The sequence below is a fragment of the Pseudopipra pipra genome, chromosome 14 (genome assembly GCF_036250125.1).
Source record: "Pseudopipra pipra isolate bDixPip1 chromosome 14, bDixPip1.hap1, whole genome shotgun sequence".
NCBI classification, from domain to species: Eukaryota; Metazoa; Chordata; class Aves; order Passeriformes; family Pipridae; genus Pseudopipra; species Pseudopipra pipra.
The window spans coordinates 16,443,782-16,586,989 of record NC_087562.1 but is presented as its reverse complement, the minus strand read 5'-3'; the positions used below and the strand labels follow the sequence as shown (position 1 = coordinate 16,586,989).

At 44.7% G+C, this 143,208-nt stretch overlaps 2 protein-coding genes and 1 long non-coding RNA gene across 4 annotated transcripts; all 3 read left to right on the top strand.

The window, feature by feature from the left end:
* The first annotated feature begins 55,869 nt into the window (after positions 1-55,869).
* LOC135422208 (uncharacterized) lies at positions 55,870-57,979 on the top strand. The gene is made up of 3 exons (XR_010434370.1): positions 55,870-55,983; positions 56,170-56,252; positions 57,219-57,979. It is a non-coding gene; the product is annotated as an uncharacterized LOC135422208 (long non-coding RNA).
* A 1,486-nt stretch (positions 57,980-59,465) lies between these two features.
* Positions 59,466-119,298, top strand: LOC135422205 (hydrocephalus-inducing protein-like). 2 transcript variants are annotated; one of them, XM_064671255.1, is made up of 68 exons: positions 59,466-59,691; positions 62,496-62,598; positions 62,988-63,110; positions 64,153-64,275; positions 65,323-65,442; positions 66,411-66,545; positions 67,154-67,368; positions 69,879-70,006; positions 70,506-70,707; positions 71,774-71,939; positions 72,973-73,072; positions 75,013-75,131; positions 75,615-75,838; positions 77,024-77,091; positions 78,970-79,211; positions 80,019-80,119; positions 81,377-81,512; positions 82,012-82,176; positions 83,056-83,208; positions 83,364-83,596; positions 84,310-84,559; positions 85,144-85,287; positions 86,759-86,902; positions 87,406-87,719; positions 88,375-88,840; positions 89,314-89,412; positions 89,988-90,197; positions 91,057-91,194; positions 92,229-92,406; positions 92,892-93,022; positions 93,693-93,826; positions 94,087-94,223; positions 94,862-94,983; positions 95,071-95,262; positions 95,674-95,823; positions 96,860-97,099; positions 97,373-97,547; positions 98,009-98,170; positions 98,471-98,644; positions 99,740-99,864; positions 100,339-100,485; positions 100,765-100,969; positions 101,423-101,564; positions 102,808-103,456; positions 103,942-104,106; positions 104,540-104,727; positions 104,908-105,090; positions 105,324-105,443; positions 106,702-106,861; positions 106,957-107,129; positions 107,287-107,485; positions 108,112-108,211; positions 108,758-108,857; positions 109,050-109,218; positions 109,502-109,722; positions 110,050-110,104; positions 110,731-110,935; positions 111,303-111,535; positions 112,115-112,266; positions 113,035-113,230; positions 113,704-113,812; positions 114,407-114,652; positions 114,963-115,105; positions 115,442-115,663; positions 116,797-116,957; positions 117,158-117,270; positions 117,844-118,174; positions 118,995-119,298. In XM_064671255.1, exons 3-68 carry the CDS (start codon positions 63,036-63,038, stop codon positions 119,155-119,157), a joined length of 11,640 nt encoding a protein of 3,879 aa, XP_064527325.1. In that variant the 5' UTR covers positions 59,466-59,691; positions 62,496-62,598; positions 62,988-63,035; the 3' UTR covers positions 119,158-119,298. The 2 variants fall into 2 exon arrangements, with proteins under 2 accessions (XP_064527325.1, XP_064527327.1); XM_064671257.1 differs by having other exon boundaries at positions 62,496-62,602; positions 62,993-63,110.
* A 1,132-nt stretch (positions 119,299-120,430) lies between these two features.
* NUDT7 (nudix hydrolase 7) lies at positions 120,431-124,565 on the top strand. Its single transcript, XM_064671262.1, has 3 exons — positions 120,431-120,701; positions 121,772-121,930; positions 123,710-124,565. Exons 1-3 carry the CDS (start codon positions 120,468-120,470, stop codon positions 124,091-124,093), a joined length of 777 nt encoding a protein of 258 aa, XP_064527332.1. The 5' UTR covers positions 120,431-120,467; the 3' UTR covers positions 124,094-124,565.
* Positions 124,566-143,208: the final 18,643 nt, after the last annotated feature.

Genomic DNA, 143,208 nt, shown 5'->3' with positions numbered 1-143,208 from the left:
GTTAGAACAACACAATGTGCTCACAGTGTCTTATAATTAACAGCAAGGAGAGAGATTTCAATACAGCTGCAGAGAGGTACCAGCAGCTCATGCTCACATCAGAACACTCGTTATCCGAGGGCAGAGAGAGAAAAGTGAGGCCCAAAATACTTGAGTTTAAACAGCTGAGAGGACTCAGAAAAGGTGTTGAGCTGTGTTTCAGATAAAATATAAGCACAGAACTGTAATAGAGGAAGCATAAAGTGGATTCTGCTCAGAGAATTATTTGTTGATGTTGTGGAAGAAGCCTCAGTGGTTAAAAGTGTTGTCTCCTTATTGTATTGCAGGTCATCACAAGCAATCTGGAGGAGCTACATTTCTTAGTCCCTCAGGAGCATTATGATAGCATTATCTATAAGACATATAAACTGCACTGGACTGCTTAGCTGAAGCCCTTCATCTACAGTTTGTTGCCCTGAATGCAAGGATAATCGAGTAACAGCTTTTGGACAAATACCAACCTTACGTTAAGTAAATATTTTTTCCACAGAACAACTGACTAAAGACAAAAGACTTTACTGTTTTAAAGTAAGCCAGGTAAACTGAATAAGAGGATTTGGATTATATTTCATGTCTCACCAAGGTACAGATAATGAAATTCTGTTCCTTCAGTTCCAAATATATGTCTCTCAAGATTAAAAGCAAGGATTACCATTTACCACAGCTGACTGGATCATGCTAACAAGGGATACAAAAAATTTGTTCATCAACTTCCAAAGTAAAGAGAATGGGATATGTACACATTGAAAAAAAACTTTGAAAAAATCTAAATAACTTCTTGTGATGCCTTCTTCTGGCCACTTTCTGTGGTTGTGATTGTATAAATATGACTTAAGTCTTAAAGATTATCGAATGATAAAGGGATCTGATTTTCAAATTATCTCAATTAATTAAAGCTTTTAACCATTTTTTTTTTCTCCCAGATTCATCAGGGAACAAATCTGATAAACAAATTCTCTACCTGTTTTCCTACTGTGTTTAAAAAAATCTCCATGGAGATAAATAGCTTAGTTGGATGTGTTCAAAATATGCCATGTCTCATAAATGCCTAAGAATAGAGGCAGACAGATACACCAACTCCATTTGGCACACCTCAGAGGAAGGGAAAGGGCCAAAAGTACTGTAAGACACCATTGTTTTTCCCCAGAACAGGTGGGGTCCCCAAGGGGTTCCCAGAACTGTCTGGAAGGAACTGTAAGATGCTCTAAATTGTGGCTGTTAGACCCCAGGGCCACACCTGCCTGCAGCACAGCCCTCCCTTCCCTCCTTCCTCATGGAATGGCATAAGGAATTTGTTGGCAAGGAAATGTGGTTTGAATGCTGCTGGAGAAATCATGGAGAGCAGCCAGGTCCTTGGCCAGGAGCCTCCTCTGGCACACCCGGCACACCTGACAAGCTGTTCCATCCAGGCTGGGAAAGGCCTGGTGCTGGTGGGGAACATAGCTGGTGACACTGGGGGAAGTCTAATCCTTCTGCATATGTGGTTTTCTACTCTTGTGCAACACAGATCCACGCTCCTGCATGGGACACACAGCCCAGTTGGAGCTGTAAGGTCTGCAGGAACAGGGAAAGCACTTACTGACACGATTTCCTTCTTTACCTTCTGATCGTCTGGCAATCTCCCCGCAATCAACTGCCAGCTCGTGTCACATGGCAAAAACCATAACCTTGAAGCAAAGCATTTCTGGAAAACACTTTACACCATTCATTACATGCAGAAGCAGGCTTGGCATACTCAAAAGCTGAGAGGAACCATAGCAGCTACCATGTTAAAACAGCTTAACAGATGTCTGTGCTGAAATGCTAAATTACACCTAAAACACATGACAATAAAACACCACAGTCTTTGGTGCTGCTGAGTTTCCCATCTGTTCAAATACTACCCAATCCAACAAGGTATATAAATGCTTCTGGTTTCCAAGGTTATGTTCCTCTTTCCAGCACAAGAAGTGTGTTTAATTGAGTGGAATTGAGTGGCCCTTACTGACTGCTCAGGTGTTCTACCTGCAGGCCAGGGCCAGGGCCTGATACCATAAGATTCTTAGGAAACTTGGATGACAACTTTATGGAACAGGTCCTCAGGGAGCCAACTCGGAAGGATGCTCTCCTTGATCTGCTGCTTGTCAACAGAGAGGGTCTCATGAGTGAAGTGGAGACTGGGCTCGTCTTGGCCACAGCAATCACGAAATGACCACGTTTAAAATCTCTGTTGACGGGAGGAAAAGTGCAGCAAAACCTCCACTCTGGCCATGAGGAGAGCAGACTTCAGGCTGCTCAGGGAACTAGTGAGGAAGGTCCCTTTGTTTTTGTGGGTGCTGGAGTTCATCACTGCTGGTCACTTTTCACCTCCTCAGGGCACAGGAGTAGCAATTCCCAAATGCTGGAAGTCAAGCAGGCGAGGCAGAAGGCCAGCTTGGCTGAGCAGGGATCTTCTCTTGGAAATAAGGCAAAAAAAGAAGGTGTGTACCCAGTGGAAGCAAGGTCAGGTGACATGGGAAGAATTCAGAGATGCTGCTTTTCCCTGCAGGGAGAAAATTAGTGCAGCCAAAGCTCAATTGCAGATGAAACTGGCCAGAAATGTGGGGGACATTAAAAAGGTTTTTTTAAAATATAATAACGGTAAAAGGCAGTGTAGAAATAACATTTTCCCATTCCAGGATGAGGATGGCCACCTCAAAAACAGGGGCAGAGACAAGGCAGAGGTGTGTAATGATTTCTTTACCTCTGTCTTCAACATAGACAGTGGACCAAGGGGGTCTCAGTGCCCTGAGCTGAAGGACCATGACTGATATTCAGATGTTAGGTCAGACTGGTGGGTGCTGATTACCTGGTGATACAGCACAGACCCAGCTCACACTAAAGCATCCTGTATTTTGTCCTGCAGAGACACTTAAACAAGTGGCACAGATCATTGCCACATTATCCTGCATCCAAAAATGGCTCATCAGGGAGATTTTATAACCCAGCTCAGAGTGGGACTGCCAACAGGGGCAGCAGACAGGGGCATGCAGTGCTCCCAGGTGCCTACGTGCACTCTCACACCTATGAAGGATGTGCACAGACCTTTCAGTGATGCCCAATTTGAACTGTAGTTCCTTTTAAACTGTAATTTTATGATCATTCTTCTTTCTTATGATTTAGAAATTATTAATAGATGAGAAATAACGATCACAACAAGAGGGTAACTGTTTGCTCTAGCACTAAAATAAAATTGAACAAGGAAAAATTCTTCATTAGTAAATTAATGTGGTGAAAAATACCAACTCTATTGTTTTAAATGAGGTCCATTTAATAAGTTCAACCTCCACCCTAGACGTATACCTTACATCTGGTTAATTTAATGAGAAAAGACAGACAGTGTTAATTACTTTATGATGGCTGTTCTGCACTGTGGCTTTGGCAAGTGAGAAAAGACAAATTCCCATGGTTTTAAGCTAAAGGAAATGACTTCTAAGGGATAAAAAGCACTTAAGCTGGATGGCAGAGAATTATTTAAAGTTGAAAATCTTTGGGGTTTTTATTTGCAATATGCATGTTAAGATGCTAAAATGTGTCCATTTCTTCCTTGTATATTCACATGAACTCTGATTAGTGGAGGGGGAGTAGAGCAAACAGTTTGTGCAGCTCTGAAAGGCCTGTGCTAGGAACTCAGCTGTCATTAGCTTGCCACCAGTTAAAATAATTCTACAGAAAGTCATGTTTGCCCTGAGTTAATATTGCAGGGAGATTTGTATGGACTGTATCTTGAGTTGGCAATAACGGAGCACTGATGCCCGTCCTGCTCTGAGGTGTCAAGCTTCTTAGGGAACAGAAACAGCTCCTCAATGCCACAGGTGCCAAGCCAAAGCGATTTGAGCTGCTAACTGCTCACAAAGACTCATCTGTCAAGTGATTTCGAAGGAATTGATCCATAATCGTTCCTGTGTCTCACGGGTACTTCTGGTCTCTTGAAAGAAAGGTAGAGATCAAGTGCCCTGCCTCTCACAGAGGGGGAAACTGAGGAACGAACACCTCCTACAGATCACACATTAAGTAAAATAACCAAGTGCTTTGCAAGTTGGTCCCAGCAATTTGTAAGCAAGACAGACGAAAAATAGATTCCTATTACCTGGTGCCAAGAGCCTGCAATATTTCCACAGGATGGATTTTGCACTGCCAAGTTAAGATGGCATCTGCTTCCACCTGTAGGATGCGGTGCTTGTCCCCTTAACTACTATAACCATTGTAACTACTCTAAAATAACTGCTGTTTTTCACTTTAAAGCCCATCCTTTTAGGCATGCTATCCTAGAGGAGGTCACATTCTTAGATACAAAGCGTGTGAGTGCTGTGGTGACACTGCAGTATCTGTCCTGTGAACACCATGGGTAGGGGGCTGATTTTATTGTCTGATTCCACTGGCATGATTTTATTGCCTTACAAGTTGAGAGGACTGTTCCAATGAAATAGGGAAAATGATACATGGGAAATTCTGTAAGGAACAATGAAGCCTATTGTCATGGATTGTTTCCTCAGTGGTTTCTTTGCCAGCTTTGTGATCAATTGGATAAATTCCTTCTGAAATATTACAGGCATGATTTATATATTGCAAAACTCTCACCTGAATGTAGCATTTCCCCCTCATTTCCTATTGAACCTGATACATTCATTGTGACTTAATGGAGCGTTTAATTATATGTTTATTTCTGATCAGAAATTACACTTTTTCTTATTTTTTATTCTTTCTCTCCAGTTTGACGTTAAGTCTCATTAATGTCAGAAATCTCAGGATTAAAAAAATAAATCTTATTGCAGTGTAAAACCAAAGGAAACGGAGAGCAAAGTCTTACAGAATAATGTGTGATGTGTATAAACATCTGCAGCCAGCAGCTGGAATAGGTGCGAATATTTCTCTTTAACAAACGCTATGCAGTATTTTCCCACACAGCTTTTCTCATCCTATTCTTCAGAATATTTGAAAACACTCCCAGTTAACTGTAACTTACAAGTTTTGCATGTGCATTCATCTTAGTCATTAATGGAAAGTCAAATAAAAAAAACAGGTTTCTGTGAAACTTTAAAACTACTCAAAATACAGATTTTGACCTCCAGTTGCACAGACTGACAATGATTAACATGTATGTTGTCACAAATACTCAAAAGCTACAGGAATATTTTTCCCCCTTTCTTTTATTAAATACTACATTCACAATGAAATCATAGTGCTTTGAATTCTGAATGATCTTAATTTTCTGTCATTTCCAATACCATTTTCTGCAACTGTCTTAGGAGGGCTGCATATGTAAAATATATAACTGTAGTATATAACTCTCTTTCCTGAGACCAGGCTCAAATTTTTTGCTCATGTGCAAAACACAATTCCATGTTTAAATATTTTTCAGACCAAAAGTGATGAAAGTTCTTCCCAAATAACACGTGACTATCAGCATCTAAACACTGAAAACAACAGCTGCAATGGTTGTATTTTCTAGATAATTGCTAAGTGGTCTTTTCCAACAGATTTTTTTTTCTGCTCTGTTACTTTTACACATATTTCAGCATAAGCCCTTCCCAGGACACCCACATATCAGAGATGACTTCTCAACGCCTTCTGTGGGGCACTAACATCTCCATATGTCACTAAGCCTCCCCAGAGGGTTCTGCATCTTCACAGAGGCTTTCAGCATTCCTTTAATAGAAACTGAGCCAATTTCTGAACTCAACAGTTGGATTTTGGGGGGAAACAAAGAACTGGAGCAGACCTCCTACCTCCTCGAGTCAATTCCTCTGCTATTGTACACAACACATTCTATAATTTTGGTCAGAAACTTGTCAGCTTGCAATAAGCACAACAATAGTACAGCCCTCAACTGGCCCTGGGTCTGGGATGAACATCTTAAACAAACTCTGAGTCACTGGGATGGATTGTCTTTAACTGCTCTCAACACGTATTTAAGAAACAACTGGACATGGGACTCAGTGCTCTGCTCTGATTGACAAGGTGCTGATCAGTCACAGGTTGGACTCAGTGATCTCAGAGGTCTTTTCCAACCTGAATGATTCTGTGATCCTGTGCTCTGTTTGAATACCCTTCTCCCCACAGAACTGAACTGCCTTACAACTCCAGTGGTGGTGGGAAATCTGCAGCTTGTTTTTGTCTGAAAAGAACCAAACTGAGGCAATACAAAGATGTGGGATTGGGAAGCACAGAACGTGGTAATAGGAATATCATACAGTGGTTTTACTGACAACTCAGGGAATGGGAAGCAATCAGGAGTCTGGTTGTGCATTCAGAATTGTTATGGGAATGATCCACCTGAAGATCACAGGTAATTTCCAGCAAATGAATCAGCCTTTTGAACATCTTGCATTTAGAAAGCTTTGGGGAAATGTGGTGAAGGCCCACAGTGGTGCCCATTTCAGATGGATTCCATTTCCAGCCTGTGCTGTCACTGACAATACAGGGAGGAACTTACACTGGACTTGTACAGCTTCTTTAAATAGTAGGGAATGTTATGCACAAAACTGTTCCCCCTCTAATACATCAAAGGGTGTGCACGATGGAGAGCAACAAATTACTTTTAACCTGAAGAAAGCAGGGAATCAAGAAGTGAGAGTCAGCATGATTTACTGCTCAGTCCAAGGGTGTTACAATTTTGCAAACAGCTATTTCAGGATGATTGATAAAACACAATTGATCCAACTGTGTGGGATGGGGAAAGTAAAACAACATCAAACACATCAAAGACCAGTGCACCAGCTCTTCTCCCTGTGGCCACAGACCACAAGATGGCCATGAGACCTTCTTTCTTTGCATCCCACAGATGTGCAAACTCAGCCTGATAAAAAGAAAGGTCACATACCCTCTCCCCCCTCTCATTTCCAGAAAAGGACACAACACACTTGGTCTACATTTGTGGAATTAAATAAAAATAGTGTGACAGTAAGAGTTGGTGAGCATGTCAGACATCACCTAAATTAAGAACACTATCACATTTTTTTTTTCTATATTCTCACAAGTTTTAGGATCTTTTCCATTTAAACATCTGGAGAAGCACATTTTCCCCTGATTTATACAAAACCTCATTACAGAGAAAGTGATATTACAAAGACACACAAAAAAATCCAATCTTACACCAAAAGATGAACATGGAATTATTCCTACTTGAAGAAGCAGAAGTCAACCCCAATAATTCTTAGTGCAAAACTGAAGAGTATTTAGTTACTTTTGAGACAAATAGAAAGAGAAAACTATTTAGTAGTGTTATTAGTTTGTGCTTATATTGGCATATTTTACCATCTCAGTCAACCAAACAGAACCAACCCATTTTCAACAGCCATTGGCTTTTCACAACCTGTGCTGAGTCAGAGCTATTCAGGAGCTAAAACCAGATTGTAAAATACAAGATATTTATAGATTTCTTCTGTCTGACAAGATCTATTAGAAATACCAAATGAATGCACAAAAACGTAAATGTCTCTATTAAAATATTTTTTTAAAATGCTTAGTAGAAGTATTTTAATGAAATAAGGCATTGTTCTATACACTTGGGAATTTATGGTAGAAAAACACGAGTCTGATAAGATCTGATTCTTAAAAAGAGGATCAGGAATGTGGCTTTCTACACTTTTTAAATTTGCAAAATAAGCCACATTTCAGGAAATCTCATTTTTAAAAAAAAATTACGGCATTCCAGTAAATGCCAAGATAAAATTGGCTCATGTTCAGCCCTAAGATAAAAATACACTTTAAAGCATATAAACCAAAAGCAAAATATCATCAGCTTAAATGAAAGCAAACCTACACTCTAAGTGAAGAAGTACCTACTCACATTTGGTAATGTCTACAAATAATTTGTGACTAGTAAAAGCACATACAGAATCTTGTGAAACTGTTTAGTGGACAGAGTACATTGGGTGGTTTCCACCCTTTCTGCTCTTGCTCCTGCTGAACTGGTCCCTACACTCCCTATTTTCCTATTTTCTTGTCTGCTAGATACAGCAGTGGAAGAACTGTGTATTTTTGGAACTTGCCATGTTGTGTGGCATAAATGAGTGCAGAAGGAGGTAACTGAACTGTTGGAATAGGAAATCCCAGTGGTGACAGGTGCTGAGTGAAAAGGGGACACCTCCAGCCCCAGGTGAGTTGGCTGGTTGATGTAAAATACACTCCATAACTAAGAACATGATCAATAAATATTCTATGTTTCTGCTACTCCCAGTATCTCCTGGTGTTGTGATCTAACCACCCATCAGTCAAGCAAAATGTGAGCCAATTCACAGCTGTGCCCTGAAATGGGATGAGACTCACAAACAGCTTTTTCTCAAAGAAACTTAAAAATTAGTCAGTGTTATTTACTACTGATTTTGAAATTTTTGCATTCTCTTGAATCGGTTTCCAAAAAAAAACCTCTTAAAAATACTTAGTAGCTGTTAAAATTTTCTGTTTACACAGACTAGTTCAGTTACTACTAAATGCAATAAACTATACATTCAATGCTTTCTAGGTCAACACAAAATATCTGTTATTGTTTATGAGAGCAAAATGTGTGGCAATACTTACAGTGTAATTTTTATGTATAGACAGTGAAGACTGTTTCTCATTTCTATTTATTCTTTTACTTAAATTTTGTCAATATTTAACAAGTCAAATTGGCTAATGTGTGGTTTCTATGACCAAAGTAGATCTAAATAAAATAGTTCCCTGATCAGTTAAAACTGATCAAGTCTGGACCTCTTTTGGTGACATCAAGTTTGTAACTCACACACTTCCCTTTCCTGCAGCAGGAGCAGTTTTTTTCCCATTCTGGCTGACTCTTTACACAAAGCCTGTAAAACAAGGTGGTCTCTGCTTTTCTTCCTGCATTTAGCTGGAACTGCACAAAGCTCAGTCACTGAGTGGGAAGTGATATACAGCCAATCTATTTGCAAACCTGGATTAAACCACATGCAAGGTTATTAAACACAGAACGGAATGATTCTTATTCAGTAGTAAGTGTTAGCATGAACAACTGTTGTTCTTACCATTAATTTCCCTAAAGCCATCACATCTTGCCTCTTTTTATTGTGACATAAATATTTAATCAACTCCAAAATTGCAGTGGATAATATAAGCTACATGTAAGAAGGTCAGCAAGGAGATGTTCTGTCTTTAAGGTTCATTCAATACTATTTCTTTCCCAAATCTTCCTTCCTTCTCTTGTCTTCATTCTCTGTAATTTATCTGCACTTTTCTTCCAATTAGTCACTAGTTAAGGACTTTGCAAGTACTCTGCTCCAGAAATCTAGAATATCTAGCATTTAGAGGATTAGGGAATTCCATTAACTTTGACTTGATTTTAATTTAAGGCATTAATCTAGTATTGCATTATTCTACTCTGTATGACTTTGTGGCATCCAAAATATGTGCTAATTTTGGGGAAAGATACCTTCTTTAAAATTAATTTAACCTTTTAAAATAACAGTTTTTAAAAGAATGCATATATATGAGGCACATTTGAAAATGATTATAAGGTCAAATAAAATCAAACCAGTAGTGAATGGAAGCTGATATGGATTTGAAGTGCCCCATGGCAATCAATGACTTAACAGACCTTCACAACTGGTAGCCAAATGATTTGTATGAATTGAGCATAAAGCATAACCCACAGAAAAAGAACTGTATTTTGGCTTTAAGATATTCAAATCATGAGGAAAAAAGTTTGTGTTGACTACGGTTCAGCAAATTTCTTACCATCAACAAGCAGCCTTATCTACTTCATATGCACTTTCTAGAGGCTTGGGAGCATCTACACAAAAAAAACCCAAAAAGCCAAACCAAACCAAACAAAGAAACAAAACCAAAACCAAACCAAACCAAACAAAAAAAACCAAAACAAAACAAAACAAAACAAACAAAACAAAACAAAACAAAAACCAGCAGATTCTTGTTTTGGTCACTTATTTGACTTGAAAATTAAAAGAGAGTGGGGTGGAATATGACTCAGCAGTACATTTATGTGGTCAGATCTGGCTCTGCAGTGCAACTGCTGAGCACCTCTCCGGCCTATTTCTGAAGGCCAGTGAAGTCAAAGGTGCTCTGTCAGCTTCAGTAGGATTTTGGTCAATTATTTCCTATGGGTTCAGTTATTTGGGGTATTTCCTATTGCCCTTGAAAACTGTTCCACCCAGACCCCAGCACAGTCCTTTGACACTCAGCTGATTTGCAAGAATGTGCTGTAACAAGGGCGATGCCAGAGAACCCCACAGGGGTGGCTCCCTGGGGTTTTCCAGGCACACACATGCTGGCTCTGCCCACGCTGAAATCCAGCTGGATGACAGCCAGCTGCAGCCAGAAGTTTGCAGAGAACTCGGTGGAGGTGCCTCCTGTGGAAGTGTGAGCTCATACAGAGCACAGAAACCCCCCCAGTTGCCTGCAGAGCCCATTCCATTGTAATAAACCACTGGGCTAATTTTCTAAGTGCAAACAACTGTAAAGAAAAGAGTGGGTGGTGGAAAGCATCATCTATCAGCTGACAGAACAGCAGGAGACACTAGGGGAAAAATGGAGAAAAGGAATTGCTCATGGGATTGATGCCTATAAAAACATGATGGATGAATTTCTTCACTGAGGCTGAGCAACTACAGTCCAAGATGAGCTAAGGTAACAATATCAAAATATTATCAAGAGAGTTAAGGTGAAACTGTGCAGAGAATTCCTAACTAGATGAATTCTGTTTAGAAGAGAGCATGATCATTTTAAGGAAAAATTTATATGTTGTGATACTCAAATTTTGAAGGACTGTTCTATGCCTAGATGATCCAGTGCTGTGGTTCTGGGTGCTGAAGAAAAAATCAAGGTTAAGATTTTAGGCTTAGAATCTCTACATTAGATTAGTTTATTTTTCTTCTATCAATATCCAAAGTGACCCTTTCAAAACTGACCTAATAAAGGCATTTGCTGAGAAAGACACAAATCTTCCTTATTTTCCCCCATGAGTTTAAAAGAGCCCGGCTTTCCTGTACTCAGATAAGTTAGTATGCCTTAAAAATTGTTTGATTAATTAGCTGGGAATGTTACACGAGCTCTCCATTGCAACACCACAGAGCTGGACTTCAGAAATTGAGCTTTGATGCAGCCAGTTGGTGACTGCATTTGCACTCTGTTACTGACATCAGTGTAGGACAGGTTTAGGTATATGAGTGTGTGTGCTCGATAATTCAAAAGGAAAGGCAAGCTTTTATTGGAGTTTTTGATTTTTGCTTTGCCTCTGAAAAGTTAGTAAAAGTGACTCCCAGCAGCAACTATTTTTATAGGTAGCGAGTCCTGTAACTTTGAACCCTGACGTGGTTGTGTATAACCTGACAGTGTTCAGGAAAATTACCCTGAAAATCCATTTTCCGAGATGTGGAGAAAAAATTCACTGAGCTTGAATAAAAAATACCAATAAGCATCTAAAATATTCTAAAACATGCCTTAAGCAATACTGCCTTTCCTTTCTGTGATTAGTGATAACAGTACCTTTCCACATACTCCTCTAGGTTGTCCTACCCACTTCATGACTGAGAAGTCTGACAATCAGATATACTCCATCTGAGAGTTGTGGGTTTAGAGGAGTTTCTTCTGGATGCAGGTGTTTCCTGAGGTTCTAAAAGCAAGCAAAGAACTCACAGCCTTTGCTTGCAGGGTGTCCAAGAAGACAAGCCATTTAAAGGAAAAGCTGTTTCTTTCCTCGTTGACTTCTTTTGCTGATTTCCAGAGAAATACACCAGCCAGGACAACAGAACGTTGCCAGAACATGTCATTTTAGGTCCCTCCTCTGCCATAACGTGTTTTTGTGTGAACTCCAGCTAATCAGCTTCTTGTGCTTCAGTTACCTATAGAAATAACAGCATTACATTGTCTTAAAGGCCTATTTTTAAGAAAAAACCCCCCACCAAGAATATAAAAGTGACAGCTGTCTCTGGCAATGGAAGCTAAATGTGTTTTAAAATAGATAAATTTAGTGTGCCATGTTTGGTTTATTCAGTCTGCATATTAATCAGGGCAAGGAGAATGTCTTGCTCCTTTTGGTAAAGTGCAATGCAAACACAGTTTACATACGTGTTTGCTATTAATAATGAGAGATAGTTTTAGATTCAGGAGTGAAATCTGATTTTCCTGTCAGAGAAGTGCAATTTTAAGGATATTCCATTCTTCTACTGCATTTCCAGAGTTAGCACACTAGGAAAGGAGATATCCCTTTGGGGAGGGGCAAGTCACAATGGGTTTGGCTCTTGGGCCGTTTAAATGGCAACGTTAGCAAAATGCTGCAAATAAATGAGCTTGCTAAAAGCAGAAGATGGCTTGGACAGCCAGGTTTCTGCAGGCCTGTTGGTTCCTCAGTCGAGGAAGGTAATTACACAGCCCATTCCACAGTGTGAAATGGATAATGATATGCCCCAGTGGCCCTGACTTCTACATTCAGCACTTTAGGGCATTCCTCATCCCCAAAATAGATCCTGCTGACCAGTCCTGGGCTGGAATAAAGCCAAAATCACTTCATTGATTCCAAAAGACTTACTTCAACTTCGGTAAACTGAGTTTGGGTTTTATGCTGCCTCAGAAACTTCACTGCATGTTCACTAGTCCCACTTTTTACATAGCCAAGCACTGCTTGTGCTTGCATTTTTATTTGTATATATTCTGGAGGTTTAGATTTCTTTTTTACACTGATCATGTTACATGTATTAGGTCTAACACATTATTTTGTTTAAGCTCAATATAAGCTATGTAAGACTGACTGACTCCAATAAACTTCCCCTCTCTTTTTTTTTTCCTTTTGTAAAGGACACACACTCTTCTTCAAAGAAAAGACTGAAAAAAACACATTATATTATAAATTGAATGGGATCTAACATTCCCCACAGTACACAGCCTTGATATTGGGGGAAATATAGAGCCATCCTGGAAAACACTGAGTTTGTAATTTTTTGGAAAACGTAAGCTAATGGAATAAATAAATATTCTGTATCACCTTCCCATATGGCCCTACCATTCTACTGAGGGGTACCACAAAAAAATCAGGTATCTAGAAATTGGCTTCTAAAGCCTGTTGGCTGCACCACAAATTAGCCAGTTTCTGAGCCTTCTGTTTGAACATGGCTTGTACACATGTGAAGAATAACAGAATGAAACAAAGGCAAATTAAAACCACAACCAGAGAAGCATCACGTCATCTTCTGCTGCCACTGTGTACAGTGGCAAAGCAAGAAAGTTGCTTTTATGATTATGCATCTCTTTATCAAAGAGAAAGTGCAGATATGTTTAATTGCACCATCCTGTGAATCATGCTTTCCTTCCCAGCAGCCTCAGTCGTGTCTGTCTTCAGTGCAATCTGAGTGACAGACCAGACAATTTCATGATTTTTTTCTCACCAGCAGAAAGTTGGCCTAATGATTAATCATAAAACCAGAACTTAATTAATCTTTCTTTCCTTCCTTCTCATACCTGCTTCCTACAAATCAAATATGTCAGGCCACATTGGGAAGACCTTTAACATATCCTAATTCTGAACACTGAATATTGGTTCACAGTGGCAACTTGCTCACAATCAATCCATTAAAATGAAAGAAAAATCTCAACAAGATCTTCTTTCAGAAAAATCAAAAAGATTGCAAACTGTTTGCAGTTTCTATCAACAGAGAGGCTGGCTTTGGCTGGAATATTATCACTAGAAAATATTTCCTCAAGTCTCATAATATGAATTCAGAGAGTTTTCTCTACTACTATAGAGGTTGACCTATAAAATAGAGCAGCACCAAAGCCAGGTCACATAAAATACAGTAACTGCTGGGAATTTGTGAGCAAATGGAGAAGGGGAGACTGGTTGTTGACACCACCAAACAGGGATCTGCCCCATCTTTCCCAGGAGCCTAAAGAGGGATCTGGAATGAACAACAGTGTCCTGCATCCTGTAATTGCTTGTAAGAAAGCACCTCCCAGCTCTTGGCTGACTAAAGCATGAAGCCCCAAGCATTCACCTGTACTGGTCTAGAATTTAACCACTGCCTGGTAACTCAGTGCACAAACACACTTCAAAACTTTCTTTCTTTACACATTCCTGACTGAAGGAAAAAAAAAAAAAAAGGAAAAGAAAAAGGACACTGCAATTAGTAGGTGATATTAAAAAAAAATTAATGTAAAAATTAACTTCTCTCCCTTGGAATCTTGAACATTGCTAAAACAAGAATGAGAGGTTTTGGCACAGTCTCCAACTCTCAGCCGTGTAATTCCACCAAAATCTTTACATATCACTCACAAGGAATATTAGTTTCTAAGGTGTACTGTGGGGAATATGACCTTTCACATTTCTTATTATTAGTAGAATTGTTCTGAATGATAGTATTAAAACTGGCAGTGATTCTAAGATGAGTAGAGATCACCAAAACCTGTATTTGCCACCTTCACTCAAAATGTATATTTAAAGTACATAGGGTACAAAATAACAGCATGGGATCCATCATTCAATTACAGGGCTCCCATTAATTCAGGCAGATAATCTGAGATTTTCAGTTACTGTGGGAATTTTCAAAGTAATTAATGGGTTTTGGACAACATGACATCATTGCAATGACTGACATTTGGTTGAACTTAATATGTCACTTAGCATTCACTGCTAAGCAACCAAGCTTTCGGTATGCTGGATGTCTGAGACATGAGGTCAATGTCTAAAGTGTATATGCAACACAATTACTAGTAACTACCAGTCTCTAGTGAAAGTGCACTCACTTTAGTTATTATTTCAGTAATTCTGTTTCAGAAAACCTAAACCTTTAAAAGGGTCTTGTGTGTCCTCCATAGTTTATAGTTCTGGACTTGTTCTAAACGAAGGCATTTCCCATTTATTATCTGTATTGGTGTTTGCTGCTTAAGTACAGCAGTTGTGGCCTGCAAATAATAAAACAAGATAAATTGCTTTAACTTGGCTTCCAGTTATTTCATATTTACTTTAACTAAGGTTTAAGCTATTGATCAAGATGGATTCCCAGGAGCAAAAGGCAGATCCAGAGCTGAGTCTGATGTCCAAGTTCTACAACAAGGGACTGAGGACAGGGATTTAGTCTCATTTGATGAAGAATAATTTAACAGTCTCCATAATGGAATCTTAATTCTGATCACAACACCAGAAAATCATTGTACTGAGAAGCAATTCAGATGTACTTCAACTTATGTTCCACAGAAGAGCTCACTTTGATGAATTCTCATTAAGACATTTGTTCACTTTCAGTCTCTCTGTTCTCAGGCTTTCCTATATAGTGCTGCCTTATAAAAGATGCATGAAATGTTACAGCTTTTCACCAAATAATTTTTTCCACTCACAGAATGTTGCCTCAGGAACTGGTCCCACCTTTTCCAGGAGTAATTTGGAAAGGCTCCCCACCCTGACCAAATCTGACCTCTGACTGATTGCCTCAAAACCTACACACCCCAAATGAGAATAACTGCCCAGGACAAGACATGTAATAATGATCTCACCTGACAGAAAGGGAATGAAACAACTGAAGCAGTGGCCAGAGTAGTGGAAACACAAAATGGATCACTCTCCTACTTGCAGGGCTCGTTCTCTTTGCCAAACACACTCAAACAGGAAGGATAATGTAACAGTTGATGGCCTCAACTCCAGGAGCTACAGACCAAAGTATGTGATTCATATATACTGCAACTAGTTAAGAAGAGACATATTAAGTAATTCTGGAAGGAAAGCAGCACTTGTCAGTATCATTTTAGTGCTAATACAAGAAACCCATAGCTCTGCTTAAAAACAACTGAGCCATAATTTGTGTGATATACCTTCCAGGCAGTTAGATGCACTTTTTCAGCAACATGACCATAAACTGCTAAATTTTTTTAGCATTTGGTTACAATTAAATTATGTTTCAAGTATCCCAACATATCAGTAAATGTCAACTCAATTCATATTTAGCCAACTGGCTTGGCTGTAGCTGATATAGCATTTATATATTAATCTTGTCAATGAATATTGAAGACCAAATATTATTGACCACTATCAGAGCCCATTAACTCCAGTTTGATCACAGTGCTCTTACCCAAAATTGGGATAAATGCTAACATTCTTACCCAGTTGCAAATGTATGAGCTTTGCACATAAAAATGTAAATATTAGTATCTGTGCATTCCTGTGTTCTTTATCTTTACATGTGATCAAATCTGAGCTACAGCTGAACTACTTTAAGACATTAAGAAAACTTAAAAGCATGTAAAGCAGTGTCATTTTAGAAGACAAGTTTATGGTCCAGTGAACCCCAAGAACTTCAATGAACCTCCAGGTTTTTAAGGATCTTTCATCATAACAAATGTTTATGTTAAGCATATTACCTACTTAGAGCATAATTTTTCATTTTTTGAAAAATTCTGCCCTTGACCTCTGAATTGCAGACAAAATTCTTAAGCCCAACATGGCTCTTCAAACCAATTCAACTGAAATCTATTTCATTGAAATCAAACCCACGAATTTCAAATTTGTGGAAGAAAAGCACGACAAAAGGAAGAAATTCAGGACAGTTGTCTTCCGATTCTGAAGTCAGCATATCTAGACTTAATTTTAAATATTTTAAAGGAAGTTTTCAAAAATTTCAGAATGGTATTTTCCATATTGTCACTATATGAGGATTCCCCATTCCACGCTCTGAACAACTCCCATTAAATTTAGTGTAAGACTAATACTAATTTAAGTAAGAGTTGCACCATCCAAAGGATCAAATCTAATCCTTGAGTACCTATTTCTCTTTTTTGTTTTTCACAGATAAATGCTTGTTTTGAAACCACTTTAGGCAGCATATTAGCCCAGATAAAACTTGGAATAGCCATAACACTTAGACAAAGCTAAAAGCAACATCATAGAACAGAATTGGTCTCTTTGTACCTTATTTCCAGACTTCTAAGTTTAGGTTTTCTCATTGTAAAGATCTCCTGAAGCATCTCCTTAAACTGCTGGGACACAACCAAAATTCTTGCTCTAATATAAAACACTGTATTAGCCACTCGGGATGTTTTCAAAAGAATTCTGTATCCTCAAGCAAAAGAGATCCAGATAAAGTAACTTTTTTTCTCTTACTGCTTGTTGCACTTAGAATGCAAGACACTGGAAGGATATGTGGCGAGTAACTATGGATACACAAACAGAACCCATCAATGTTTTGTGGATATTAAGTTTTCAATTTATCAACCTCAGCTCAATCCAAATTTCAGGCTCTTTTCTCCTCCTGCCCCTCCTTGTGAGCTATTTTCACTGAGCTCAGTGGAATTTCCACAGATAGGATACAACCCAAATGAGCATTCAGCTGTGCTCCAAAAAATGGGTAAAGGAAGCCAAAAGTTATCATCCTCTTGCTGAGAACATCTTAGCTCTGAGCTGAAAGAAAAGGAGTCCCATGGCTTCCAAATAGCCTTAGAACCATGGAACAAGGAGGAATTTGAGTCAAGAATGACTGATTAATCTTTGTGCATGTATTTTTTTTTTTAACACTTCCACTTCTCACTGTAAAACTGCTCTTTTAATGGATTGAGAATTTGCTAATATCATCTGCTCCATTTCTGGAGACTTTTTTTTTTTTTTTTTTTAGAACACTAGGGAAACCAGCAGCATTTCACTTTCATAGCTCTGAAAAATTTCATTAATTTTGCTAGTAAACATTTGACACCTCGATTGAAAGCCTGCTCTGCACAGACATGGAAAACTGAGGTTATAAACCAGCTTTAATCATCATGATATGAGCTATTTCCATCACTGCACACTGTGATTAGGGGAGGTGATTAGTCTCTGCTGTGCAGCCAGAGTGTGAAGTGAGCTTGTAAGGCAATACAGGTGTCCTGTATCATCCTCCTGAGGATTGCAGGGTTATAATCCAGGTCTACATGGTTTGCTCCTCAAAAAAAGTCAAATTAGAAAACTGTTGTCAAATTGTAGTTCCAAAGAAGAGATCTGTCATCTCTTCAACGGTTTTTAGAATGTAAATTCTTTTCACCTCCACTCAGAAAATCCAAAGATCTGATCTCAAAGTTCTGACGAACTCTGGATCCTTTTCGGCTGAAAAAATGAAAACTTAAAACTTGTCCTATTTTGCTGGTTTAGTTTTTAACCTACAGTATATGCTAGTATATACATTTTCAAGGTTTTTTTAGTCTTCCAGTTCAGCTCTGTGTGAGACTGGGAGGTTCACCGTTCACTCTCCATGGCTCCATTTCCAAGGTACTTCCCGCCGCCAGATGTTCCCACCTCTTACAGCTGCGTAAGACACCCCGTGCCAGTGACGGGCACGACTGTTCGGGCACAAACGCAGCGCTCTGACCGTCCTTCTCCCAGCGGGAGCTGCTCCGACCCCGCTGTTAAACCGGGTTTAAACTCCATGAGATCGGGTTTAACCCCGCCCGCTCCGTTTATCCCGGACAATGGGTCCCCCCGGCGGGCACGGCGGGAACAGCGGCTCGGGCACGGGGACACGGAGCCGGGACAGGGGAAGGGAAGGTCTGTGCGTTCCCAGCAGGAAAGGACAGGATGCCTCGCTGCAAGAGGCAGATGTGAAGGAGGCGGTCACAGGTCCGTAAACCCCTCCCGGTCCCTCCCACACACGCTCTTGTTGCCCCGTCCGCGCTGGCACGTCCAGCTCTGGTCACCCCCGGAGCCGCACGGACACCGCGGCTCGCCCTGCTAAGGGACCGAGATAACACATTGCACACTCCAGTCTCACACCTTCTGCTGCAAACAGACAATCCCCGAGCAGAATTATAAGCGAAAATTCCCCTTGGCTCACTGAGATGCAATTTGGAAACTCAAAGCAATGCCTCTCAGTTTGTCCTGGCTGGCAAAGCTCGCCTGGGAGCTCAGGAGACTCCTAAAATTATGCTAACCAGAAAGTCAGCCACAGATTTAAAATACCACTGCGAAAATGTATTTGGGTTTGGGATCATCATCCAGTAGCTGTTGAGCATAGTTGTGGATGTGCCTGGCTTTCCATACCAAGCAGAATGAAAAGGAATAAGCACAGGAGGACTGAAAATGTGTTATTTTTGCTGCAATTTATCCGGACCTTTCTCTTTGATCTAATGGCCATTTCAAGAGCTTAGACTGAAGACTACAGGAAAGAATACGACTCTTATCTTTGAATGCAAATGTACCCCGACTTTATCTCTCTCCATTTAAATTACAAACCCATTCTGGTCTTGATTACTTCTAGAATTGCTAGGCAAGTCACTCATTCAAATTAATAATGAAAATAACTGAAAAGGTATCTGAGCTAGCCCACAAATTCACATAACAAACTATGTCCCTGTTGGCATGAGGAGTTGGCCAATGCTGTATCCAGTGAGAAAAATTTAAAACTATCAAGTCTAAGTCTCACAATGTCCAAAGTAAACTCATTAGAAGACAAAGCTTGATCAAAAATGTAACAGTAACAGCAACCAGAGATTCATCATAGACTGTAAAAGGGATAAGACACAAGGGTCAGAAGCAGCTTACATGTTGCACCCATCTTTGAGAAGCTCAACAGCTTTATTCTCAAAGAGCAGTTACAAATACCCTTCATCTTTTCAAGGGGTCTCACTATAGATTTTACTCTTGTTACCAGTAGCAAGAGCAGCCAAAAAAGAACCAAGGCAATATGCACACTTTGTTTGCCTTTTGGATAAGATGGCATGTAACTTTTTACTTGCTGTATTATATCATAATTTTCCTCTTGACTTCAGCTGTCAGCATGTCATGTTCTGATCCCCTTTCAAGCTTTCATGACAAAAGCCCCCAAGAGATTAATTCTTTTCATTCATCGGGTTCTACTTTAAAGTCTTCCGTGCCTTGAGGGAAGGAGAGCAAACACCAGAGGGTCAGTAGGGGGTTAAACATTCTTTAGCCATATGAAACAAATGTGCAAGCCTACTAGTTGTCATAGGCTGGTAGTGGGGAAAATTGATTAGCAAATGAAAGAGACAAAATAGCTCACTAATTCTGCACATTTCTCTGTGGAAGTTAACACTTGGAGCTACAGGCTTTCTCATAAAACACTTGTACGAGCTTTTCTGGCTTTAACTGCTTTCATACGCCTTCCACCAGTGCTTTCATTTTCAGCTAAGTGATTTCCACTTAAGTGAAAAATCTATCCATATGTAGAAGCAGCAGGTGTTTGTTACTATTTTCCATGCCTTGACCTGCTGGATAGTTTTCTTTTGGTTTCCCACTATAAATGTCTTAGAAGTCTAATGCTTCCCGCAGTGATTAGTACATGGAGGTAAGAAAGGAAGCAGGATTCAGGAGTTCTTATGGTTGAAATGTTAACTTTTACTGAAACAGATTACAATATTCCAACAACCTAAGTCCTACCTTAAACTTCTTCAAAGGTTTGACAGTGTGTGTGAAAGATTTCACACAGCTTCTTCGGGGAATGTAAACAAGCTACAGTAGCTCAGAGCAAGAAAAGTCAAGGGAATATCCTTTACTGGCATTGCATTAAGAGCATTTTCCTTTCCAGATGACTGCAAATGATAACGGTCTGTATTTGGTCTGAACTCTTGTACCAACTGAAAGGTGTTTTTTCAACTTAGCAAGATTTAATGCATCTCTAGGAACTGGTACCATTAGAGAGTTCAGCTTCATGTTGGTTTCTGCGTGATTTCCACCGGACTTGGGTTTAGATAAGATCATTGCTGTGATCTAAAGAATACTCGACCCTGCAAACTCTGTCTTGAAACACATGATCTTAGAGATATGTTCAGTGAACATCCATTTGAAAATGAAATTTACTGAAAATGTAGAAAGACTGTACATAAATTAAGTTCAAAGTAAAACAAAAGAGTGAAAGTGAAAAAAACAAGCAAACAAACAAAAGACAGCAAACTGAAAATACAGACAATCCAAGCTGCATGCATCAAACTTTTTCCCCACAGTACCTGCCCAAACATTAACTGACTATAAAAAGTTACATGGTTTTTTGGCTTCTTAATATATTCTGCTATGAACATGCAAAACTGGTTTTGACCCTTTTTATGGTCATCTGGAATTATCTAAGTGATGTTGGAGTGTAAGTTCTTGTGAAAGCCACTATCAGTTTTGCTCCCAGTTCACCTAAAGAGAGATGTTTAAGGAATTTAGGTACCTGAAATTGTAGTTTTGTAGGTAGCAAGATTCTCAAAAGTGCCCAGGTTCCTAAGTTTTGCTATGAATTAGGTATCTGCTCTGCTCCAAGATGCTGTTGGCTGAATTTGTCCCCAGCTAATTTTATAAAAGCATTCATCTGTTACCACCATTTCCCTTTTGATGTATGTTTTAAGTGAGCCATTTCTGTGGTTTGTACGAACTTGCAAAACAAGAAATTCTTGAAGCAAACTGTGTAAATGTTTCACAGGTGCATACCTGGAAAGGCAATGATTACAATAAATGCTGCCTTTGCTATTTGCATGAAAATGGGGACTTTTTTTTTAACAAAAAGAGCTTGTGATAATGCCAATCTCCCAGACACACGAGCCCACTCTGTGCATGGTAACCCACCGTGAATGCCAGGAGAAGGTATTCTAAAAGAACAAAACAAAGTGCCTGGTTTTCATGTGCCAAATCCATAGATCCATACAATTCCTTTTTTTCCTTAAGCATGCAACTGAACTCAGAAATATTAGAATAAGAATTCAAGCATGGATACAAGCATACCTTAGAGGCTAAACTGCAGTGTTCCAGCCCCTCAGAACAATTTGTCTGACCTTAGGCTTCTTGCTGCTGCCTTTCCTGGGAGCACATTTGACATAAGAAGGATGTGGCTTCCAGCCCTCTGACAGTGTCTTACATCTCCTTCCCTCTTTTGTAACCCAGCTGCAGGCAACCTCTATTTTGTAGAGGACAACATTAATTCAAGCCACAGGCATAAGTACAGGCATGAGATCAGACACAATCTGGGATGCACCGGTGCTGTGGAGTCAACCACAGGTCCTGGGTCATCACCCTGGTGTTTCTATGTTGTCTGTGTTGGTACAGTGTGCACTATGTTTTCAAATAAGAAATAGAATTCTGATGACTGACATCAGTAAAATTTGTGTTTTGCTCCTGGAGTCTGCAGCTGAGTCTGGTGCAGGGCAGTGAAGTGCTCCTGGCTTGCCTACTCTAAATACACAGCATGAAAACAGACCATCATTCTATGAAAGCAAAGCTCTTTTGCAAACATATTCTCACAGTTAATATCATGCATCCTTGTTCTGCTTTATATTCCAGTATCTTACTTTCACCTTTTCCTGATCCCAGCTGATCAATAACAAGTACTACCCATGAAGAAGGAAATTTTACCTTGGGATGCTGCTGTAAGTGCCTCACAGTTCATACCAAGAGAGGTGGTGAAATACAGCCTCTCACACCAGGCTGTGGGGCTTAAAGAAAATAAATACCTTTAACCTTACAGTGGTTGTGACATTCCTGCTAATTATCTGAAGATGCCACAAAAATTCTGTTTATTTGTTTCAAGAGTATTCCACTTGAAAATATGGTACTGCACCACCAAGCACAGGGAATTAGAGTTAACCAAGGCTACACACAGCTCAGCCATTGCGTGAATTTATATGTTCTGAACTCATTGCAAACTCCCCACTATATTTCAATGCATAGTTAATTGCAAGCAAATGAGTAGTTTCATGGATACCAAAGCCTAAATGTGTGCTGCACTTTCATTTGTCAGGTGAATGCTGGATTTACTGACAGAGAAGAAGCCAGTATTAAGTACAGTTACTTTGCACAACAGAAGAAATAATCACAACATTTTAACCTGAGTGCACAACAGCAGTGGGATGATTTTCTACTTACTGCCTTACAGAAACTCATCTACCACTAACAGCTAAATATAAACAAGCAAAACACACATGTGGACATGCAACAGGCAAGCAAAGGAAGCTCAGTGGACACCTTTGGCACACTGACTATGAAACTTTGCTTTTTTTGTACTGTGTTGTGGATGGTAATTAAAACTGCAGCCCCACTCCTTGAGATGGCATAGTTTAATGAGGGGGGTTTGGTATCCTGAACTCTCTGGATCTCAAAATACCTTCTTGCAAGCCCTGTGATAGCAAATAAAGCGTATTAAGGTTTTTAGGACAGAAGTATGAAGTTCTTTGTCAATTAGAAGCTCACCAAAAATGGGCCAGAGTAACTTTTACTGTCCTTAGCAAAATTCCACCAAAGTTCAACTTGGCTAAATCTTTATCTGTGAGGAAGTCTGTTCTGCCTGTGTATATCCATGTAAGTCAGAACCTTCTGTGCTTTCATGCACTTCAAACCTGTCTGTCACTTAATTTTGTTATTTATAAGGATTCCTGCACAGGAAAAAAGATGGAGGTTCATTCCTTGGTTTGGAATAAATGATGAGCTAACCATTGTCAAAACCCTCCTGGTTCCTTCTGGGCAAAAAGGTTTGCAAGTGGATGCTTCAGTGTATTTTTAGATTCTGTTTGAACAGCTGACAAAGACAAAATAATTGACCACAGATGCAAAGTTAGAGAGAGGTAGAACTGAAAGAATCAGTGTACGTCTGGAAAATGTCTATGGGGATTGGAGGAGGATGGGCAAAATAGGCTGAGTTTGATTCCTGGGACTGAATTTCACATGTATTTGATTGTTATATGACTCAACCTCCAACTAGCTTTATTTCCACTTAACATCATGTGGAGTGCCGGAACTCTGATATTTGTTTCTGGTTGAATAATCTTGGTTTGTTAAAAGGTTCAAATTCAAAACCTTGAATCAAGGCTTTAAGAAAACCAGAGTCTTTACATATGTGGACACAAGACATGTGAAGACATTTTTTGGAATTTAAGAGTGAGTCAGACTAAGTGACACAATATATATCAAGTGATCTCTCTTGTTGTACAGGGCACATGTAGAAGACACGTTCAAGACAGACGGACTTCATTTACACGAGATGTTCAAATGAAATTACTGTGGTTACTTTTAGTCTTGGGAAATTCCTCTGATGCTGTAATATATTCCTCTTATTCATAGAGGAATATTCATACAGTGATCTTCAGTTTTAATATACTTTCTGGCAGATCATAAATGAAATACATACTGCCTAAACATGTATAGGTTTCTAATAGCAGAAGAGCCTATACAGATTGCCTACAGCTGTCCTAACCACATGAAACAATTGAACAAGCTCCAGTAACCTTATTTTGCTGTAAATTCATTCATCAAATGTTAGATGTTAGGCCACAGATAAATAATGAACAGTTTGACTGCATAACATTGTCTGTTGGTACAATTTTTACCCTCTACAGCAATAAAATCCTTCCCATAGGATGTATACAAGGAAATATCAGACTTGTCTTCTTGTGCTGCTATTGAATTTCACAAACAAAGATCATGTTAGGAACAGATTGTTGAAGAAAATGCCTTTATGTGGATTGATTTTCCAATCTCTGTTTAACCAAATGACAAGATCTGTCAATGCCCATCAGAGCAGATATTAGCAAGTATATTGTCTATGTGTGGAAATTGATATTACCATCCTTAGCTGAGAAGCTTGTTTTGTTTGGGATTGAGTCTATGTAAGTTTAAAAAGAAGAATTTGCAAGAATTTTAACCGTCTTTATATAGAACTCTCTCAATTGTGTCAATTAGAGAAGCGATTACTGCGTCTGAGACTTGAAAACATTTCCAGAAATTCAACATTTTCAGAGTCTTGAGTCAAAACCAAGAACAAATTGAAAGCCAAATTTATTCTGATGTAATTCAAATGGAGGATAAATCTGGTCTCAAGATTCCAGATCACGGTTTGTGCAAGTTTGGAAATGTCCCAACTTCTTCTTACTTATATTTGCTTATAATGTGGAGCAGGATAATAGGTGGCTATGGCTGTCACCTCTTTCACAAAGTCTTGGGAGCCATTCTTAATATCTGCCAAACATGTCACAGTCTTTCAGTGAAAGGTGGAATGAAATTCCATATTATTCTTGATTACTTTTCATACCAACTTTCCCACAGAATACATAAGGCCCAAAATGCACTGGTTTACCCAGAGTCTGATTTACCACTTTTTCACCAGATAAATTCCATGGTTGTCAGGTTTCACACTAATTTAATATTCACACCAGTTAGAAATGGTTATAACAGAATGGGTCTCATCTGTCTTAAATTGTTATAATGGACTGCTGAAGTCACAGAAACACTGATATGGTAATTATGCACAACTTATAACAGCACTTACCTATGAAAACCTTTGTATTTTTATGATTGTTTTACAAGTTTCAAATTAAAGCTCAAGGGGCAATCTTTCCTTATGTGATTTTGAGCCTGCTGTTATGTACATACCTATCTGCTGAATGGTTAAAAACACAAATATCTTTCTGCAAGGCAAAACAAACACCTTATAATGAAGGGATTGGAAGACAGTTTCTTTTACTGATTTTCAGAGTTCATTTAAACAGCTTTTCACTTACACATCTGAGTAATTCAGACAATTGCAGATAGTCTTGAACATTTTTGATTAGACTGATGCAAGTTCTGCTGTTATCAACATAAGTTCTAGGGATTTTTGATCAAAGTGAGGTGGCAAAGAAAAGAGAAACTCTTCAGATATGAATGAGTTAAATTATTAATTAAAGATATATCATGCCAATTAAATATTACTGTGTCCCCAATAGCAAGTCACCTAGGCTGTGCACATCAGTGTCCCACATGAGAACCACAGTGGCTGGGCAGTACCAACCAAATACTGATTTTGAGAAGTAAATAACAAAATCTGACAGGTGCTTTGAAGTCTGGGAATTAAAAACAGAGAAGGAAAGCAAATGTATAGGGGCTTTGTAATGCCTTGGCCCTCAAAGACTTTGAAAATCTGGAATACATCTTAGCATCACATGTCATATCTAGAAAAGGTGTAGGATAGCCAGGGTTTGCATTTGCCTTAGGCAGGAAAATTATTGAAGTGATTATATTCCAAATATTTCATAACAAGCTATCTGGAAATTAAAATTCTTTGTTAGTCAATCAATATTTATGAATGTGAAAACTGGGTAAGATCCTATTCTCAATTTTCATGCATAGCAAACTGAGAAAAGCTCGACCCCTGTGACAGCATATCCTAACCACCAAAGGTCATAATTCAGGGGTTTGGTCTATTTTTTTGTACTTTGAAGATTAGAACTGGGAAAGGTTGGTGGGGGTTTTCTGGTCTTTTTTTTTCTATTTTCTTATCATTTGGTTCCAACTGCAGTGGTGAAAAAAATGCTGTGTTTTAGATATGTCTGTCCCAGCATGTATCTGAGCCTGAAAGACCATTTTCGTGGTGTGCATTGATGATGGCAGGTTCTTGGGATACAACTCTGATCATCAACTGAGCTTCACAAACAGACTATGTCTACTCCTGGCCACCCCCATGGTAAAATACAACTTGATAGATTAAATCAGCCTACAAACTCATTAAATTTTGGTAACTTGATTGATCGTGAACATCCACACACAATTTACGCCTCATTTTCAAATATGTCCTGCAGACAATCTTCATCACTTAGGTCAGGCACTTGGGGGGGCAAGTCCAAGTTTGGTTTTCAAATGCAGGTAAGCAGATTGCATGTGTAACTAAAACTGAGCATAAGCACACTCAAAAAAATCTGTCTCAACGTTACCATGTCTGTAGCTGCCCCTGTATGGACACAGGCTCCTAATCTAAATGAAAACTGTTAGTTCCATCCCGCTGGACAAATACATGGTGAATGTGTCAGGGTAGAGTAAAAGCAGAACTGAGGATCAGCCACACACCAGTGGCATTTTTCAGTGAGAAGCAGTTTCAATGCTGTGCACATAGTAAATGCACTACAGTTGCAGGCACTGTATAGACAATCATAGAGTAGCTTGAGTAGCAACAGAGAATTGAGTTAAAATCCATCTTAGATAAGCTCCTACTTCTTTCATTTGGCAAAGGAAAAATTAATGTACTCTGCCCAGAACTCTCTGCTCAGGTCTGCAAGATGTAAACAGTCCTACTGATTCTCCATTAGCAAACTAAGTTATTTCTTTACCCACTTCCCTGTTTTGGCATTGCCAAACAGGCCCACAGCTCTTGCACCTTTGTCTATATAGGTGAGATTTCTCTGCTCAAAGAGGTCTTACATTCCCCTTCTATTTCAGTTTTTTTTGCCCACCTATGCTGTGCTGACCAATGCCTTTGGTCCAGCACCTTCATTTTCAGTCATACCTTATGCATTAACCTACCCGAAGGCCATAAGAAGGATCTCAAGGAAATCAGAGGTATAAAGGTAATTGTTTCATTCTCCAAAGCTAGAATGAGACTTTCACAAAGGAATAGCAGTGGACTGTATGAGTAGATTCATAGTGGTCAGTTGCTGTAAAGAACCATTGCTTAACAAGAAAATAATCTGGTTCCTCTCCTTTCCTTTTCCTAGTAGAGCCTGAAAGCATGTCCCAGCTGTTTGCACAGACCCACAGAAGGACTGGGGTTGGAAGGGACCTCTGGAGATCATCCAGTTACATCACATAACTAGTGCTCACTGCTCCTTCTCATCACGTCACACAGAGGCAATGCACACCCACAATATAGCAATTTGTTTCAGTAGTTTGTCTTTTTCAAAGCCTATATAGCTTGTTATAGTAAAAAAGTAAATGAAAGATATGTGATTTAGTGGTGGGAGAGTATTTTAGCATTTTAAGGTGTCAGGGGAAAAAAGTGCGTAACTCACAAAATATCACTGATTTTATTTTAAACTTATTCATTCAGAAAATTTCCCCCTTCAAGACTGCTTTGCAGTCAACTGTAGTGAACACAGAAATCGAAGTAGACAGGGAATTATAAAGTCCTGACCCACTGTCCTTTGAGGAAAAGGGGAACTAAGCCCTAAAAGACTAAAGAAATAAAGTCCAAAATGTGTATTACTGGATTCCAGCAAAGAGAAACTCACAATTCCTAAAGCACACTTTGCCTCTCTATTGTACTTCCTAAGAGCAAAGCAAAAAGTCCAGTGCCTCACACACTGCTCCATCGTGTGCTTCCCTCCTGCCCTGCAGAGCACATGGGAAGAGGATGCCAGAGTGCACCACAGGCTCCTCGTGCTTCATCCTTCTTCTGCACAACAGGCTCCCAGAGTATTCCACAGGGAGAGAGCCAGAATGGCAGACACAGACAGAGCAACTGCAGAAGACAATTAAGGAAGAATAATGGAATTGAGTGGTAGATTAGTGTTATTAATTTTTTTAAAAAATCTTATAAAAAATATCCTATTAGTTCTGAATGAGGTCAAACCTGGTTTGGGATGGAATACATATGAGTGGCTTTCCTTTGTTTTCTGAGCGCAATAATTGTTAAAAGAGCTGAAATATTTTTTCATAAAATGACTATGAGTTTTAAGAGGTGACATTTGAAGAAGGATATAAATTATAGAGCAAACATCTAAACGTTTTCATAATGTTGAAATGGTTATTATAAAAAATGTATTTGATATAATAGGAAGCATATGTTTCATTAGGCTGAATCCACAGAAAATGTTCTCTACAGAGCAACTGCATAATCTTTCACATTGAATATACACTATTCACCTCCCAAAACATGTGCACTGGAGTCTTTTTCACAAAACAAACCTCTGCTGTTGTAAGGAAAAGGAACTTGGAGTCAGAATTTTCTTAAAAGTTTTTGACTAAGGGAATCTGCTGCCTACATTTGCAAAGATGCTTCCACAAGCTGTAGTGAAACAAAACTGTCTGCCAATATAGGTTACAACATATACATTTTGCATGCTTGAAGCTCTTTTAAGCCACTGAATTCCTCTCTTGTATTTGGAATTCAGAAATGCCCAACGGCCCCAACTGAAAGCCTCACCATTAAATTCACTGGAGTTTGTGTGAGCAGCAGCTCAAGTCAAGTAATACAGGATTGAACTCACAGCAAAATAAACGTAGGAGGAGTTTTTTTTCCACAGCTCTTGCACCAATCTGTCCCCTTAGCTGGGATGATTTAGAGCCAAGTGTTGCTCAGCCACGTAACACTCTCACTGACGTCACTGGATCAGATAACAGGGCCTGACCTTTAAAGATAATTTAATGAGTACAATGATGAAAGAGATTTTAATGACTTCATGGTATATACTCTTCGAGTTACAAACAAAGTATTTTAATAGCCTTTTGAAATATGCTGCCTTTAAAAATCATCATCCACAGAGACAGACATACACTGCAGCCATCATGGCTTACTGTGCTTTATTAGCAGATAGATTGGATGTGTACCAAAACCTTCCAACAAAACCTATTAATCTTTATTTTTAAAGTGATACATCCCTGCAAACATGAACATTAACACAGGAAATGTATTTTCCCCTTGTGTAAGGGAAAAATAAGCATCTAATATGCCCAATATAACAAAATCACAAAACCTACAGAACTACATACTTGTTTGAACTGTCTAAGTGATCAGTGTAATGCAGCTATGGATGTACCACAGCTGATAAACTGACATCAGGGACAGACACTGTGGTACCTTTCAGGCTTTAGAGAATGAAGAGAAATCAGCACAGAGATGGTAAATGTGTCATCAACATCAATTCATGCCAAAACATGCTGAGAGATGATTCCTCCTTAAAAAACAGTACAGGACAATTTAGCACCCCCTGCCAGGTAAGTGTCAGGAACATACCACAAAGACATACTTTTATGCAAGCAGGTGTGGCTGCTGGCAAGAATGGTGACTAAAAATTCTCGGGAACACAGTAAAAGACACACAGGCAAAAGCTTGGAATTGCCTCACATTTCTGTGTCTAAAAATTAAATACTAAAGTTGGAACCTGCACCCTTTTAAAACCATGGTACTGCAACAGTCCACCCTTTCTCTTGCTGGTGCCTATTTTTAGAGTAATAGAAACATTAAGGCTGGAAAAGACCTCCAAGACCACCTTGGACTCAACACCCACTAAGTCAATACCACCATGCCCACTAAACCATACCGTAAAGAACAGCAGTACAGAAGTTACTGTGTCTAGTTAAGACAGATGATTGCCTTGCAGAAGATTACACAAAGGCATTTGAAGTCAATTCTTCCCCAGTAAACTTTTGGGCATTTCCAGCTGTTGAAATATATTCCATTTAAGGCATTGCATTTCCAAAACCATCGAATTACCTTAAGATCACTATGAAAAAAAAAAGGAAGATAGGTGTTTTACACAAGAGGAAAATTATGCTCTGGCTTTTTTCTACATCTTTAAGTCCTAAACAACCATAAAGAACCAGGATAAAAAGACCTGGCTGAAGTCATATAGACAGTCAGATGTTGAGCTGAAACAAGTGCATAAATCTTGGTATCCCAGCTCAGTGTCCATCTAAGGCCTTCCAACTCATCCCTCATAAAAAAAAAAAAAAAGACCTGAAAAAGGATTACTGAATGTTGTATTGTGTTCTGTTTGTGCTGTCCTTCATAAAATGTATCCCCACTCTACTTCAGGTTGTTCTGTATTCCACAGAATTAAAAAAAAGCCCAAAATAGTTCATTATTATGCATTTGTGTTCATTACTGAGAAAACAGCACTGAAGACCTCCAGAGAAGTAAAACTGTTTGTCAACCTGATTTGTTGCCTCGTGCCTGGGAAAACATTTCTTATGAAATTTGGACTTTTAAAAGTCCAGATAAAGATTTGGGCTCAAAATGAACGCTGATTGTCAAAACTGACAGCAAAAAACAATGGCTGCTTTCCTTCTTTGACAGGTGTTCAAATCTCAGGTTTGCCTTAAAGCACAGTCACTGGAAAACACTGCTTCTGCTCCAGTTCTTTGGGCAATGCATTGCTGAGCCAATATGAGTTGCACAAAAATTACTGACTTTGGAGTCCCTGCAGAGGCTGATGCTGCCAATCAGAAGGGCTGGAGGTCTGCAGCATTGCTGTTTAGAACATCACGCTGCATTATGTGAAACCATAATTTTTATGAAGTGATAGAACCACATTTATCATAAATTATTAAAAAATGAGGAGGTCTCAAACATAAAAATGCCATAAGGTGGAATGCAGAAGATAATGTTTTAAATTAAAAATACATGTATCCCAAGTAAGACAGTTTCAATGAAACAGTCTGAAAAGCAGAAGAGAGTCCAGTTAATCATCCAACCCGTACACATACAACAACACAGCCCAGGATGAAATGGCTCAATGCCAGTCAGCCTGCACAAAAAACTATTTAAATCATCATAGCTCTGCAGTGCTTATAGACTAAGTATGCACAGATAATTCTGCTTCCACTGAAGCCAAGGGAAAGATTTTGCAGGTATGTAGTGCAGGTAGCAAATCTGCAGTGTTCTGCAGTGAATGAGTTAAGTTATTTATAGAAATAAAAGAGGGATAAGACATGAAAGACCTCAAGTTCTGAAGTTCCAACAAAATAAATAAATACCAGATAAACCTAAGTATGTCCTTTGATTTCTTATTCCCTCCTCTCCCACTTTACCCAAATGGTCTAGTCCATTCACAGCTCAAGTCCACATTCATCTTCCCTTCCTTCTCTTGCCAGAGATATTTTCTTGTCCTAATTCCAAACCCAGCTCTTCTCTGCCCCCTTGACACTCTAATCACCCCTCCAAGGAGTGAGTTCAGAATGCACAATGTCCTGGTCACCCATCCTTCCCAGCTCTCTGATCCTGAGCAAAACACAGAATGTGATATTTCACTGTGGTATTTCACTGTGATATAATCTTTCTGACCTTTAGAGAGGCAAATTAAAGACAGCTTTTGTGTCTGCTGGTATGGAGAGAGGAAGCAAAATGCTTATGAATGTCTGAGGCCATGCCCCATATCTTCTAATGACATGAGAAGAGTTCTGCAAATCACCAAGTATCCATATTTTAGCTCCTTTGTTATACTGCAAATACTCTCCTCCAACTGTATTGTTTTCTTGGCACCAGAATAAATAAAAACATACCATTTTTCTTGCATTTACATCATTCAGCGATGTCCATAATATACTAGTTCCCATATGGACAATAATTTAACCTAATTTTTGTCCATCTACCACTTAATAAGGCACATCTACCTGAAGAAGAAGCAAAAAATTGGAGTGTTTCCCACCAAATGACTTTGAACAGAATTTACTTTTTCAGAAAGCTTTCACAAGATGGTTCCTCTAAAGTTGTCCTAATTTTCAAAGCTCTTGTTATTATGTGATGAGTAAGAACTTCAGGATGTAACAGTCATTAGAAATCCACCTTCATTAGACATAATCGTTCAATATATTCAAGTAATTACTGTTGCAGCTCTGTGCAAATTGAATAATACCTGATTTATCAGCTCATAATAAACAAAAATCTGTTCTGCCACCTGGATGGTAATCTTCAAAACACGCTTCTCATTATCATCATAACTAATCTCGGTCAGTTCAAAGTAAAACTATTGGCAGTAACAAAAGATTCCCTGTCAATGCCTTTGTGAAATGAGAGAGTCACACATTCTTGGTGCTCCAAAAAGGTGGCACTTCCAGCAGTGGAAACAGTCAAGTGAAAAACAGAGGGCCTCTGAAGACCTTACCAAGTGCCCAGGCCTGGTGCTGCCTTCCGAAGGTTACGTTCACCCTGAAGACGCTGCCAGCAGGATGAAGGGAGGCTCTAATTTAAAGACTTGGTCCTACGTATTTCTGAGCAGTCTGAACTGCACAAACATGCAGGCAGGGAACTGAAGAGATTCCAGAAACTAATCTGAAGCACTCAGTACCTTTCAGGACTGACCTAGCCCTCTTTGAAGTGGAAACAGTCGAGAGAGTTGGACAGGACTTCTTAGGGACTGCGCGACAAGCTCTGTAACTGCATCTCCTACATCAGCATTTTGGTGGGTTCTAGGAGAATATATTGATCGTGCAGCAGAGATAAGCTCCTTTAAACCCTTTTAGCTCACATTCCTATGCACAAGTCAGCCATGACTGGCATTCTATCATTTACATGTGGTCCTAAAGAACTGTCACTGAGCACTGTGAGTGAGGGTATCCAAAGCCTCCGCCCTGTCTGCCACAAGGAAGCATTAGCCAAAGGTGTCTGCAGTTGAACCTATGAGCTGACCACTTTTAACTAAAAGTTAACTACGAGTTAACGAGAAGTTAAGTGTATAAAATAGTTAAAGTTAACTAAAAGTTTAACTACAAGTTATGGTCACAAATGAGAGCCAAGCAATCACATCAAGTCCTCCAAAAGTCAGCACATACAGAATCTGAAATGGACATTTTCCAACAGGGTGAACAGGCTCTGCTCTAAGTAAAAACAGAGCAACCCTTCAAGGGCAGAAATAAAATGTGATAGGCATGCACAATTTGGTATTACTCTAGCATTACTCTGACATACCATTTTACTGCTCGATATTTTATTGCGAGCCACCTCTTAGCCAAACCGAAACCCACAGTGACTATTTTACATTAGAGAGTCTGCTTCATTAAAAAGCATCAATGTTGGTAATCTGTCATTTTGTTAGGGATATTTTTGTACTGAAAATGAACACTCCTGCAGTGGGAAACACTTTGTGGCAGGAGTTAGGTGAGGGTGCTAAGTGCTACTGAAATACAGTCAGAGTTGAGGAAAACTGCCACATCATATACTGAAACTAGGTCATTCTTTGTATTTGGAATACGATCCACCCCACAGCCAGACACCAGGAACATTTTTTCCCATTAATAACTGTCTGCTGCAAAAATAAGGGGAAAAGATGATCTGATACTCAGAATCAAAAGCAATTAAAACTGGGGGGAAGCAAGATAGGTGGGACATATGTGCTGAGTTTCTGGAAGATAGAAGGCAGAACTTCCAGGATAAATGCTACATGCTGAGATTAGTTTTAATCAGCTAAGATCCAGGTCAATAGCTGTTTCAAGACATGGCTGTAGGCTGCAAAATCTGCCAAGAAAGAAGGCTACATCCCTGGGCAGGTAGCCAGCATTAAGCATATTGCTGCTGCAGCCAAAGCACTACTGGCAGTGAGGTCTGTATCAATTATGCAGTCCAGCATGAACTCCTTCAAGTATGGGCTGCACCCACTCTGATAAACTATTCCCACTTCTAACTCCGTTCAGAAAAACTATCTGAACAAGGTCTTCCTAAGAGAGGCCTCCAGAAACTTCTCAATCTGCCCTGACCAAGTACCTTCTCAAGGCTTTAAGATTCCTGTGCATAAAGCCACCTTCCAAATTTATGTAATGAGGATAAAATAGAGGTCCCATCGTAAAGAACCCAGAGCAGGAAGGAGTTTTGTGCAATGTGATGCATTTCCATACTTACCTGTAAGATCTGAGAGACACCAAGACTATTGTAGCCTGAAGTACTCTCAGAACTCAGCCCTACATGTTCTTTCTGTCAAGTAAGCAATAGGCAGAGTTTCTACAGATGTCATCTGTCCTTAGGGTGAAAAACTCTGGGGTCTTTTCAAGAAAGGCTTTCTGTCACTTTATGTCCTGTATATTTGCCATGTGAGAACACTTCAAAGTCAGACAGGACAGATTAGATCACCAGGCAAGGCACAGTCCTGGCAGCAGGTCTCTACAGTAGAGGACTCACCCAATTATTCCCTCCTGGAATAAAGAGCAGAGTCTTCACAAAGCCAATCTAATAGGAATTTCTGTAGGCAAATAGTGTGGACAGATGAAAAAAACACGGGCAGGAAGGTGTAACAGAGGTATAAGAGAGCAGTTAATTTCCACATGTTGTAGAAACACAACAGCAGCACAATCATCAGTCTAACAGACTGTCTCATGGAATTTCTTGCCACAGGATGTTGTGGATGCTGGAAGATCACAAAAGCTTGCAAGGGATTAAACAAATGCACTGAAGAAATCTAATTAAAGCTTTTAAACACAAAGATGATCCTCTGGCTCAGAAAGTCCCTGAATATAAAATAATCTGGGGAGTTGATTATTCTGGGAATGTATCACTGTGCTTGTTCTGTTCTTCAGTATCTACCAGAAGCGACTATCTTTTGGTTGTTGATGGTTTTCTTTCAGACAATGCATAAAAAACATTTAGAAGTGAAAAATGTGGTTATATCTGTGTTCCTTTCACTATGAGCTGAAGAGGCTTTGTGAGAAGGAAAAAAATCTCAGTTCATTGGGAGACTAAGGAGGCTAAAGGAACAGGACAGCCACTGAGGGCTTGGTCCAGAGCACAGATGACAGGTTTGCTCAACTCAAGGATATTTCTGGGCCTCTAGTTCCTGAGGATGCTGACATCATTTTAAGTACACTGAGGTGGTGTGAAGGCCTGGCAGAGATAGGCTTGGACTTCTGTCTATAAAGGAGTAGAAGAAAGAAATTTAGAGCTACAGAAGCCAAGAGCAAACAAACCCTAATGGACTTGTGGTCTGACCTGATCTGAGACCACCACATCACCACACGGACAAGGAGCTTGCTTATCTTCTTTTTTCTTTATTTTATTTAAAACTGATATTTGGAATTACAGGAATATAGGGATAGTCTTAATTTATGCCATTCCTCCTTAATTTATGCCTTCCCCCGGTGCTCAGCAACATTCCTCCAAAAAACCATGAAAAATACATGAAATTAAAATAAAAATTGCAGGGGAAAGCAATACCATGTCTCTGTTAAATAGTACAAGTTTGTGTACTGTTATTATATGGCAGTCAGTACTTAATGATATAAATTAACGGTTGGGAAATATATTTCCAGGACCCAACAAAGGACAATAGTTTGGGTTTGGATTGAGCATTTGGCATGGCAAAGATTGCACCAGTTTCCATTGCTCTGAGGTTTAGTTTGATGTAGGGTTTTTTACTAGAAAATAACTTACACAAATTTACTTTGAATTACACCATCCTTTATATCACATCTCTTTCAAAGACAGCTGATAGTCACTGATACATATAATGCTTATACAGCTGATGTGTCACAGATCTTTTTCTCAATTTAAATACTATTTCAGATCTGCAGTTACTGTTTTCAGACCACTTGGCCCCTCTCATCTACCCCTACAGAATCTTCTAAGAGGTCTCAGAAAGTGCAAAGCAACAACACTTAAAACAGATTGTGGCATGTTACTGGTTTTCCTTATTTGGACAATTTGCAGGAGAAAAATTTTTATTATTTTCCTCATACTTTCAAATTAATACATTCTGTAGTCCATTCTTTACACATCAGGAATAATGTTTTCTCCTATCACTGTGTAAAAGGGCAGCTGTTTTGAAGGGATCCTGAGCAAACTTCTACCCTGTGCCTCTGTCCTATTCAAGCCATACCATTTAATATTTCTGTTCAGTTCATTGAAAAAGTAACATCTGGAAATGTAAGGCAATTAAACCTCATTCAGACTTGAATCTAATTAAAGTGTTGACTTAAATCAAACTCTTTGCATAAATAGATAAGTAAAATGTGCTAGTTACAAGGGAAAAAATCAGTAATAGACAATAGTTACCACACAATGATACACCTAATAGTACATGTTGTCTTATGGTTTCCTGAGACAACCACCAGTTATTAGGAGGTTGACGTGGTTTGGAGATCACAGCCTCAACTCCCTAAATTTTGCTATCATGATGGGAGATTTTAATGTGGCTTCAATCCTGGCCCTGAATACTGTGCTAACAATTGCTTTCATCCAGAGGACTTATTAATAGACTCGAAAAAGCAATGAATTTGAAGAATAACACTGCAGCCTTCTTTTGGAGACTTGCAACTTTTATGAATGAGTTGTGCTCAGCATCTCATCTCCTTTATGTTAGGGGCACTTCATCTAGTTTCACATGATGATGAAGTTAAGCCATAAAATATATTCCTCTACAGACAGGTTTTTTACCTCTCAGCAACAGGCAAAAATTTAGAAACTAAAGGAGAAATGAAGTCTCAAGAAAACATGCATTTGAGTCCAGGCCTGGGTTTATTTATGTCAATTCCCAACTGCAAAAAAAAAATAAATCAGGGGATCATGAACACCTTTGAAGGTTCCCCTTAAATTTCACAGATGTTCTTATCTGACTAAACAGAGAGGGCTGTTGAAAGGATTCAGTTTGCTTCTGAACTTTCCTTTCAAAATTCCTCATTATGGAATCAGCAAAGGCTGAAAGGTTAGAATGGTAATGAGAAATTAGATTCCATTTGAGACACATCTAGTTTACAGCAACATTTCCAAGAGCAGAAATAGCTCACTGCCTCTGATAAATGAAAGGTAACCTCCTCCTCCATAAGTGAAGAGGACACTAAAGGGAGGCAAACGTTGATTTACTGCAAAGGAAATGTCTGTGAAAACACAACTTTCCCTTCTTATTTTCTTGAGTAGTTAAACCTTTCTTTTTGATTTCTCTAATCTAGCTTCTAATACAGTAGATGGAAAATATTCCACATTATTTAAGTCATAAACCACTAGCTCAGGTGGGTTTGATTATCAATTGCAGGAGGTGGCACATTTCCAACATGCTACCAAGTGAACTTATATGCTTGCTATTCATGAATTCTTCATCTTGTGGTATCTTATCATTTGATTTATGGACTGTTTGGGTTTATAGCTTTTAGACTTATGTTCAGTTTTGTTTAGCTTTTGCCTTTTGTACTTTGGCTTCTATTTATAAAATGAGAGCTCTGAGTAGGATTTGGGCTGCATACCTGCACTCTAACAAGGCTGGGGGAAGGTTCTTGACAGGGCACACACTTTTCACTTGCAACTTGGAAATCTATGCTTTTTTTCAGCAAACATCACCAGGAACAGGCAATGGAAAGCCAGATGCTCTGTGAAGATTTTCTCACTAAAACCACAGCTTTGGAACAAAGCAAACCTCAAAGAGTCAAAACACCACCGACAACAAACAGTCTAAAAAATGTTACCCCGAATCCTGCGGTTTCTTGGCAAAATCATCTCTTAAAAAGCCTCACAAAGTGCATGTCAGACATTCAGATACACCAAATAATTAGTGATGGGATAAACTTTAAAAGAACCGCTGTATGATTTAGATCACTCAAACCCTGGAAAGTCTGTGGGCCTGGAGTAAACCAGAGTAGACTTCGCTGAATTCGTTGCATCTTCTCAGATTTACTCCAGCTGAGGTCTAGCTCACTTGTTTAGTTAGACATCTTGATGTTTTCCATGTCCCTCATCTCTGTCTCTCCTCTTTCACGCCAAACCAGAATGGTCTCTGCTCTCCTGACCCTGTCATTCCAGGCCTGTGACTCCCAGCTGGTTCGGAGTGAAACCATTTCAGATTTCATCCAACAAGCATAATGCCTTTTCCCACCACCTCAGAAAGTAAGGCAAGATGTGATTTTGCTGGTTAATGCACAAAAAAAGCTTTTGCACAGGTATTCAGGGTTCAGAATGATTTGTCTCATAGAACTGCTATGACCCACTTATAAACTGAGTTTTAGGCACAAGGACAACCATATGGTGAATGGTGATCTACTGTCATTCACAATTACACCCAAATTTGATGGTGTCAGTGCTAATACAGTAAATATAGAGACCTACTATTGATACTGCTTAAAGCACAAGTGCCTGCTATTGTGATTTGACATTTAAATGGACTGGTGAAGCCTCAATTCCACTGAAATCAAGTCATCTTGCCACTGATTTCAGCAGAACCAGATTTTTATGCATAAAAAATGGCAGTTCCTATTATCCCATCATAGATACTTTATCTGCTGCAGGAAATAAAACCATTTAGTTAAAATGCAATGAACAGGTATTGTTACACTGCAAATGAAAGACCCCTCTCTGTAAAAACCAGTGTTTTTCATTCCTGAAGCCAACGTTGACATTAGAGATTCTCATCCCATTCTAGTGGCTTGGCTGCTCACCATCTGCTACAGAACTATGGTTAAGCACTCAAGAGCTTCTACACTCCAGGGAAGCAAACGCTTCCAATAAAGACATTTTTATCCCATTACTCTTCCTTCAAATGTGACTCAAACATTTTATGCAGACAATACACCGACCTTTGGGGCACAGAGACCAGGAGAAATGCTGCACTACAAGCCCTCTTTGTAGCTAATTTTATTAGAAGAATGATAAAATTGTATTGTTTTACATGAATTACAGCAATGAGTTACTCAGTGGTGGAATCTACAGACTAGACATCTTGTACTGGGGTTTGTCACATAGCCAGCAAAAGCATTATCATCTATTAAACCAGACTCCATTTACATTATTTTTAGGATCACATTTCCCCTGTGCTAATTAACTGCATTCACAGTTATATCATTATAAAATATAGTTTAATATATATTGCTTAGTTTTCTTCTTCTCCATGCATTGCAAACAACACAAAATTAGTATATGCACAAAAGAGCTTCCATATTTTTTCCCGATACTTTGGAAATTAATTTCGTCCTTTGACTTGTACCCAATGCAGTCCTTTCATCATTAGTTTTCATAACATTAGTAAGGCATAACATCACCTTACATTGAGATTATCTGTTCACTAGCCAGACAGTCCCCATCTTAAGAAGTTTACTATCATTCAAGGGGAGAAAAAAAAGGCTTCCTATAAAAAAAAAAGACAAATTTTTCAGAGCAAAAATTCAAAAACTAATCAAAAATACTTCCCTTTGCTTTTGGAATAAGCAAAGAACCTGATCTGCCTTTGGCACCTTTCTAACACAGTGACATTTGTAAGAACAGACACTGAGTCCATACACACATATTGTTACACAGGCACAGTAACTCTTTATTCAATGAGTAGACATGTTAATAAAACTATTGAGTCAGTTACAGCAAGACATGAAAATGTGGCCCAAAGTTATCCCCAGGTCAATCCTTCTATTTCAGTACAGGTTTATCAGACAGGTTTGTCTTCTTCTTGATAGCAGTAAGGAAGTTTATCTAGAGATGTTCAATAAAACACACAAATTACTATTTATGCACCAAACCTGAGAATCAGACATATTACTCAAAAGGGGAAAAAACCCAACATTCTATTACCTTCAAATAAGACTGAAGAAAATCATGGAGAGGGAACAAAAAAATCAATGTCATACAATGTGTGACAAGTTACATGTGGAACCAACAGAAAAACTGATTACCATAGAAATTATTTGTTGGATATTAATTTTAATTCCTGTCCCTTAGATACCAGTTTTGAAATTCTGTTTTGCAGCTATTATTTCACATTTCTCAGAACGTGCTCTGCAGTTTCTTTCACAGGACTGCTTCAGTTTTGAAGTTTGCACTGTTCTGGTAGGTCCTGGGAGCCACAGGAAGCAGATACACAGTGTGGACACTGCAAGAGGTAATAGCTACACCACGTAGCATAACAGGGTCACTGCTCAGCTGTACCAAGCCTGGACTGAGACAGAAATCCTGGGGAATCTCTGCATTGAGATCTCACATCCCACAATACCTACGTGATATCTGCTTTCCATTACCTGACCCATCCCAATTTCCCAATATCCTGAATAATGCACCTGACTGCACACACATGATGGATACCTCCATCACACAAATAAAAAAGGGAAAGTAAGAAATTCCCCTTAAATTCTTCTCAAAGGTTACTGTACAGATGCAGGATGCAAAAGTCCACGTAAAAGATCTGTCAGCATCCGAGTTAGCAGGGAACAATGCATGTAAATGAAAGATTAAGTGGGTCTTTTAAATTTCTTTCTGAAAAATAATAAAAGAAAAAAAATCAGGATAGAAATATAAACGACCCCTCTGAGAATGCTTGGGAGGTATGTAGTTCTAGATACTTGAGAGATATACCTGTTTTCTGTTAACTTTATGATGATGGGCTGCCTGAACATGCCTGGGGTAAGAATAATTGCTCTAGTGCTCTTCCAGCATATTTGGGGACAAGGATCCAAACCAGCTGCCCTGTGCTACATCATGCCATTTATCTACTCACTTCCTCTGAAGATGCATAACTATGGATGCATTGCATGGGAGCAAATTAGATGCTTTTTAACTAACTCACAGCCTCAGTGCTAAACCTGAATGGTTAATGTTATGTGTGAGCTTTTGGAAATTACTATTTCCTCTATGGTTTGAACAGATCTTGTGTGATCTCATAACTCTCTTGCTAGAGTAAATAAAACTTTTTTTTTTTTTGGTTTCCACACTTCGTCTTTTAAACATGCATAGATATTATGTTAAAAACTATGAAAGCTGGGTATTTTTTTGTGTCTTACTTGTGTTTTTCTCTTCTGATTAACTCTAAATATGACTTTTTAGGGCTTCCTTAAAGAGAAAATGCTGCAGTTTGGGTCCCCTGGCCATGGCCAGTCTTACCTGGGGCCAAGGGCCCAGCAGCTCCTTTTGATCTCAGCTCTGGGCTTTCAGTCCTTGTCAGAGCCACGTCCCACGTGCATCTGCCTCCAGCTCAGCTGGATCCATTTTGTTGCTGTGCACTGGCTTGGTGAGCACTGGACCTGATCTGTGGATTGACCTCCCAGCTTGAGCTCGGACCTGCTGCATCACCACAACCCTTCCTGGTGATCTGGACTCCTGGTTGATCCCAGTCCCCTCCCCAGTCCCGTCTTGCTCCCCTTAGCAGGGTACTGAGGGGCTCAGCGCTGCCTGGTGTGTTACCATGCTCAGCTCCTTATCCTTTCGGCACCAGTTGTCCCCTATTGATCCCTGGCAGCCCATTCCTCAACCTTTTCTAGCTTCCAGACAGAAAACACAGCTTGAGATGATGGATTTTTTTTTTTTAATACACTTAAACATAACAACATAGTGTGTGTTTTAACTCACAGAGCCTTTGCTTTTAGCCCATTGACACAGCTGTGGCAGGACTGTTATACCCTCTAGCTGTCCAAAACTTATTTTTCTTTTAAGAGCTCGTCTTGTTTTTCCTGGGTAGACTCACTGTATGCACCACATTATCCATACTTTGCTGTCACAGCCTCTAACTGACAGCTTGGTTTTGGAATTTTTGTTTTGCTCTCAGTGTCTGAGTTTCTGCCTATGACACCAAGATGGGTCTCCCTTCTGTTGCCGTCACACACATCCCCTTAGGAGATGAGGGGCTGCAGAGCTGAAGCTGCAGTAAACTGGTTTTCAGTTCCAGTTTACACTATGCCTGAAATCATTTGATCTTCTTTAGTACCATGAGTGAAGTTAGACTGAAGCCTTAGCACATGCCTGAAGTTAGGAATGGTTTCAGTGATTGCCTTCAGGAAAGATAGTCCTTAATGCAGAGTTCTATGATCTCCTAAATTGGATCCCTACTGATTAAAATGCATTTTTGAAAAGCCAGTCATGGTGGATGATGTTTTAAATGGAAGCTGTTTAAAAAGATAATTGAAAGAATAATTGCTATAATGAAAACTTAACATGTCTAGAAATGACCAAAATTATCACAGCTGTCTTCCATGAGTTTAACTTTCTTCTTTTCTGTTAGCAAAAGCCAAGACATTAAAGATTTTCCAGCTTTACCACACAGTGCTGCATTTTTAGATTTGTGGACAGACTGAGTGATCTTCAGCCAGCATCTGAACCCACAGCCTCACGTTCTGGTTTCCTCTCATTACCACCACATCACATCTTCTACAAAGTCAGATTTTCCCAGTCAGTGCTGTATGGCCCTGTCTGAAATGCAGGTTAACAGCAGCAGTGCACAAAGAAAAGTAAGTTGCCATGTCACACGAGGGCATCGCACAGCGTTACATAAGATGGCTCCCTCTTGGTTATTAGTTTTATGTCAGTTTTGGCAAACACTCAAATCCAATGTGGCAAAGACTAGCTAAGGAGTGAAGAATGAATTGCCTTCATTAATATTCAACCACGGGTTTTAGCTTCATTGTGACACACTCTTGTGAACGGCTGAGCAGAGCAAAAACCAGTCGCTGTGTCCACTGTGCCATAAAAACTTGCGTGGCTCTTATTAACAGGCTTGGAAGATCCTTTTGATGACATACAAGCTCCCTGCTCTGAGCCAAGGTGCCTCAAGGAGAGCTGGAAACAAACCTAACTTGTTCTCATTGAATAACAAACTGGCTGTCATTAGGAGAGTGAATAGGGAATTAATTTCGCTGGGTTTGGGGCACACAAGAGCAGTGCCAGTACGGCAGCATTTCAAACTGGAAAACTGGATAAACACTTTTAGATGAAACAAGGCTGTTTATGAATTAAAAAATTGGATTTTATCAATCACTTCCAAACAAAACAATTTGACATAAAGAAGCACGAGCCTTAACTATTACATTTTAAATATTAATATTACTTGAGGGTTAAAATTTAGATAACATTAATTCCAGTTTTTAAACAGACTGGCACAGGTTAAACTATCAGTGAATACAGATCTTAAAGTAGTGTAGATTAACTAAGTAGAACTGCATTAATTTTCAACAATTCAGATTCTGGTTTTATTAATTCTCTCACAGATCAAAGCCATTATAATGGCATAATGGAACAATGAAACAATGTGTTTATTAAAAATCTTTTATACATCCCACCTATTTCTGTGTAGTCACAAAACTATGTACTCATTTTTCATGTTGTGGTCAGAGCAAAGGTGCCATACAAGTAATTCAAACACTTAGGTCTGAAAACTTGGGGCATAATGACTGGTGAAGAGGAGCTGGATGCCAGTGGAAGGCTGGTGTCTTCAGAAATGCTGAGAGATGTGCTCTAATTTGCTTAAATCTCTTAAAAATCTATCTCATTTCAATGACATGGCTTCTAGCAAATATTCCCTATTTAGACCTCTGTAAAATGTATGGTTCTGCATAGGATAAATCAGTATTTCCCATATGACTGTGTATGACATGAGATTTAAAGTGTAACTTTTTATATATTTTACATAAACAAGACTTGGCCTTACACTAGGTTAAAATTATGACTTTGAAAGGAAAGCAGAGCTGAAGACATTTGTTACAATGAAGGTTGTTTTCTTGCACACTTTTTAAACACTAGCAAAATATTTTTTAAAGGACAAATAAATCAGTTTCAGAAACATCAGTCCTGAGAACTTATCCTTTTTCAGAATTACTGCTTTTTAAAAAAAATTTCCCTAAAGAGGCTTCATGAGAAATCTAAATTATTTTATTAACACTGAAGGATTTATTTGAGAATAATCCAAAACCAAAGAAGATTCCAGCACCTTTCCAGCTTCCTATCCTGTTTCAGCAACAGCTGTCAATTGCCATGAACCAGCCATGTTTAGTTTTTAAGCTAGCAAAATACATGTATTAAATATACATAAAATCTACCAGTCTGGGATACAGGTCATGCAAGACTGAAGAAAAGCAGTTGCCTGAATTTATTTATATGTGCAGGAAGAAAATGTTGTGAACTGCTCTAAATATCTGAAGACTTTTGCTACAGAGGACTCTCACAGAAATGTGCACCGAGGGCATAATCCCTTCATTTCAATAAAGGAAGGACTTTTTATTATCTCTAGTGGGGATAAAAGAGAATTGTGTTGAAAGTAGATCTTGTTTCTTTTTGTGTTACAGCTATAAAAGAAAATGTGAGACAAAATAAAGTATGTTAGAAGAGATTGGCAATTGTCAAGGGGAAGGAGATAATGAAATAAAAAGCAAAACAAGGGCAAGTGTTGAAGAAGGAAGACATTAACCAGGTGAAAAGTTGCCATGAGTACAGAGTTAAGAAATAAGAGCCCTAATATCTCCTATGAAGATAACTCAGTGAATGGAGAGAAATGAGAGGTGATGTGAGCCAGGAGGATAGAAAGCAGGGAGCTGATGGAAAAGTTGTAATACTGCTTGGGAGGTGTAAGAACCAGGTGGAAATGAGTTCAGTGCATATGGTGACAGGGGGAAACCTGCAAGGAGGCAAAGGGATGACATCAGGGTGCTGGAAGTAAAAAATACAGTGTTTTATGCAGTGTGAAAGAACCATATTATACTGGAGAGGGTCCAAAGGAGGGCCACACACATGATCAAAGGGCTGAAGAACTTGTCCTATGAGAACAGACTAAAAGAGTTAAGGTCTTTTCTCCCTGCAGAAGATCAGGCTCAAGGAGGCCCTCATCACAGTATTCCAATACTTAAAGAGTGGCTTCAAAAGAGGAGGGAGGGTCCCTCTTCACAAGGAGCCACATGGAGAAAACAAGGAGCAACAAACAATACAAAATGCATCAGAAGAGATTTCATCTTGATGCAAGAAAGATGTTTTTTACATTGAGAACAATCATTCACCAGAAAAACCTCTCCAGAGATGTGGTCCCATCCCCAGCACTGGAGGTTTTCAAGATGCAACTGCACAGGGTGCCAGACAATCTCCTCGTGGCTCCCTTTCTCATGACAGGTGGGACCAGATGATCTTTCAAGATCCCTTCCAACCTGGGCTTTTCTAGGATTCTATGAACATCTTTACCAGGATTTACTGGCCTGACAACAGTGCAGGGCCCTATGGAATTCAGATGCTTAACTATGTAAACAGATTCCAAAGAGACATCCATGCCATCAGATTCAAGAGGCAATAACTGGAATACTTTCATGGAGATCTGACAAACGAATTGAAAACAAGAATCAGTGACAGAACCTTTCTCTTTTTTCCCCTCCACTGTCTTAGGGAACTGTACTGACCAGCACTGAATTTCCTTCTCACATGGTGGGCAAGCCTGCCAGCTGCCAGCCACTGGAATAACCTGCAACGAAACGTAAGTAGCTGCAGTAAAATCTTGCTAAGCCAGCTCCTTCAAAAGTGTCATCTTCAATACTGAACATCTCAACAAAAGGCATTGGCAACACTGAAACAGGCAGTTCTATAAAACTGAGATTTAAAGAGGAGCTATCTTCATTTGAATGCAGTAATTGCATAGTATTTTAAAAGAGCTTTTTGTTTTTATTTTACCAAAATGCACGATCCACATTTTTCTTACATGCTGTTATATGGGAAGATGGCACTTAGTTTTTCTAGGAGTCAAACAGGACTTTGCAGAGCAGAACATTTTTAACAATTAAAAATAGTGATTAGAGGGAAGAATTTTAGAATATTTTAAAACATGGACTCTCTGTGGTATGTATTTTTGTACTGTTTTAAAGTCTCAAGTAATAGAAAAATCATACAAAGGTAATACAAGCAATCTGAAATCCACTGCAAGCAGTTCTATTTTAACTCAGCAATTCACACCAAATTCTTTCACCGCACTAAGAATGAATTCAGGAAAATAAATATCCAAGGAGAAATATGGATTTAATTGTTATTGCTGTTACGTTGCTAAAATAAAACAGCTGTGATCACACACTCAGATAAAGCCATTGTTTAACAAATATTTTTATTAAACATCTCTGTAGTGGAGATGAGTCCAGCTCCCCAAGAGCAGAGCAGGCTGCTTCCCAGACCACCCATTGCTCCCGAGGTTAAACAACCCATCCAGCTGTTGGGGGGTGGGGGACCTGGATCAGACACACTGCACACCATGGCAGGCATGGAGTTTGCTCATGGACACATGAAACATGGACACATTAAACTGTAACAACTGGATTTTCACATTCAAGTCAATAGATCAAGATCTTTTTTCAAATCATTCATTTGACCCCTAGTTAGTGACAGCAATGGGGTTTCTTAGAGGGCACCTTCCCAAAACTAACAACGACCCGTGCAGCCCAGAGCGCAGGAGTCTTGGAATACTAAGGTCAGCTGATTATAAGAGGCAATGGGGAAAAGCAGGGCACAGGGAGGTCAGAGGTACAACAGGAGCAGTCAGGAAAGTAAATTGACCACCGTCATACAGCAAATAAACTGTGTGTCTGAGCTGTGAATAAAATCCAGAAGTCCTGATTCCTTGTCTCTCTGCTCTGTTGCTCCAGTCCTAATCAGATCCTCTCTCAAAACAACTTTCTAATATAGACAGTCCAGGAGACTGAAACATTTCTCCTATCTACAAACCAAGGATAGTAAAAAGTTTCCTCCACACAGTCACTCTAATATTTCTGTTATGACCTCAAAGACTCTTGTTAATATATATTGCACTTTTCTTCCAGGTCAGCAATCAGAATTTCTGAGCCTGAGAATTCATCATTCTGCTCTGAAGGTATTTTCAAGAACTATTCAAACTAAAAATCTGAGCAATTTTTTACAGGGTGTTTCCTTCAAGTTCTGGCATCAATCAGTCTGTGTTTGCTAGGGTTATTGATGGTTTGTTGGGGTTATCACAGGAGTTTTAAAAGCAGAAGACATTTTCATGCACAACATTTATAAATATCCAATATTGGCCAAGACTTATATCACTTTTCTGTTTTAGTAAAATAATAAACATCTCATATTCAGATCAGACAGAAAATAGACAAAGTATGAGGATTCATACTCATAAACTTTTCTATGTAAAACAAGCTACATAATTCACAGCAGTACATAAGGAGACTTAAATTTGTGCAATTGTTTCTAATCTTTAATTGTAAACGTGCATGGGATGTTCACCATGGGATGTGCAGTGCTGTTTTTCCAAACAGATTTTTAGGAAACCAATTAAGCAGCTGGTCTTATCTAAGACTTAAAAGTGCCAAGTAAAAAAAAAAAAAAAAAAAAAAAGAAAAAAACCACACCAGATTTAGGATGGGCTGGGGATTACTGAAGTCGAGCCATTGCAAAGTCTATTATCAGTTTTCCTAATAACACATCAGTCACTGAATACAAGTGTTCAGTTTTAATTTAAGGTTTTATCAGCCACTTGGAACCTGGAACCCATGGGTCAGGTCTTCAATAGTGCAAATCAGAGCAGTTTTCCTGTAATATACAATTACACAAGTTTGGAACTGATCTAAATATTTCACAGAATCACTGAATATTCTGAGCTGGAAGGGATCACAGAGTAACTGAATGATTTGTGTTGGAAGGGACCTTAAAGCTCATCCAATCCCACCCCCTGCCATGGGCAGGGACACCTTCCACCAGCCCAGGTTGCTCCAAGTCCTGTCCAACCTGGCCTTGGACACTTCCAGGGATGGGGCAGCCACAGCTTCTCTGGGCAACCTGTGCCAGGGCCTCCCCACCCTCTCAGGGGAGAATTTCTTCCTAATATCCAATCTAACCCTACTCTCTTTCAGTTTGAATCCATTTCCCCTTGTGCTGTCACCACATGCTGTTATAAAACATCCCTTCCCATCCTTCTCTGTCGGATCATCCGAGCCCAACTTCCGACCCTGCACAGACACCCCAACAATCCCACCCTGGCCCTCAGAGCGTTGTCCAAACGCTCCTGGAGCTCTGGCAGCCTTGGGGCCGTGCCCACTGCCCTGGGGAGCCTGGGCAGTGCCAACCAGCCTGTGGAGGAAGAACCTTTTGCCAGCACCAGCCCAGCCCTGCCCTGCACAGCTCCGGCGCTCCCTTGGCCGGCGCTGCCCTCTCGTGGGCACTGCCCGACTTTGGTTTGCAAGGTTTGGTAACCGAAGGAACAGTCGTACAGCACATCCTACAGCAGGTATTTGCTTTCTGGTTGAAAACAGTGAAAAGGAGATGCCTGTCAGCACTTTATTAGTGTCTATGCAACCTTTCTGGAGGACCTTTAAAATGTGTTCAGCAGTCTCAAGACCAGTCACTCCAAAGTGTAACAGAATGTAAACCTGTTTAACAAACTCAGGTATGCAAACAGTAAAATCATGTCCTGAAAAATTTAATTACTGATTCAGCAGTTCAGGGAATGGATACAAGGACAAGAGCACTGCTGTTCTGTATTGACTGGCTGCTGTTTCACCAAGTCATCAGTGCTGATCTAATAAATTTCCAGTCTGTTTGTGTGGGCTACACTTACTGGCTCTTTCCTAACTTTCTGCTGTTATCTAGAACAGGGCAATAGATCATAACTCAACTGCTTGGTGCACTGTTTTCCTCAAAACATTTAATTTTACAAAGATGCACTTGCAGCTCCTATATGGAACAAATGCATATATGCTTAAACTCTTTTGTTCTTTCCTGTGGGAGTATGCTCACATAATTTACAACAGAAAAGCCATCCAAGGATGCCAGCTAGCTACATTCTATTTTCATTTCTCAGCAATGACAAAGGTCTGTCTTAGCATGAATGCTTCACCTGCGAATTCTATTTTCTTCAGAATGTGACAATGAAAACATTCACTCTAGCAGTAACATTCATAATGCAAACCACAGTCCACTAACTGAGACCACCAACACATTTATCGGAGTTTCAAGTACTTGCCAGGTGATAGGGGTATGTGGGAACCATATCGTGGTTCTATGGAATTGACTGAGAATCCTGAATTTATTCTAACAAATATGATCTGGGAAGTAGTTTTCAAATAGAGCAGGCAGAGATTTCTTGAACCAGTGTAAAGTTTAATGAAATAGTAAACATGGGCTCTAATCAATAAAGTCATTGCTCATTTGTCACTCAGCTAATACTCCCCATGCAGCCAAAATGCCAAGTCAGTGAGAGGGATTTTCTGCAATCCTTTCCTGAAACAGAATTAAACAGAACTTCAGGCCCAGGCCCAGTTCAGATCAGATCTAACTGCACAGTGCCTAAAAGAGACACAAAGGTTTGCAAGGTCCAGCGTACAATTTATAAAAATGTGAGTAGTGTGGAATCAAAATCACCTCAAGTAGACTTAAGGGGTCTATAAAATTTATATAACAGAGGTGGTCTTCCAATATCCAGAACCAAAGCAAATATATTACACATGAGAACATTTTCAAGTGGCCTGTTCAGAGAGCAGGCTGCCGAGCATGGGGGATCTGCCACCAAGGTTTCCCTGTACAAAGATTAAACATGCAAAAAATTATATAACAAAGAGAAGAGAATAGCAGAGCATTTAAAAACAGGGCACAGCTAAGATGGGAGATACAGATCATATCAGATATGCAAACAACACTTATTTCTTCACTGTAATTTCAGTGACTGTGCTCAGTTAGACTGCTGGAAATGGTAAACAGAGAATAGTGCCGATAATTAGTGCCTTAATTAGAAAGAAGCTTCAAACAAGTAGTCTCAGCCACATTGTTGATTTTAGCAAAATTAGTCTAAATTCTGTTTAAATGTGGAAAACTACACAAGAATCAACCAACAATTGTGAAATCAATATGTCAGCTAGAAGGGGCTGCCTGACACTAAGAATTAGAAAAGCAAGGCTTTTCTCAGAGTATGGAGCTCACATATATAAGGTAGGAAAAATGACAAGGAATTCATAGAAGGAAGGTACTGCCAGCTACATCAAATAGGGGTCAGGTACCCTCAAGGCATTAATAGTTCCCAAATAGTATTACTATTTAACATATCACTGGAAGTTGTGGATATGCCCATTAATCCACTGGAATGACATTATCTCAAGTATTACCAGCCACAATCTGAAGAGCAACTGTAAGACTACAAAGAAATGGGAAAAGTATAATTTCATTAATTACCGTGCCCTCTCCCCAAGACAACGCTAAAATCATTGAATTAATAAAATGTACCCAATCTGCTAAGAACATTCTATAATACGTTATATGCAAGCTGGCTTTAGCTCATTTTGTTAGTAGGATTAATTAATTTTTAGAAATTTAAGACTTCGCGTTAATCCCAGATAATAGAGCAGTTTGGTAAACTAATCAGATTACAGTGAATGTCAGTGCCATTTGATTTTAAATGATGTGAAGCATATTACTGGAACTATCACCCTCTCATTTTATGAAAGGATGATCTGGAAGAATGTCAGGCAGGGTTCACAGAGTCTCAACAGCTGCAGAGCTCTGCTTCAAGTCCTTTTTAAAATTATGGCTTTGTTTATTCTGCTTTATCTCTGACTGACATTTTCTGACAGCAAGTTAGGACAATAATTTTAAAAAGACGTGGACTTTGTCACAACAATGGATGTTCAAATATTGTGTAAGAAACTGGTATACAAACTTACCTTCTACATATACACCACTAAATTACCACCTCCTACAGCCAGATATCTGATGTGCATTTTCAATTAAAAATTGACTGCTCTAACTAGTCCTTCCCACTCATCTGATTCATGAGCTTCATTTTGCATCTCCCTCGTTCCCCATACCTTTACTCCAATTGGTTCCAGCAGGGCTCAAGCCTATTTTATTTCTGGTTAATCAGATTAGGTAAGAAGCTGGGATTGTGATGTCAGTGCGTTAATAGAAGGAAGTAATGCTTCCTGCAGGAAAGATGGCAAATTTGACCTTTTAGAAGCAGGTCTTGATCTGCCTGCAAGATGAAAACAGAGCAAGCCAAACCGCAGTAAGAACGCCAACTCATTCCACGAGAGCAGCGTTCAAAGTGAGGTTATGGCTCATGGACTGCAGGTAAGAAAGAGTAATACCCTCATGTTTGCTGTTTTGCTTGAAGGGAGCTTTGGGTGGGGGGGAGGAGGTCAGCTTCAGCAAAAATAGCAGAACATTAGAAATAGTAACTCGTGAAAGGCCTCAGTTCTTACAGGAGAAAAACTGGATTTCAGAACAGAAGTATCTTAATAGACTCACTTTTTTACAAACTTGTGACATTATTTGTTTGACTTTAATATACCTGTATTCATACTCTTTCATTCTGTGCTGATGAAACAATACTTACTTATAAAATCTCTTTACTGTACAAAATTGCTGTAGTTCATTTTGTTGGGTTTTTCCCCCTTAAACTCAGAAACCCACAGTAATTGAACAACAGATGACACTGAAACTAAATTAAACAACTAATTTCTCAAGTTATAAACTCATGATTTAAAAATTTAATTACTTTGTATGATAGTTTAGCCGACTGCTTTATTATTATGGGCTGCCGCTGTATTATTTAGCATGTGCCACCATACAAATGGTTTTATGAGCCTATTGGGTGTATGCAGCAGGTTGCTATGGTGATGTGGTGCTCAAACTGATGCAATCCTTAAGGTTCTGTTCTTGAACCTTCCATCAGACCTTTAAAAAGCCTTCACACACAGCAGCAAAGTATTAATGTAACAGATATTGTTTGCACAAAATACCCTCAAGAAGCACAGCTGTTAACCAAATAAAAGGTACGAAGGTGCACTGCTGGAGGAGCTCTAAACAGTGATGACTGTGCACACCTGTAAGCCTTAAGATTAGCTTTATTCCATAGGTACATTAACATGGACAAAGCCCCTCCCTCACTTGAGCTGAGCCAGTTGTGATGCCTCTCATCAAGTGCAGCAGGAAGCTGAACTTACTGTCAAGGAGGCTGATCTTTAACTTGCTGTGCAGATGAAAGCCCAATTTATAAATGCAAAAGCAAATGGTAAAGCTGAAGTCCATTAAACACTGCAGTCAGTATCATGATTGGGCAAAAGAAACTGTTCCAATCACAGGTAGCATTGTCATTGCATTTTAGCTGCAGTTATGCAGAATGCAAGAGAGATGGGGATATTGGGAAAAAATTAGAACAAACCAAAATCCAGCAATAAAACAAACAGAACTTTTTAAACTGTTCATCATGTCAGTGACTACCCTTAAAGGTGCTTTTTTGGAACTCCAAATGAAAATCATGCTTCGGTGTTCCTGTCATCTCAAATAAACACTGTTATTGTACCAATGCTTCTAATGAATTCCTGTTGTCATTGACTCTTGTTGACAGAACCCCATACCCTGCCTGTGTATTCACCACTGGCAACCTCACACAGGCAGAAATTACCCCTTTTCAAGCTGTCCAGCTGGGCTAATCCAACACTCAAACAATGAGCAGCTCTGCACTGCACTGAAGCTGCTGTGCATGCCATTGTCTAGGCTGACCCACATTCATACCAGTGTCACTGCCAGAGCCTCTCCCAAGATCAATAAGGCACGAATAAACCTAATTTAAAAACAGTCCTTCACCTAAGCTTTTACTTTGCTGACTTTAGCCACGAAGAAAATAGTGGCTAAACCAGGCAAAATAGTACTGCTGCCACTCAACCAGGGCTCAGCTGTGAGGTTATTCTGTGTGTGTATCTTGGACCACTAGGGCCTATCAATCCTGAGTATTTGCAGAATACAGTTAGTCCAGCCAGGGTGAGATTCTTTATGCATTGCCTTGTAATACAATAATCTGTTCTCTGAAATCTTTAACACCTGTCTCAAGCTTTATCTTTAAACGCAGTAAGCTATTCATGGCCAACTTAAAATAAATGGCAGTAATTGCTTATCTCATTTTTGGCTGCTGTGAGTTTTGCAAGTAATAACCTCCTACTGTTCCCTACAGTCCATTTTTCTTTTCTTCCTAAGTACTCATCTCTGCTATGCCAAAAAAAGGAGAATTAAAAACAATTCATCTTTCTAAAGAGTTTGCAGGTGTTAACTTGTTATCAATACTTTATGCTATCACTGCCTAGTCCACAGCTCTGTGCTATTAGCAAAGCACTGTACTGAGTTCTGTGGAATGTGATTGGTGTGTACATAACCTATTTTGCACTAGTGAAACTTTGAGCCAGCTTTGAATGTTTCTTTCAGTCAGTTCTGTATTTTTAACAATAGCAGGGCAATATTAGATGTGACAAAATCTCACTAATTTGATTTTTTCTGGACTTATTTCTCAAACATATTAGCCCTCATTTTCACAATTCCTTCTACCTCATTATATATTTTTTTCTTGCCTGCTTTTGTACCACCACGTTATAAATGAACAAAGCATCCACTAAGGTCTTGAATCCACAGACAGATCTGTTTGGGGCCAGAAAAGAAGCCCAAAACGGAGAATGTGTAGCCTCTAGAAGGACACCTCTGGGTGTGACAGCCTGGTGGAATGAGTATATTGAATAAAGAACTGTAATTCTAAATCTTGGTGTCAAAAGGGTTAAAGCTCTAACGGGTGGGAAGCAGCCATGGCCTGTCCCCAGCCATGCTGGGGATCTCTGCTCACAGGGCAAACAGCACAAACAGGTCCCTGCTTCCCACCTATGGGCTCCCTCTGCAGCTTCTCCTCTTCCCACTGCCATCTCAAACCTTCTCCTTTGGGGTGAGTCATCTCCCCTGTCCTCTGGTGGTTGGTATGTCAAACGTTCAGCTGTGAATTCACTCTTAGGAGGCAGAATTTTCTCTTTTACACAATGGAAAATGATAGTCGAGGTAGTGCATCACCCCAAAGTAACCTGCTGGCCTATAATCCCAATCTACTTGCCTTAAATTTTAATTTTTGCTTGTCTACCACACGATCAAGCTACTGTGCTCTGCAGAAGGGGAAATGGAATACAAGGGGGGGTTGTTATTGTTTTGGCTGGGTTTTTTTAATGGGTTGATGATGGCCGAGAATTTCTCTTACAATAACTGGGGCAAAGTAGTTGTCTATCCAGTCACAACTCAGACAAGCACACTAGCTCCTAAGTTATCAGACTGTGAATTGTTCTATCAGAAAGATCAAAAACTCTCAGAAATATTTCTATTTTGACACATTATTGGGTGGGGGGAATTCTTTCTTTACATTATCAGACTGGAAAGCTTTTTCCTATATTACTCTGTTGCTACTCAGAGCTATTTACCTTTCACTTGCAGATAAGAGACGAACAAAGTGGCTACAACAAAAATCTATTTTGCATTCCTAAGCATTATGAAGAAGATTTAGAAAGAGTCTTCATTCCTCATGGACTCATCCTGGACAGGTATGAGAGGAAAGAGCAAAGTGAAGTCAATGATAATTTCCCTGTGCAGCCCATGAGAAACATGGAAACTCTGCAGCTCTAACACTCCTGTTCTAGAGTTTAATACAGGAGAGGGTTATGGAAAAGATTCCTCTACAGCACCAGTTAAATTTCCATAGTACCTCAAATATCTCCAAACCCATCTATCCTTTAATGTTTAGATTTATGGATGAAACCAACAATATGTCAAGTGGATTAGGCATCATCTTGTGCACTGCAAGTACATAAGTTTCCTATTTCTTCCTGTGGTCACAACTTGCTAGTTATAAAAACCTAACAGCAAGATCAGAATTTTAACTTGGACACTGCTTAATATATGGACAAACAAGTGTGATATACAGAACACTTTACAGAGTGTGTTTTCTTTTTTTTTTTTTATCTCCCAGGACAGAACGCTTGGCTAGAGATATCATGCAAGACATGGGAAGTCATGACATTGTTGCACTCTGTGTCCTTAAAGGAGGCTATAAATTCTTTGCTGATTTGCTGGACCATATAAAAGCACTAAATCAAAATGGTGACAAATCTGTGCCTATTACTGTGGATTTTGTTAGAATAAAAAGCTACTGTGTAAGCAATTTTCTTTTCTTTGGAAAATTGACTCTCTGCATAGATTGACATTCTAAATGCTGGTAGTTTACATGAAAACTCCACAAAAATTGAGTTTATGCATATATTCTGTTCAAAGCAATTCAACTGATTACACACTGAAAAGGAACTGATTTACTGAACTGCCCCAATGAACAGATGGATGTTATACATTCACTTCAACAAACATACAGCAGAATGAATCAACATGACAAAGCCACAGCAGGGATCCAACATCCTCCTCTTGCAAAAAGCAAGAGCAGCACACCATTCATACATACATACAGGATAACACTGTTTAGCATGTTTTATGTGACTTCCCTCTCTTCTTTCTCTTTCTAGAATGATTCACCCACAGGAAAAATCAGTTTTGTTGGTGAGGAACTGTCTACACTAAATGGGAAGGTATGAACTAGCATCTTTACCTTTTAAAGGGAAAGAACTGTTCTTGTTTATCTTTCAGGAAGTTCATCTTTATTAAGATTTTGGTACTGCATACTTACAGCCACTTGACACTGATTTAAAATGCTGGACTTTGAAATAGTGAGTAATTCCCACTGACCTCAGTGGATCCACAATTTATCCCACAGCCCCTAGAAATGAACAATACCAAACTGACTCATCAGGATGGCTCTAGAATACTAGTGCTATACATAGAATAATAGATACAACTTGACTCATCGTGTTTTAAGTTTCCATAAATACTTACAGAAAGACTCTTCAGAAAGTACTAAAGTAATGTCAGTAGTTAAGCAACAAGCTCCTTTGAAAATCAATTGCAACTTCCTAATAACTAAAGTAAGCTCCTTTGAAAATCAATTGCAACTTCCTAATAACTAAAGTTTGTAGTGTGCTTTTCCTGGACATATAATTTACTGAATGTTGCCATGTAAATATTTTCTTTTCTCTCTTTTCTCTCCCTACCTGATCTCTACCAGAATGTGTTAGTAGTAGAGGTAAGTAAAGGTTGGAGGGGGTGGGGAATGACATGGATATTTTTCTCCCCTTTCTGCAACTTAGTACATATTGCATATAAAACAATATCACTGGGCTGCCAGGGTTTTATGCTCTAAATTAATCCACTGACAGTCTGGTTTTCCTTTCAGATTCAAAGGACAGTTTATTTCTTTAATCTCTTTCAGGACATTATTGAGACGGGTAGAACAATGAAAGCACTACTTTCAAAAATAAAAGACAAGAAACCAAGGATGGTTAAAGTTGTAAGGTATAATAACATGGCCACTGTATGTATTGTTATTGTATTGATATAGCAAAATCATCTGGGTGAATAGGCAATGCATGCTGGTGGGTGTTGGTTTGGTTTGAAGTTTGGGGGGAGAAGAAGTAAATGCAGGATGCAATCCTTATCCAGCTACTGAAAAACTAGGTGTTTATTAAACTGGGAAACTTACCCATGCACTACCACCTTCATTGTTAAAATTTTTAAAAAGGTTTTCTGGCTCTTTCTCTGTAGTCCATAAAATCTGATGGATTCTCTCTTGCCTACTTCCTCCTGTTTGAATTATTCTGTTCCATCCGTTTTCTATAACCACATCAGTTGCCTCAATACATGAATGACAACATTTTAAAATTGTCAGTAATACAAGTTTCCAGAATCTTGCAAGATTACTTTAAGTAGCATTATACATCATATTTTAGTAGATCTCTGAAATGAATTTTTGGGGAATGTTCCTGTGTCTATCAAGTGATCACTATACTTCTTGTTTTATGTGCTGGTTATTCTCCTTCTAGTGACTGTCCTGGAGGTTCTCAGTTTCTTCCAAAGGGCACAGGAAAACCAAGAATCGATATGACTTTGTGGAAGAAACTGGAGTGACATTGCACAGCTTGTCCCCTTCTCCCTCCCTCCCCACTAAAATCTTTACCTTCCACTTGAATGTGCTTCCCTCTCTGTGCTATTATAGTTTGCTGAGGCACTGATACATGGAAGGATAACGATCTGGGATGTGGAACTGAAAGGACCTGAATTTAAAACCACAGAGCCATTTGGACCTCCAGAACAAACCTAGATCAGAACCTTTCCTTCTCCCTCCATTATAAAGCTGAAAAGTACCTTTTTCTATTACAGTAATCTCCCTGTTTTAATTTAACTCCATGATTGTAGAAGCCTAAGGGGAGGGGTGGGAGAAGTGAAGTTTACAGCTTCTACCTTCTCTGCTCTGCCTTACAGCCTGCTTGTTAAAAGGACATGTCAAAGCCCAGGTTACAGGCCAGACTGTAAGTATTGTGTTTTTCTGGTTACCCAAAATACAGTCTCATAATTTCACTTCATGTGGTCTGTCTGACAACTGGCATATAAATTTCAGGAAGGCCAAGAGAAACAGGTGGAAAATACATGAAACCCAGTGAACTGATGAACAGTTACTTCACCCTGAGACCTCATGACCACTTCATTGTATCCCCCTGGCTGGCCTGAGCACAGGATAAGCTATTTGATAAAAAAATTAATTTTAAAAATCAATAAATAAAATAATTAAATATAAATTTAACTATTTAGATACCAGAAACAGAATCCAACCTTAGCTGTGTATGGTTTGACTTTGACCCCAGAGGGCAATTGTTTTGACTCTGTATTTAACTTGCCTTTTTTTCAAACTGAAAAGTCCTATTGAGTCGCAGTGCAACTACTTTCACACAAGTAAAATCTCACTCCTTGTCTCCTCTTTCAGGACTACTTCATAACTAGGTTTTAAACAATTATTTTGTTCATAAAATGCATTCTGTTAGCACTTTAACTGTATTACTAACTGATGGGAATGGTTTATATTCTAACCTCTGTTATCAATTTACAGCTGATTCTTAAGGAATTGTGCTCAGTACCCCGAAAGCTTGACATTTGTCAGCAATTGTGCTTAGTTCAAGCATGAGTTGAATACAAACTGTGTACTTAAAAACTATTTACACCACCCGAGTATAAAAAGAATTGTACTTTCTTACAGATATAGGCTTTGAAATTCCAGATAAATTTGTGGTTGGATATGCCCTTGACTATAACGAATACTTCAGAGATCTAAATGTAAGTATATGCATGTGCCTCCGCTGCTAGGTATGAAAGCTACCACAGGTAACCAGCAAGAATATCCACTTAGAGCTTCTCAACAACTACAAAACCCTCAAATCTGACTAGAAACTTCTGTTAAAAGCACAAATAATTTTTAAGGTGCCAAGCTGGTAATTCAATGTAAATGCATAAGAACTTCTTCATGCCTTATCTTTTAATGACTCTACTCCACAAGTCCTGTGGCCCATCTGTGGTGTACCACATTTTAAATCCCCCAGGATGGTGAGCAGCACACAGTCTACTGACCACATCTGAAAAGGAAATAACTTGTAATTTGACATTCATTTGATTGTCTCTCTTAGTGCAATCCTATGTTACTCTTTTCTAGCCAAGTCTTTAAGACGACTGTGTGTGGACTGTAAGTGAAGGTTTTCCCTACACTGTGTAATGTGTTCATCAAGATATTTCTTCCTTTGTTCCATTACAACCTCCTTGGGCTGCTCTGAGTGAGCATTAGCTGATAAAAAGAACTGATCTTTTTTTCCTGCTTTTGTTTTCAAAAGTACTTTCTTAAATCTAGTTAAGTGGAAAAGTTTTTCACTTGAAAGTCTGATTAATGAGACAAAGAAGTTCTGTTAAAGACATAAACAATTTGTGCTATTGCACGGCAGCCTGAAGGAGGATAAAAGAATTGAACAAACCTGACTTCTACAAAATATATAAATTTATATGCTACAGGTGAGCTTGGAAAGAATATTAACATCACAACTTTACCGCAAGTAGGAAACTTGCGACAAAAATGGCTCTGGGGTGTTTTCCTCACAATTCTAGTAATGTGACTGAAAATCTTTCTTGAATTTCCTTTGAAAGTAAAGATTGACTAAAGCTGTACTTTTTTTTTCCTTTAGCATATCTGTATTCTGAAAGAGAATGCCAAAGAGAAATATAGGATGTGATAACATCAGTCTTCTGGAACAACAGTTCAGAGACGTGTACAACTGTGTGGGCAAGCAAGAAGTGACCTACTAATTGTACTTTTTTTTCACTGAAGAACTACAACATTTTCTAAACATACTAGTCAATGTATTATTTCCTAGAGTGATTATGTAAAACAGATAAAGGTGAATGACGTTTGTTCAAATTTCAGTGAAACCTGAACAGAACACTGGCCGTAAACCAGATATTCAGGTATTCTGCTGGAACCAGGCGGGAACCTGGAACCTGTTTAGCCATGGCATGTACAAGTGCATATCAAGAGGTTTGGGTTTTAATTTAGTATAGTAAATAGCACATTATTTCTGTTGCATATAAACTGCACGACCTCCACACAGCCCCTCACGGCTCCCTTCCAGCTTCCATCCGTTGCCTGGCAACTGCAACACTGTGACAGCGACTGTTGCGTTGGTGCTGGCGCCGCGACACCCTCAGTTCCCTGTTCCCTCTCATCCTACCCTGTTCCCTGCGGCCTGAGCTCTGTCAGGCAGCGACATTCAACGCTTCGCCAAGCGAATTTTTGGAGAGATTGACTCTCCAAAAAGTCAGTCTTTTAGTCTGCCGAAAGGCAAAGACTGACCGGGCTCTTCACCAACTGAGCCCTTGCGGGGAATTGTCTTTGAAGATCACTCGTGTCCTTTATTGGAAGGTAAAGATGATGATGTTAAGGTTGACACCCTGCTGTGATAGACCCGGGTTTCCTGAGACACGTCACGAATTGTTCCCCAGCCCTGGCCATATTTATTCATTGCTTCCCTAGGTGGCCTCAGCTGCTGTGTCCTGGCACAGCTGGTTCCTCTGCCCAAGCTCAGGCCATTTGTGCTCTGAACACAAAGCTGAGCTTTCTGTGACCAAAAAAAGACCAGTTCTAAGTTCAGGCTGTGAGAAAAATCTCATTTTATTAAATTTAGAAAAACGGCAAAAGCTTGCAAAACAAAAGGAATAAAACAAAAAGGAAAAATTACAACACGTATTGGGTGTCCTAGGCATACAGGATTCCCAAGAACACCCCTTCCAATTCAAAAGTCCCGCTTATTAAACAGTCTTAAGGTTCAACCCTGTTTACATCATAGAAGAGGCGTTTTCCTCTGTGTCGTAATAGGAGGTGGAGTGTCCAGCAGTATGGGGTCTCTCAGGATCAGCCATGTGGCATAAGGGGTTTCTTTACTAATACTCATTTTACAGTTCCTTATTCCCGTCCGCATGTTTCCTTGACACCGGTTCCAGGCTGAATCCGGCGTCTTACAACTCCGCGATACGCCTTATATTTGCTTGTAATAAAACCGATTCTTTATTTCTCACAAGGCTGCAAAGGAAAAGGAAAAAAAAATCAAGGAAGGGGGTTTTTGCTGCTTTGACTACTGTTGAAGTCGGCAGCTTTGTGTCCGCCCCACTCCGTTTGTCTCTGGGGTCCCTGTTCCCGGGTTTCTCTCGTGCTGTTGCCGCTGGGCTTCCGCTCGCTCCCTCCTTCGCCGCTGGTCCCGCTCGGGCTCTTTCCTCCCTCGGACCTTTCCCGGAGCCCCCCCGGGGATTCTGTGGGATCCTCTCCGCCGCCCACGCTCCATAGCCCTGGTTTTTGCATACCTCCTGCTCTGCTTGTGTTTGTTTTTCCCGGTGCCTCCTTCGTTTCCGAGTTCCGGGTCCTTCCTGCCTTCTGAGCGGTCCCCGCTCGGGTCCCGCTGCTGCTTCCTCCGGCGCGGGTCTCTCGATCTCGTAGTTTGCTGGGGCGCCGGAGGTGGTGTCCCCCCCTCAGGGGGGGTGTTGAACCCGTGCTCCGGCGTGTTGAACCCGTGCCCCTGGCCGCTGCTTGGCTGCTGCTGCTGAGCGCGGTAGCGGGCGGCGATACAGGAACTCGCCGAGGCAGCGCGGCAGTTCGCTGGCGCTGGCTCCCCCCCGACCCTGCCCGGGGTGGCTGCAGCGGCGGTGGCCATGGTTCTGTCTCACACGGCTCTGTCCGGGCAGCGTGTGTCGGGCTGCAGTGTGCTTGTGCGCTCCGCTCAGCGGCTGGGGCCCGTCCCGGGCAGCAGCTGCTGGGGCTTTTTCGGGCGGCTGCCGAGTCCCCCACGCACATATCAAGAAGGTCGGTAATGTTCAGTTCTGACATGTGACGCTGGGCCCACAGCAACAGGTTCTGCAAGGGCTGTTCGTCAGTTTTCGCGCTATGCTGCTTAAGCTCGCGTTTTAAAATTAAATAAATGTGGGGTTTTTTCAGAAGATATTTGAGTCCCCATTGTACCCTACTTATCGTTACAAAGTCTTTAAAATAATTACCCAATCTGGAGTTCGTAGTCAGCTCACTCAGCAGTTCCCGCCTGCTGAGGACAAGTTTCCGTGCACATCTTCCGCCTTCTTTCAGTTCTGACTACGCACACACCACCGAAACACAAGGAGTGCTGCTTCCCTTGGTCCAGCCAGCCGATGGCTGACGAATCTTCTAAATGTTAGAAGGTTCTCAGCCCCACAGTTGTGGCGACGTTAGTGGCAGTCTGAAAAATAAAAGCTAGACACGATCCCAGTATGGGGGAACTGGAATAGTTTATTGAACACGAGAACATTGTTTTAAAGGCATCTGCGTTTGGACATGTTAATGAAGGGGACAACCTATGTTAATTAGGGAATTACACAAGTTTTTACTGCAGTTTCCAAATAGTTAATTTTTCTTCTAGTAGGATTACATGGGGGATAGAGGGATTACAGGGGTTTAGACATAGTTTTAACAATCATCCCAAAAAGTCCTTTCTTAATTCTTCTTGGAGCCAGGTTTATATCTCCGGTTTGCACATCAACAGGTCTCTGGACAAGGGTCCAAACTTCTTGAATCACGAGATGTTTGTCAGCCTTGTTTTCCTTTGCTGAAAGCTGGGTTTGGGCTCCCACAACCCAGTTATTCTCAAGACCAAGTAATAAATCACTGAAATCCAGATTAATGTTCCATTCCCCATTAGATGGTAATTTCCAGCTTTAAATCCTAGCTCTTGCTGCAGCATCTCCTGGTGTCCATAAGACAGTGTCGTGTTCTTGTGTTTCTAGTGCTTGAGACCCACTTTCTGGAGTTGTCTTCTCTTCTTGCCCTTTCTTGCACACCGACTTTGTACGACACAAACAGAGAGAGGTGGTTGTCAGGCTGGTGATTGTTTACCCTTAGCTTCTTGTAGGATAAGGATGCTGGAGAAGAACTGCCACTCGGATAAAGTCTGACGTGGTCCTGCTCCCCCATATGTTGTGTTTCTAAGGGCTCACGTTCCTTTAATGGTGTCTCCTCAGTGACCTAGCAAAGTTTGATGGCAAGGTTCACTCTGAACTGGTTGCTTACTACATAGACCATGATCAATTCACACACATGCAGGCACAGAGATGGGAACATCTATATTTATGTGTACAAAGGTAGCTATCAAAAGTTGCCCTTGAGTTCAGTGAAATAATCACATCAAATCCATTTGCGTTTCTCAACAGGCAAAAGTACTGTATCTGGTTCGGAGACCTTCACTGCAGTAAAGATTCTCCCTCCCTGGACTTGGTCCAGGGAGGGGGAACACAGTTGATGCAGAGTCTAGAGGTAAGTCCTGTGAGGAGTGGCTGAGGAAGTTGGGCTTGGTTGGCCTGCAGAAGAGGAGGTTGTTACAGTTCCTATACCACCAGCTATGGGCTGTCCACTCTAGCTAAGAATTTTCAAGTAATATTTAAGCTACAGCTTTGTCTCTTGTAACTATTATTAATGTTCAGAATGTTAGCTCCAGATTTCACTCTGATCCATCTTTGAATTACACAACGTAGCCATATAGTTCAAATAAAGTCTAACTTCCAGCCTAACAATTCTGGCTTACTTATATCAAACAAGCACTTAGCTACTTTCAAATAATATAAAATTCGCAGCACCACTGTATCTTTTGGGTCTGCCAGGAATGGGATTCTGGATTTTCAGCATTCCATTGTTGCTCCTTCCAGGTGAGCTGAGACACTGCCACAACTTATCCACCCACAACATCCTTCAGAATGGATCCCAGATTCCTGAAGAGAGAGGCGCTGGCTCGTCCTCTAAGGCCGAAAGAGCCTGAGAAGCCCAAGAATGTAAGTACCTGCTGTGGCCAGGAGCTGTGTTAAGGCTGGAAACTCCTCCCGTGTCCCTCTTCTCCCAGCCCCTCCTGCTGTCCAGCAGCACCGTGAAGCTACAGACCCCCTCCCCAGGTCTTAGGGCCGTGCTTCTGTTGGCAGGGGCTGTCATGGTGTGTCAGGGACAGTCCAGAGTCTTGCCTGGCTGTGCCGCTGGAGCCAAGTTAAACAAATGTAAAGCACAGGAATTCCTTCTGTCAGGTTGGCACAGTCACTGTGCTTCTCTGACCACACCTGCCCTCCAGGCACCTGGGCACGTGGTGGGCAGCTCAAACGCTGCCTGAAGCCTTGAGAGAGGTGGCTGGTCCCCCCTGGAACAGGTTCCTAACCAGTTGTTCTGTCTCATCTCCTGTGTGGAGCACAGATCCAGCCCTGCAGGCAGCAGTGGAATTGGGGCAAGTCCTCCTTCCCACCCACAAACGTCCCCTTTGCTGCCTGGAGCTCACTTGGCTGGAGGTGACCCAGTGCTGAGGCTCTGTCAAGGACATCTCTCTGTATTCTTCTGTGGATAGGACTGTGAGGACAGAGACAAAACCTGTGCTAATTACAAAGAGAGAACTATGGACCTCTTGCTCTGCACCTCTTGTCTTGGCACAACGCTGCTTTTCTGCTTCTCTCACACTCAGCCAGCAGTGACATCTTCACACGCTGGGGGTTGTGAGCCTTGGGCAGGGATGGAGTTAGGGCAGTTTGCCACTCTCTGCAAAGGTCACTGGCTCAATCCAGTGAAAGTAAAGAGGACGCAAATGCCCCAAGAGCAGAAATCCCCACACGTGTCACATCAAATCATGGAGAAGCTAACGAGGCAGAGCCGCCTGGTTAGAGCAAGTGTGTTCTGCTCGATACCATTAGTTTTCTGATGTTAAATATTTCAGCAGGTAACTTCCAGGACTGTCCTGGTGGCTGTGATCACAAATGATTCATCAGAGCCACTTGAACAAGAAAAGCCTTTCTGAACAAGGGCATTTCTGAGGCTCTTGCTGGTTTTTTTGCCTTTCAGTTTACCATTTTTGACATCAGGAACATGGGTCTCAGGCTCAGGAAGAAGCCAGAGAGCCCTCAGGAGACAAAGTTGCCCAAGATTGTCCAGCACCCAGGCACAAGTGAGAACTCCAAACGCAAGGTAGCCTTTTCCTGCCCTTTTCCTTGCTGTTTGATGTGACATTTGAAGAGGCTGTGTGCCTTGCCTCCAGCTTATTGAAACACCTCGGTGTCCGGGTCCTGTTGTTATTCCAAACTGCTGGTGGTGGTTGAGTTCCTTCTGCTGGGGTAAAGGCAAAACGTTTTCTCCTAGTGAGATGCTGGAGTCCTGATCTGTGCTAAGCCAACACAAATAATTTCTACTGAATCTGGTGGGGTTTGCTGGAGTTTAGCTACCATGGTGAAGGCACGATACCGGGGGAAGGCTGGGGCAGGACAAAAGGGCACCAGCTTGCCATTTTCTATTGTTCCTCTGAAAGAGCCACCTCTTGCTTTGGTGTTGTCACTGACAAATGCTGGGGGTCATAGGATTCCCTGCACAGTGGCAGCGCTGGCCTTTGAAGGCTGAGGGCCTGAGGTAATTACTCCCAATTTAACACAACTCCAGTCTTACTCAAGTTGTCCAGCACTGCTGAGAAGAGAGCTGAACCTTATCCCCATCCAGCATTCACCTTATTTGTCCTATTCCTATCTACTGTGGTACTTTCTTTTTGCCTTAACCTTCTCTGGTGCTGTTCTCTTCTTACTGGTGTCTAAGCTCTAGAGTCTGGAGTTGTGTGGGCCTCAGTCTCCCTGCCTCAGAGTAAAGGTCATCCAAAAATTGTTTCCTATGGAGTCTGATGTAAATTCTTGGGTTTCACTTACTGCTTGAGTGCTCAGTGAGTGCCCAGAGCTCTGGGACTCCATTAGCACAGGGCTGTGCTGGAGGCAAGTGCTGCCTGGCATTTTGGAGAAGGAAAGCTGGAGAAACTCCTGCCAAAAGAGCTGCTCAGCTTGAGCCTTCTCAGTGTGGTCCAGCAGCTTTTGATCAGCTCAGAGCAGAGGTGGGTGAGGTACTGTTCCCCCAGTGGCAGCTGGGCAGACCAAGTCACCAAGAGCCTGTCCTTCACCGGGAATCAACAGAGGAGTGTCATTCACAAACCTTCCTCTCAGCAGCTGAACCTCTTCCTGCTCTCTCTTGTCTCTCCAGTTCTCATTACCTGACCAGAAAAAGACCTTGCTTGAGCCTTTCCCATCTGAGCTTGTGTTTCAAAACTATCCCCTTGGCAAGATCTGTGAAATGCGCCTGCTTCTGAGGAATAGAGGCAAGGTAAGTGCTGGGATGTGGAGCTGTGCTAGAAGAGGAGAGTGTGCTAGAAAATGCCTGTTTGCTGTCCCTGTGCCTGTCTTCCCCTGAGGGCAGAAAATGGCAGCAGGGTGTCTGCAGGAATGCACAGCACTCTGGCTTGCCTGCACTGGCAGCTGCCTGGCCATAATCACCAGGCAGCAAGAGCCCCTGGAGAGCTGAGATTGGCTTTTAATAATGAAACCACACTGTCAGTGCTGGTCATGTTTCTCCAGGCAGAAAATACCTTGGAAGCCTAGAGTTGATAGACACAGCCTGCAGGGCCGTCTGGCTTTCCATCACTCTGGCAAGCTGACTGCTTTCATCTTCTGCACCAGCCTTTCCTGGCAGTGTCTTGTGCTTCTCCCTTGCTTCTTTACAGCCTATTTAAATTCTCTTTGCCATCTCATTGTGTTGGGGCTTGTCTCTTTGTCGTGCTGTGTTCCTCCTTTTCTCTTCAGTTTCCCAGTAAGGCCAAGTGTCTGGTCTCCTCTTGCTGGTGTGCCCATATGACTATCTCCCCACAGCTGGACTTCCCCACTCTAACTCAGTCTGTTCGAAGGGAATTTCTTCCTTTCCCCAGGATAATGTGCTGGTTGGCCTTCAAGTAGCACATTCTCCCTCTGGAACAGGGCTGCGTGGCTGTGTGCAGGCAGAAGCAAGCAGATTCTCTGGGCTTGTTGAAAATGAGGATGACTTGATTCAGGTGTTCTATCTCCATACTGCTGGTGCCTGACCTTCCTTCCCAGCAGGCACTGCCCTACTGCCTCTGGCCGAGCTGCTTTGCCCAGGCAGAAGGGATTCAAGGGATTTCCCTTGTGTATCCTCTGCTTGTACCTCCAGAGCTAAAAGTCCTTTGGGAAAATGGTCAAGGAAGGCTGTCACCAGGGCACACCCAGGTCTCCTCAGGTTTCCACAAGTGGCAAAATCACCATTTTGTGTCTTTCCTGCAGGTTAATCGGCTGGTGAAGGTCAGCATGGACAGCTCACCTTATTTCAAGTTGGTCGGCCCCAATGGTGTGTGCCATCAGATACCAGCAGGCTCATTTTGCACTATAAACATCCTTTTCATCCCTAAGGGGAGCAAGGTGAGTTTGGAGGAACATTCTCTCTAAAGCTACAGTGTTTGTTGCACACTGGTTATAGCCCAGCCCGTGCTGTGAGGTCAGCTCTGGGCTGGGGGCAGGCAGCCTGGAGCTGGTCACACCTTGGCACAGCATGGTGCTGCCCAGTCCTTGCAGTGGTTAAACACCTTGGCACAGCATGGTGCTGCCAGTCCCTGCAGTGGTTAAACACCTTGGCACAGCATGGTGCTGCCAGTCCCTGCAGCCGGGCCTAGAGGGCTTTGCTTTCCCTCCATGCCTATTCTTGAACGTTCACAAGGGAAGAGGCAGATGGAACAGCAGGGAAATGACAGGGAGGGCTGTTGATGTTTAGCCATCTCTAGGCTCACTGGAAGGGGTTTAATTATGGAAAATACCAGAGGAACAAAAAGATCCAGAGAGCTTTATTCTTTCCCATTGGAATGGAGCAAAAATGATGCTTTTTCACGTGCTCTGTTCTCCAGCCTTTATTAGTATGAATTAGTGGTCATTTTTGGGGTGGAAGAGGTAAATTCATGCCCACAAAGGCTCATAGAAAACAGCACTTTTTCTTCTGCCATGAGGATGGCACTCAATGCCTTGTGCTTTGCCAGTCTCTTTTCCTGCAAGACCATTTCCACGAGCTTGTCTGCATCTGCGAAAGGGAAAAGTTCACTGTGCCAATCCGGGCTGTTGGTGCCCGCCCAATCTTGGACTTCCCTGACGAGCTGGACTTCTCATCGTGTCCCGTCAACCACAGCACCCAGAAGACTCTGCTGGTTCGCAACACCGGGAACCTGGAAGCCTATTACAACCTCAGCACTGAGAGGTAAAGCAGCTCATCTGTCTTAGTGCAAAACACCTTTGGGTGATGGCAGAGTTGGGAAAGAGTATCCCAAAGGAACCAGAGCATCCGAGCTGCTGCACTGCAGCCACAGCTGGAAGCAGGCAGGACATGTGGGGCCTGCTGTTGCTTCTAGTGTTTTAAGCAGGATGCAAGCCCTGAGCTTTGTCTCTCCCAGATTTCCTGGGGACTGCTGGAACACGTTAGTAGTTGGTCTGCACTCTCCTGAGCACCAACACCTTCTGAAATGGCTGCCTCCCAGTGTCAGCCAAATAAACCCATTCTCCAGGAGGCCTCGAGCGTGTGGCACATCAGGGGGCCCCTCATCAGATGCCCAACGTGAGCTGTGTTGTGAACAGCCTGTGCCGTTCCTGTTAGTCAAAGCCGATCTGATTTCCCTTGTCAGCTGAGGGCATCAGTTATCTCTCCTGTTTCACGAAGAACCTTTGAAAGCCAGTATAAATTTTCAAGCAGATCATTTAATATTTGAATGGAAGCATTTTATTCTAATTAAGTGTCCCCCACCTTTCATTCAGATTTCTTTTAAAATACTCTGAAGTTCCCGTGTTTCTGCTTTTTTTTCAATTTATTTTGTTCTTGGTTAAATTTTTGTCAAACTGTCATTCATTCTTCCTTGGGAACTTTCTTCAAGGTCCTCTCATACCTGTTGATCTACCATCTGCCCATAGGCATATGCACAGGTGTATAAGAAACAGGAGCAATTTGGGGAATATGTGAAAATGTCGGAGATGCAGGGACTGATTTGCACTTGAGTTCTTAGTCCTGAACTTGGCTGGATCCTCTTCTGAGAATTTGAAAATAGGAAAACACCTTCTTTCTCAGGCATCCCCTGAAGTCAGCGCCAGGAGTCTCATTCCCCATCCAGCCATCTGAGGGCAGGAGTATATGGACATGGGGCAGGAGTAGGAAGGGAATGGGAGGGAAGGTAGTGCTGAAGAGTTGCCAGGGATTCCCCTTAAGTAGTAGCTTCTCTGTTCTGGAAAAATTTCTGGCAAAAGAACAGGAAAAAAATTCCATGCCTTTCCCAGGCCAGGCAACAAACCCCTGAGCCCCAGCAGAGCCCTGCAGCAGTCCTGGCACCCCCATCGGGGCAGATGCAGGGGCACGGAGAGTAATCCAGCTCTGGGGCTGGTGGGACCTTGTCTTTCCTCCTCTCTCTCCAAAGTCTCAGGCCCAGCACAAAAACACTGCTGGCCCAAGGCTTCTCCATTAGCCAGTAGTGATGTTCTCACTGGTGGTAATGGGCCCGGGTCAGGCCCCTAATTGCAGCAATAGCTCCTTAAGGAGCAGAAAGAGCAGCAATTCCATCAGCTGTCACCACTGAGAGGAACAAAGTTCAGCTTGCACACGGCTCCAGTTGTTCTTCTTATTTATTTTTTTTTGTGTTGCATTCTCTAATAATCATCAGATTCCCCAGGAAATGTTTTTAAGGTGACAAATTAACCATCAGCAAAGCACTAAACTTTTGTTTTCTCAGTGGGGCTGTACAAAGAGCACAAAGCCCAGCAGCCACTGGGCAGAAGCACCTTTCACCTGAGCTATCCCGAAGCATTAAAGCACTGATTTTTGTGTCAGGCAAGAGCTGTTTACCTGGTGACAAAGCCAAATTGCTCCTGTTAAATCCAAACTGCACACACATTTGCCTAATTATTTCCCTTGTTTCTCTGGTGGGCCGAGCAAAGAGTTACCAGGCTGATGACACTCCAGAATCCCAGACTGCATGGCTGGTGAATACACAGAAACCTCCTGTTCAGCTCCCTTGCTGTGCTGCTCTTAATGGCACTTCATTTAGCTGGGATTGAATCCTTCAGGCTGTAAACGGGACCCTCCTTTTGGGTATTGTTTCCATGTCACTGTATTGCTCTAATTTGCAGTTGCACTCATTCAGTTTTCATTGCTCCTTTTCTTCGAGCAGCTTTCATTGAAATGCTGATAAAACGTGCCCTTTCTTGGGCTAAACCAGGATGTTTACAAGGGGAAAAACAACCCCACACAACCACACTGCAAATTAAACTCATTATTCTCTGGTCTTCAAGGAAGACTTTAATCTCCCTGTTGATTCCTAGGCTGTAATCTCACAGGACAGGTAGTGCCCTGCCGTTTGCATTTCTTGAATAGGGGATTGAAAAAGAGAAATTTCTGAGGCAGTCAATGTCAAGTTGTGTATGCAAATAGCTCTTAACCCTCTCTGTGCTCTTCCCAAACCACTCTCTGATGGGATTGTTGGCAGTCAGACCCTTGAGCCTCCATGCAGAGTACGGGGGAGATGAGTTCATTTTATCCAACAGGATTTTCTGCGGGCTGCATCTCCTCAGAAGAGAGTCAGTAGCTGTTTCTGATGCTGTGTGTTCTGTCTGTCTTCTGCTGACTGTGGTTGCTTTGCTCCTTGCTTGCACAAGTCAGCTGAAGTGAACTAGACTGCAAATATCCCCAAACCTCCCCCAAGAGTCCTGATCTCTCTCTTGGTCTTGCAGCCCTTTCACTGTCAGTCCAGCCACGGGAATCCTCGACATTGGTGAAGCCATGCAAGTGACAGTGGAATATCACCCAAGGGAGATTGGGCATCATTCCACATCCCTGGCAGTGCACTACGACGTAGTTGGTGAGTGCTGGGCACTGCAGGTGCACTCACCCTGCATCCTTCAAAATAGCAGAGCCCTTTCTAAGCAGAATAACGTTAGACTTGCTCTGCAAACTACTTGTAGAACTGTTCATTTCAAGCCTCCGTGTGTTTCAGTGCTCAGAAGTGAGCAAAGAAGGGGCCAAGGCTGAGTCTGTCCCTGTTCTGGATGTGGTGTGTTGCTGTGTGCTGGTCCATCCCTGGGGGGACCCTGGTGTCAGCATGGTGTTCTCCATCCTGCACCCCCACCCCAGTCCTCTACCAACTCCCCACTGTCCCAGCCACCTGAATTCCCCCTCCAGCAGCACTGCCCCATCCCAGCTTTACCACAAAGAAAAGTGAAAACTAGTTAGTGTTTAGGGGGTTGATAAAGTGGATGCCCTCAAACAGGGATGAGATTTACCTGTGGTTTGCTCTGGTCCTTGTAATTAATTCCATCAGCGAGTGAGCTGAGCACAGACTCCTCTTTGCTTTGTTCCAGATGAAGATACCCACACCAGGCTTTTTGGAAAAGCTAAGGACTTCAACATCGGGCTGGAGAAATACTCTTTGGAATTTGACAAGACTTATCTCACACTGTCAAGCCAAAGAACCATGGTCATCCACAACAGAACTAACGTCACAGCCCGGTTCCAGTGGAAGGCTTTTGCTACCGAGGCAGAGGAGCATCCACAGAAGATCAGGTTGGTCTGAAAGATGCGGTGACATGCACTGCCCAAGGGTAAAACTAACATATGGGCTCAGGGGCTGCTTGTGCTCTTGAGTGCTTTAGGGTATTAGGAACAAGTAGGTGTTCCTGCAAAGTTTGCAGGGCAGTCACAGCTCGCAGTAAAGAGCCAACAAAGTTGCTGGTTGTTCAGTTGTCAGTTCGGGAGAGGTGCAGTTTGCCCAGAGACAGGGGGACCAACCAGCAGCTTTGGAGGATCATGTGGCCCTGTCCTCCCTTTTGAAGTGCTGTGGCCTCACCTTGAACAATGTCAGTGACCTCCAGAGCCACCTAATCAGCACATAATGGGGGACACACAGTAGGCCTGCTGGGAAGCCTGTAACTCCAGAGTATCACAGCCAATGGAGAAACAGGGAGGGACGTGTGCTCCAGGAAAAGGGGATAAAAGAAGCTGCAGCCTCCACTGAGTTGAGAGACCTCACTGAGGTTTGTTGAGTGAACTCTCCCTTTTATTAGAATAAAGGTTTATTTTTTTAGTTAGCTCCTCTGTCTCCTGGCCATTTATGTGAGTTACTTCTATACAGTCCTTCATTAGCATGAGAGGCGAGAGTGGGAGTAGTTTTGCCATTCCACATGCTCAGGTCTTAGTTCAGTGGTTGTCAGGGGTCCACTCTGGGGGTCCTCCAAGGCGAGTGGCCCCTAAATCAATCGTCCTATTTGTGACTCCGCTTCTTGCACTCGGGCAGGTATTCACTTGTTATATAAACACAAGGCAGTGGAAGGTGGGGGTGCAGAGTATCAGGGCCTTCTGGCACATCATGGTGAAATCACTGTCTGTTGATGGAGGTTGAGCAGAGGGTTGCCATCTAAGTGGCTGAGAGCCCTCCTCATGCCCAGCGCTGCAGGTCAGCCATGGAGAAACATTTCCGAATGCGCTGCCCCGTGGCTTGGGCTCAGCCCCTTGCTGGGGAGCTGCTGCTGCTCCTCCCTGAGCGCTTTGCTGCTTCTGCACTTACACTCAGCTCTGCAAATAAGTGGCTTATTAAATGACCTGCTGCCTTTGTTTCTCCCTGTGGCTGCAGGCTGTCTCTCAATCTGTCTCGGCCGCCCCTGGAGACAGCGAGGCTCTCCGTAGAGAAGCACTACGAGGAGCTTAGGCTTTACGACCGCAAGTTGGAGAAGGCGACAGCAGAGATTGAAGCAGACCCCATGCTGTTCTCAGACGATGTTTTCACCATTGAGCCCTTGGTAAGTGATAGCTGAGAACCTCCTCCCCCTCCCTGAATGAGCTCACTCGGCAGATCCCCACCTCAGCTGGCTTGATGTGCCCAGAGAGAAGACATCAGGTTCTTGGTGAGGCTGGAGAGCTTCTTGCAAAAAGCATTGCTACCCTGTGGGCTCCTGGAAGGCAGCAGGAACCTGCCTAAAGCTGAGCTCTGCTGCAAGGGCTCGACGTCAAGGGAGCTTGGTGCACGTCCTTGCAGTGTCCAGAGGGATCAGTTACCGCAGGAAGGGGCACAGCTTACACGTGATGTGTGGGGCTTAGCAGAGGGTGTTGGAGCACTGTCAGTTCACAGATTGACCTGAAGCGAAAAGGAGGCCAAATTCAGCCCAAGGTCATGGAAATGCCAGTCCCTCCCTGGAACCAGGACTTACAGCATGTCTGAGTCTCCCTTCCAGTGTCATCTGGGAGCCTGGACACAAGACTTTGAAATGAACTTTTTGAGTTCTGTTGCACGCAGGGACAGAAAATCTTTTTCTGTTTATGCAAGCAGACCTCCATGTCCTTCCATCAACCAGAGCCCTGATTATGAGTATTGGCACAGCGTGAGATGAAGAATCCCCGCTGTCTGTGCAGTGCAAAATCCCTCCTCATCTTGGAGTAAACCCTACAATAATCCCAGCCTCTGCTTTCTTTTAAAATAAGTTGAACTAAGTTTTTTCTTTCCAAGGAAGGGGATCGTGTTCTCTTCTTGATTACTCCTATAGCCCATCTAAGGCCAAGAGCCACCAGTGTCAACACAACAGCAGTTTCACACCACTGTAGCTGACAGCAGCACGATGTGACCAAGAGCTTGTGTCAGAGCAGTAGGAATATTGTAGAGTGGGAGCTGATCAGCTGAGCATTAAGAGCATCCTGCGGTTGTGTTGAGCTGGTTTTGGAGTGTTTCCTCGGGCTCTTTGTGTTGTTCACTCCTTGCTCTTAAGTAAAGGCTTACAGGTTGAAAAGAAGAAATGTGATATTGGAAGGTAAATTGTTTGCTGTTTCTTTCTGTTTTAGGAGGGAGAGGTTGGACCACACTGCTCAGCTGAGATCAAGGTGTTCTTTAAACCCCAAGATGCCCAAGTCTATAGAAAAATGGCCTACTGTTTGATCTCAGGTATGGCTCCTTCTCCTCTTTCTCTCACCCACAGTGAGGGGGAGGTGCAAATACTCTTCCAGCCCACTGGGCTCCCATGGAAGTGCTGGGAAGGGTCCATGGTCAGCAGAGCAGTGCTGGCTCATGTGCACTGTCCCTGCGGCTTCTTGGTGGTCTCCCATGCAAGGCCAGGGCTCAGGACACTGATCCCAGAACAATCCAAGCAGTGCATGGTTAAGCTTTCATGACATGGGTTTGCCAGTATTTCCTCAAAGGCCAAAGAGCTACAGAGCAGAACAGCTTTAAGGAATGGGCACTAAGCCCCTCTAGAGCACTGACCTCCAGGATGGCTCCTCATGGATCCATCATCGGGCGGTAGGAGCTGAGGTAGAAATGTGCTCCCTGAGCCTGGATCACCTCCCACTGCCCAGACAACAGCAGACCAGAGGTGGCTGAGCCCTGCTGAGCCCAGGCTGTCTGCAGAAGGACCACCCCTAGCCAGCACCTACTTCTCTCCCTGCATGGGAATTGTCACCTTCTGGCTCTCAGGCTGAGGTGTGTCCAGGTGGTGGCCACTGGGCTTGCTGTGCTCAGCTTCCAGGAGTGCTGTCAAGTCCTTTTCTGGGAGCAGTTATCATTGCTCCCCCACCCCAAGTCACCCCCTCACAGAGGTGGTGGCTTTGCTGTGCCCACACAGGGCAGGGAACACTCACAGAGCAGTGTGGTTCAGGTTCCCCTGTCCTTCCTCTCTGTCTCTGCATGGTGCTGCTTAGTGTTTTTCACCTTAAAGTGGGAGATGGCTGTCAGGTTTCCATCCAGGGAATACTCTGGGTTTGCCCATCTACCAGAAAGAGGTGGGAGGCCCATGGTCCTCCAGCAGCCAGGCTCCCGTTCTGGAGGGCACTGCAATCCCTAACCCAGCTACTCTGTTGCCTTCCTTCCTGCTCCAAGCTGATGGATACAAGTGTCATGAAACAGCTTTTTATTTAGACAGTAATTGTGCAGGGATAACTCAACAAATACCATCTACAGTAATTACTCAGGGCTCATGCTAACAAACTCTCTTCCTGTCCACCAACTGCCATTGTTAGAGCTGTGGAAGGAAAGCAGGGATTTAAAAAGTTGCTCCCAAGGCATTCCTTGTGATGTCCTGTATCGTGTGAAACTGTGCATCTCTGTTTGTTGACATGGTCAGATGAGAATCATGTTCCAAGCCAGTCACCAAACACGGGGACATTCTGTGAACAAGATGCTGAGTGTCAGAAAGCAGCAGAAGCTGAAGACTTTGGCAACAAAGTCCTGTGCTGTAGGGCCACTGCCCCCCAATTTAGTTAGAAGCCAGGCAGCAATGCCCAACTCTTTGCAAGCTTTGTCCCTTCACTGAATGGATTTCAAAGCTCCTCCAAGTGCGTGGGAAGGAAATCAGAATCATAGAATGATAAGGGGTTGGAATGGCCTTTAAAGATCATCTAGTCCCAAACCCCCTTGCCATGGGCAGAGACACCTTCCACTAGCCCAGGTTGCTCCAAGCCCCGTCCAGCCTGGCCTTGAACACTGCCAGGGACGGGGCAGCCACAACTTCCCTGGGCAACCTGTGCCAGGGTCTCACCACCCCCACAGGGAAGAATTTCTTTTGTATATCTAACCTAAATTTCCCCTCTTTCAGTTTGTCCGCATTACTCCTTGTCCTATCACTACGGAAATCATGTTTTAAACTCAGCATTGCTTTTTCAGGGTGCAAAGTGGTGGCTAAATGGGAAACAAGCCCAAGGGGTGGGTTGGAAATTGGAAGCCAGCCCCAAGGCATATCACCTGAGGGAAGAGAAGGGTCCATCTCTTCCCCCAGAGCATCAGGAGCTGGTCTCACCCATCTCGGAGTCAGGGACTAGCATTGAAGCAGCCTGGAAAAAGCAGGATAAGAGAGTAAGAATTACTCTACTGAAATGGAAATCTCTCCCCAGGCCGTGAGAGCAGGCTGCCCCTGTGCCTCACAGGGGAAGGCCTCGGGCCCTGCCTCCGTTTCAAGTTTGCGGAACTGGACATGGGGAAAGTTTTGGCTGGAGAAGCCTACAGCTACGAGGTGAGCAGCAGGGGCTGGGGTAGATCCTGATGGCTCCTCGGGCAGAGGGGAGCCTGGTGGACCTGTGGAATTTCTGGCAAGTTGGGCAGTTGTGAGCAGGGAATATTTGACCTACTAGTCAAATCTGGGGAATTTCACAGAATCTGGATCCTTTTCCAGGATCTGAAAGGTGTTGTCTGTTGTTCATGAAACCCCAATTCCTGCTTTTTGGCAACCTCCCTTGGAGATCAGCTGGGATGCTTTCTGCAAAACAACCCCTCAACACATGAAAGCAACACTGGGTCAAAAAGCTGAAGTGTTCAGAGCCTTCTGTTCCAGCCTCAGACTCAAGGCACCTGTTGTACTGTTTTGGCTTCTGCCACGTAGCAGCACACAGCATCTTCTGCCTTTCCAGGGGTTAATAATTTATTAGAAAGCAACTCAGCCTTCTGTAAGAAAGGAAGGTTGCTCATGTATTTCCATTTTGCTTTCTTGCTGCTGCAGGCAATCCTGATTAACACAGGAGCTATCAATGCTCCCTTCCGGCTCATCCCTCCAACCACAGTCCACGGCTCCTGCTTCACCTTTCAGCCCCAGCAGGGCATTATTCCACGCAATGGGATCCTGCCCATCCAGATCTTCTTCAGTTCCAGCACCCTGGGGGAGTTCGAGGAAGAGTTCCATTTCAATGTGGCTGAATGCCCTAAGCCTGTGACCTTGAGTATCAGGTGAGGAAGGCTCTGGGAGCTTGGTGGGCACATCTGTAGCTGTCTCTGAGTAATCATCTCCCACCTGCCTCATTTGGTGGTGGAGCAGAGAAAAAAGGTGTTGCTTGAGGTCTTAGTCTTGGCTCTGATGTTGGCATCCCCTTAGTGTGGGGGTGCCTTCTGCCCAGTGCAGGTACCCAGGAGCTGGAGTGACTCCTTCCTGCAGGGACTTCCTTCCGTTTTGGCCGTGCCAGGCAGTGGGAAGGCATCAGCTCTGGGCAGTTGCTGGTCTGGGATGTCCCCTATGAACACCCAGGGCTTTGGAGATGGGCCAGCCTGGGTGACTCTGCAGCCAGAAGTGGTTCTAAAATCCTCTGTTAATGATCTGTGCCAAAGGGGCAGCAGCAGCCTCACATCATCCCTCGTGCCCGTGCACAGGCACAGGCTGTGCTCCTTAGTCCTGTGCAGGGAGTGCTCTGGGACCTCCTTTCCACAGCAGGAAGGGACTGGGGTGGGAGATGGGGAGCTCTGCAGCAGCAGGGACTGTCACAAAGACTTGGGCATCATCCCATGGGCTGGTGCCATTGCAAAAGATAATCCTCGCCCAGCAAAGGGGAGAAGGGGTGATGACAGGAGAGGCAAAGCTCCCTTTTCAGCACCACAGCAGCACGACGGCTTGTCCCAGCTAGTCTGAACCATGGGCTGGTGGGCTAATGTGGTGGAGGCAGGAAAGCTGATGCTAGGAGCTCTGGAGCTTTGGAGGTGACTGTGTCTGGGCCACTGTTGGGAGGCACTGAATCAAGGTAGTAAAGAAACAAAAGGAATCTGCAGTCCATTCTACTAATAATATAAGGGAAATGGATAAAACATAACTAAAAGGTTATTACTTTGCAAGAGAAAAGTAGTGAGTCGGTCTTTCTCCTAAGGCAAGGGCACAGACCATCTCTGGGTGTGTGTACAGGGTCCTCCATGGGGCCAGCAGCACCTCGGGGGCATGCCCTGCCTGCTGTGGTGCCCTGAGCCCCATCAGCAGCTGTTGGCTGCCTCCTGTGCCCACGGACGCCGTGCTCAGCACAGGGTGCGGAGCTGGTTCGACACCCACGGGGCTCTGACACCAGCTTTGACCCACCTGAGCTGGAAGGACGGCCAAAGGCTTTGCAGTTCCCTTTAACCAAGCCGTTGCCTCCTCTGTCCTCGTCCTCGCAGGGGCCACGTCACCGGACTGAGCCTGCATTTCAGCACAACTGGCCTTGACTTCAATGACGTGTCCTTTGGTGAGTCTTCCCTGGGCTTGGACACAGCAGGGGGGATCTGTGCCCTGCCAAAATGGAGCACTTGAACAGAAGAGCATCTGTCACTCGTGCTCTTCCATGGCAGCCCGCAAGGTGTTAACTCCAGGGCTGCTGATGGCATTTCACCATCATGAGATCCAAAAGGACCAAAGGAATAGAAAGTCAGTATTTTCTGGTGTCCCTCGTAGTCTCTTCTGCTCCAATCTCCCAGTCCTTGCCAGCAGAACGACCATAAAAGTCCTCGTCCCAGGAGGGCCCAGGGGATAGGACTGCAGGAGAAGGGAGCTTAAGCCATGTACCTTTAGTGTGGGATGTTAATTAGTGGTGTGAGGGCACCTCATTATCCCTGACCAGGTCAGATGCCCCAGCAATAGCTCTGCCTCAGGCACCTGTGTCCTCAGAGCTGTGGGCTTCTTCTTCTTCCCCAGAAGCCCAGCTCTGCTGACAGAGCTTTTGGCTGAACATCCAGAGCGTTGCCATTGAAATGCTGGTTCTAGTTCTCCATCTCAGGCTCACAAAAGGCTTTGTACTGAGATGATCTACAGTTTAAATGTGAAATCAGTCATGGATTGACTGAAGGGCCGTTATCATTCTGCACCCAGGATGCCTCTGTGTTTTCATGCAGTTCATGGACTTTTTAAGAAAAACTCATTACCTTTCCTGAGCTGCTTCCTCCCCTCCATCACTGCTGAGCCCCTTCTTAGTTTCCTTTTGAATAAATGAAACAACACGAAAGGCAGCAGGCACAAATATTGTTCTGTTAGAGGAGATTCATCCTGTTTACTCTGATTTCATTCCTAAGACCTCCTCAGCTGAAGGCAGCTGTTGTATCTTTGCTTCTTTTAACTGTGCTGCTGGCTGTTGTCTGCATCTGGTGACCTTGGTCTCATTCCGGACTGGGACACCTGTGTTTGTCCTTTTTGTGCCCCTCCTGCCTCCCTGCTGGAGTCACTGCTGGAGCTGGGCAGTGTCACTGTTGATGGGCACGGAGAAGCTCCCTGCTGTGCCTGCAGTTGGTTTTCCTCCCCATCTGGGTTCAAATGATGCTTGGTAAGCAGGCCCTGGGAGATGTCTCCTCCCCACAGAGCTGGCCAGCCAAGCCACATGTCCACTGCAGAGCAGGCTGTGGGCTGGTGTCCTGGCTCTGCAGGACATCCCCACCAGGTGTGGCTGTATCCCGGCTTTCCGTTACGGGAAGCAAGTCTCAGAGCTAAGGTGGTGTCAGCTCTTGTGGGCAGCAATCACAGCCAGTGTGCAGTGTGGCTGAGATGTCCTCATTTGTCAGATAAGACGAGACATGGTTTCTAATCACTGATCTCAGAGCAAGCCTCAGGTTTGCCTCTAGTGAAGTGGGCTGTGAGTTGTACGTGGTTACCCCAAGCCAAGAGATACCTTAAGGATCCTGCCTAAAGAAACTGCATTGGGGTGCTTTGCATCATGTTCCATCCTCCCCTTCTTTTGCTGTAGCTTCTCCCCAATGACAACTCAGTGCTTTTATATCTTGAAAATGGTGGGAGTGTTGGCAGCGTTAACAGGGAATTTTATAGATTGAGTTTTCAGGGTAAATGGTCGATCTGGATGCACACTCATCAGTGTGCAGAAATAATTGATGGTGCTGGTTTGGGGCAGTTACAGAGGGAGAAACTTGTGGTGTTCAGCAGAGCTAAGAGTGGGCATTTCCAAGGCAGCAACCTGAGACCAGTGTCCAAGTTACGATTCATTGCTCGCTGAGCTGCTCAATGAGCTGTCATTCAGATAACAAAGAGCTAAACTCCAAGCGCAGTTTCATCCTACCAGGATATTCACACCAGAAATCACGAGATGCTTGGTGCCTACTTAGCCATTTGTGTCATTTCCTAGGCTTTCCTCAGACCTTGTCGTGCCACCTGATCAACACCTCTGTGGTGCCCATCACCTTCCATCTTCGCATTCCTGAGGACGGCCAGGGACAGCCCAGCCTTACCAGCTTTGACCAAGTGAAATACAACACTCACCCCTCCTGGGAAAAAGGCACACTGGCTCCATGTCAGGAGAAGCCAATGGAGTTCACTATAACACCCAGCAAAGGGACTATCCCTGCCCAGGGATTCCAGGAGATCAGGGTATGGGAGGAGTCTGGCCACACGTGGGTCAGTAGGTGTGGCTGAAACCTCACTGGGGTGTGGGAGGGCTTTAGTGCTGCCGGTTCTCAGTGTGTGGTGTGGGAGCTGGGTTACTTGGAATGTTCCTGAAGGAGCACCATTTAGTCTCCAAAATCATAAGCTGAGATCACATGGTCAACAGAAGCCATTCGTGTGTTGTTTTTGAGTGTGACTTCTTTGACTGAGAACAGGCAGAGGAAGGATGAGGACAGAAGGTGGCTGTTAGAGAGATGCCACTGTATAAAGTAGTTTGCTTTTCTTCCTGGTCTCATTTCTCCTCTCCCGGGGAGCAGAATGAGTTGTGGTCACTGCAGGGATCCCTAGTGAGGAAAGAAAGAACTTGGCAGCCATGAACTGCCCAGCATCTGCAGGAGCACACTTTGCTCTCAGCTTCCTGCTGAAAAGCTGAACTCGTTCTGTCCAAGTCAACACATTTCCTTTGCATTTATGTTATTGTAGTCAAATGAAAAATGGGCCCCTAATTTGAAGACAGTGGTGAGTAGAGCTTTAGTCTCATTATACGTGATTATGAATAATGCTTTAATTTAGCCACCTATGCCCTGACAGCTGCAAGGTGTGTTTAACAAATTCAATATTGCCAGAAGGCTTGTGTTACTCCCAGAGACTTGTGCTCTACGCACGGGCCAGCAGAAGAATTAAGGCAAAATCCTCCCTTTCCTTACTGCAAAACAGGAACTGGAAAAGACCACACATGGGTAATGAGCTTCTGGGAGAAGGGAAGTATTTACTGCTCTTCTCTTCCACCAGGTCACGCTGTGTTCCAATGACGTGGGACAATATGACTGTGATATGGTGGTGGACGTGGATGGTTTTGGCAAGGAGGTGTTGGCTCTGCGCCTCAAAGCCAGGTACCAGCGCTTTCCTTGCAGCTGCTCGTCCTTCCCCGTGCACCCACCACCAGAACAGTGCCTTGCTCGGGGTTTGCTGGCTGCAGCTCCAGGAGAAGGCTTGCTTAATAAGCTGGTTCTGCCCAGCTAGGTAGGAGAACAGCAGTGCTTGGAAAGCAGCCCGTGGTGAGAAGCACCCCTGCTCACAGCCAGACATGGCTCTGGGCCTTTTTCTATGGGGAACAGGAATGACATTATTTATTGGCCTGGCTTTTGCTGCTTGAGGTGTAAAAATTCCCCAGGTCCTCCTGTCCTTCTTCCTGCAAGAGGTGGGCTTGTGCTGGGTTCCAGCCACACTGCGACATTGGTTTGGGACACAGTGAGCAGCCTGCTGAGAGCTGGGGTCTGGCTCAGTTAACGAGGGCACGTGGCAATGGGAAAGGGGCTCATGGCAGGAGTGGGGAGGGCAAAAGAAAGGCAAGATCTTATGAGGGGAAAGTAGTCCTGGATGTGGCAGGTGGGATCAGGTTTCCCTGCTTCCCTCTGGCTCTTTTGAGCATTAACGTTCTCAGACTTAACACAGATGTTGCTGTCACTGCAGCCAAATTCCCTCCTGTGGTGCTGCCCTGGGTGTTAGTTGGATGACAAGAGGGATGCAGTTCCCTGGTGCCACTCCCTCTCCCAGGCAGAGCCGTCCAGTCAGTGCCTGGGCTGCAGTTTTGTAAAGCAAGTGCCAACGGGGACAGACCTGGGGTGCAGCAGCAAGGGAGCTGTAGGAACTGGGAGGATGATCACCCACTCCCTAGGGCAGGTGGTGGCTCGTGCCCTCAACACTGGGCAAACGGCTGAGTTTTCTGGCAGGGCAACAGCACCCTGGGAGAGAAGGGAGTTGTTTTTCCTTAGACACTGGAGTCTTGTGTTCCTTGAGCCTTGGTGAGCACTGACCCTCAATGGGAAGGCTCCCCCCAGCTCGCTGGGCCTGTTGAGGGAGTCCCTGCAAGCCTCCTTGGGCAAAGGAGGGGCTGAGGCTGCTGTGGGACAAGGCCCGTGCTCTGCCTGGGCACTTGGCAGCCTCTGCAGAGCTGAGTCTCAGGGTTTACCCCTCCTTGACAAGACGTGTTTGAGTGGAAAGACATGAAAGGTGATTTATCTCTGTAGGGGTATTAAATGTCTGTTGGATAGTGAAAAATGTCTTATGCTCCATTCCGTGCTCTGCGAGGTAAATGCTCTCCATTCTCTCAGTATCTCTCATTCCCTCGGGGTCATCTCTTTGCCCAGATGTGTCGTTCCTGAGCTGCATTTGCTCTCCTCCATCCTCGACTGTGGACCGTGCTCTGCAAAGGTCCCTTGCCAGAAGACGCTGACCCTTGTGAACCCGAGCCCCCTTCCAGGATGCTACAGAATTCTCCCTCAGGTTTGACATCTCATCCACCTCCTCCTCTCAAATACTACTGAGGGGTTTATTAGGGACAAATGGGGTTTGGATAAGACCTTGCTGGCTTCTGTTCAGACTTAAAGATGAGCTGAGAATAGGATTCTACCTGAATGTAAACTTTAGGAAGCAGTTAAATTGGAACCTACCTGAATATCAACTTCAGGAAGCATTTTAACCTCTTCAGGAAGCAGTTTATATTCTAGTGTTTGGGATATTTTCTTGTGAGAGATCTTAGAAGGTTGTGAAAAGCTGCTGCAAGGAGGCTGCCAGCACAGGAGTGGGTGTCTGTGGATGCAGCAGCTGTTGGACCCTCTGAGGATGCTAAGCCCCAACAATTCTTGCATCTTTTTTTGTGCCTTTCAGCTTTTTCCTGGGGATTTTTAAAAAACGTGTGTGAGTTGCCATTGTGGTAGATGTTAAGGAGTTTAAAGTTTCCTCAAAGGTCCCTCTGAAGTTGCACTTGATTCTGTCCCTCTAGAGAAACCAAGAGGCCGCTGCTCTGTGGTACTCCAGCCCCAAACCATGTGGGATTATCCAAGGTCACGACGAGGTGGAGATCCCAATTACAGCTGAAGTCCAGGCGGTGGGTGCTCATTCCATCCCGGTGGATATCGCCGTGTTCGGGAAGGAGAGATCCCCACTGGTGAGTGCGAGGGGAGACGTGTGCCTTTGTGCAGCTCGTCCTGGGAGGTGGGGTGAAGTGTAGAGGGATTCTTCCAGGGAAAGCAGGGACTTGTATATGGCTGGTGTGGACAAGGAGAGACGGCATTGGTGGCAGAAGCAGTTTATGCTGGAAAAGAGGAAGAGTGGAGTCCTCCTAGGGAGTGATCTCAGCATATAGTTCATCTAAGCTGAAATTGAAGATCATTTTATTTAATTAATCTTCCATTTAAAATGCTGGTAACTGTGGAAACATCTCTTTTAAAATGTCATCTCTCTGAACACAAAAGGAGGATTTCTGGGAACCTTCAGCTTTCTGTGTCAGAAAGGAAGGCTGATGTTTGAAAAGTGGTTGCAGGGAATTAAACTTATATTCAAGCAAATGGAAATGATGATGATGCCAAATCCCCTGGATGGCACCAAACATCTCAAGCCGGGCCATTGCCGTTGTGCACATAAACCAGTCAGCAGGAAGGCCGGGCAGTGCAGGCTGTGCAGGGGAGCCTGACTTTTAACAAAACACTTGCTCGTAACTATCAGGTTGCTTCCCTTAAAGAGCAGGGTTTCTCCCCACCAGAATAACCAGTTGTTTAACTGTCAGACTGTTTTTAACTACAGATTTCTTGCAAAGCTTTTACCTTTGGGCCAACAGTTTACAGTTTGAAAGTTTCCCAGACTTTAATCTTTTTTTAAGTTGGAGGGAAATATGTCAAATTTTTGCCTAAAAGGCCAGCATTTTAGCTGGAGTGTCATATCTGTCCCTAGAGAAATGACTTGAGTGCGATTGAGCTGTTTAAGCTTTCTTAACTTTCCCCGTTGTGTTTGTTTTTTTAAAATCTCTCTTACCTGCTCCCTGGAACAGCAAATGAGTTTAATGTGCACTGGAAAGATACCGCTTGTCTATCCAAGTGTGAATAAGATAAACTTCGGCAAGATCCAAGTGATAAAAAACACTTCCCAAACTCTCCAGCTGTGCAATCAGGATCTCATCCCCGCAGCCTTCAGAGCAGAGATCGTAAGTGTCTGTGGGGCTGTTTTCCAGTGAAACTCCCTGGTCAGCAGCCTTTATGATTTTTATCCTCCTCTCTGTAGCTGTTCCTTTTCTCACACCCCACAAGTCACCAGGGTCCATGATTTCCACCCTAAATGCATGTTTGGCTTGTCCTACAGGGTGACAGATGCTTGAGTATTGAACCCAGGGAAGGAGTGGTCCCTGCCCAGGCTGAGGTTCCTGTGGTTGTCACGGCAAACCTGGATGAAACAGGAAGATTTGAAGGCAGTATGAAGCTGTTCATTGAGAACAGCCTTACCAGTGTCATCCCCATCCAGGCTGTGGGCATTGGCACCACAATTACCATTGACAAACCGTTTGCACCGAAGCTGAATTTGGAACCCCAGTTCAAGTAAGAGATCTCTTTAACTCCTGCCTCTCCTCTTGGCTCAGCAAGGAGCAGTTATGCTGTAGACTTTCAGGCTAAATCTTGTTCAGTGCTCCTGGCTCTGTTTTCCCTGAATCCAGAGATTCCTTTAGAAACATGTTGTTATGCTCAGGTTCCTTAAATTATTAGAGAGACGCCTCTGCCCAAATTAAGGGGCAAAGGAGACCATTTGCCAAAGTCAGTAGTATGGATTTTTATTTAACAGTAAATGTGAGGTAGAGAGAGATAGAAAGAAATTGGAAAAAGAGAGAAAGGGGGAGAGAAAGAATGACAAAGAGACAAATTAAGTAGAGAAAATATCACTGCTCCTTGGATTCCAATGGCATCCCATTGATCCTCTTCTCGTGGCCTTCTCGGTGATGAAGTGTTCTCAAAGTGATGGTTTCAGTCTGGATCCATTGAGGGAAGCCCAGGATGGTGAGGGAAAAAGCCCATGGTGATGAAGGAAGTCCCTTGTGGTGAGGGAAGATGTGGTAATACTACATTACCAGTATAAACCTATTCCTCTTTGCAATAACGACATCAGAAGAGCACCAAACATTATCTCTGGTCCACATTAAGAGCAGGAAATGAGGATGGTCTCCAAGCTATTAACACCTCAGATTGCTCACTAAGAGCACTTGACTGCAGGGAAATAGCAGCTCCCATGACCTTTTCCATCTCTGCTTCTCCTCCAGCCTCGTTCCCTGCATTTTACGGTTCAAAGTAACAAACAAGGGGCGTCAGTTCCAGCGGCTGTACTGGGGCACAGAAGGTTTCAGCACCTTTCGACAGCGTCATCCTCTCCCTGCCCTCAGTGTCACCAAGGGCAAAAATGATTCCCAGAGACCCACCACCCCTGTATTTAAGCTGCGGCCACGGAGTATGGATCTGCAGCCAGGCGAGACTATGGAGCTGGTGGTGGAAGGCTTCTCCAGCATTGTCCAGGTGAGGTCCCTGCCAAGGGGTTTCTCCTGGAGCCCCTTGACATTTGCCTGGGAAAATGAGCAAGGGCCTTCAAGACAGTGTTTAAGGCTACAGGTTTCCATGGCAGCACCAGTGGCTTTCCTTGCGGGCCACCATCAGTTGCTAAGGGTTTTTTGTGATTCCATAGTTACCAAACCCCAATGCTGATCCCAAAATACGGGCTGAAGGAAGTATTGCTCCTTCGGGGCAAACAGGTTACCAGTGTCACCTGCTGAGGCACAAAGGAAGGGCAGAGAAAATAGGTTACACTTAAAAGTAGGAGCCCGAGCAGAAAGTAAATTAAACAAGTGCCAAGTGGTTTCTCTGGGGTAAGCAGAGAATAAAGGAGAAGCCCTGTGAAGGGAGGGAGTGTCTCACGAGTGCCTTTTGTGGCTATTGGGGTGCAGTGTTATGGCCATTGGAGCACAGAAGAAATGGGCTGCAGCACAGGAAGAAAAGGGGGCAGTGTCTGTAACTTTGTGGCCCGTGGTGGGTGAGGAGCCAATGCAGGGTGTTTGCTGGACACCCTGCCAGCAGCACTGGTGACAAGTGACTCTTGCATGCAGGACGTGGAGGAGAAACTTGTGTGTGAGGCAATTGTGAAGCCAGAGATAACAGAGAAGGAGATAATCAAGACAAAGATCACCTGCAAGTTCATTTCTCCCTCTGTGCAAATATCATCCAGAGCAATCACTTTCCATGTGGAGAAGGTAAGTCTCTGGATTGCATCCTGGCATTTAACAGCATGGCTCAGTGAGAGAGCTCGTGGGGGGTGTGTGCTTGTGTTAACACCCCTCTTTACCCTTCCTGAGGCACTTTGCAAAGTAAGTGAGGATGTTTTTAGAGATGAGACTGGTTTTTAACTTCCTCAAAGCAGAATTGCGGCTCCAGCTGCACTGCTGAGGGGGACTGTGGCCACCTGGACCGTGGCCACCTGGAGAGAAATGCCAGTTTCTGTGCTCACTGTCAAGGGAGGTTTTTGAGGATCCTCCAACGCACGGTGATGTCTGAACACCAGTGCTGTAGGGAAGCTGGGAAAACCAGAGATTTCTGTCAGTTCCTCAGGCTGATGAGGAAAAACTTGTCATCTCCTGTGTGTCTTTGCCTTCTCTGCTGCTGGTATGGATGCTCTATGGTATAGCTATATGGTATAGCTCTGTGCATTTCCCCAAGCCTCGTCTGCTTCAAAGGACCCACACACGTCCTGCAGCTGCAGTGATGATGACACCGAGGCAAAGCAGGTGCCCTTTAGTCTCTGGATCCCAACTTCTGCATCATCATTCCCACAAGGGGTCTGGAAAAGATGTTGCATTATTTAGTTTCTGTGGTTTTGGGTCTCTCCTCAGGTTCCCAGGCTTCCATAGAAGCACTAAGTCCTGGGAACAGGCAGTTCAGATGTAATGAGAAGCTTTTCAGCTCTCCCCGATGCCTGCCTGTGCTCTGCTTGATGCCACACTGATTTATGGAGTACTCTGGCACTGCAGCTGTTTGATATCAATACATCCAGAACTAGTTTCCCAAACTCTCTCTGGTTTCTCTGCCCCGTGCAAGAAGCCCACCACAATGCACAGACAAGAAGAAGGAGCTTAGGCTGATCATAGCTTGGAGGTTATAGACACCATGTGCCTGTAGCAGAGGCAGCAGGACACATTGCAGAGGGACTGTTGAGGTTTCTGGCTGGCCACATGTTCATGGAATGTTCAAAGTTGACCTTGGGCTGCTGCAGGATCTCCACCATGGGCCAAATCCTGCTTGCTTTTCTCTTCTGACTGGCATCACTGCTTCTAGGAGGCTGCTGGAGCCCATAAGGCTGTGAGAAATGACTGTATGTGAGGGAAGATCATCTTGTGCTGTTCTGCCCAAGAGAGGAGACAAAACTGGAGACAAACTTTCTGGGGTCATTTTCTACCTTTGATTTTTTTCAAGCAGCTGCCTCCTCTCAGGGGCCTATTCCCTCCTCTGTACATGGGAGCGTTTCCTTGTCTCCCAAGGGGAAGCTGTGGTTTCCAAACATGAAAAGAATCAACTATAGAGAAAAATGTCCTGGAAGGTTTAGAAACAAATAAAAAGAGTAAATAGAGATGTATGCACTTCTGAGGTTGAAAAATGTGAAATGCATTGGAAGGGGAAGGAGGTCTGTGGCTCCTTGAGGTTGTTTTTCCTTGTCTCCTGTTTCTGTAGTACCCCGATGATGTCCTGGCTCTTCAATACAAGCCTCTGTCTTTAAAAAACACCTGCTGCCTGCCATTCCACCTTTTGATGGACTTGGAGCAGCCATTCCTAATCTGTGATGCAAACCAGCAGCCCCTCCCTACAGGGGCCCAGGTGAGCAGCCAAGGACTCTCCTGCCAGTGGGCTTTGAAGAGGGAGGGCTGTGGTGGTGCCCTTCTGCTGGGGGGTCCTCGAGTCGAGAAGTTTATTCCGTAGAGTCAGCAGTGGACTAGCCTGAACTGTGAACTGAGTCAGCAGAGCTGCTGAAGGAAGCAAATCTTTTCTATCTGAATTGGAAAGATCCCTCCTGGCTCTAAGATACAAGGAGAAGGGAGCAGGCAGCCTGATGTGGGCAAGCCATGCAGCAGAGATGTCTCCTGGAGAGCATCCCAGCTCTCCAGCAGCCATCCTCTTGTATTGCTGCTGAGCACAGAAACAGGAGCCTGAGAATCCCCCACCGGAGTGTGGTGCTTGTAGTCAGACCCCCCCCTTGTAAAGAACTGAAGGGTGGACTGGGAAGCCTGTGCTGGGGTCACACTTTGAGTGTTTACAGTTTCATGCTGTCAGACCTTGGGACTTCATTGTGTGGGTGACTGACACTCCTTGTCTCCTTGCAGCCTGTGAAGATGGAGGCAGGGCAGGAACTTCATCTCTACGTCAGCTTTAACCCAGCTTATAAAAAGGATCCGATCAGCTGGGCAGCAGAGAAGACTATGAAGATCCGGCTTGTGGAACATCCTTATGAGGAAGAGATCACCGTTCAGGGAGAGGTCTACTTCCCGAGTCTCCATATCCCGACCAAAGCGTTGGACTTTGGTTGCATCGTGGCTGGCACAGAGCAAGTGCGTTACCTGGAGATGACCAACTGCAGCCTCATTCCTGCCCAGTACCACTGGTCATTCCAGGTGGACAGCATGAAGTACCCAACAGGGTATGTGCACCTTTGCCCTCTCCTGGAAGCTCTTTTTCCAGATGTCCTGTTTGTACTTTGCAAAGACCAAAGCTGTTTTCCTTTTGACTTTCCCTTGTGGAAATAACACCGACCATAACAGCTGTGGTCAGGCTGGATGCTCAGGGGATAAGTGTTTTCCACGAGTTTGGTGCTGCTGTAGCCCCCCTACTGGTTTCCTCTAGGAAGGAAAGCTGGTGGGGAAATCTGCTTTCTCAGACTTACGTGGCCTGAGGCAGTGACCACCTTGGTGAAGGGCTCCTAGTCCCAGCTCCACAGTGCTGGTGGAGGCACTTTCACAGCCCTTTGGCCCCTCTGCTATAGGATGGGTCCTCTCTGCAAGCAGAGAAACTGCTCTCTGCTCCTTGCCACCTTCTCTGCATGACCAGCCTTGGCCTGGAAGTGCTGGAGGATGCCCAGAAAGTCCCAATTCACACCACAGAAAGAGCTAGTTAGCACCTGAGCTGATGTTGAACATCTTGTTACCTTCCCCTTCCTTCTCCTTTTCTGAGACACGCCCTTTCTGAGCTCACTGCACCTGCACCCACCCAGGGGCTGCATCCTGACGAGGAATTGCTCGTGCAGGTGTCCCTCCCTCCCACTGCAGGTCTGTGATCACAGTTATGTTATTTTCCAGGTTCATACCTTCCCCGCCTACACTGAAACCCCAACCACAAATGGCCAGGTTCGGCTGTGTTGAGTGTGGGCGTTATTCAAGGAGATACTTCAGGCCTGGAAGTGTGCAGAAGCCAGCCAAAGCCCCGGAAGCAGCGCAGGACTCTTCCCAACAGTCAGCACACTGCCAGGAAACAGAAAAGGGTTGTTCCCAACAGACATCAAAGAACAGCGTGGAAGATTCTTCTGAAGAGTCATCAGATTCAGAGGACTCCTTGGAAACAGAGCGAGATTCTTCACTACAGTCATCAGATTCAGAGAACTGCGTGGAAACAGAAGATGATTCTTCTGAAGAGTCATCAGATTCAGAGGACTCCCTGGAAACAGAAGACTATTCTCCTAAACAGTCATCACCAGAGAAGTCCCTGGAAACAAAGCAGGACTCTTGCCAAAAATCATCACATTCAGAAGACTCCCCGGAAGCAAAGGTGGGTTTTCTTGTGCACCTGCCACTTGTGTTGCCTCCCCCAGCTTGCTCGTGCTGACCTCCCCTTTTGCTGCCCTGCTGTTCTGTGCCCTGAGAGTGGGCTGGGCAGCAGGGCCAGTGGCTGGACATGGGGCATCTGGGGAGGGAGAAATAGGATACTTTTCCTTGGAGAAGCCCACTCAGATCCTACAGACCTATGCTGAGTTTGGGATTTTTTTGGCTTATTTTCCTTACAATGTAAAATGAGGCTTTCCTGCATCATGATGAGAAGGCTTCCAGTTTCCCTCCTGTAGCAAGCCGTGTCAAATCCTGATCTCCATGTACGCCCTTCCCAACCCAGCTAGACCACCCGTTTTCAGGTCTCTGCCTTCACCCAAGTGCCAGCATTGCAGTGACAGCCCCAGAGCTGGCTTTTATAGAGTGAGACTTGGCAAGGTGGCTGTGTCCTGGAATGGAAAGTGCCTTGTCTTCCAGGTGCCACCATCCACTGCTGCAGGGCCTCAGAGCTCAGCAGAGACGGAGGAGTCTGCGCAGTCAGAGGAGGCAAAGCCCCCTGGCTTCAGAACGGAGGAGGTGAGTGGGAATCTCTCTCACTTGCACGTTTTCAGCGTGGCAAGCAGGTCTGTTGCCCCCAGAGCTACAGAACTTCCTGTGCAGCACCCATGGAGGACATTGCTCCCCTGGTACCTCATCAGGTGCTCAACAGGATATTTTTCAGGATCTGTTGGTGAGCAGCCTGTAAGTCAAAGAGAGAGGGAAAAGCCTCAGGAGTCAGATGAGCTGGGCTGGAGTCCTTCCCTCAGCTCCAAGAGCTCTCACCTCCAAGTCTCCTGCTTTTCTGAAGGCAGTAAAAACTGGTTTTAAAGGCGAGTTCTGCAGCAGAGAGAATGTCTTGCTGCCAGGAGACATCCCAGTTTACTTTAATGTCTGGTATTAATTAATGCATTGAGCAGTGAGTATGGCAGAAGATTTTCGCCATGCTCCCTCCACTGGTCAGTGGCATGGAGGCAGGATGAGATTAGGATGCTTCTGGCTGGTGTTTGAGGAATAGGCCCCTCCAGCTACGGTTGTACTTTGCTCCAAGCCACGGCTGCTCTTCTGCACCCATTTCTATGCTCAACAACTCGATCCCTCCTCCCCTCCTGCAGGTTTTCAGTGTCCAGCCGGTGTCTGGTGTGCTGCAGCCGGGCAAGAGCCAGCTGGTGCCCTTCACCTTCTTTGGCCACACCGACATCATCGCCCATGTCACGGCGCTGTGCCAGGTGGAGGGAGGCCCGACCTACAAGGTGGAGCTGAGGGGGGAGACTTCAGTCCTCACCTACCACCTGAGCGTCAAGGAGATCAACTTTGGGCTGCAGGTACCACCCCCTTCTCCTGGCAGAGCTGCTGCCTTGGGACCATCACCAGCAGGTTGCTGTCCAGCCCAGCCCAGGGCTCTCTCCCCTTCCCAGCTCCTTTGTTGGCTCTGGGGCTTGGAAGTACAACCTTGGAGGGATATGTCTAGCCTCCAGACTGCTTTGTAATGGCCATCTCCACCCCCCTCCAAAATCTTGGGAATTCCTTCTCTTCAGGGTATCTAATGCTGCCTCCTGGAGCAAGCAGGATCCTAGTGGGGATGTCCAGAGGGACATGTCCCTGAGACATCCCTCTGCTGACCCACTCCTAAAGCCTGAGCTCCAACGAGATGCTCCTGTTTAATGCTGTTGCTTAATCCACAAAATAACCCGGTTGGGCTTCCCGTCACTGCAGTTGGAGCGAATGTCCCAGAATAATCCCCACTTTACTACTTCTCAGTTTAAAGTCCACAGATCTTTCCAGCTGCTGTCCCTGTCCTGGTGCTCCATCTGTCTCCCTTTTTGCTGGTATGTTGCTTGCCAATACTTGCATGCAGGTGCCTTTTCTTCTGGAATGCCTTGGTGTCGCCTTCTTTGTTTCTCCTGGCTGTTGGTGACCCCTCAGAGTGCAGAGGGCCCATGTCCCCTGGTTCATTAACTACTGGCCCTCCCACGGTTGTTCCTGCCCCTCTGCGTGCTGCCAGAACTCTCTGTTCCTGTGCAGGTCCCTGTGCCTGGGGGTTCCCCACATTCCCAAGTGCCCGTAGCTCGTTCCTAGTCCCTGCTCCTGCGGTGTGTCTGCTTTCAACCCCATGAAAGAGGAAGGAGATTCCCAGCAGCAGGCCTGTGTCTGTAACTTCCCACACCTCTGTCCTCTCTTCAGCTCTTTAATGAAGTCCTTAAAGCAGAGGTCACCCTGCAGAACGACGGGAAGATCGAATTCACCTACGTGGTACAGAGCCCCAGCACTGGCACTGCAGACAAGCCTCTGCCTGGTGTGCTTGCGGTCCTGCCCAACACAGTGAGTGGCACGATTGACTGACGCCAGCCCTGTATCAGGTGGCCAAGGAGAGGGTTAAAGAGAAAAAAGGGGGGAAAACAAAACCAAACCCAGCCTTTAGAGACAGGGCTGTAAGCAATTGCTGCTGGGGGCAGAGAAGGTCAAGCAAGTGCCATCCTGACAGACTCCCTGTGGCCTTGGCTGCCAAGTGGCTCTGCCATCACAGGGCAGCCACTGGCGGGAGGCACGAGCATGTTGGTCACTCCTTGGCCCCTGACTGCTCAGCTCTGTGGCTGTGGTGGCACTGAGGCTCTTCTGAGGGTCACCTTACCCCAGCTGTGGGATCAGACAGGACTTATTCCTTGCCCGTGCCTCCCCCATGCCAGCACTAAGCAGCACTTACATATTCCTTGCTTGGGCTTGAAGCTCCTCTGCCAGAAATTGTCGCAGCCCCTGTGCTGGTTCTTCCCTCCCTCCAGCTGTGCTGCTGTGGAGCAGCTTTGTGGGAGAGTGAGGGGGCCAGGGAGGAGTGGGGCTGGAAGAGCAAAGAGAGGAATTTGGAGCATCCCACCACTGTCCCAGCTTCTCAGTGCTGCCTGGATGTCTTTGAGGTGAAGAAGTGTTCTTTTGTCCCTCTTTGCAATGGGAAGAGGAAGCCAATTGGCTTTCCCATTTCTTCCTGCCTGTCTCCTACAAGGGGTGACAGGAGCTGCTGGCCCTGCTGAGAGCGTGGGCACTTCACTCCTTTTCCAGAGTGGTGAAAAAAGAGCTTTTATCTGTTCAGCCTGGCTCTTGCCAGCAGAGGGCAAACCCCGTTAGCAGCAGAGCCGTGCTCACGCTGAGCACAGGGAAGGCTCTGCTGGGGGTGCAGCCTTAGGAGCCCTCGGAAGGACACACTGCACCCTCTGCACCCTCACCTTGGAGGCTCGAGCTTTTGGGTACGAGGAAGGTAGAAGGTGATGTGGTCTGACGTTTTCTTCCAGATGAGAACCTGTCTTCTCTTCTCAGCCTGTCTGTGGCCTGAGCCTTCCTCCCTCTTCTCCTGTCCCTTGCAGGCTTCCATTGAACCTGGCAAGGAGCAAGTGCTGAAGCTCTATTACCTGCCAGGAGTGCCAGGAGTCTTCTGCAGGACTTTCCAGATTCAAGTGGGTCACCTGAAACCGGCAGAGATCTCCCTGAAAGGACAGGCAGTCTTTACCGGGATCTGTCTGGACCTGCCCTGGAGCATCGAAGGTGAGCACTGCCCATCTGCTCCCCAGCAAAGTCCCCACTGGGGTTTTTCCCTACCGTAATGCCCAGAGGGCAGCTCACACCCATCTCACCAAGCCTGGAGGTTGCAGGGCTGCCAGACCAACACTCACCCCTCTGGTTGCTTCCTGAGTCTTGAGCAGACAAGCACATATAGGCTTTGTCCCAGGAACCGTCCTGCAGCTCTTGCCAGCACATCTGTCAGAGGCCTGGAAAGATGGCTAGACAGAAAAGCTTGGGAAAGCTGTAAGAGACTGGCAGGGGATGAGATACTCCTCTGTGGGGAGGAAGATGGGTGGGAGTGACCATGAGGATTCAGAGACGAGCAGCAGTGTCCACTTTCCAGAGATGGCTTTCCATTGATGGGTTGTGTCTGGGAGAGACCAGCATTCGGGGGAGTGGGACTTCTCAGCTTAAATGGCATTGGCACTGCACCCACACTTCTATTTGTGAATGTTTTCTTCTTTCAGGAAGTGAAAAATACAAGAGGCTATTGAAACACGCAAAAGAAAAGCTGAAAAAAGACAAGCAGGACAAGAAAGCAAGTGTTTGGATGAAGGCTCGAATCAGGAATCAACATGTGAAGGGCCCTGACATTGTGGTAAGAACAACTGCAGTCCCATTTGGCACATGCCACCCTCCCCATGTCACTTGAGGCCCTGGCACCCCACAACACCCCACAACAGCTTCTCAGTGCCCTGCTGGTACTTGGGACCTCCCTGCCCACAGCTGACCACAAACATGCATCAACTCAGCGTGTCGCCACCTCTGGTCATGGTCTCTCCTGGAGATGTACCAAGCTTCCCAGCTACTCCCCTTGCTGGGGAGTTTGTTGCTCCCAAATCAAGCCCTAGCAGATTTACAGACCTTAGTAGCAGCAGCCTGACTGTGCCCTGGGACTGTGCTGGCAGTGCTCAACTCCAAGAGGCACCAGCTTGGTCGGGGTTCCCTTTTCAAGGCAGTTTTTGTCCAAGCTGCTTTGGCACTGGCTGGGGACAGGCAAATACCTGAAGCTCTGGAAGGTTGCTGGCTTGTCTGTCTGACCAGATCAGCTTTTCTAGCAGTAGGTGGGAAGGCACAGATGCTGCAGTTATTTCCTTGGAGAGAAGGTCCTGACTAAGAGAGCAGAATGTGTCATGGACGCTGAGCAGCCAGACAGGAGGACCCCCATTCCCCCTCTCAACAAGAGCAGGGTGGGATCCTCTTTTAGATACAAGCCTGGGCCTTGGGAAGGGTCTTTGCTAACCAGCCACTGCCTTCCCTTCCCTTAGGCAAACACGTGGCTGAGGATGCTGATGGACCAGATGCTGATAAAGAAAGATGCTCTGGAGCTGCAACCAACCCTCATCTCCCACCCCCCAGAGGAGACTGTCTTTGACAAGAGCATTCCTCAGAAGCTTGTCAAGTGAGTAGGGACTCCTGTCCCCTCTCTGCAGGTGCCCTGAGGGCAACAGCCAGCAGTGTCCCCTGCTCCTGAGAGCTCCTTGTACATGCAGAGCTGGGAACAGTGGGCACTTCAGAAAGGGTCTGATCCCAGTAGCTGTGACAGCAATAGCTCGTGAGCAGCTGACTGTCCTCCCTTCCCCAGCGCCGCGCTGAGCTTTGGAGCTGCTTGAACATGTAGCCGCGCTGTTGTTTAAGGACTGTCCTTACTCCTCCTTCCAGAGTTGAGCTGCCTGAGTACATCCTGGACGTGGGCACTGTCGTTCAGGGTTTCAGTAAAATCTGCACCGTGAACATGACCAACACCTGGATCTACCCAGTGACCGTCCGGGCCAATGAACGTGCCCTGCGTGACACAGGTAACCAGTGCTGGAGAGACTTCCCGTGGGCTGCAAGGAGCTGTCTCAGATAGATTAGCTTAACTCACTGCACATGGGGAGGTTTTTTGAGCTTCTTCCTCCCAGTGCCCCTGCTGGGGGCTTCAGGGCCAGAATTCTTCTGGCCAGCTGTGCCCAGGGACCTGGCCTGCCTGAGACTGCCCTGACGCTTCCCTGCAGGGGCCTGATGGGCTGATTACCCTCGTCACCTGCCAGCATCTTCTGCCTTTGGTTCCCATTGGCATCAAGTTTCTTTGGGCACTCCGTGGGTGTGTTGCAAACAGATGGGATCTGTTGTGGTTGGAAAGTGCTTTGTCTGGAGTTCACACTGTCACAGCTCTTGTGTTCAGCCTTTATTGAGGAAACAGCCTGTTTGATCCTCTGGTGGATCAAAGTAGGCTTCCAAAAAAGGCCTGGAGGCAAATCTGCACTTCCATCACAAAGTGGCTCACTGTGTCTGAGGGCTGCTCAGGTGTCTCCTCTAAGTTTCTGTCCCAGGAACAGCACAGCATGGGGTTTTTCCCAAGGCTCCCAGCAGGACACCCATATGGCCTTAACATGCTTATGACACATTTCATATTGCTTGTGTATCTCAGCTGCTTTGTTTTTATCTGTTCAAGGTTTCAGCGTATACCTGGATCCCATGGAGTCCCTGATCAACGGTGACACCAAACCATTTCAAGTGAACTTTTCAAGTGCCAACCTGCCCGTGGGAAAGGTGGATGTGCTCCTGCCCATCAAGGTACCGCAGCTTTTGGGGCAGGCAGCAGGTTGGGCACAGCAGCACATGTCAGCTGGACTCTCAGCTGAACTCTCTGTCCTTCTCCAGGTAGAGAAAGGCCCCACGCTGCACATCCGCCTCCGTGCCACTGTGATTCAGCTGCTGCTCAGCCTCTCCAAGGACAGACTCCAGTTCCCCGATGTCCAGGTTGGGCAGTGCTGGTATGAAACAGTCCGGCTCTACAACCCGTTCAACGCGCCCTGTGAATGGTTCCTCACAGTCAACAAACCTGCCAAGAAGGTAAAGCCCAGGCGAATGTAACATGGAACGTTGCAGTCGGGTTTTCTTTGCACCTCCTGCCTTTTCTGTGCCTGTGGCTGCCTGAGTGCTTGCTGCAACGTGTTTGAGGAAGCTTTTGAGGGTCCAGATCAAGGTTGCTTTGCCTGGACCTGTTCCATTGTCTGATGCTTTGCTTCTCTGCCATCCTCACCCATTCCCCCTCCTCCTCCGAAGACAGGATGGTTGGCTCCCCATCTGCTTGCCCTGCCTGCAGGTTGTCCCTCCAGTTCTAGACTGTGGGGGCCACGCTGTGGGTGCTCACCCACGCTGTGGGTGCTCTCAGCACTGGGACAGGATCTCAGAGCACTCCAGGAACCAAGGCTCTGTCCTCACAGACCAAGGAGACCTCACACGACTGGTTTCTGTGCTCAGGTGAACAAATGTTTGAAACCGGCTGTGCATCAGAAGGAGCTCCAGGCTGTGAAGGACGATTCCCATGTCTTTCAGTGGAAGGCCCAGGAGGGAACCCTTTATGGTAGAGAGTGGTGTGACTTGGAGATCCAATTTTCCCCCCTGGAAGAGGTGAGATTGGCAGGTGTCGCCCCAGGAGCTCTCTCAGGGCAGGGTGGTAAGGAGAGCCTGATGCAGGGAGTGGCAGATGAGCTTTTCCTCCACAGGCAGCTTTCTGGAAGCCCTGCACTCACTGGGCCTCAGTTTCCCCTGCAGCACACCCTTCTGAGAGGTGCCTCACAGAGAACATCAGGGCACTGTGCTGTGGCTGCCTCTCTGCCCATGGGGGAGATCTGCCTGACTCCCCTCATCCTCCCCCTTGCCTGGTTGTATTTGCAGCCTGCGACGCTGGGTGCAGAGCAGCTGGCACAGTCACAGGGCATCAACCTGGAAGGGCCAATGCTGGCTCATCCTGCTGCTGGCACCAACAGACAAAACAGCCACCAGACACCTTCCTGGGCACGGCAGGACAGTCACCTGTAGTGGTGTGCTGCCAGCAGTCCCTGGGGCTCTGGCCCAGCCTGCCTGCATGTTGCCATGCAGCTGGGGAGTCGACTTCAAGGATGGAACATTCCCAAAAGCCCTTTGCATGTGGCCACTGGGACTTGGAAACTGACAGGGTGTAACAGGATGGACATAAGTGCTTCCATGCCCAAGAACAGTCCCAGGGATCTTTTCATTGCTAGAGAGATGTAACCAACCATCTTGTGTCAGGCTTTGACCAGAACCAAACACTGAGCAGAGAAGACGACCTTTATTTTTAGCCAGCAAGAGCTCATCTGCCTCTCTCATGGAGGTGGTGTTTGCCTGATGCAGCAGTGCCAGGCAAACATGAGGGCCTTTCTCATGTGCTCCTCCATGACTAGGGAGAGAACATCTGATAATCCATTTTACATCCATCTCATACCCAAATACCCAGTTACACTGCACACCAGGATTCATCCCAGTTACTCAGAGCCAAGGACACAGATGCTGTAGCCCCTACCATAAGTAAATATCTGGGTTTCCATTCCCCCTGGAGGGACTGATAACACCCCTGACCTTTGGGCAAGGCTTGTATTTGGGGTCCTGTCACCTAGGACTTCATGGACAAGTTTTCTCTTTTCAGAAGTCCTACAAAACGGAGCTGAAGATCAACGTTCGTGGGAGCAGCCAGCTCCTCGTGCTGCACATCTCAGGACAGGGTCTGGAGCCACGACTGGAGTTCAGCCCCACAGAGATCAAGCTGGGGGCAGTGTTACCGTGCAGCCCTGAGCTGGAAAGGACAGTGGTGGTGAAGAACCCCTGCGAGTTCCCCATTGAATTTTACTCGCTGGAGTTTGACGAGGAGTACCGTGAGGAGGAGAAGGTGAGAGGGAAGGTCTGGTCCCCATGTGCATGCTCCCCAAGCTCTGCAGCACTCCAGCCTTCCCAGGCTTGTGCCGGGGAGATGGAGGCAATCCCTGTGGCAAAGCCTGGTGGCACTTTGAGGTGAGCCATCCCTGCTGGCAGTCTGTGGAGGGGCTTGGATAGGCTGTGTTGTTGGGAGGAAGGAAGGAGGGAGAAGATGGGCTGAGTCTGTTGGTATGATGGAGGTTGATAGAGGAATCTTATGGATGGTTTCTCTTCCCCACACACACAGATCCTGCGGACGCTGGAGGAGTTTGGAGACCAGGCAGCCGTGGTGATGCCTCCACGTGCTGTGGGTGAGAAGCTGCCTCCAGAGGTCCTGGAATATTATGAAAAATGGAAGAAGATGGAAGCTCTGGGTCAAGAAATTACGTCCAAGCGCAAGGAAGAATCAGGCGAGGACAATGGTAAGGGTTTGGCATTGGCTGTTCTGACTGTGGACATAGCAGGGAGCCCCGCCCACACACCCTGAGCTCTCTGTCACCTTGTTCTCCATGCAAAGCCCATGCTTTTAGCAGCCATCTGATCTCCTGCCTGGTGGAGGAATTCCTGGGTGAAGGGCTGTGGCATCCTCTGCCAACCTGGACTGTAGCCAAAGCCAGCTCCTGTCTGCCTGCCATGGACTGGGGAAATATTCAGGATATCCCCTTTCGTCCCTTAGCCACAAAGAGTAGCATCAGATGGATGCTACTTCAGCCAGTAGGACCAGATCTAATATCACTGGCTCTTTTATATTTGCTCCTTCCCAGCAACAAAAGCACAAGCTCACATTGCTTTCAGCTGTCTCCTTTCCTGGGATCTGAGGGGATAGGGAGGATGATCGGGATCCAAGGTAGGCAAGGCTGACTTTTCTACTGGTTCTGCACAGCAGCGCTTCAAGAGAGCATCGGGTTGTTAAAGGACATGGTGGATGAGTCTGACAGGCCCATCCATCAGGCCATCAGGCGCTACACCAATCCTGTTGTAGAAGAGGTCAAAGCCCAAATGCCCAGAGGGATTGTCATCATCGTCTATGGGACACCCCGGACAGGTACGGGAGCCAGGGAGCCACAGCCCTGGGCTGCAAGGAGAGGGGGAAGCAGGAGAAATGCATCCTGGTGGACCGTGGTGCCTGAGACAAAGTCCTCAGCTGAATATGAGGTGGAGATGATCCACCTGGGGCTGGAGTTCAGTGCTCATAACCGTGCTAAAGCTGCCTCCCTTGGGGTCTCCCCTAGAAGGGCACTTGCTCTCCCACCATCCTCGAAACTTGTTTGTGAGTTTTCCAGAGCTTGTCCCTGAAAATGCCTCACGTGGAAGTGTCACCAAGCAGTCTTCCTCTCTCTCTCAGGAAAGACAAGGGTGGCAGCCACACTGTCCAAGTATTACGGTGTCACCCGCTTGTCCCTGGACCGGGTAGTGATAAAAGCCATGTCGGACGAGCGCAGCTCGGCGGGGCGCCGTGCCCGGGAGCTGTGCATCGAGGCTGCCCGTCAGCGAAGAGCCATGAGGGAACAGATGCCAGGTAAGGAGAAACGCTGCACCCAGAGCATGCTTAGGAAACCACCACGACCGTCCACTTCTCCTTGCTCAGAGAAATGGTTTGACAGCCCTCGGGTCTCTTAGGGGACATGCGTGCTGTGCTTCTCTGGCTAGTTTTAAAACAAAAAGCTCGATTTTAAGGGCTCCTGACAGGGGCACTTTTACTGCCATTTTTGGCACATATTCCTTTTTCTAGGTGTGGTGAAGCACACCTGTCTCTTTCTCTGAATTTTTATATTTCCTCAAAGCTGAATCCAGCTTGCTCCTCATGGGCAGGCAGAACCATTGCCCACCTTCACAAGGAAAAAGCACTCTGAAGTGGCTCATTAAGCACAAAACAACTATGAGTGTGGCTTTGCAAACATGAGAGGAAGGGAAGAATAACCTCCCACAGAAGTTTCCAATGAGAGACATGCTGTAGATGAGCTCTTTTCTCCAGAGATTTTCCTATGCCCACTGTCGGGTCACGCAGCTTGTGCACGCTGTGCTGTTCTCCAGATCAGACTGCAGACTTTCAGGAAACTTTACTGGGCAGTTGGCACCCTGAGCTCTGCAGGGTGAGGGCAGACCTGCTCAGTGTGGGGAGAAGTTTTGCATTGCTCCGCTTTGAACCTGGTTGGGTTCAGAGCTGGTGGAAGGAAGAAGGGTGTGGATCCCAGCTGGGGTTTTCCCACATGGAGGATTTAGCTCCAGCAGAGATGGGTGATGCAGTTGGGGCAGGGCTGCATGTTACAGTCTCCATGTGAAAATGCAGGATGGGTGCAAGGTGTGGAAACAATGGTCCTGGAGGATGAATCTTTGGTTTGATCCATAGGGGAACTGCTGTGCTAGCAGTGTCACCTGCATGCACGTTTGTTAGGAGGGACCTAGAGCTGGCTTTAAAATCCAGTATGGGCTGGTGTGCTTTATCCTGCTGATAAGCAGGGAAGGAGCTGCTTCTGGGAAGCAGTGCTGCTAGTGCCCAGCAGGCTGGGGGACAAGTGCCATGTCCCTTCCAGGGGGCAAGGCTGTACCCATTGGGTTGGAAGGTGCCTGCTTGCTCCTCACAGCCCTGCTGAGCCATCTGTCCCCTCTGCAGGTAAAAAGGGTGCTGAGGCCAAGAAAACCCAGCCCAGCCCTGGGGACAAAACCAGCAAGAAGACCCTCAGTGTCGGACACCAGGGCCCTTCAGCAACCAAGGATAAGGCATCTGACAAACCCCAGGCAAGATTTTCAGTGACCTCCAAGGTGAAACCTGATCTGCACTGGTTAATGCCTGGGACCTTCCTGTTGCTGTTGAGATGAGAAGGGGTTGCTTACAGTGGAGGCTCCGTGTCACCAAGGGCCTGGTGCAGGGTCTATAGTGCCAAGAGCCAGCTGGGCATGGCTTGGGGTGGGAATGTGCTCTGGGAGAAAAGCACTATTGGTTCTTAATGGTTTGTTGGCAAAGTGCCTTCCTGGCTAACTTGGCTGCAGGTGGCAAGCAAAGCTGTGGGAGGCTGTGCCGGGGGCTTGCAAGCTTGGGTCTCTGCTGGCCAAGGGATGGGCCCTCCAGGGCTGTCTCCTGCAGCTGCCAGCCTGCACTGCAGGGTTGTCCTTGTCTCCGCTAGAGAGGAAGCCCAGATTCGAGCCCAGCAGTGGGAACTGTCCAGGGCTTTCTGCAGGGGTTTATTTTCCTTACCCTGTTCCACATTGCAGATGGCAGCCATTTCCTGTGCCACTGCTCCTGCACCACAGCGACTGAACATCTTCACCAGGACCGGGAGAAAGGAGAAAAAGTGGAAGTGTTGGAGCTGTGTGCTGCCCAAGGAATTGCTAGTGGAAATCATCTCTGAACGGCTGCAGGTATGTGGCTTGGAGGAAACAGAGACGTTCCTGCTCCAGAGAGACAGGCAGTGAGGTACAACTCAGAGAGGAGTATGTATGCCTGCTGCTGGAGGAAGCTGTGCTGCATGCAGAGATCCTTGGGGGAAGCTGGAGATGCCCTAAGTTGGCAGAGTGTAGTGCAAGACCCAAGCTGGTCCTAGCTAATGCACTTGGAATGACAGCAGCTGGTGTCCTGAGACATCTGCATTTACTGACCCGCTGCGATGGCTCACTCTTTCTGTTTGTCTGTCCTGGCAGCTGAATGACTGCTACAAGGGAGTGGTGTTTGATGGCCTGGAGACTCTCTTTGCGAGCAGCCTGGCATCTTCTCTCCTGTGCGTGCTCAAAGCTGTCAGCAATCGCCCGCATATCCATGTTGTGAACATCTTCCAGGATGCTGAGTTTTGGAAAAGCAGGCGGATGGCTGCAATAGAGAAGAAGGCAGCTAAAAAACAGCAGAAAGGTGAGATATCTCCATCCCTCTCAAATCTCTCTCAAGCCCTCACCCTTAGCTGTGTGTATCTGGGTTTGCAGCAGAGCTTGTAAGAAATCTTTTTATTGATCTTTCAACCTTCTGCCTCAGTGTAGCCAGCACTCAGCTCACAGCTTCTTTAAATACAGCAGAGCTGAGGCTGTAAGACTCACCTTAATCTCAATCATTAAAGCTTCGGTGCAAGTGCAAGCTGGTGTGGCTCAGTGACTAACCCCCAGCCAGCTGTCCACAGCCATGGTGCACCTGAGCCAGGCCACAGTTTGGGGGGCTGTCTGAATTTTGGAGCAGGGATGTGAGCTCCGCAGTGTCTCCTGGCAGGGTGAGAGGCTGGGTCAGGAAAGAGCTGTGAATCCTCATAGCTGACCCAGAGCCCCAAGCTCTGCTTGCAGTCACTGATGGCTTCTCTTGTGGTCTGTGCTGAAGCACGGGAGAAGGAAGAAGCTGCCCGGAGAAAGGAGAAACGTATCTGGGATGTGGATGTGGACGAGTATGAAGCCCTCACTGAGAAGCAGAAAGCTCTGCTTGATTACAAAATAGAACAAATCAAGCGTGAGCGGAGAGAGAGGTAAGTAAGCAAGCCTCCCCTGCAATACTCCTCAGGGTAGTGTCCCTGGAGGGTTTCTCTGCTCCAGGGACCTTGGTTGATCTCAGAGGGGTTCAGCAGCAAAGGCCAGAAGCAGCACAAGGATGGCCAGGTCCAGGTCCCCAGTTCCCAAGAGAGGAAGGACCTTCCTCTGTTGAGATGAGAATGTCTTCTCTCCATTTTAGCCATGAGCCCTCTGGCTTAGACATGGCCTGTGGGGAGCTGGGCTCTGGGCTTGCCTTGCCACTGCCCACAGAAGTGTCTCAAAGTGTGTGATGTTGATTCTCATCTTCTTCATCATCCCCCTCCTTCACCAAACCCACAGGATTGTGGTGTGGGCTGGTGTGGGACACAGCTGTGCTGGCTTGATTTAGACCCTGGTCCTGCTATAGATGAAGTCCTTGAAATGCTGATGTGCCAGGGCTTTCCTTAGGGTGGAGCACCATCCATAAAAGCTTAGGCTGCCCTTCAGCTGCAGCAGCAGGTGAACCCAGGAGAAGCTCTGGCCCAGCAAGGCAGCCCAGCTCAGGAGGACGCACAGGAAGAGTGTGGAGCTGGGAGGGGAAGCTGCTTAAAGCGAGCATGTGTTTCAGCACTTCTCTCAGCCCAGACTGATGTTTGTTGCATTGGGAGGAGATGGCCAGTGCTGCTTCAAATCAGTTCCCAGGACAGACAGCACAAGTGTGCCCTGGTCACAGCTGTGTTCCAGCAGGAAACCTGGTGGTTCAGAGCTTGATTTGCAGGAGGGGAGTTCCTGCAGCCTTTGCTTTCTGATTGCTATGATTATTCTCATTAATGAGCAGGCTCTGCCCAGGCAGAAGGGGGAAGAAGGAGCCAAGTAAACATTGGAGGAGGGATAAGTAGGTGTTAAGCAATTTACAGGCAGGTTTAAACTGGGAAACCAAGAGAGAGAGGGCTTCAGTCATCACTGCAGAGAGATGGTGGATGAGCCTTTGGCAGCGTGCTGGAGGTGTCCAGGTGGACCTCAGGGGAGAAGTTGCACAGTTCATACCTTATGACGGCAAGGCTTAGGTTTGGCTGGCCCAGCACGTCGCCTCCCACCCTTCCTCACTTGGGATGTTCCCAAGCTCTCTGGGTTGAGGAAGGTCCACGGAGATGGTCTAACAGTTCTGCCTGGCCTCAGGGTCAAGGAGTGAAGGGCAGAGGCAGCTGGGATTATGTTTCTGATAGTGACTCTCGGGGGTGTTTTCTCTTTGACTTGCAGAAGAGAGCAGGAGCGACGGGCTCGAGAGGAGGAGGAGGAAAGGAAAAAGGCATTGTCAAAAGCCTCAAAGAAGCAGAAAAAAACCAAAAGCCCAGAGGTCCAGCAGAAGAACAAAAAACCAGCTGCAAAACAACAGCAGCAAAAAAGCAAAAGCCCAGACGTCCGTAAGGGGAAAACAACAGCTGCAAAACAACAGCAGCAAGAAACGAAAAGCCCAGACGTCCGTAAGGGGAAAACAACAGCTGCAAAACAACAGCAGCAAAAAAGCAAAACCCCAGACGTCCGTAAGGGGAAAACAGCAGCTGCAAAACAACAGCAGCAGGAAACTAAAATCCCAGAGGTCCCAAGTAAGCGGGACAGGATCTTGGACCTGAGATTTAACATCTATGAGTCTGCACAGAAGGAAATCAGACATATTCTGTCATCCTGGGACAGGGTTCAGGGTATCATGAACAAGTCCCAGTCTTCCCCTAAACACAAAGGTGAGAAGAAGTCTGTGGAAGAACATGGCAGCCACAAGAGTATTCAGCAGGAAGGCTCAGTCAGAAGCCAGGGTACCGGAGTGCCCTGCTTGGACTTCCACATCACGCGTCGTGAAAACGTGATTGAGAAGATCATGAAGAGCAAGAAGCTGCCACCAGCAAAGCAGGTAAAAGCCTGCAAGGCTCAAATGCTGAGCTTGACGTGGTCTGGGGCCCTGGAACAGTGTGTCCCCCAGGTGATAACAACACAGAGCCTTGTCGAGGCACTGATGATGTTCCACAATAGCTCCACAGTATTTATGTGGATGTTCTCAGCCTCCCTCAGATGTGTGGAAAGTGGGAGTGCTCTGTGTCCAAGCATCCCATCTGTTTAGAGAGTTTCTCAGTCTGGAAATCATAAAAAATGGTCCCAGGGCAGAGCAGCTCACAGGCATTGTTCTCTTCACCTGAGTCACTTGGGAGAGGTTTCTCTCTTGGTCCCACTGTAGGTCCTGCCTCTGCTCTGGAGCCTGCTAACCCACTGGGCTTAAAAAAGCACTTGTACTCCATATAAATCAAAAAAACTCCACTGCCAAAAGCTCAGGGCCTTTAGAGAAGGAGGGTGAGGATAAAGGTGACAGGAGTATAAACAGGCTTTTCTCTTCTGTTTTAGATTCTGTACTCTCTGGGACTGGGTCCCTTAGGGCCTCCCATTCTCCCAGGCTTTCTTTTCTCTGTGGTCCCCTACCCAGAGGAGGACAGGGTCCCCGCAGCAGCAGAAGACCTCAGTCACTTCATCCTTGTTGAACCTGAAGGTGCTGCTGCAGAAGATGATGTGGTGGGTACTCCTTTTGTGCCTTCAGTGAGGGTGCCAGGGCAGGAAACAGGTTGGATGGAAAAGGGTCACCATGGAGGGGCAGTGAAGACGTGATGGGGCCCCATGTCTGCAGGCATCCTTTCCACCAGGGATGAGGGAAAAGAGATGGCTCTGCTGGAGACATAGAGCAGTTCTGTAAGACAGCAGGAAAAAAAATCACTTAAACCCATCAACTTGCCTTGATGAGAGGGTCCTCAGTGGGGAGAGGGTCCTGGGTAAGGAGGGGTGTCTGAGGCAAGACAAAGACCAATAAGGAAGACCAAGTTCATGGGCAGGTGGTGATTATTTATTCTCTCTCCTGTTGGCTAACAAACCCCATTCTGCTTTCCAGGATGGGGGTGTCTCAGGGCAGGTCTCACCTCTCTCTCCCTTTTCTCTCTCCCCTTATGCCAAGGCCCCAGAGGCAGAGGACCACTTGAAGGAGGGGGAAGACACAAGCAGACACAACTCTACCCAGGAAAAGCGGAACTCTCCCCAGAGCCCGAAAAGTCTCCAGGATCACTCCCCAGAAACACCCAGAGGTTCGCCTGAGTCAAGGAAAAGCGAACTGCAGAGTGACTCAACCCTCAAGAGACCTAGCAGGTGAGCTGCAAGGGAGGAGGTGATCCCTGTGCTTCACACTTATCTTGCCAAGCAAGGTCCATCGTCCTCAGCTCCGCAGTGACCCTCTGCCAGTGCCTCCGTGGGATGGCGAGTGCACAGCCCTCCTCCTTGTCTCGTTTGCCCCTTAGCAATATCTGAAGCTTCCTTTTTAACTGCCAGGCTAAGAAGGTTCCGGTGGATCGTTCCTGCCCACGGCAAGGTGGAACTGAAGATCCGCTTCAGCACCACAGTGCCAGGGCAGTTTGATCAGATGATGAATTTTGAGATCCTGGGGTCAAAGCGCCTGTACCAGTTGCCCTGCAGTGCCACTGCCCTGTACCCCAGCATCAGCCAGAACCCACGGTAAGGCTGGGCCACGGGAGCATCCCACATTGCTCCTCCTGACCTGGGAGCCAGGACTGCCCCTTGTGACCTTCTGGCTGGGGCAGATGGTGCTGCCTGAGGCACCCAGCATCTCTTCCTCTGCTGGGAGCTGGGAGGCTGAACCTCAGCCACCAGGAAGGGTGATGGCTTTCTGACTAGATTTCCTACTTGGAGCATGTCAGAGCTCCTCATTCCCCATTTTGTCTGCCCAGACTGGTGTTTCCTCACTGGAGGAAGAGCAAGGAGAAGGAGGACATCATCTCCAAGGAGTACGTCTTGAGCACAAAGCAGTTCTACTTTGGACCGCTGCTTTGTGGGAAGTCAAGAGAGTGGTATGTGCTCCCTGCTCCCAAGTGAGCATCCCTGTGTGCTGCCTGTACAGACTGAGATGTTGGGAGGGGATCTCCAGGGCCTTGTGCTCTCCTGGACATACTTGGAGAAACACTGTCCCAGTGGCACAATCCAGGGCAGTCCCGGGCAGAGACCGGGCAGACACATGGGGTGAGGGACCACAGATGTATGACCGTGAGCAGACAACAGGCAAATGAGCCTTGGAGGAGCTGCTTTGCCAACCTGGTGGGTGCCCTGGTGTCCAGAGCCACATGCTGCTGTCAGCCCGAAGGTGACTTGGGGCAACTTGTGTCCCCCTCCACATCTCAGCTCCACCCCTTAGGAAACGAACTTTATGGTGCTTTTTCAAGTGCTTTGAGCTCTACAGGTAGACTAAACGAGCAAGTATTCTCTAGATGGTTTTGTAAACCTTGCATTAATCTCTAATAGTAGTGAGATTTTGTGATTTGACCTGCCAATATGTGTGTGTCAGAGGGGAACCTACAGCAGGAATTACATTTTCCTGAGATTCCATTGCATCCGCAGTGCTGGAAAAAGTCTGCCTAAAAATGTTGTCATTGTAGCTGCTGGCATATTTCTGGTTTTAATGTCACTCTTGTTTTTATTTTTTTAATAATATTTGAAGTTAAGGTCTTGTCTCCATGGGAGCTCTGGAAGGCCAGGCTGATGGATGGTCTGAGATTTCTGTTTGCCTCTTTAACCCTTTCACTCCAAATTCAGTTGCACACCTCAGGGAAGGGTCATTTGTTATCTTTCACATTCCCCTTGGGAATTGATGCTTTTGATTTCTTTCCCTCACACTTTTGAGCTAACCCACAGTAGTCTGACGACTTTCTAAAACAGATAAGCAGAACTATTTTGAAAACATCTTTTCCAAAGCCTTTCTCTATCCTCTGCAGGGAAGGCACCCCAAGAAAGAAGGGGAAAGAACCCTTGTGCCTGGTGTGTTGTTGTTTTTCCAGGCCCTTTGAATTTATATTGTGTGAAACACTCTTGAAATGGCCTGTGCATCGTCACACTTCTGGGGTGCAGGCACCAGGTACAGGGGCAGGCATCAAAGCCAGGCAAGGATGAGCACACAGACCTTGCCTCGTGCCCCTGACAGGGATCCTTTTTCTTCCCCTGCTTGTTAGACCATGGTCTTCCAGTGCCACCTCCTGCTGCCAGCACATGGTGCTTTCCTCGGTGTGTGGTGAGGGCAACAGTCTCCTCTGCAGCCTTTTCCCTTTCTCTGGACAGGTACAAGGCACAGAACTGCCCCGACAACAGTGAAAAATTAACGATCCTCAACGACTCCCCCATGGAGGCAGAGGTCCATTTCTCCTTTGAGAATGACAGCAAAGGAGAGACATTCCTTTTGGACCCTCCCAGCATGAGGCTGCAGCCTAAAGAGAAGAAGGTAGGAGGTGAGTGGGTAGGGCAGGCACCACAGAAGTGCCGTTCCTCCTGCTCACGGAGGGCTCTTTGTATTTCTTTTTGTGGGGACGGATTCAGAAGCTGAGTATTTGGGCATACCCGACTTCCACTGGCCTCATGCAAGACAGTCTCATCTGCCGCGTCAAGGACAACGCGGAGCCAGTGGTGTTCCGACTGTGCTGCGAAGGGGTGCATGTGAAGTTGGGGGTCAGCCCCCAGGAGCTCCATTTCAACAAGCTTCTTCTGCACAGGTCAGTCATCCCACGGCTGAGGGCACTCCAAGGCTTGTGACAAAGAGATTAGACTCTGTTTCCAGAGGCTCAGATAGAGCTGCTTCGAGCTGCATTCAGTGGCGAGACTGGTGTGAACACCAAGCAGCTGACACTGAGTGTTTTCCTGTCTCTGCAGGACTGACACCCAGACCCTGGTCCTCAGAAATGACAGCCCACTGCCCATGGCATGGCATCTGAGTGGGTTGGAGGACCTTGGAGAAGATTTTTCTGTGTCACAAGGCAGGGGCATTGTTGGGCCCCGGACAGACTTCGAAGTTAAACTGAATTTTAAGGCTGAGAAGACTGGCATCATAAATAAGATGATCCGAGTGGAGGTGAGAGAGACTTGGGCCTTCCTGGCAGAGCAGGGCAGAGCAAGCAGCCGTGTGCTGTTAGGGACAGAGAGAGCTGCACCTGACAGACACAGGGGTGCTGTGGCCCCGACTTCTGCCTCTGCGCTGGGTTGGCCGGGTGCCCAGGCTCTGCATCCGCAGCCTGTACCACAGCCACCTTGCTGCTGTGCACACTTGAAGGCTGTTGTTTGGTTGTACAGACCAGCATTCTCTCTGGACCCTTTCTGGGATTTTCTTCCCTGTGGTTTAGAGGCTGCATTTCAGTAAGCATTCGAGGTGATTGAAGAGGAGGGCATTAATTGTCAATGCCACCTGCTCTGGGACACCTCACATTTCTTGTGGTTGTGTTTACAGCCCTGGCCCTCTCAAGGGTGCTTTAGCAGCACCATTCCCTGCTGTGGGAGTGCGGAATTGGGCTGATAAGGTTTCTTACTGCAGCAGAATCCCAGTGGGGCAGCCTGTGAAATGGACAGGTTAGGAAAGCTTGGGAGTCCACAAACACTTGTCAAGCCAGGGAGGCCATGGGGGAAGCAGCTGGCAGAGACAAGGACTTAGAGGCTGTCTTCCAAAAGAATGGTCTAAGCAGTGTTTGTTTCTTGCTGCCTCAGGTTTCAGATACAGAAAACATCCTGGGCATTGTTCATGCGGAAACCATCAAAGTCTCTGTGGAGGTCTATGATGTTAATCTGAGCATCAACATGCCTGAAGGTCAGTGGATGCCTCCCAGACAACACAGTCCAGATGCATTTTACTACCTTGGCAGGTGGGCAGCCAAAGCCCTTGGGAGGGGATGGCATAGCAGACAAGGGTGGCACAGATCCATAAAGCTCATACCTTGCAAGCTGCATGAAGTAAAGCACTGTCAGGGCACCAACAGCCTTGAGTCTCTCCCTTCTGAACTCGGAAATGTGCAGCTTCATGTGCAGATTGCATTTGGTGCTTTGAAACAACAGTCACCTGAACAGGCAGTTGGCAATGCCCAAAGGCTCAGCACAGCACATAAAGCAGTTGGATTTGTGCTTGGAAGCAAGGAAATGGAAACCAAGCTCCTTGGCTTCTACCCTGCAGATACTTGGGAGTAAGAAGAGAAAGGGCAGCCAAGTAGCTAGAGAAGTCACTTCTGAGAAGGGACACTTGCTGAAGAGGGTTTTGTGCCATACAAGAACTCCAACTATGTAGCTTGTGACCGGGAGTGCTCTGCAGCAGCTCACAAATATTCACCACTTCTTACCTCACTCTACGGGTTTTCTACAGGTCCAGATGGCAGTGTGGATTTTGGAACCATTAATGTCTTCGATAATAAGAAGGAAGTCCTCAGTCTTAAGAACAAAGGCTTATATGACATTGAGTACAAGTGAGTCCAGCTGCCTGGTGCTGAGCTTTTCCTCAGGCTCCCAGGCCTGCGTTCTCCCTCTGTCCATGGCTAGAACCTGTTCCCATGCTGCTCCCTTTTCTTTTTTTTCTGGTCCTATGCAAAGTCCTGGCTGTGCTGGTGGCACCTGTACTTTCAACTGCAGAGGTCTTCATTCTCTCCCTTTCTCCACAGTTTCAAGCTGACAACTGGAAGTTCCAAAAAGGGCAACTTGAAATCTCATTTCACTGTCCAGCCACAGAAGGGTGTGCTGAAAGCCTCCAAGCCACCTGTGAAAGTTGAGATCCTCTTCCACCCGATGACTGAAATGCTTCTCAAGACCAAACCCATCCTGCTCTGCCAGGTGAGCTGCCTGGGCCTGGCTATATTAGCACAGTGTGTCTTGGGAGCATAAGCAGGAGAGGTGTCTTTGGCAAAGAAGTTTTTAGCTGGGGCATCCTCTCTCCTACATACACAAACAAAAACTTCCAGAACCATTTGGGAGGCTTCATAAGAGAGCTGGAAATCTAGCTCTGGAAGAGGCCTTTAAATAGGGAGGGTGAGCTGCTGGAGACCTGGGGTGGGGTCAGGGGACAGGGGTAGAGACTGGCCTCTGCTGTGTTTACCAGCCCCTCCTTTGGTTGCAGGTCTTTGATCCCCAAGTGGGTAAAGGAGGTGAGATCGTTGCCACCATCCCAGTGAGGGTGTCGGCGAGAGCAGTGTACAGCAAGTACAGCATCGAGCCTGCCTCGCCCATCGACTTCGGTACCATGATTAAGGGCACCAAGAAGACCCAGGTCTTAATTGTAGAGAACAAAGGCGCCCTCAACTTCAAATTCTTCATCCACCAAGCACCTCCACTGCAAAGGTAAGAGAAGACCTGCACCAGCCTTTCTTGTCTGAGGAGGCACCACCACACAGCTGGTGTGTGACAGGCAGCCAGACCTGGGTTATTGTCCATTTGGGTCACTGGCTTGGGAAGAGGGAGCAAAAAAACACCTCAGTATCCCCATGTGTGGGACAAAGCTGGTGACAGAGCTGCTCTGTCCATGAGCTGCAGCAATGGGTGCTGCAGGCAGCTCTCCGGGGGCCATCGGGAGCAGGAAGGCTTTCCTCCATGGGGAGGAAGGCCAGCTTTGGCCTCAGACAAAGGCAGGGGAGCTCAGCATGACACATCTCTGCTTTCTCCTCTCAGTTCACAGCAAGAGGAATCTGCCCCCCCGGTCAGGGAAAAAACGCACTCGACACAGGTGGGTGGCTCCTGCTCCTCCCCAGCATGTGGTGCTGCAGGGGATGGGGGAGGATGCAGCTGTGCCCAGGCTGGGGATAGGACATGAGGGATAGGACATGATCTGCAGGATGGAGAGTCCATTATCTGCTCAGTTCCACTGACAGTCCCATGCTCTGGCTCTGACCTGCAGTTGTGGGGTCAAGAGAGGGGAGCAGGTCCTGTGTTTGGTGGCTGCTAGCCAGCACAGATCTGTGAACACCACAGGAGCAAACTGTCCCCATCTGAACTCCCAATCTGTAGAGCACTGACAACTTTGCTTTTTCTTCTTTCCAATCCTCTCCCTCTCTCCCATCATTTCTCTCAGTCATTTCTGCTCTCCTGTACCCCTGGAGGTTGAAGGATCCCAGCTACCACCTTCATTCTTTTCACCAAACTCCTTCCTCTCTGCCACTCAGGACAGACGTGCAGCTCCTTCTGGCTTGTTCATCTCATCCTGGGGCTGCCTTTGGGCCGTGGAGTCATCCTTCCCTGCCCTGATACTGGGTGCTTGGGCCCAGCTGGAGGCCGAGGCGTGGCATCCTCCTTGCTGGGGGTGTTCAGGGTACAGCTGTTAGGCATCAGCCTGTCCTGGTGCTCTTTCTGCAGGCTCAGCTCACTGTAGGCATGTTCACCGTGTCCCCTTGCTCCGGCTCCATCGGTCCTTGGGGCAAGCAAAACATCACAGTGGATTGCAACGCAGGAGCAGAGGGGAAATGCGAGGAGCACCTGTACATTGACATCAGCAACAGAGACCCCAAGGACAATCCCCTCGGCGTTCCCTTTACCCTAACTGCCGAGTCCTGCTTCCCAGGTACGTGCTGTCCACAGGTTGCCATGGGCAGTCCTGCTGCTGATCAGCACCTAAACTTGCTACTTGGATAGAGAGGCACCCTGGTCCTGAAGTCCCACCTTAAAATCCTCAGAGGTTGCAGTCGTTTTCAAGTCCACCAGTGGGGAGAGGCTGGGAGGGATGTGTGGAAGCATAAAAGGAAAGCAATGCCCTTTAAGACTGAGGTTGACTGAGCTCCATCCTCACTGACTGAGCTCTCTTATCCGAGGCTGGGTTTTGCAGTCACCTGGGCAGAAAGGGCTTATCAAGCCTTCTGAGAGGCCAACTGGGTCCAGGTAAATTCAGCAGAGGTTCTCCAGCCTCAGCCCTCCCTCTGGTCTGTCTGCAGCGCTTGTTGAAGATGTCACATCAATCTTTGAGAAGTACCCGATCCACAGCAACGTCAATCTCCACCAGACGTTACAGTCAGTGCAAGGCAACGGTGTGTTCATCCGAGAGGATAACACATTCATCTTCACCAAAGTTCTGGTTGGGCAACGGGCCACAGCTCACTTCAAGATCTCTAATGCCAGCTGTATACCATGTAATGTGGTCCTCTCCATCAAAGCCTTGCCTGGAGAGGTAAGAACAAGAGGCCAAGGTGAGCGCTGCTCTCTAAAGGCCATGTGAGAGCCTGCCTTGTTCTCCAGAGTCATTGCATTCTCTGGCCCAGCTGGACTAGTCCAGCTCAGTGCAGGTCGAACTCCAGGGCAGAGCAGCAATGCCAGGGGGGCACTTGCATTGAATTCCACATCTCAAGCAAATTTTGGCTCACGCTTCTGGGTCTTTGGTGGGAATCCTGAACATCTCTTGAAAGCGCACTCAGAGAGGGGCTGTTACGGACTGATGGGACAGAGCTCAAAGCAGAGCATTTCCTGGCATTTCCTTCTCTTGAAAGGCCAGTCCTGGGTTATTTGCAGGGTTTTCCATGCTGCCCCAACCTCCCACATGTGTTGGGGTGGCTACCCAGCCATCAAAGCAAGCTTTTGTATGCCTGGGCATTAGCACAAGGTCAGCATCCCCTGGGATGGAGGAGCCTGCCCAGGGAAGCATGAAGCAAGACAGGCTGTCTGGGGCTGTTCCCAGGGATGCATCTATGGATGTGCTGGGTCACATTGAAAGATGTTTCCTCCTAACACTGCACTGTGGGTTCCTCCCAAGCCTCACAGCCTCATCAGCAACATCTTCAAGTTGGATCCTGTTGAGATGAAGATTCCTGGCTTGTCTCATGCCTTTGCTACAGTGACCTTCACCCCAGAAGAAAAGGAGGACTACCACTGTACTTTCACAGCTTCCGTTGTTATCCCAAAAGGGTGAGTGACCCTGTGAAGTATTGGGGGGGACCGTTCTGGTAGCTGCCTCTCCTCTTGGTACCTCTAATGCTTCCAGTACTCTTAGGCAGAGTACTTGGCATGAGATGATCTGGGAGGTAGTAACTGTTAGGCAGAGCAGAGCAGAAAAATGGGGAGGATACTTCAGCCTGTGTGAGGGACTCTGAAGAGAGGGCCTTAGGTAGCCAGCTGGAAGTTACTGAGAAGTGCAACAGCTGAGCTGGGGCTTTCTAAGGACAAAAGGCTTAGATGAAGCAGTTTCTGTGCCAGCAAGTCAAGATTTCCTCCTTATTTCTGTAAAAGGAAGTGATCCTGTGTGGTTCTCTGCATGCATTAAGCTATTTTTATATCAGGGGAGTGATTGGAGCTCTTATCAAAGAGAAGCCCAGTTCCTCTCCCTGGGACCTGTGTACTGGGGCTCTGACCTGCCCTTCCCCAAGCCTTTAGTGGCTGAATTGGAACAGGGAAGTCAGCTTTCTGCCCTAACAAGCAGTTCCTTTTGTAGTGTCCTTGGAAATAATCTTTACTGATGGTGCTGTTGGTTTGGTTTTCCCTTCTTGCCTTTGTACTGTTCTCATGGTGTGCTTTTGCTTGTTGCATATGTCTCATATCACTGCAGCCAGAGGATTTGCCACGTCTCATCTGGTGCCTCATTATTTATCTGCTGTACAGCATGATTCAAATCAGGGAAATTATTTAGAACTGTTATTCTGGAAGGCTCTGGCTGAAATGGTTTCTGTGCCTCTCCAGCAGCTCTGTGAATACAAAACCCCAACAGCTGACCTTCACTATCAGTGGAGAGGGGCAGGTGCCTCAGGTGACAGTCGAGTGCCCGGGCCTTCGGAGCAAGAGAGGAAACCCTGTGCTGCGCTTCAGGAGGCTCCTGCTGGGGGATTCACAGACACTGCCCCTGGTCCTTCGTAACGATGGCGTCATACCCACAGAGGTAAGGACCTGCTCAGGGAATGCTCTGGGCTGGGAACAAGTGCTTGTCCCATGGAGAAAAGGTCCCAAAAAATGTGATTTTCTGTCCAGTCTTTCCTCTTTAGTTGAACACAACACAAGAAAGGTGGTGGGGTGTTTTTCCCCCCATCTCCCAGCTCACATTTTGTTCTCATGTGGGCATGTATGATGTCCCAGTTCCGTGAGATTGCATTTGATACTGGTTGACTCCATTTTAATTAAACTTAGTTGTGGTTTAATTACATTTTGCTCATGACTGTCTGTCCTGTTTATCCATATGCTTCTGAACACCCTTTTCCCCCTGTGTGACTTCACTTAACCTTTGTGCTGGGCGCTGTGTTTGAGGTGGGGAGGTGGTCTGGCTTCCCCGTGCTGGACCAGCGGCCGTACGGGCTCAACCCCCGTGCCAGCCTCTACTCACACCAATGTCATTGTGCTCCGTGTTCCTTTTCTCAGTTTGCAGTTCATATCGTGGATGACAAGAGAGTTTTCTTTATGGAAGGCACGCAGTCCGCACTCCGTGCCTTCCACATTGGAGACATGGAAGAGGACTCTACTGGAAAAGGTAAATTCATTAACCGTGCAGCGTGATCATTCACAGAGGGAAAAGGTGTGCCCTGATCTTGGCTTGTCTAAGCAGCAGCCCCATGTTAGACGTAGTTTCTTTCCTTGGTCTCTCTGTCCCCCGAGCTTTTCTTGTGGATTCCTTGCAGGGTTTCCTCCTAGTAAGTTGTAGGAAGTTTTTCTGTTCTTTGAGACACGGTGGGTTGAGCTGTGGGGCACTATCACCACCTCAGTGGACTGGCTGAGGTCTTTGCTGCGTGTGGGAAGGTACCAGCCTGAACGGAGGCAGCCCTTGAGCACACAAGCCAGCCAGCAGAAGCCAAAACCACTCCTTGGCGCAGCCTTCCATATGGCAGGAGCTGGCTGGAAGCAGATGGAATGAGGGCTGGGCGTTAACCTGAGGTTAAGCCGCTTAAGTGGTGATATGTGTGATGGTGGCATAGTCTTGTGAACACAGGAAGAGGGTCTGGAACCACTGGTGGGAGAACCTCTGCTTAGAAGCAACTGATTCCAACCTCTTATTCCTCGTATAACCCCGGGAAATATTTCCTCTGTACAGCTGTATCACTTAAATCTGATTCCCATTGCTGTGCAGCCAAGAAGCATCCCAAGAAGCCTTACATGCTCCTGGAATACGGGCAATCAGCAGAGTTTGATGTGTTTTTCAAACCCACCCTGGCCCAACGTCTGGAAGGGAAGATCCGTGTGCCACTGTCAGGCAACAATGAGATCAACATAGAGCTGGTGGGTGAAGGCTACGACGATGACTTCACCTTTGATAACCTCCCTGGACTAGCAGAAGACAATGCTGAGGGCAGTCTGGAGGAGGACATCATTGAGGGTAAGAGAGGAGAGGCTACCAAGGTAGAGCGAGGAAGAGGAAAATGTCTGATCATGCACGTCCTCTCTCTAGCCAGGGCTGGGCTGTCACCCACTGGACTTGGGGGCCTGTGAGCTTGCCAGCCGTGCACACAGAGGAGTGTTTGCTATGCTGCTTGTCACTGGGCACAGGCACAGCCATGGGCTTGGGGACCCCCCAGAGGGAGGGGGGCTTGGTGCAAGGAAGAGCTGAACATACACGTGTCTCTGCACGTGAGGGGGGTGGATGGACCTCACTGCATGCTGAGATCTCTTGCTCTCCTTCTTCACAGCTATCAGAGCAAATCACATTGAGTTCGGGGACTGTGCAGTCAGGGAGCTCCACGAGAAGACCTTCACAGTCACCAACCGCAGCAAGGAGGTGATGCGGTTTGAGTGGCTGCTGGCAGACGCCCTATTCCAGTTCTCCCCCAAGGTGAGCTGGGACAGCCCTGCCTTTCCCAGTTGCTCAAGCCCTTTCCCGGTGTTCCTGGGAGCTGGCAGGGAGTCACCAGAGTGAGAGCCCATTCCAGTGCCATGCAGGAGATGCAATCCCTGTCTTTGCTGGGGCAGGGCTGTCAGCCCAGCAGAAAAGGCTCCGTGTTATGGGAGGTGGCACCTTCTGTTGATACTTTGCTTTATCAAATCTCACATAAGTCCTCACTGAGGTGCAGATTCCTGACACAGCTGCTCGCCATATCAATCCCTTTTGCTGTCAGTGCTGCCCTTGCCAGTGATTCCAGTTTGGTCTTGACTCTCTGGTTCTCCCTAGGTGGGACACCTCCAGCCTGGCTGTGCCAAGGATATCAGAGTGACCTTGAAATCCAAAGTCCCAGTCACTATCAAAAGGCACTCTGTGAACTGTAAGGTAGACAAGATCAAATACCAGCTGCCACCAGAAGAGGTTTACAACTGGGATGATGGAATGTATACTGAGAAGTGGGAGGACACCACTGAGAAATTACCAGGAGCCCGCTGGCCTATCAAGGAGAAGGTAAGAAGCACAGCAGCAAAAGCTAACCAAGCTTCTGCAAAAGGACCTGCCGACAGCAGCAGAGCACCAGCACTGCTGGCAGAGCAGCTCCTGCTTCCCCTGGGCATTGGCTCCAGCCGGGAGGTTCACCAGCAGTGCCTTTTAGGGAGAGGCGGATGCGCAGTGAGCGGGTGGGCTCACACCAGAGGGGGAAGCCTTTGGGCAAGAGACCTTTATCCACATGCAAACTGCTGGTCTGTGCCACAGGCCAAGTGTTGCAGCCCGTGTTGAATGGGAGGTCACGTTTGATTTTATCCCATTTTACAGTGTTAAAATCTCTTCATCTGATTTGGTGCCTTGTCACCCACAAGGAGTTAATTCCACTGCATTCTGTCTCTTGTTCTGAAGGGGAGAGCAGCACAAGTGCTCTTCTGTGTACACCAGTGAGCTCTGAGCTCTGCCTACACCGATACCAGAGATTTTGGGTGTGGCCTCTGTCTTGTGGGGGATATCTCATTATGGAGCAGCCCAGGCACTGTGCAGGAGTCTGGAGAAGCATCATCTCCAGAAACTCTTGCTTTTTCTATCATTATTGCCAAACACACTTGTCTTGGTGAAAATTCTTTCTGAGAACTTTGTAAGTCCTGTAAACCCAACTTCCCCATCAGAGCATCAGCAGTTGGAGAATTTCCCAGTGAGACCATTCACATCCCAAAATGCCCACAGCCAGCTCCCACCCCCCATGTGCCATCTGGAGAGCACTTTCTCCTAAGACGAGAAGGAAGTTCTTTCTAGGACTAGTCAGTCTTGGGCTTCTCCATCCACAGGGCTCCAGCAGGGGAACTTAATCCTAACTTTGAGACCTACTGGATTTATAGGGCACCAGGGAAAAGGTCAGAGGCTCTACAGGGTTGAAGCACAGGGACTGACAGCTGGCCATAATCCCCATGAGTGTATTAATAGCTGTGGTGGTGTCTGCTTTGATCAGTGGGTAGAAACCAATACTGTAGTACAACAGTCCAATTTCGTCATCTTTCCAGGGAAATAAACCTGAATGTCCTTTCTATGCGGCTGAGTTTGGAGGCCAAAGGATTTCTCAGCTCAGCCTGGCTTTCTGGGCTCTGCTCAGTGATTCTTCCCTCCTCTGCCTGCAGGTGGCGAAGGCAGTCCCGGAACCACCTCACACCGTCCTGGAGAAGAGCAGCCGCGAGGTTGAGCTTTTCCTCAGTGCTCAGGTTGACTATGCCAAGTTCAAACTGGACACGGTCGAGGTTCACCTGAAGCAGACTGAGCCCTTCCAGACAGATATAAGCACGTGAGTGCTGGGCACCATGTTGGCCCTTTCCTCCTAAACTTTCAGACTTTGAAATACTTTGTTTGGGCCACCCAGGGCAGCAATTCTGAACGTGGCAGAGTTGCCTGGAGAAGAAGACGTTCCTCAGCAGAAGGTGGTACCAGGAACCCACCATACAGTGTTACTTTAGTACATGCTTTTTATTCCTCCTCGTTTTTCAGTTTCCAGATGTCCAATACAGGCAAAGTAGCCCTGAAATACTCCTGGGAGGTGGATCTGGAGGAGGAAAGACGACCAAAGAGTTCTGGAAAGCCGTTCTCGGTTACTCTGATGCGTAAGTCATTGGCTCTGGGACATTTCAGTTGGTAGCTGAGGGCCTGGGGAGAAGACCCTGCCACTTCACCCCAAAACATTAATTGCTTTTTCATCCCTGTCCACTTCCCAGCTGCAGCTGGAGAGTTTTCTCCTTTTCTCTCTGCCTTTTAGCCCCTCCTGTTCTTGCTCTGCCACTTGTGCTCTGCACAGAAGCTGAGCCAGGCTCTGAGGAGAGCCACATGCTGGGTCAGGACTGGGAAGGGGGACATCAGGGCACCTCTTTGGGAAGTCTCTGAGACTGGGAAAAACAAGGGTGGAACAACTGAGCTGCCCTGCAGCCGCTGTCTGTATGCAGTTCCCCACTCCAGGGCAAATGCAAAGTCACTGTCTAAAACCAAGCCTCCTGCCCCAGCATGGGAGTGTGTGCTGCAGGTGGAGACCCTGCTCCCAGCTGCTCTGTCTCCTGCTGAAAGTACTTGGCCAGAGGTGCTCCAAGTGCATCCCAGCTCTCTTCTATCCACCTGCAGCAGGAGGCAGAGTTGTTGGGAACAAAGGATTTTGTCTTTGAAAGATGTCCTTTTCCCTCCTGCAGGTTATTTCTTGTCCTCTGATACTGTGGATCACTGGCTTGAGCATCGTCCAAGTCGGGTGCACTGGGCATCGCCGCTCGAGTCAACTCGGCCCCTGTCAAGTCGGCCCCACTCTACTCAGCCCACGCCAAGTCGGCGCCGTTCAAGCCAGATGACCTGCCTTTCAAAGCACGTTAGTTCCTCTATGGAATTGTATCCAGATGACTTAGATGACCCACCACTGTTCTCCATTGAGCCTGACTGTGGTACTATCCCTGCTGGACAAAATCAGATTTTCCACGTGAAATTCTGCCCGACGAGTGTGGGGGAATTTAAGGCCAACATGCTGTGCAGGTAAGAAATGTCCAGGTGCTTTCCAATCCATGCTCCTGGTGGGTATCACAGGATGGGCCATCTGGTGCACCCTCCCTGCTCAAGCAGGGTCATCCCAGAGAACATGGCACAGGATTGTGTCCAGAGGGTTCTGGAATACCTCCAGTGAGGGAGACTCCACACCCTCTCTGGACAACCTGTCACCTGCACAGGAAAGAAGTTCTTCCCCACATTCAGGTGGAACTTGTTTTGCATCAGGTTCTGCCCATTGCCTCTTGTCCTATTGATGGGCAGCACCAATCAGAGCCTGGTCCATCCTCTGACATCCTCCCTTCAGTCCCTCTGACTGGAGTGGTGAGCGTGCAGTCCTGGGGACAGCCAGCCCCAGAGAGGCAGCAGGAACACACAGCATCCAAGAGCACAGAAAGATGATCATCTGGCCAAGGCCAGATGTTTGTGGAGATGTCTATGGATCTGTGTGGAGACAATGGGAAAAGACACTGTATGAAACACTAAGCTCCTGGAGGGCTGCAAAGTCTGGAATGGGAGATCCAGAATGGCTGCCAAGGGGCCAGCCAGTCCCCAGCTATGCTTCCTTATGGGACAAGCCCAGCCTCCTTCTCTACCTGGAACCCCATATGCTGCAGTTGGTCCCCAGGCCCATAACTGGTTGTGTTTCTGCCCTTCCACCTCTGCTGCCTCCATGGCAGGGAGTGCAGTTCTGTTTCATTTGCTGCTCGCTGCTTGCATGGAGAGAGGATGTGTGCTCTGTGAGGAGCCAGGCGAGCAGCTGGCTGGCTGGAAATGTTCATCTGGCTAATACCAGTCCCTTTCTTCCCAGCATTCCTAACCTGAAGCCATCTCAGAAGAGCCCATCGGTGTATGTGACGGGGAAAGGCTATTTGCGGAAGGCTAATCTGAAACGCTCTACATCACTGGAAAAAGGTGAAACCCAGAGCAGCAAACCGAAGAAGAAGGTGCCACGGTCAGCAAAACCAGAGTGACACCATTTGTGTCATAGCTTCTGCTGCTCATGGTTTCCCAGCCTTCACCAGAGGCCTCCCCATCTGCTCTTCAACCCCCAACACCTCATCCACGTACTACCGAATAAACTCTGTCTCAACCCACAAGTTTTCACACTGTTACTCTTCCAGTTCTCTCCCACATCCACAGGAGGGGAGTGAGCAGGTGTCTGTGTGGTGCTTGGTTGGGAGCTGGGGCTCAGCCATCTCCAGGAAAGCAGGTGTGATCAGACATCACCCCTATTCCTCCACAGGCTGCTCTGCTCTCTTAGGAATTCCCATTCCTTGGCCTTTGTGTAATGGGTGGGAATGGGTGGGGTGGTGAAGTGTCCCTTGATCACACTAGGAACTCTGCATGGCTAATGTGGGAGCAGCACTGACTCTAGCGGGAACTTCAGTTGCTTGGCTAAAGGCTGGGGTGAAGGACAAGAGTGGCAATGATCAGTTATCCCCTGACAGCCTTGGAGCATTTGCTACCTGAACCCTAGCCCGAGGGGAGCGCTACCATTGCCTCAGTAATTATTACAATCCAGCTTTCCTTAGGACTGGAAGGTTCAGCCTTCATTGTCCACTGCTCTGTTTCCAAGGTGCTTCCCAACATCAGCCACTGTCCCAGAACTTAGCTGAGTAAGACAACCCATGTCAGTGACAGGTAGAAGAGAAGGTTGTGAGAAGAGACCTCGTAGCACCTTCCAGTACCTGGAGGGGCCTGCAGGGAAGCCAGAGAGGGACTCTGTCAGGAACTGTAGTGACAGGCCAAGGAGTAATGGGTACTAATTGAAAGAGGGGACATGTGGCTTAGATATTAGGAAGAAATTCTTTACTGTGAGGGTGGTGAGACACTGGCACAGGTTGCCCGGGAAGGTTGTGGATGCTCCAGCCCTGCAACTCTCAAAAAGCCAGGCTGGAGGGGGTTCTGAGCAACCAGGTCCATGGCAGGGAGATGGCACAAGATGATCTTTAAGGTCCCTTCCAACCCCTTAACATCTTGTGAGTCCGTGATTCTCCAAGTGTTTGGGCAGAAATGCAGCACTCTGCCCGTCCCTCTCCCGCCGGGAGCCGCTCCAATCCCGCCGTTCAGCCGGGGCTGAACTGGGTCCCTGGAGCCAAACGGTGTCAGCGCCGCATTTCTGGGGCGATGGGGCCCCGTGCTGGGCAAGGAGGGAACGGCCCCGCGGTTCCGGCACAGGGACACGGCCGGGAGCGGGGAAAGGGAAGGGACCCGAGTTGTGCCGTGGGCGGCTCCGGGGCGGGGCGGGGGGCCGGGCACAGCCGCGCCGGCGGGGCCGGGGATGGCGGAGCGGGACGGGCACCGAGCGCTCGGCCCGGGCACGGCCGGGGGGTCCCGGCGCTCCGCTCCGTTCGCCCCTGGGCAGGGGGTCAAGGAGAACGCCCGGCGCCGCTTGAGGGAGTTCGATGTGCGGGACAGGTTCTCCCGCCTGCCGCTGCCCAAAGCCGCCGTGCTGCTGCCGCTGATGGTGCGGGGGGGGCGGCTGCACCTGCTGCTCACTGTGCGCTCCATGCAGGTACGGCCGGGGGCTCCAGGGGCGCGATCCTGCCCGGGGAACACTCGCTGTGCGCTCCCCGGGATCTGCACAGCCCCATCCCGACCCTCCCGCTGCCCCGGGATCTGCACAGCCCCATCCCGACCCTCCCGCTGCCCCGGGATCTGCACAGCCCCATCCCGACCCTCCCGCTGCCCCGGGATCTGCACAGCCCCATCCCGACCCTCCCGCTGCCCCGGGATCTGCACAGCCCCATCCCGACCCTCCTGCTCCCCCGGGATCTGCACAGCCCCATCCCGACCCTCCCGCTCCCCCGGGATCTGCACAGCCCCCCCTCGACTCATGTGCCCAAGGGCACGACCATGTGTTTTTACACTCCCGTGATTCTGGTGTTTTCGTGCCAGAAACATGTCGGATCCCCGGAAACCCGTGACAGGAAAAGATTCCCAGAGCAGGAAAGGAAATGATTGTTTACGGTGACTTCAAGAAGAAAAGTTACAATGCAGTGCAGCTTTTATTAATGAGACTTTTCAGTCTGCAGTAAATACTTTGGGTTTTGCTTAGAAAGATCCAAATAATTACAGTTACGTAGCTGATAAGCTCATTGTAAATGTGATTTTTTTACTGATCTTTGATGCACAAGCCTATTACTGGAACGTACTTAAAAGTACATTATTTAATTATGTCTTTCGGAAGTTCTTGCTCTTACTTGGAGTATTTTAATCTTGCTATTCAAGTTGTCTGTCCGGACTCATCTGTCAGTTTCTTATGCAAACAAGATGAAGCAAAATGTAAACTCTGACATACTAAAGCAGAAGTTACGGTATGAATTACACAACGCTATATGGATACAGTGTATTTCTGAGAGTGAGGGTTTATGGATTAGTTGGGGATAGGCTCAGCTTTTTCTTGTGTAGCTCTTGCTAAGGCATGTTTCTTCTGGTCTGCAGAAACCTTAACCACCATTTCCAGCAGCTTTGACTGAAAAGATAAACATAAAGTGATGCTGCAATACCAGCAAGTATCTGTGTGCATCCAAGAGGAAATATAAAACTTGTTATATTTAACAGTAATGCTCCTTTCCATTCTAGCTGAGAAGATCACCAGGGCAAGTGTGTTTTCCAGGAGGTAAAAGTGAAGCCAGTGATAAAGATGAAATTGATACTGCTCTCCGAGAAGCTAAAGAAGAAGTGGGACTCCAGCCAGAGAAGGTGGAAGTGATCTGTAGGCTGGTGCCTGGAATTGATAAGGTAAGTCAACATAAAATTAGAAAATAGGATGGGTTGTTATATTTTGTGAGGTTGACAGTGACCTTTTCAAACCTCAAGGGAAGAGGTTTTTTTTCTGTGTTTGGTATTTGTCAGACCAGCCTTGAGGCACCAGTTAGTGACACAGTGGAGTACCAGAGTGACAGTGCTGCACTGGTGAGAGTTTAGCAGAGAGCCATGAAGACAGTAAGGGTGTTAGAGCACATGGCTTATGAGGAGACGATGAGAGAGGTGGGTTTGCTCAGTTTGAAAGCCAGCAGGGGATCTATCTGTTCTCTTCTCCTGGGTGGTTGTAGAGAGAATGATACCAGACTCTTCTTGAGACAATGGACACCAGCAGCAACGTGGAAGTTTGGACAAGATGCAAGGAAAATACTCTACCATGAGGTTAGCCCAAAACCGGAGCAGATGTTCCTGACAGGCTGTATAACAGGGCTCCAATGTCCTGCTGAAGCCTCACAAGTTTCTCACTCAGTGTCCTGCTGACACCAGGGCTGTGCAGGCAGAAAGGGCCTGCCAGAGGTGATGTGCACTGGGATTCCATAGGAAACTCCATCAGGGAGACTCCTGGAGTTGTCTTTGGAGTGTTGGTCTCTGTAAATTAACAGGCTGCCAATTTCAATAACAATCTTCAGTGTTGCAGATGGGTTTTCCCATAGCACAGAGGGGCTGTTGTTTCTAAAGACTATTTTTGTTCTCCAGGTAACAGTTTATTACTATGTTTCCTGTTTTTCTACCTGTTAGCAATATCCTCTCCCCATTAAAAACCAGAAGAACCGGTTTTGAAATTTTATTGCGAAATGCTTTAGTTAACTTCTTAAATTATAATTTCTGTGCAGATAACATTAAAGTCATGTAGCTCAGAGGCTCTGTGTAAAAATGATCAAATTTTCAGTGTTTTCCAGTAAATTGTCTCAGTCAGTAGAAAAGATCGTGTTGGTTTTGGACCTCAAAAATTTTACCTGTTGGAAGCTACTTTGTCTTCTCTGTACAGAATTCCAGGTGATTCTGACTCGGATGGAGTCTCTCCAGCTGTGCATGAAAGAGCACAAATGCTGTTTTGGTGTTACTCCTTTCTACTGAACAATGATCTTTGTTAGTGTGAATAAATAAAGCTAGCAAAATATCTTAATGAATTTTGCTGTGGTCTTGATACAAACTACTATTTCAGTAGATTTTGCCTCCCTATGGGAGAAGGGATTACATTTAAAATTAAAATGCCCATAGATAGGTGGTTTCAAAAAGCGTGTGTTCTATAGCTAGATATGCTTTAATCATATTTCTGTATCTATAGGAACATATTTCTATATTCCAGGAAAATTCCTATATCCTAGGAAAATAGATACAGAAATATGATAAAGCATGGGTGATTTGGAAAATTTAGATTAAAATCAGAATTTGACAAAGTAAATAAGGAAGACCCATGAGAAAGCATGCATGCTTTTTATTTCTGTAGCAGAGTGACAAGCCTTTTTAACTGCAATATGATTATACAGAATGAACTGAATAAACTGAATATTTGTAAAATCATGTTTAATAAATACAAAAAGATAATTTTAAATTGTTAAAACCAAATTACATAGCTTGCCATTAGAGGGACTAAATTGCATTACAGTTAAGAATAGTTCATAGGCTTCTTGTACTCATTTTGCAACAGCTGAAATGCTTTTAAAATAAAGAACATTTGTACTTGGTACAAACCTAATGTTTGAGGGTTTTGTTGATAGGGTTTTCTTATTGTTTCTTTTTCTCTCCTTTTAGATGAATCATTTGGTGACACCAGTTGTAGGATTTATAGAGGATGCATTCCAGGCCACTCCTAATCCAGATGAAGTGAGCGAGGTTTTTTTTGTGCCTTTGGAGTACTTCATCAAGCCCTTAAAGTACAAGGCCTTGTCCTATAAAACCTCATCAGGTTCCTTAACTCTGATGCACTGCTTTATATATTATGACCAGGAACATAAAAAGTCATTCAAGATATGGGGACTTACTGCACACTTTGCTGTATTTCTTGCTCTTGTAATTTTTGGAGAGAGACCTACCTTTGAAGTGGATTATGACCTTGACAACTTGATTTCATCCTCCGAGAATTACTTTATTAATTTGTATGCTTCTATATATGAAAGAAAGAAGAGTAATCTATGACAAACTGGTCTGGCAATCAGTTTATACTGAAGGAGGAAAAAGGGTTTTGTTTATTCCCACTGTACCTGTTATTTGTTTGAAAGTTAAAACTTGAATTTTTTTCCGAATCGGGAACTCCTTAAAGCTTATTTCTAACTAATGTTTTTCAGTTGACTAGATTAACATAATTTTTAATCTCTTTTAAAGTTGCCAGAAGCACACAGCATTTTTGATGAAACACAGTTCTGGAAGGTCTGTTTCAGTTCCTGCCTCTGTTTTGTGTGATCGGAGATACTTTCTATGTTTTGCCTTCTGTATAATGAGATGATACTATTGTATCTAATTTGTGTCTCTTTGAGTCGGAATATGAAAGCTTTGGGGGGTCTGCCTGTCTTTATATATGTGGCAAACTACGTACGGACAACACAATGGATACAGTCTGATGTGGTGTCTTTAAGCACTTACAAAATGCACAATAAAAATATTAAAAGTGTTGGGTGCTTTCACAGTCTTGTTTTGTTTTGCTTGGGCTTGTGGAGGGAGGAGGGTGGGATGATATGTTTAATGAATCTTGCTCATTTCATCATTTTCTCGCAAGGAAATTCTGTGGGCTGTGGAAAACTTAGGATAGAGGCAACAGGAATTAACGTTGCTCCTCAGCATCTTGTTAGCATCCCTACTGAGGAGTCATCTCCAGGAAAGACAAGTGGAGGTGAGTATTCACAAGGACAAAAATGCTAATGTATAGTTGGCTCTTCCTTCCCCAGGCACCCTGGCAGTGTCAGACACGTGGTGCTCTTAGTGCTTGTTCCCTCATTGCTGGAGAAGTAGAAGCTTGTTCACAGTGGTCGTGACCTTGCTGGCAAATGGTGAAATTTTTAAAAGTTAAAGTGACTCAGTTTGGATTTGAGATGTTGTTCACAACTCCAAGTGTTACCAGGCCTGGACAGCTGATTTTCCCTGGGTACCAAGGTGAGTTGAAAGCAGGCAGTGTCTCTCAGAATCTCGTGCCCTAGTGCTAGTCTTGAAGTAGAGGAACAAAAACACTCAGTTGTTCCTGTGGGTGTCTGCACTTGTGCTGCCCCTGCACCAGTCACTAATGAATGGAAGTGTGTAAAAAAAAAGCTGATGGCTGTTCCTCTGCACGTGCAGTAACTGATCAGAAGTCAGATTTGTACATTAAGCAGCTTTTTACTGTACTTGAAGTTGGCTGTCACTACAGCAAAATGCATAATTTTTACAAATACGAGTTTCCCAAATGTAGCTTGAATAGCTAATCCTGATTTTCTAGGAAAGCCAATTCTGAGATACTTTTTAAGCTTCTCATAATTGCATCCATAACATTCTTTGGCTGGTAGCATTTAGGCACTGAAATTCCAGCTTGTGTTTGGCTGGTAAATGCAGCATGACCTTTTACTGAAGAAGAGGAAGATGCTGGAGTTGCCCTCAGCTGACAGAAGTGTACCAAAACAAGGCTAAAATCAATGCAAATCTTGCAAGGACTGAGTTTCCCTTTGCCTTTCATCCCTGCTTCAGCTGTGCCATGTGTACTATTTGTCTCTTCCCAGAGGTCATTCAGTGGCAGGTATTCTGCCTGAAACATTCTTTATGCTGTGGCATTATGGAAATACAAGATTGGCAGTCAGAATACTGGTGTGGGAAAGGCCTCAAGGATTAGCCTATTCCCTTGCCACCTAAAGATGGAATCAGATACATGATATTCTGATAAATACCTATTTTTTTAATTAAGCCATTGTGGTCTCTTAGCCACGCTGCACAAAGTTTTTAACCGTAGCCAGGAGCACTTCTTGTCCTGTACACAGCACAGTGGTGAGCAGCTCATTGCCTTAGTTACTTCCTGCTCTCCTGAAAACTACATCACTTTGTCTTCCTGAGGCATCTTCAGACTTAAATAATCAGATTCCCTCAAGGGTTTTTTCAGTCACATTTTCTATACATCTCTTGTAATTTTTTTTTGCTTTCCTGAGTCTTCAGTAGACCTTCCTCCCCCATCAAATATGTGATAATCAAACCTGGGGTTTGATTATCTATTTGGGTTGGCTAGCACAGGATTACTTTCACAGCTCCTTTTTATCTATCCCATTGTGATTGCTGGTGGGAAAGCTGCACAGTAACACTGACTCATATTCCACTTCCACTAAAGTTCCCTCATTCTTTTCTGAAAACACTGCCAGTTGTTCCTATATTTGAACTTGGAGCATTCTGTATTTGAACAGTTGATTATTTACTCCAACCAAGTATAGCACTTTGCATTTGTCCTTATTAAATTACATCCTGATTTTTTCCCAAACAAATTGTAATGATCTGCCCCCGTGTTTTTTAGAGCTCTCCATTTTCCTGTTTCCCTCAAGTTTAATGAGTAGATTTTCTGTTTCATTTACAACTTGGAGTAAGCACACTCAGAACAGGCCTCTGCAGAATCTCAGCTGGCAATGCCACTTTGGCAGTGAACTAATAACTACTGTGTGTGGCTTTCAAATCAGCTGTGTAACATACAGCTACACAGACAAATTAATAAGGTTAAGAGACAAATATTAGTTTTTAATAGACCAGCCCTTCTTAGGTTGCACACATGAACATTAGGCAGGGCTGTATCCCAGACCTGAGGATTTATAGTTTCCCTGCATGCCAAGACCTACCTGCTTAACAGAGGATGTTTTAACCTATGTTAAAAGCAGTTTATAGGAAAATGGCAATGGTTGCTACATATGTCCTTTTTAATTAAAGCACTTACATAAAGGTTACCTGTCCTGGTATCTTCCCAGGAACTGGAATTTGTGTGAGTTCTCCAGTTCTTTCACGGGGCACTGTTTGCTTTTTCCCAGCCTCTGTCAGGGGGGAAGATAAAGTTCTCTAAATTGCAAAGATAACTGCTAATAATGCTGAGATTGGTTCTTAAGAGCATGGCTGTCATGGTGAGATTCAGCCACCTTGAACCCTTTAGCATATCTAAATGCCATCAAACCTTTCATATTCCTACACCAGCTCTTTTAGCTAATGTTATTATTAATGTCCTGTATTAGTTATATTTGATATCAGTTGACTTTCTAAGTTAAAAGAAAAAAAGATTTGGTTTTTTTGGCTAGGATGAAATCCTTGGAGAAGTAGTAGCCACATATATGAAGAACAGCTTAATTTTTCTTTATTAAAAACTTGTGAAATTATTAAAACATTCTTAAAAGCTTGATTTCAAACTCTTCATCATATTACTTGTAGCCTCAGTGGTTTCTCTCAGTGCTAATGTGTGCAGGAAAAGTAAGTAATTAAAATAAGAATGTTTTTAATTAAAATAGAGCAAAGCAATTAGACCTTTGATTAGTAAACAAAACAGGTACCAAGAGACATAATTACTAACTTAGCATCCTCCTCTGCTCCCAGGTGACTTTTTTCTTTTCATCTCTCAACCTGATCTGAACAGAAATTGCACAAATTGTACAAATTCAAACCATTGTTTGGCTTTAGTTCTCTATTTAAACATTATTGTGGGGAACTGTCAACACAGCACCAGCAGTTCCAGCTGTTGCTCCTTTTAGAAAATGTAAATTGTGTTGATTTATAAATAAACCATTTGAACTTGTTGAAAAACAAAACTTACAGAGGTCCAGCCACAAATCCTTGAGTGATTTACAGTTAAACCAGTGGGGTTTCATGCTTCACACTGAGCATCCTATGTAATTTTACTGCCATTAGTTTGGAAATTTGGGAAGTACTTTCTTAACTCAAAAGACTCATTCTTTGTTTAGGTATCCATCTGGGATTTGAGTGCCAAAAAAACTACTTTAAGCACAAAAGTAATAGAAGGAAATTTCAGTGCTTGCTACCAAAACTGTAATTCTGCAAGTCCCACATTTATTAATTGGAAATTGTTACCTTAGGCAATCTTCTGATAAAAATCTTCCACAGTTTTTTGGGGCAGGAACTAGAACACAAATCCCTTCAACCTGGGCAGGGTTCTTTCCTACTGTTCCTGTGTTATATCTGAATATTACTAAAATTTATTTCCACCCACTTTTATTTTGAATGTAGTGATTTTAAAGGGTGCCTGTACTTTGCATTATTGATTGCAAATGCACTGACACCTTAAGTATAATATGTTAATATAGCTTCTAATCTGAAAAGGTGGTCTGTACATATGTATATTTATTCCTTGAGCTTTTCTTACAAACAAATCACCAAGGTCATTACTCAGTTGAGAAAAGGTATGAAAAATAAATTCCAGATAATATTCTCCAGCTATGGTATAAGTGATGTTAACATGACAGTGAAATGGGTACAAAGGCTTGTATCAGAACAAGAAAATTACTGATATAAAATTAACTAAAAATAAGTGGTGTACAGTTGAATGTGAGTTGTTAGTCATTCTTTTAGTTAATGTGCAGTGATTCAACATTTAACATTTCTATATTTTTCAGTTCTCAAATCAGGCTTTTGGTATTTAACATTTATGTGAACATAAAGCACATATATTTGATAAGTAAACTGGTATTTAACAATTATAGCCATATAAAAATAATAAAAATTACTTAAAAGAGTATTTTGCAGCACATTTGCGTGAGGAAAAAACAAAATGTTCCTTTCATCTCCAGCAGTTCAGTGTGTGTTGCTCAGTTAAAATGCAGCTGGAGTTCTTACAGGGTTAAGCCATGTATAGATAGATGAGAATGTAAATATTCAAGAAAGCAGATTACTTCTTTCAACCTGTACCTAAATCATGTAAATAAAATAGAAAATCTGGAGATGCTTCTGTCTTTCAAGAAAAACCTCCTCTCTGTGTTTGCATGTCAATATGAATGTGATGTACCTACAGTGATCCTTTTTTTTAGAAGGTTGCCATAGCAATGCAGCTTTCACAACAGTAAATGTTAAATCATCTCCAGTTTAAAAGAAATAGTTATAGTAAAAAGGGTCATTAGGTAATCCCTCTGTCCCCCTAACCTTACTCTTCCCAAAATGTAATCTAAGAAATAAGGAAGAGAAAAAAAGAATCACACTTTTTCTGATTCATTGCAGAAGCTCATTCTGCAGTCAGAATGCTCACTTAGTGTATGGGATTATGAGTTTTAACATAGATTTCTTTATGCTTTATGATGTTAACTAAATATACTGCATTGAATGGTTGCCTGTTCCTTAGCAGTTCAGATTTAGGGTAGGTTTTTGTTTGTTTTTCAAAATTAAAAGTACATGTGCTAGGAAGGAAAACATCCAAGTCATAATGGAACATTAATGAAGAAGAGTCATCCTGTTTGTCAGAACCTGCTGCAGGGGCAGGATTGTTCTCTGGCTGCAAAGAGAGTCATTACTGTGGGCATATTTACCTCTTCTCATCCTGGGTTCTCTAATCCTTCAGACTGTCCAGTCATGGCTGTTTGTCTGTCTTGATCTCCACTATATTACATTTGGACATATATTGTATTAAAGTTAACAGGCTCACAGGAAGGTTTGCTTTGGAAAGGACCATAAAGCTCACCTTGTTCCACCCCTGCCCTGGGCAGGGACACCTTCCAGTTGGTTGCTCCAAGCCCCGTCCAACCTGGCCTTGGAAGAGACACCCCTGGCATTCATTCTGCAGCTGCTGCAGTGTTTGACCACCAGCACAGCTGCTCTAAAATATTTTTATGCTATGGCTGTTGTGGTGAAGTGCTAGCTTTTCTCTGAACAGGAACTGCTGTTCAGAGAACAGCTTAATTTGTGTAGATTGTAATGCTCCTCCAGAGCCCCCATAAGAGCCACATATCCAATTGTTGACATGAATATGAATAATTCCAGACAAAGGGTTCTGTATAAGCTCAAAAGATTATGGACATAGTGATGTAAATCTCTATTGAGATGGATTTTTACATAGATGGATTTGTACATAGAAACAAACACCTGTAGAAAAGGGGTTGGCAAACAGAACACCTAAATAGTGTTTATTTATTCTCTATTTGGATAAAATTAATGAAACCATTTTATTTTTCTCATCATTTAATTGCTGCAGATCTGTAGTTGCATAAATCACAGCAATTTCATTGACCTTACCATAGCTGTTCCAAAGTACATCCTCTAAGGCCTTAGTTTATACTGCATACCTAATTTAACTGATAACACATATTATCTCAGTTACATTTTATCTTGTATCTTTCAATTATTTCTTAGAATTTGTGTAACAGGTGCTATTAATAGTTCTACTTAATAAATCAGTACTTTTAAAGAAGCCTTTGTTTAGAATATATTGTTAGTTGTTCTTAAAATACTGAGTGTAATTTTAAATCCAAGACCAACATCTTTTTAGATCATCTACAGTACTGATTCACAGATATTTATGGGAAGCAAAATGAATAAAATGGGATTGCTATAGTTCATTGCCAGGTTTCTTTGCTAAAAATGGAGCTCTACAGAATTCATTATTTGTGGATTTCAACTATTAACTGTTAACTACAAAAGCACTGATGAATTAATAACAGATGTAAATGAAGGCCCACTGCTATTTGAAAAACTGGGAATACCGTTGAAAGAAAGGAAGTTGATCTTATACACCTGGCATCAAGTTGTTCCTTACTTTAGGAAAAGGAAAAAGGTGTGTGCAGTGGATGGAGCACATTGTCTACAGCCATCAGGCTGAAAAGGGCTAAAAGGCAGCTGCTCTGATTGAGGCTTCTGGATCTGTGAGAGCCTGTCAGCCTGGGAGGAGCTCTAGAAGGCTGCAAGGAAAAGGTACCACCTGGTTAGAGCTACCTTAGAGTGGGTGTTGTGCTCTGTGGGGCAGGAGAGGGAGGGTTATCCAGACAGAGGATGTACAGCTGTGCAGAACAGGACTGTAGCTGTAGATCTCCTCAGCATCACGTCACTGACCACAAGCAAGGAAAGGAAAAAATATCTTTGGTCTGAGACCTGTCTTCCAGATATATTCCTGTTATTTAAAACTGTAACACTGATTCTAATGCATAGAATTTATTGTGGTATTTACCCAACTTTGACTGAAGATAGCTGATTACCACACTGATCTATGTACTACATAAAGCCTTGCTCTGAATTTAAGAGCATCAGTCAAAATAAATGCACCAGTAAGACTTTATGGAGTAACACTGTTAGATTCTTGCCCAGCTATCACATCTGAGGGGGTTAGTATCTAATCTTGCAAACAGGCCACACTTAGATAAGTGTCTTGGGTCCTGTCTGTGAGTAAGAAAGTTCTTTTGACATCCTCCAAGTTGTCTTGTACATCTGAGCTGGTTATTCAGAGACATCCAAGCTGAAAAGTTTTAGGTGAGCCTTTTCACCATTTTATGTTGTGAGCGTTAACATGAAGAAAAAGAAGTAAATTTAGAATTTAAAGAGACAAGCAGGGAAGGATGGAAGAGGGGGGAAAAAAGTTTAGTTGCTTGAACTATTGATCCCTGCATTTGTTAATTTATTAATACCTGCATTTGTGTCCAGAGGCCCTACTTAATACACAAGCGCCCTTTCTCCCAAAAGAATAGAAAGACTTTCTGCTCTTGAAAGTTGCTCATTAAGAAATACTCATATCAGAAAGTGTCTGGCATCAGAAGAGTTCCTCAGCTCCATCCACAGAGGCAGACATGCAGCTGTGTGTGTTCTGTTGGCCATTTTGCATTTGGCGACTGCGCAACCTGCAGCCTGATTTCTGTAAATGTTAAATATTTAATTTACTTATTAAACATTAAGGCTTATTAAGCAGGAGAGACAGATGGTTCACAGCGTTGTGTGGTGGGCAGTCATATGGTTCCTGCAGACGTATTGTGGAGCTCGGGATATAAAGAAATTTCAGTTTCATTTAGGTGCTGTGAGTCAGATCTGCAGCTGCTGGAAATTAGTTCCAGAGATACTGATGATTCGTCTGCTGCGTGGAGTTATCCATTAGAAAAGCAGGCATGGGGAATTCTGGCTTTATTCTGAACAAAGATGTGTTTTATTCAAAAGCTTGGAGAAGTTCTCGTTGCACGCAGTGAGACTGATGAGATAAACAGGACCAGAGCTCTGCCTGAATCCTGAATTGGTAATCCAGGTGTTCTCCCAGCTCCTGTCAGCACAAGTCCCATTACACTTGCCCAGATTTCAGTGTCTTTTAGCCATCATGGGCTCCTGGGCTACTTTGCAAAGGCAGACCAAGCAGAGGAACACCCAATTCCTTTCCACCAGCCTGGGCAACAAACCCAAAACTTCTCACAATTTCTAGTAACATTTCTGAAATTCTTCAGAATAATCATCAGTCTTTTATTTCCACTCTGTATAATTAAACCTTCTGTGGACTGAATTTCTTCAATTTGCCACTTTCTATTGAATTTCAGGTATATGTGCCTGAGAAGACAGACTGGATCCTTAGGCTTCATGTTTTCACAGTAGTACAATGGGATGATGCACCTCAAAACCAGTTATAACATCTGTCTGTTCTCCTAAATTGAGGATTGTATTTTAAGTCAATGCTGACTTAGTTCATCCATCATTTTCTGCTTAAATCTGACAGCCCAGGAATGTGATAGTGAGATGTTATCCTTTGAGAATACACTATTTAAGCTTTATGTGGGGTTTTGGGGAGGATTGTTGCTGGGGTTTAAATTTACACCCTCTGTATAGAGGGTGTAAATACATAGGGGGTAAAAGATGGAACACAAAAATAGATGCTGCCAAAGATTAAGAAAGGCCATTGATGCTCAGGGATTGCAGGTGGATGTTATCTGGGTTTTATATTGCATTTAGGGCCTCAACCTGCAGTAACCTCAACAGCCAAGGAACCCTTGGGGTTTATCTATTCTGTTCCTTCAGGCTTTGTGTTTTGAGGGAGGTAGAACAGTTACTCCTTTATGGAGAAACGTTACATTCCTTTTGTAGTAAAGGCAATTAAAACTTAGTTGTGACCTAAGCATTGACTCAGATATGTCAGTTACTCCAGAGCTCTCTGGTGGCTGAAGCTATATGAGTAACTTAAGTTGCTATGGTACATATTTCTAAAAGACCATGCATTGCCAAAACCTGCTGATCTAAAGACAACCTCGGGCTGGCTGTGCTATTTGATCGTCCTAGTTCTTTGTGTACAAACGGATTTTATGGGCAAGCAGGTAGTTTACTGTGTATTTACCCCCAAACTGTCCTTTTTTTGCCTTTAATTAGAGCAGAGCTAGAAGACAATTCCTGAAAGGCGAACCTATTCAGCCAACATCAGGGGGAGGCTGGGGAGGAGTGGGAGGAAAAGGAAGATGACAATGAGTTGACCCAGATTTCTGCACTGTCAGAGGCAGCTACACTCCTGTCAGATTCCAGCTGGGAGTGAGCAGTACTGGGTGGTACCTCATTTCCCCTGGTTGGGAGGGGAGGAGGAGAGGCAAAGGGGTGAGGGACAGATTCCCTGGCACATATGGTCTGTGTGGAGGTACAGATGATGCAGAGGACATGAGCTGCTGCTGCAAACAGGTATGTTTATTTACTTAATTGAGTTGTCGTGGCAACTGCTTCATCTGAACTGCTACAGTGTATAGGTTGTCCTTGGCACCTGATGACTCTGCACAAACCATTATACTTTACACTAAAAAAAGTCCAACTCTTGTTTAGTCTACCTAGAACCAGTATTAAAGTATAGTTTTAATGGAGGGGAGGCAAGACTTACCTGTTAATACTGAGTCACCACTGCTAAATTACTGAGTTCTGCTTAAGGCTGGAGGTAGAGAGCATGCAAAAATGGGTGTTTGTGGGGATGCTTCTCTTGTTAAAATCAGAAGCAAAGTGGCACGAGTTAGGGCAGTGATTTTTCACTTTAGACTACCCTTGTCTTTGGGAATGCACCTTACTGAGGCTCCTCCCTGGAGTCTGAAATCCCACTGATTGATGGGAAAGTGTCCAGAAGGGAGAGGAAGAGCTGCAGCAGCATCATCAGGCCCACCCCTGGCTGAACGTACCTTTGTGACTGCAGAGAGCAGGAAGCATTTAACAACAGGAATCCCATATTGAATTATTTGTCCCCAACTTGGCACATAAGGTGACACATTGTATGCAAGAGGGTCCTTGGTACCGCCTGGGAAATGAAAAACTCTGGGAAAGAGATCACTGAGTGAAAAAGTATTGAAAGTGTTCCTGTAAGTTCTTGTTGCATAGATGTTTATTTCCCACAGTTGACACTGGGGTGTTTTAAGCCCTGGCAGTTCCCTGGTGTGTCAGTGTGGCCACATCAGGGGCTGGGCCAGCCCAGCTGAAGAGGCAACACCTTGCAAGGGTCTGTGGGAATGAGCAAGAGGGAAGTGAGAATGCCTGAAACTGCTGGAAACTTTGTCTTGAGTTGCAGCTTGATTTATAGTTAGTTAGTTCCTCTCAGCTAATCTTCCTGTGGAATGATAATGTGCTCTTTGCCTACCCTGCTCTGTGGTCTGGTTGAAAAAGAGATTCACCTCACAGATTAGGTGATCTGTGGATGTGCAAAATCCATTACTGCAGCTCAGATGATAGGAAGTAACTCAGCAAGACATGATATCAATCACAGGCCTAATTCAGTAAGAGGAGAACTGGAAGTTGTGACTCAGGGGTTGTTTTAAGCTCTGTCACCAATCAGCAGCATAGCCATGTTGTGTAGGTTGTGATTCAGGCATCAGGAACACATTGCCTGGGGTATTACAGGATCTACTGCACGAGCACTTCTTGCTTAGTGGCACAATTGAACAGAGAGAGCGATGATAAAGGGGAGTTATTGTCAGGGATGTATCAGAAGCGTATCTTGTAATCCTGTCAAGGAGCACATGTGTTCAGGATAAGGATATGCTGCCAGTAGGCTGCACTAACCCTCTCAGAATGGCTTTTTCCTGATGAAGGAATCTCCTGTTCTCCATTCTGGCAAAGAAACCCAGCTCCTGGCTGAGGTGCTTGAGCACACCTATCAGAGCCTGGTAGGAACCTGTTCTTGCACTGCAGCACTGAAGGATGGGGATAATGTGCTGTCACTGTTTTCGACACTGATGTGTCTTTGTCACAGTTTTCCAGTTAAAGGCCTCCATTTTCTCTTGTTTCAATGGTTAAAATGACCCCCTGCCTTTTAACTCCAGTTGTTCTATTTCTGATGTTGCTCACCAGCATAGTGGGCTGTGATCACTGTAACTGTCCCTCAGAATCTTTGCTAAAATTGTTGGCAGTTTCCTCTAAACTTCAGCAAGACTTGGCTCTGTATTTTTATCTGAGGAGGGCTTTGGTGACAGTTCACAGCTGTCTGGTCATGCAGGAAGTTTGCTGATAGGTTGTGCTGTTCAGTTGTTTCTGCAGAGCTTTTGAAATCTCCTGCAGAGCTCAGTCTCGGTAGCCCTGGAGCTGGGGCATCACTGAAGGAAGTATTGTTCTGTGTCCCTGATGGATCACAGTACCTCAGACCACTGAACACATCCTGCTATTTCAAAGAATTCCTGCCTGTCTTGAAGGAATGTTCTATTTGGATAGGGCATACACTTTCAGAAGTAACCCACAAACCTTTCTGAAGGGCTTCACACAGATTTCTCTTTTGATGTACCTGCTTCCCATGAGCTGATACCAGATTCTTTAGCTTAGGTGTGTCTGTGGGGCACTGCCTTCTCCCTTCATTTCTTCATGTTCCTACCCACACTTCTCTCTCAAAATATAGGAAGCTCAACACCCCTGCCACCACCTTGTTAAAATAAGAGAAATACCCTGCAAGGTTAACTTCCTGGAGCACTGTTCATCTTTTCTGAACCTAGCTAATAATTGCTCCTCTTTTAACTTGATTAACCCAACAATAGCTTTATCTTTTCTAAACTGGAGAAATTAAACCCTTCAGTTAAAAACTTGAAAGTAGGGCAAGCCTTTTTCCATCTTGCTACAAGAGAGGTGACTTCAAGATGACAAAAGGTCCAGCCTCTTATTACAAAAATTCCTTTTGGACTGCACATGCCTGTCAATCCCTCTGATTTCAAGGTCTCTGAGGAAACTTGGGTGACATTCAGCAGAAATAATTCTGATGCTGCAGCTTAACCAAGATAGTATTGGTATTTGGATCTGATCTGGTAACACAATCCCCCTTCTCCACCTGAGATTCCAGATACTAGTCAGCATCTCCAGATTTAAAGAGAGATGCTGGCTGGTTACCTACCATGAAAGGACATTGCTTAGCTCATGGTTAAAACATCAAGCAGAAAAGTTTCTGTATATTTTTCTTATGTTAAAAAAAAAAAAGGAGCTTTTCTATTTTTATAGTGCAAAATACCCATTTCCCTAGAAACCTCAATTTCCTTTGTCATGACTTCACTTCCCGACTTTTATTTTTGACTGTAGATATAAACTACATTTTGAATTATTTCCTTAAAGAGTAAGGCAAATGCCAGCACTTGTGTAGTCCACCTTGTACTGTGATTTTACAAAGAGACTCTTGGCTGCATTCCAAACTCTTGCCTAAAATGGTTTCAAATTTTACTTTAAATCATCTGATGTATCAACCAGCTAGGCTTTAGATATGAAATTATCTCAAAGTGAGGGGAAATCAAACTGCATGCTCAGGAAGTATTTGTGGCCTTTCCATTTTACCCTGAAAGAAAAAGATTTATCCAGAGTGCCCAAATTTTCTTGCAGGTTTTCTTAGACTGGACAAAAAAAATCGAGAAAATGATGGTTTACATTGATATCTAATTGTGTTAAGTCAGACAGGGAGATAGTGGGTATGGTCTAAAACTTCCACATAGAAGATCATTTCATCAGGACTTTGAAGCCCTTTAACAATGGCCACTGTGGCCAAGTGGCCACTGTGGCCATTCATGTTTTAATACCTTATCTGAATACTTGTTCCTGATAGTTCACAGGCATTCTAATCCATCTGCAGAATTTCTAGAGGGAGAAGAATTGAATTCTTCCCTTATGCAACACGATGTGTTGTCTACCTTGAGTCTACAACCACATCCTACCCTGCTACTAAGATGTCCCTCAAAGCACAAACTTTGCCTCAGTGAAAGAAGTGTGAGAATGCTCTGTGAGCTCTCATCTCCTGACCCTCCCTCCTGCCCCAAATTTCCAAATGCACTTACAAATCATGGAATCTATTGGACCAGATCTGATTTCTCAAAAGACTGGAGCACTGAAGAATCATTTGTCTTGGTTGCACCTAGGAAGGTTTGCTATGTGGTGTTTACCTTGATGTTGGCTCCAGAAATCATCTTTATATGACATTTAGCTGATTATTATTGAAAAGCACTCTGGAAATTACACCAGGACTTCTTCAAAGCCCCTAAGTGATGCCAAGCTGTTAGAAAGATAAACTAGTTGTTGGTAGAACTGCCTTGTTAAGGTTTAGGTCTTGACATGCTTCAACGATCTCAGACCCGGGGGAGGTTAACAAAGCTTGGGAAGAAGGATGTGCTACTGATAATGGGCACAGAGAATGCAGAATTTATGGGCCACAAGGACACTTGGCAGGACTCCCAAGATAAGAAAGAAACTAACAAAGCCAGCTCAGCAACTGTGCTGAAATCAGCCCTGACGGGGCAGAGGGTAATTCCAGTACCTTTAAGGTAGGATATTGCAGGGGGAGAAAGACTGAGCATATGAACTGATTAGCAAGAGAAGCCAGCAAATCAGTTAACCAACAGAAGGTAGAATGCTAATTAATAGGAGAACTAGGTAACTTGTAGCCAATGAATACTGATGCCCTTGTTTGCTAAAATGTATAAATGGTGTAAATTTTTGATGATCGCAGACCCAGCCTTTTGTGGGTTATGGCCCAGATCCCCAGTTTGCACAAACTAGAATGAAAAATAGAAATACCTCACCTTGCTGTGTGAACTGGCACTGTGCACCAGGCAGTGAGCCCACGCTGGGATGGGATAAAAAACAGAATGGCACAGTCAGTCCTCCTGTGTAGTAACACTGCTGTCAGCAAAGGGTTCCATTTCAGACTACAATTATTTTTTTTATGTTATCTTTCAGTACGGTGCAATACACCTACAGATGCAATAAATAAATTACTGAGTCATAGAATCATAGAACTACAAAACTGTTTGGGTTGTAAGGGACTTTAAAGCTCATCTCGTTCCACCCCCTGCCATGGGCAGGGACACCTTCCACTAGCCCAGGTTGCTCCAAGCCCTGTCCAACCTGGCCCTGGGCACTTGCAGGGATGGGGCAGCCACAGCTTCTCTGGGCAACCTGTGCCAGGGCCTCACCACCCTCACAGGAAAGAATTTCTTCCTAATATCCAATCTAAATTTGCCCTCTCTCAGTGTGAAGCCATTCCCCCTTGTCCTGTCACTCCAGGCCCTTGTAAATAGTCCCTCTCCATCTTTCTTGTGGGTTCCCTTCAGGCACTGGAAGGCTGAAATTAGGGCACCCCAAAGCTTCTCTTCTTCAGGCAGAACAATCCCAATTCTCTCAGCCTTTTCATTATAAATATTTGGTACAGTGCCATTATCAATACTAAAAGCTTACCCAAAGTATTCACTAGTATGCTTAACTATAAAATAAGGAATTACTTCTCTAGGTGAAAAAGGCATTAAGATTTTTGAGTCCTGTTTCCTAATTTATCAGTTTCCCTATTAAAATGACTATAAAAAGAAGACAGCTGTCTTTTTGCTTGTGTTGTGGATCACCTCTGACAGGCAGGTAAGCCCCTCACAGTTGCTCCCTCTCTCCCCTGCAGTGGGGTGGGGCAGAGAATTGGAAGGGCAAAACTGAGAAAACTCGTGAGTTCAGATAAAGACAGATTAGTAAGTGAAGCAGAGCTTCACAATATGCAAGCAAAGGAAAATAAGGAATTTATTCCCTGCTTTCCAGGCAGGCAGATGTTCAGTCATTTCCAGGAGAGTGGGGCCACAGCCATAACTCCAAATGTCCCCCTCCCTCCTTCTTTCCCCCAGCCTTTATTGCTCAGCAAGATGCCATATGGTACAGGACACCCCTTCCATCAGCTGGGGTGAGCTGTCCCAGCTGTGTCCCCTCCCAGCTCCCCGTGCACCCCCAGCCATTATCACCCACCCTGGTGGGGTGGTGTGAGAAGCAGAAAAGGCCTTGGCACTGTGTAAGCACTGCTCAGCAATAACAAAAACACTGCTGTGTTATCAGCACTGTTGGGGTCATAAATCCAAAACATGGCATCATATGAGCTGCTATGAAGAGAGATAACTCCATCCCAGCAAAACAGAATACGGGTTCTAAACCTTGCCTGCAAACTCATATGCATTTATTCAGTGAAAATCCCTCTTTCTGCCAGCCAAGTGAGAGCTAACCTAGAAGCTTTATAATGAACAGTTCCATTAGCATTTTAAGACTGCTCAGAGTAAACCAGTCTCCAGAAAGGCTGGTGCTTATGTTTGTTGTTATGGGTAATATTTTTTTCCTCTGGAGGGAGAGTAGAGGAGAATACAGGGAGAGTAGAAGAGAATACAGCAGCATGCTCAGCTGGTTTATTAAAATCAATGAGTTAGAAAGCAGTAAGTAGCTGTGGAACTGAGGGAAAGAGAATGTTAATAGACCGTGATAAAACACTCCATAGAAAACACAATTATGCTAAAGAATATCTGCAAAAGGCCCATCACAGAGGGCACAACCAGAGCAGCACAGAAAGCTGCATCAAGAGCTTGTGAGGGAAGAGGAGAGTGCTTTGTATTGTAAATCCTGTGGAAATTCTGTGCAGTGATAGAGCTCTCATAAGAGCTGTCAATTAGTACAATGCCTTCAAGTTTAAATTCAAGCTAGAAGCATCCCTGCTCCCAGAGCAGCAACCTTTCTGTCACATGCTCTTAGACTGTAACTACAGAAACAGGCAAAGCAGACCTCAGCTTGGTAAACATAAAAGCTCACTTTTGTTTCCTTCCAAGAGCTACCTGTATTACACATGTAAATACTTAACAAGAAAAAAACAAAAACAAGAGCCACAAAAAGGCAAAATAGCTTGGTAATTTGTAGAAAGTAACTTTGATCAAAAATACAATGTGTTATTATATGTGATCGGTCTGGAAGGTGACATTCACAGAGCAATGCTCCTGCTGATATTGTGCATGGTACTGTAACAGTGGATAACAACTGGACATAAACAGTCTGATAACTGGATATGCTTTTCAAACTTATTCTCAGTATTCATTGAATTCTCATTCTTCTGCACACTTCAGCTCTGCTGTAAAGTTCAGAGACATTTTTTCACACGCTTTTAACAAGTTACTCCAGATCCATAATTACTGAGACCAAACTGAGTCAAAATGCCAAGGAGGATTACTCCTTCTCAGTGCTCAAAGTCCCACAGAATGAATAAGCACATAAAACATGTGTATCCCCAGATACGGACCAGTCCACTGATCACAGGACCTACAACAGGAGATTTAACACATGCGGAAATATTTTAGTTTTGCTGTGAATTACCTAAAAGAATAACATATGAATAATGTCTTGAACCTGTTGGAATTCAGGGATGGCATTGCAGTATCCTAAAAAAAGTCTAAGGTTACCTAGCACTTGTGCAGTGCTACAGGAGAACTGTGTGTACTACTAATTATTATTGATATGAGGTAAACATGGTTCAACTAAGCTTTACAACATGGGAAACAAGTCATGGAGAGTTGAAATGATGGAATGGGACAGTGTAGCCAGTCTGCTTGTCGTGAGTGACATTTTTAAGCAATGACAATGTACTTATATCCTGTAACTTTGCTCCTTGTGATTTACTATCCACCTCTGCAATTTTTTTCTGACCTTTTTTTCCCACATTTCCCAGCTGAGCGCCGAAAGGAAACACAGAACTTCAATTTTACTACCAAAATAATATAATAATATTTTTTCAGAGTAAAAAATACTCAGGGCTTTCAGAAAACACAACAGAAGTGCTGGAATGCATAAACAGGAGAAGAAGATACCAAACAGTATTTTTTCATTATACCACATCAGCCAAACAAATGGATACTATAGCTCGAGGAACAAATATAGAACTGAAGCTTTGTTAAAAGGGCTCATTTTGGTCTGCATGTGACAACTATCATCACCATCATGTAAAGATTCCACAATCCATTTAAATTTTCCTAAATTGTATTGTTTCTTGATCACCTATGATTTATTTAATTTCTGTTTTACCCATCACTGAGCACAATCTCTGTACAAGACAATTGGTAAAGCAATGAAGGACTACGATAACTGAGCAGTGAACAGGATAAATCATACTGGTATATATTGGCCTTGCCAAATCCTGTGTGAATGCTTTCAGTTCTTTTCCTCTTTAATTTAAAATGCAACACATTTTCATCAGTTTTGATGATTCTGAGGAGCTTTAAACTGTGTCTATCTGCTGAAGGGAACTGTACCGTTGTTTTTAGTGACTATAAACAGAGAATTGCTTCATTGCTGCTATGATTCATACACAGCTTCACAGTAAGAGAAAGCCCCTGGCTAAAATAAAATAAAACAATTATATTAATGGGAATTAACCTTAGGAAATGAAGGTCTCTTGTTTTTAAAAGCCCAAACAAATAAATCTAGCATCCTATACTCTTAGAGATTCCTTTGGAAATGTCTGTCATTGTTAATACATTCTACACATGGATATAGGTGAGAAAAGTCACTAAAAGTTTTTTCCTATTGATAAGAGATGTTGTGAACTATAGGGTGTAACAACAGCTGAAGTAGGTATTCTGAACATGCAAAACATAAGATGCATCTACTGTCAAGCAATATGAATGTTTTATAGCACTCAAAGCTGTACCAGGAAGATGTTGAATAAGATTGAAAAGTTACAGGAGTCCTGAGGATTTGTTTTCTGCACTAGACAGAATTTTGTAACAGCAGACTGTAAAGAAAACAATGTTTTGGAACTCAATGTATTAAAAGCTGCCTCGATTATGCATTAAGGCAGCCAGAACATATATCAATATGATTTTACTAATTTAATTTATAACTATTGGGAAAAAAATACATAATTTAACTTCAAAAAATGTTTTTCATACTTTATTCTCTAAGACAAAATGTGATTTATGCCTCAGAGAAAATTACTGAGATAAAACTGCAGTATTATGCACGCTAACTGAGGATTTGTTTTTGCCACTTATGTGTTACTTCCTTTGAGCAAAGTGATTAGCCATTATTCAGGGTCTTACTTGTTGTTCCTGCTAAGAAGAGAAACTGATACAATGACATCAAGTCCTTCTTGAACACAAACCTCATTGTTCTTCAAAAAAAAAGTGATATAAAGTACATAATGAGTAGTGTGGAATAGTTCTTTTAGGAGTAGCGTAGGATAGTTCTAGTGCAGGATAGTTCTTTTCCACAAAGGTCTGAGGGTTGTTTGGTTTGGTTTCCTCTCCACACAGCATCAAACCTTGCATTTACTTCATCTACGTTTTTGATTGACCTTCCACACAGTCTGTATTTCCAGTAGCAACTTCAATTTCTTCTGGTAACTTATTCCAAAACTATGGTGATACTACAGTCAGATTTCTCCTAAATGCCAGCTCCCCTCCATGAAATTCAGGCCTGAACCCTCCATTTGTCCCTGATATAGTCATATATAGGGGATATATAGATATAAAATATATATATAATCTATGTTCTTTTGCAGAACAAATGATTATGTTCTGAAAATAAAGGATCTGAATGAGGAGGAGATGTTGACTGCAACTGTCAGGATTTATGCACAAGCACTTTTCCATTCCCCTCCTTTTCTGCACAGCATTTTGAAAATTACTATTGCAAGGAACAGATATCACCAACTTGGCCAGCAGAAGAAGATGGTGACAAAAGAACTCTTGATTCCCTTCTGTTTAGGTTCTCACAGCATGTCCATTACTATTACATTATTTGTCTATATCCATCAAATCGAGCCCTGTGTTTTCACTTTTACAGGTCTAAGTCAGTGGCCACTGAAGTCAGTGGAAAGCCACCACTGGAGTGCTTTTACTGAAGTCTTAAGTGATAGGAACGGCCATCCCACAGCCTAATCCTAAAGTGGTTAAATTTACAGTCAACTGTGAGAATAAATCCTGCTTTTATATCTCAGTGTAATCTTCTGTACTGCATCATCTAATATTCTTAAAGGAGTGGTTACGAATTAAATCAAAATAATGGAGTCAGGATTATGGAAAAATATCTGCTACATGTTACCTCAGCTGCCACAACTGACCTGTGCAAGTGCTGGTTCTGCCATACATTGTGTTTCCACGACATAACCA

Excerpts from the sequence above, each read along its gene's own strand:
- NUDT7 (XM_064671262.1), top strand. The coding sequence starts at position 120,468 with ATGGCGGAGCGGGACGGGCACCGAGCGCTCGGCCCGGGCACGGCCGGG. Across the intron at positions 120,702-121,771 it reads TCACTGTGCGCTCCATGCAG|CTGAGAAGATCACCAGGGCA; the intron begins GTACGGCCGGGG and ends TTTCCATTCTAG. Across the intron at positions 121,931-123,709 it reads TGGTGCCTGGAATTGATAAG|ATGAATCATTTGGTGACACC; the intron begins GTAAGTCAACAT and ends CTCTCCTTTTAG.
- LOC135422205 (XM_064671255.1), top strand. The coding sequence starts at position 63,036 with ATGGATCCCAGATTCCTGAAGAGAGAGGCGCTGGCTCGTCCTCTAAGG. Across the intron at positions 80,120-81,376 it reads GCTCTGCGCCTCAAAGCCAG|ATGTGTCGTTCCTGAGCTGC; the intron begins GTACCAGCGCTT and ends CTCTTTGCCCAG. Across the intron at positions 113,231-113,703 it reads ATGGCGTCATACCCACAGAG|TTTGCAGTTCATATCGTGGA; the intron begins GTAAGGACCTGC and ends TCCTTTTCTCAG.